Below are 144,179 nucleotides of genomic sequence, written 5' to 3'. Positions count from 1 at the left end.
ACGATTTTTTAACAGCAGTCTCTTAGATTTCTGAGCCTGCAGTCCAATATGAGCTCTCTTAGTGACTATAGTATTGTATGAATACTTTAAGTTCTTAATAGACTGGAGGCAGGTCTTGTCCTGAGAGTGACGAAAAAGGGATTCCTGACGTTTGATCTCATCTGCTAAGTCCGTGAGTTCCTTCTTAATGGCTGCATTCCTCCCTGACATACACTTAATGACCTGACCACGGAAAGTACACTTAAAAGAGTCCCAGAGAACAACAGGGGAACTGACTGACCCAACATTCTCAGTAAAAAAAGTCTCAATGTCATCGGAAAACTCTCGCACCAAGGACTCATCATGTAAAATTTCTGTGTTGAGTCTCCACGAACGAGCTCGTGCCCTAGGGACAAAGGACGTAAGAGTAAATGTCACTGCGGCGTGATCAGAAACTAAAATGGGGTGAATAAGCGGGGAGGAAGAAAATTGAACCAGAGAAGAGTGAACCAAAAGATAATCAATGCGTGAAAAGGACGAATGAGGGGAAGAAAAAAAAGGAAAAGTCACTACCAGTGGGATTATGAAGACGCCAAACATCCTGAAGATGGGTAAGAGAGCACATATTAGTCATTTGTTTGTGGGCTTTAGGGGGACGAAAGTTAAAGGCAGAATTCCTATCCAGGATGAGGTCCTTTGGCAAGTTAAAATCACCACCTACAATAAGATTGCCAGAGTGAGGGGTATCTTCGAGCTTTTTGGCGATCGCAATCCAAAAGGATGGGTCATCCTTGTTGGGGGCATAAATATTCATGACAAATAAGTCAGTATTACCATTGGACACCTTAGATAGTAACCAACGTCCCTCTGTATCCTGTTCAGAGGAAACGATAGATAACCCAGAGTGTTTAGAAACTAAGGTAATTACCCCATTCCTTTTACCACAAGCATCCGAACAAGCAACATCAAAGACCCACTCTTTCTTCAAGAACAACGCCTCCTTGGCAGAGAGCTTTGTCTCCTGAAAAAGGACGAGATCCGAAGAAAGAGATTTACAGTAGTCCAAAATCTTTGACCTTTTGACTGGATGATTTAACCCTTTAACATTAAGGGAGAGTATATTTAGTCCAGACATAGAACCATTATCAGGAAAAAAAGATATTCCCTATGTGACAAATGGAGCGCAACAACCAGGAGAGCTAAGCAGCAGACATCAACAGCCAACACAAAACAGGGTGAGACCAAAGAGGAAATCCGAAAAGAAAAAAGGAAAGAGGAGGAAAAAGAAAGCAAAAGAAAACCGAAAAAGAGAGAGAGAAGGGCCAATCCGGCAGGTCTGAAAAAGACCAAATTCATACAAGGGGGGACATGGGAACAAGAGCGAGGGGCCAACAGGAGAAATAACAACAACAGCATAAAAAGCCCCAGAACAGTGCATAGTTGATTATACATTTTAAAAGAAAAGCTATCTAAAAACTAAGAGCTGGAATCAATTATAACTTAGAAAATAAGCGAAATGAGAGACTATAAAGGCAACATGTTTGACCAAATTAATATATATATAACAATTAAAATGAATCATAGAGAGCGGTAAGAGCAGGAGAGAGAGAAAAAGGAAGCACGTTCAGGCAATAAGAGCTGATGGAAAGTGAACTAAAAGATAACATTACTATTAGGTAGAACCAGCCCAAAACGGACTCCATCAAGAAAAAGTGGACCATAATGCAGAGAAAAGAAGAAATACAATCTAAAGCATACTATATGATACAATATGAAACAATAGGTGAAACATACTAAAAAACGGTATATAACATCCTATCAATATAGCAGTCCGTGAATCCCTATGGCAGCTAAATAAGAGAACTAATACTACATATAAATATGTAAAATCTATATACAAATTTATAGACAACTGGCCATGAGTAAATAAAGCCACATACACCCAAACTGGCAAAATAAGTATACTTGCCTAAGTAGGTGGGCATGTAGGTAAGAGAGGCATAGATCTATCAATTACAAAGCATCTATAAAAAACTAGCCTACTCGAAAAAGACAATTAATAACACAATGTACTAAAATCACTCAATGAAAAAATCAATAAAGAAGGTATAACTAACAACTATATGAATGACCCATATTAACTCTAAATATAGTCATAAATAAATACCTAGTAAACAGATATAATTAAAACACCTAGACAAACCATACAGCAACACGATGATAACGCAAATAAAAAGACAATAACCAACTCCATAAAATACGAGATAACAAAAAACAACCATGAAGCAAAAAGACCGACCACAAAAGGATAGGATAACCAAATTTCACCGCAAAAGTCGACGCACATACCAAAGACAAACAACGGGAAAGGAAAAGGACCATGACCTAATACGTCGAGAAACAAACTGGGGAGGCAAGGATTAACAGGACGACACGCGATCAGGAGTGAAGGCAAGCCAACATGAGATGCTACGACAAAAAATTAAGGGGTTTATACAATAAAACTAACAACACTAAAGACCAAAACACCATAACGATAATAGGGGAGCACCAAGAGACGACAGAAATACGTCAAAACCAATGGACAAAAAGACCACCGCGCAGATCTAAAAGCAGCTAGACTAATAGATCTGACAAAGACAAAAAACAATGGATTATGTATAGCCGCATCAGGTGCCAGAAGAACCAGGAACATGTGAAGCCCCCGTTTGAAGATCCATCTGCAACTCCATTTGATTATCCAAAAACGAGGCCAAATCCGCAGGTTCGTCGAAAATTCTGACACGACCTTTGAAAGTAATGCGGAATTTTGAGGGACCAGCAAAGGAGAAGGGGATATTCATCTCAGACAAACGCTTCCGAAGATTAAGGAAGCCCTTTCTCCTTATCACCGTGTCCCTGGCAAAGTCTTGAGAAATTGAGATACGATGACCATTCCAAGAGACAGCTCTAACCTTCCGCATATGAGCCAAGATCTGCTCTGTATGTTGATGACGCAGCGGTTTAAAAATTATCGCTCTTGGTTGCGTAGCAGACTTGGGGCGAAAGGAGGGGACACGGTGTGCCCGTTCCAGTTCAAAATCTTTATGAAAAGAAATTTGTAGTGTAGATGGAATCCATTGATAAAGAAACTCAATCATGGAAGATGCCTCTTTCTCAACATCCTCTGGAAGACCAAAAATTCGCAGATTAGATCTACGATTACGATCCTCTTGTTCAGTGAGGTCTTTCCTCAATGCTGCCATGGAACGCTCTATCTGCGTGAGAGATCTAGAGTGCTTTTGCATGGTATCCTCTGCCCCACTAATCCGTGCTTCTGTACCTGAAACACGAAGGGAAAGGGCCTTGAAATCATTCCTGATGGCTAACACCTCCACCTGCAATAAATCTGTATTAGTCTTAGTAGACTGCGCAATTTCATAGACCTCATTAAGGCGCGTCAGGATGGACTCAAGAGTCGAATTAGTGTCTTTAGAAGCAGGCTCAGGTGTTGGGGAAACCTGTTTGGACCTCTTAAGAGATGCTTTAGATTCCTTAACGTCCTTAGCATTCGGTGAAGGGGCCATATTCTCAGCCATAGGGCAAACCACCTCAATAGGAACAAAATACACCTCCTCAGATATAGTGATAGCAAGAAATGCCAGGGGCTTTAAAACACTCAATGTGCAAGATGAAAAATGGACAGGAAGAAATAATGTACTTGCATCAAAAAACGCCGAACAGAGAATATGGCAGGCGATCCCAGTCAGAAAAACCACCTCACAAAAAATATCATGTGCTGCAGGCGAAAGTAGGCCCTCACCGACTACGAAAATAGCCAAAATCAAGCCCAGAGCAAAGAAGCCTCACATAAGGAAGTGGCAGTGCGTCTGACGAATAATATGGTAGCAAAAAACCTCAACAAGTTCACACAAGGGGCAGCACTGCAATAGGCGGCAGGAAAAAACAAAATAAACTCAAGAAAGGTGAAAAAAACGTCATCAGCTCCTGTATGCCTCCACTCCTGACAGGATAATCCAGTAGCGTCGTCGTGTAGAAGCGCGAGTAGAACTCCCTCACAGAAGAAACAAAATGGTGGCCGCTCGTGAAAACATGAAGCGCCACCTTAGAATGCCAATAAGTGAACTCTGGCCACTTTCCACCTCTAGAAAACTTCCTCGTAGCATACACGGCAGTTTCCCATGCAATATTCCATCTTCGGCGCTGAGCGGGGCATTCCTCAGCGTCGGCAATGTCTCCGTCAGCCCTCGCTCTTCACGGAGCTCAAGCGCGAACCGCCATCTCGCCGCGGCGCGCAAGCCACGCCCCCTGTCATTAATAGTTTCTTGATAAAACAATAGGCAATGGTCAGAGCGGTGGATTTGTATGAATCTGCTGCTGCATAGTTTATAGCATAATTACTTATTTACTGAATTTGCCACATAATTTACAAAATATACAGATTTCACCAAAATTGATTCTAGCTCAAACAGATGAAAATAATACCAGCAGACAACGTGCCACATAATTTCCCTTTTTTGCCACATAATTTAGATAACTTGGGTTGTCCAAGCTGCATATTTTAACTAGCCTGGAGAATATGAAACCTCTGCACAGTGGCTTGGGGACTACCATTATGACGACAATATTTCACACCTAATGGTGAAATATTTTACATATTTTATGGTTCCTTGTACTACATGGGTTTTATATCACTGCTTTTCGTGAAATACAAGCCACAAAACATGAAATACATGGTTTTTTAATCGAAGATGGAATGACTTCGGAATAAAATTGAAGGGGCTATGCACTACTGTGACAGGAGTGAGGCAATATTGCAAAATACACTTGAACAGCCAGTTCCCATTTTGTTATCTGTAGGTTAATTTTCTTATTAAAAAAAACTACACAATTACGCCCAAGTCAAACTTGTTTTTGTCTCTCCAAATGAAAGAAGGTCGGACACAGATGCACGCTGCAACAGAAATTCATCATGAGAATTAGTGTTGGCAGCCACAGTAGTAAAGGATCAGAATCCATGTCACAAAAAAAAAATGCCAAGTCGAAGTGGCAATAAACTGCACACACAGGCCCTGCAATGGCAGGTCTGTGACAAGTTTGAAAGGCTACTTGTGTGGGTGTCACAGTCAGTGCTGCCGGCCCACTAGTAGCATTTAGGTTACAGGTCCCGGGTATATGGTATACCACGTTACAAGGGACTTTTAAGTAAACTGAATGTACCAATTGTGTATACACCATATTTCCATGTTTTGGGGAGAAGCTCATGCACTTTAGCGCTGGTCAGCAGTGGTAAAGTGCTCAGAGTTCTAAGGCCAACAAAAAGAATCAGCAAAAACAGAAGGTAAGCGGGCAAAAAGTGTGGGAGAAGACCACCCTAAGTATGACAGGTCTAACATCAATGCAAAGGCTTGCCCAGGTATATACATTCCAGCGCAAAAAATATTTTGTGCTAGAAAGGTGCCCTTCTCTCAGCACACATTGTGTTTTTGCGACTATGCATCAAAGAGGCTTTATTTGCCCTCTTGAGTTTGGCGGCCAGATAGTCCAGTTTTCCTGTGTGTAGGGCTTTGTGCGTGAGGCAAGCCGTTCTGAAGTATGCCCGCTGATCAACTGGGAGACATTTTAGTTCTCTTAGTGCAGGAGAAATGTGGTCGTATTTACTGATTCCGGTGACCATTCAGGCTGCTGCGTTGAGGGTTGTTTTGAGGGGAGCTAGGTGGGTTTTTGCGGTGCCGGTTAAAGTTGCGTTACCATCGTCGAGTCTGGATAGCATCTGTGCTTGGGTGGCTTGTTTGAGGTCTTTGGTAGGGATGAATGGTTTAATTTTGTAGAGAAGCTTCCGGTTGAAGAATGCAGTCTTTACAGAGTTTGTGATGTGTTTGGTCATGTCCAGTTTAGGGTCCAGGGTGATTCCTAGTGATTTTACAGAGTTAGCCAGGGTGAAATTGCCGTTTAGAGCAGCCAAAGCTTTAAGCCATTCTGCAATTTGTGGGTTCTCTTCTTTGTTGGAGATGAGGAGGATCTCCGTTTTGTCCTGGTTAAGTTTAAGGGTATTTTGGGACACCCAGTGTTGAATTTCTTTTAGGGTTTTGTGGATAGTTTGAGGATGTCGTCTGGGGAGGAGGTTTCCAGATAGGTCTGGGTGTCATCGGCATACAGGTGGAAGGGGATATTAGCATTTTTAAGTATGGTGGTAAGGGGTTCCATGTATATGTTGATCAGTTGTGGTGAGAGCACTTAACCTTGGGGCACACCCCTGCTGACGGGGTGAAGTTCGGAGGTAAAGTTTTTGATTTTTATCCTTTGCGACCTGTTGTGGAGAAAGGAGGTGAACCAGCGGAGGACCATCTCTTTGGCACATACCCTTTCTTGTACGGCCTTGATGAGAAGATGGTGATCTAAGGCTGCTGATAGGTCGAGGAGAATGAGTAGGCAGCAGTGATGGTTATCGAGTGACTTATGAATAACATCTGTGATGTTGAGGATCGCCGTCTAGGTGCTGTAGCCTTTTCTGAAACCCGATTGGTGGGGATCAAGAAGGTTGATGTTGTCCATGTGCTGAGTCAATTGTGAGATGACGCATTTTTTGAGGATTTTGGATAGGAGGGGGAAATTGGAGACGGGTCTGAAGTTATTCAGATCCGTGCAGTCAAGGCCTGTTTTTCTTAGTAGTGGCATTATTTGGCCGACTTTAAGGCATTCCGGTATGATGCTGGTTCTCAGGGAGCTGTTGATAATTCTGCACCAGAACAGGGCTATGGAGAGCTTGAGTTTTTTGGTCAGTTGGGAGGGTATGGGGTCAAGGACGTAAGAAGCGTGTTTGGAGGTGGAGATTAGCTTGATAATCTCAGCTTCTGTGATAGGATTGAAGGACGTCCATGTATTTGTGTGGTGTAGGCATGTGCTTTCAGTTGGGACTGGGGGCGGGCTTTCATAGGCAGGGTTGGTGGTGATGTCAAGTGAGAGCTCAATCTTGGAGATTTTTTCTTCGAAGAAGATGGCAATGTTTTTGCACAGTTCCTTGGAGGTCTGGGTAGAGGGTACGGGGGGCTTGGGGGTTTGTTGCTTGATGATCTTGAACAGTTCATTGGGACTGTTTTTTGCATTGTCCAGGGCGGAGCAGAAAAGATAGATTTTTCAGTACAGATGCGTTTTTTGTAATTTCTTCAAGCTGCTTTGAGTTGTTCGAGTAGGCTTGTGGAGGGGTTGTTTCTCCAAAGTCTTTCTGTGGCTCTGAGTTGTCTCCTTTCGTTGTTGATGTCCGTATTAAACCAGGATCTGGATGGGATGTTCCTGGCTTTCTTTAGTTTCAGAGGAGCTATCTGGTCTAGAATGGATGTGGGGGTCGTCTCTGATTTGGGTTTCTTCGTTAGGGGGGCTATGGGGATGCTAGTGTGGGTGGTCGGCAGTCTGGGTGAGTTTGGAGGGGCTTGGACTCTTCCTAGTCACCTGGATTTTGGATTGGAGGGTGACAGCTAGAAGATTGTCATAAGAGGAGGCAAGGTCCACCGCATCACTCTCAGACATAGCGTCTCTAGTTCTTTTGGGTCTCTGTGCCAGATGGGGGATGGGGTCAGCTACCCATCTCTGCGGGGGGACTATGGACAGTCTTTGTTGTGTATGGGTGGTGGAGGAGTGGGTGCGCTGAGGCTGCTGGGGCGCCGCGAGGTTGGCTAGACTAGCACTAAAGACACGGATTATAGTCGCTATCTGGGTTTCCAGCCTGGAGAGTCTCTGCTCAGTCTTTAAATCATTGAGGTATCGGGGCTGGTCCTGTGCGGGAGTTTTGGGCCTAGAGGGGGAGAGTCATAGGGTGTTGGGTAGCTTAGTGGTGGCTGTGTTGTCCGTGTCGGGTCTGGGGGGAGAGAATCTCAGGGAATTGGCCGGCCTTGTTTTGGGTGTGTTGTCCGTGTGGGGTCTGGGCGGGGCCGTGAGTGCAGGTTGGCGGGGGTCTTGTTGGGGCGTTGGTGCTATGTTGCATGTGGGTTTTGGGAGGTGGGTGTTCAGGTAGTTCAGAGTGGGTTGGGGTGAGTGGAGGGCAGGTGGCTGGTGGGGGTGCGAGCCGGCATGTGGAGGATGGGGATGAAAGCCATAGGTAGGGAGTGGCGGGGTACTGTTCTCTATGGGGGTGAGAGGGGTGTTGTGTGGCGAGGGGTCTTGCTGGGGTGTTGGTGCTTTATTGCCTGTGGGTTTGGGGAGGTTGGTGTTCAGGTTGTCCGTAGTGGTACACCTGTAATGAGGACTTGATGTCGACCACACAATTCTAATATTGAGACTATCTGATCAAATATTTTTATCATCATTACATTAAATTCAGGGCCAGGTGGAATGTAGATATTAAAGAGAAATAAAGAATCAGCATCTTGAGAATTTTTGTTGCCAGTATTTATTCTTATACATTGGACATTGTTACTCCCCAGATCAATCTTTTGAAGTTCCACTTTATATCCTCCTTCAGTAAGATCATCAGACCTTCCTTTTGCATGGCCTCGTTTTGCTCTAATTGCTGGAATTTCAAATGAGAAGTAATTCTGTCGACTAACATGGCTGAGAGACCAAGTTTCCTTGAGGCAAACTATTGCAGACAAACTTTTAAGGAGACAGTGTAATGTTTGTGATTCCAGGCCTGCAATATTCCATGATAGAAAATTTATGGTTTTAGTCATTCACCTTTTCCTTCCACACATTTCAGCATGCATCGAGGAGCAATGTGTCAGCCCACTTTATCCATTGGCTTACTTCACTATCAGATATGGCTAGCTTTTCACTGCTTTTTACAAAGAGCAAATCAACACATAAAGCAGTTCTCTTCAGTGCCAGGGAGTATAATGGAAATGTGATATTTCAAGACCTAAAGATCATTTTTGTCTTTTGCTAATGTTTTTGTTTAGATGGATAAGTAGACCTTCCCGAACAATAAAGTTTTTCAAAAACCATGACAAACAATCAGGAATTGCCAACAGGCTAGTGGCCAATGCCAGACCTATTGGCTTTGTCAATGCTTGCATCAACTGGTAGCGCTCATACTTCTCTTAATCCCCACACCATATTTTTTTAATATGAATAGATGTTTTGCCTGATTACACTGTAATGGAAACCTCTTGGAGTGAAGGCTTAGAAAGAATCCCCGCATTTGATAATATACAAGGTGAGCCACTTGCAACTGCGTTATAGTAGTTGAAGTCACCTTTATAATTTTCCATTGTTAAAATGCCAGTGCATTTTTCAATATTTTGTACACAATGATGAGCCAACAAGTGCTCAATTTCTTCAAGGCCTCATACCAAAGATAGCATTTGTCTTCACATTAAGAGCTGTAGGAATTCTATTGTTTCTACGTGGTCACCCCATATGTTTTGCCTTTTGCTGGCCCATATATTTTTCCTGTTTTTACTGGTTTTAGAACTCTGGGCACTTCACCCTTGCTAGCCAGCAGTAAAGTGCCTGTGAGACGGTTAAATTGGCCGACTGAATGTCCTAAAAGAATAAAAATGTGCACTCATGAAATTCAGCGAACTGGAACAAACAGAATGTACAACCAAAGGTGGAATCAAGTGCTCACCAATAACATTAAAAGGAAGCACGCACAACAAAGTGCTGCGGAAACAGTCGAGTAGATGTGGAAAATGCCCATATTTTCCCCCTCTTTGGGAATCTTCATTTGAGCTTTTTTCACTTTCTCAGAAACTGCTGACGATTTTTCACATCTACTAGACTGTTTCCGCAGCACTTTGTTGTGCGTGCTTCCTTTTAATGTTATTGGTAAGCACTTGATTCCACCTTTGGTTGTACATTCTGTTTGTTCCAGTTCGCTGAATTTCATGAGTGCACATTTTTATTCTTTTAGGACATTCAGTCGGCTCGAGGTTGCTTTCATTTTTCGATTAGAGCTTTCGTACTCTAAAGGTTAGAGGTACGATACGAATTGGGGTTGCTTTGGCTTGCTTGGGACTGTTGGGAAGGTGTCACGGTGTTATTTTTCTGTTCTTTTTTTCGTCACCAATCAGTGTTTGGGGCTTGGTTTAGACCTTTTTATCACCTCACTGTTTATTCACTTTTAATTTATTTATTTTTCACTTTCAATGGACGAGACTGCAAGTTAACAGCTTTTCCTTCCCTCCTATGATCCATATTGTCTTACAACTTCATGTCATGATATTGCATGTGTGTAAATCAGGTCATTGTCATTTTTACAGATTCCCCTGACGAAGGGCTAATGTGGAAAGCCCGAAATGTATTGGGACACTTGAAATTTTTATGTTTTTGCTGATTATAAGCTGTATGATTTGTTATTTTTCAACAACATCTACATCTGCATTCTTCAGAAATAAAGAAGATCAACTTTATGATCGGATTGCCAGAACATTTGGACTCTTTGTTTTTGATTAATTGAATATCAATTGGATTATTTTTGTTCATGCGATGAGTAATTGTTCATGATCATTGTAGGTTTTTTGATGATGTTATGTACACTGGATAGTGTACTGATCGTAGTGCACTGGGTATTCCCAGATACACTTCTGGGTATTTGTTTTTCAGTTTTTGAACAAGGTGGCCTGCAGAGCCCCTCATCTGGTGCACACGGATGTGTTAAGGTTTGGTGATAGTTTGGACTAATACACATATTGTTTAAATTAGATTATTTGAGTGCATCGCAGCTACGCTTCCTTCATTGTCTTTTAGAAAGTTGACATTTTCTTGCCTTAGCCATTTGGTGCCTGCAGCCTGTCTCTGGTCACATGACTGGGTATCGTTGGCGGTGTGGAACATACAACTTAGTTGGCTCTTTGGTACTCCCTCCCATCTCAGAGTTTTAGTGCAAGGTTGCAGAAAGAGAATGGGAAAAAGATTATGGAAAACACAAAAAAATGAAGTTTCGGGAGACTGTTAGGATCTATCACTTCAAAATTAGATCTGCTCAAGCCGCTTACTATGAAGCTAGAATTCAAGAACCTGCTAACTCACCTAGGGAGATGTTTAAAATCACTAAAACACTTCTGGACGCAAACCCAATTGGGCTCAGTCTAGTGCTTAATTTGTAAAATATTAAGTGCCAGGGCTCTGACCAGGAGGCCACTGCAGATTGCACCACCTATCGCCCTGTTCATCGCTGCCAAAACAACTACTAACCATCTCTCTCACATGTAAATGCGCCAGTTCAGATTAGTCCAGGTCCCCAAAGATAAAGGAATGGCTAGGGAGTTAGGTATTAGCAATTTTAACGCATATTTTGTATTCTTAAACAGCCCTTGTTCTGCTCATCTCTAAATAAGATGAGCAGCGCCACCATGTGGTAGGCTGTTACAAGTATGGTGTTGACAATTTGGCGCCGATGCCGAGCACCGGAAACCAATTAAGTGCGGTGCTGAGCACCGGAGAGCGCCGGCTCAAATTAAGCACTGCCTCCGTCCAAACCCTCCAATGATAAATATAATGCCCTTGCCACCTATTTTATTACTAAAATATTTACTTCTCCTTTTAAAGGGTTGGAGGGATGCTCTAAGTCCCTGTGCCCAAGTCTCAACAAGGAATCCAACCCATTTAACTGGTTGGAATTCCCTCCTCTCCCCAAGGACGCTTTTGCTGAACGGTTTAGCAAAATTAAATCTGGATCCCCTCTCAATCCCGCACTTCTGAGGATTCCTGCTCTTGGGGCCAAGACTACTTTCCCCACCTTGCTAGAAATGGTCAACCTCTTCCTGGAGAAGGGTCTGGTGCCCCAATCATGGAAACATGCCGTGGTTAACGCATTTGAAAAAAGCCCAACCTTGACCCTACATGTCCAGAGAATTTTCCGCCTATCTTCTTGCTTCCAGGCATAAGTAAGGTAGTGGATATAATATGTTAACAGGTATCTCTCTGAATTCCTTGAGGTCAATTCATTCCTACACCACACTAAAATTGGTTTTCAGCCTAAGCACAGCACCAAAACCACTTTATCAGCAGTGGTGGAGGGTGCAACAAAGAGACTTGATCAAGGGGCTTCAGCAGCGATTATTCTTTTGGACCTCAGTGTAGACTTTGACAATGTGCGCCATTCTACAGTACTAGAATGGCCAATGTCAAAGGGAAAGCTCTGGATTGGAATGGCTCCTTCCTGAAGTATTGACCCTTCCCAGTTTTCTGTAAGACTTGTTCCTCTGCAAGTCTACCAGTTACCTGTGGAGTACCGCAAGGGTTCTCTCTCAGTCCTTCATTGTTCAACCTGTACTTGAAACCAATGGCGGATATCATAACTTTCTTTGGGATTTCCATTGTCTTCCATGCAGATGATACCCAGGTGGTTTTTCTCTCTTGCCCGCAATGTGGACCATTCAGTGACCACTTTGTGACCATGTCTGAAACAGGTGGCCAACTGGATGAACAAGACTAGCCTTAAGTTGTATGGAGCCAAGAAAGTGCTTATGATTCTCTGTAGTAATTCCCATCCTAAAATAGCCCATGACTGGCCGGTCTGCCTTGGTCCCCTTCCTTCCCCTAAACCAGCTAAAAGAAATCTTGGGGGGGAGGGGATGGTTGGAAAAACCATGGAAAGTCAGGCTACCAAATTGTCAGCCTCATTTTTGGGAATTCTGCGCATATTGCACAAGATTCTGCCTCTTCGCCCTAATCTCTCGAGGAGATTGGTAGTCCAGGCTCTGATTCTTTCTTGCCTGATTTACAGTTATTCATAAACTCCAAGTCGTACAAAATACAGCCACATGACTGCTCTTGGGTATTCATAGGTATCAATAAACCAGACAGGGTCCGATTGATCTCCACTGGCTGCCCATTGCCCAAAGGATTGAATTTAAATCCTTGTGCACAATACACAGAGCCTTTCATGGGAGTGACCCTCCCATCTCTCACCAACTGGTCACCCCTTACTACCTGAAAAGGCTTCTTAGATCCACCAACTCATTTTTACTTACCCTACGGTAAGGAAGGCTGGAAATAGAAGACAGCCTTTTGACTTTAATGCACCAAGTTGTGGAATGCTTTCCCTCTAGGTATTAGATACATGAATAATGAGTTGAGCTTCCCAAAATCCCTAAAGACCTGGCTCTTTAGGACTTGATTCTCCGGTAAAGTTTCTGTTCTTGGTGCAGTGGTTCTCTGTGTCCGCCAGCGCTAGGATACCTTTGGGTCGCCATGCACTTTATAAATCCCTTAGCATAGCATAGGCTGTGTCCTGTCTCTACACAAAGGACCTAACAGCCCTGGTGTCTGGAGCCTGGAAAAATGGCCCAGACAGCTGCCAAGAAGGAGATGGGCAAGTGGTATGAGAAACAAGCCCCAGATGTTCCCACGGTTGAGGTTGCTGGTTAGGAAATTGATGGTGGGCCCACCAAGGGGGAATTCTGCAGAAAGAGTACCCAACTCTAGAGGGCTTGAGCCAGCAAGCTGAAGCCCAGGCAGTAGGTGACACCCGATCTACTTGGAATGAAAGCAGCCTCAGGTGCCTTCTGTAGGTCCTGTCCAACCTTCCAGGCAAGTGGGAAGTCAGGGAAAAAGTTAAAGACTACCCTGACCTCCCTTACCTTTCAATGGCACTGCCTTTTAGAGGGTAGCCATCAACGTTATTGGACCCATAAACTCCAAGACAGCTTTAGTGAAAAGATTCATAATTGGTCTTGGTGAACCACGCCAATCACTACCCAGAGGCCATCCATCTGAGGTCAGAGACTGCACCCGTGGTGACAAGGGCACTGATGGGTATTTTTACCCATGTGGGGTTCCTGAGGTTCCGTGTAAGACGGGACGGCACTTTTTGAGTGGTGACGAATATGGACGAGTTTGGTATCTATGAACCGCAAATGACGAGTATAGTGGGTGTACGAAGTTTCGCAACACAGCCACGTATGGTTCGCCTCATTTTTGGGTTCGTTCATCCGAACCCTCGGGTTCCATTTTAGATACAGCGTCCATTTTGTTTCTTGCCCTCAGGTAGCCAGCGAACGGGCTTTTTGTCCGCTTCGTGACCCTGGGACTCTCAAGCTTGCACGAAGGACACGTGTTTCTTTGAGGTGACTTTTACGATGAGGGGAATGACACGAGTGAGGCAGATGGCCCCGCTCAAGGCCCATCTTGCCGCTCCGGTCTATTGTTACAGTCACGCATACATTAGACACGAGGTCTTTGATCCCTCTATCGAGTTTCCTTTATTGCCCCTAACACTCTTTTCTAACCTGTTGTGCATCCTCGTTCTTTCCCTGCATTCTGTTTTTCGTCCTTCCTTAATGCGTTTATGGTTGGGAGGAAATGTGTTTATTGCGGAGGGAATATGTTTTTACCGTTGGGAACCGGCAGGACTGTTGTAATTATGTTCCGGCCTCCTGAAACATGAATGCGACCCTTTTGAAGTTTATTGTGGGAACTGAGTTGTAACCTTTGTTCGCCATACTGTGCTATGGCAAAAACGTGTATAAAAGGAGCGACCCACTTCTACGAATTTGAAGCAGTCTCCGAGAACCTACACGTTGTGTACTTCTTGTGACTTCTGTATCCCTGCAGTAATAAACGCTGATCTCTGACGTCGCTGGAAGTGTCCCGTGTCTCTGTGTTTGGTACGCCAGAACAGGTAACCCACGAAGGTTTCAGGTGTTGTTCCCTGGCACCGCTGGGTCTTAAGAATAACCCAGTCCTTCAGTTGGCGCCCAACGTGGGGCGACATCAACGGTACCGGTCCAAGCCCGACGATCGTGAGGAACTTCGTGTGAAATCTCCGAGGGAAGGTGCACCCCGCTTCATCGATCCAGTTGTCGAAATAAGTGGCCCGACGTCTTTTCCCGCGAAGATCCCCGCCTCCTGACGGCTGCGACGGACCGATGCCCTGACTGTCGACCTGTTTTGGCGCCTGGCGTAGTCCTTTGTACAGCGAGACGATCAACGGGCCTTCCTGGTGACGCCATTGCTCTCTCAGTTAAGTATTTGTGGGTCGCTCCCAGTATTGCTTTGTTGTTTGCATGGTTCCATAGCATTCGTGGTTCTTAGTTGTTGGGTTTTATTTGACGATTGCAATTGCCAAAAACCGAGGGTCTTGCATTTTTGCGAGGACATCGTAATTCGATAGCCCTTGAAGTTTGTATACTTGGCTAGTGTGCACGATGCCTGGCCGTAGTACTTTGTTTGGGTTTCTTAAATGTTGTAGCATGGATTCCCGGCTGGAGGATTCATGTCCGATACCTCCGGCTGGAACTCCGCTTTACGAGCTCTATAGTCGCCATGGCGTGGGTCCTATCGTATATAATGAATATTGGGTTCGTTATACTAAAAAGGATGGCGTCCTTAGTTGGCCACCTCATGGTAGTTTCGAGACTGCCATTTTAGATAACTTGGAAGCTAAATTATTTAAAAAGAAAGCTAGGCCGGCCATGTTTGATTCCTTCCGGTTATGGCGGAAAGAGGCCAAGCAGAAAGAAATCAAACAGAATAAGAAAAATAAACGAGAAGGTGTCATTGCGGTGATGCGCAATGCGGAACAATATCAGTTAGACAAAGATGAGAAAGAGCAGGAAGTTAGTGCTCGGCTTCACCATATGGCAGTGGACAAATGTTATCCGGCGCTACCTTCTACGATCGATAAGACAGGAGAAGAATCGGTGGAAGATTCGCTTTTGTCTTATCTGATGAAATCGCCACCTCCCTATGCTCCCGATGTTATGGGTCCCGTTCATCCACCTCTTCCTCAACCCGCTGTTTTGGCGGCTGCTGGTCAGCCTGCCGTTCCTCCCGTACTCCCGAATCCCCTTGGGCCACAGATCGTACATCCTATTGTTCCGGCTTCTCTCCCTATTGCGCCTCTCCAAGTCCCTCCTCAGCCTGTTGTTCCCGCTACTCCTGCTGCTGCGTCTACTTCTACTGTTTCCACCCCTATGGCGGCTACGCCTGCATCTTCGTCCTCTTCTCCTTCTGTTCGTAGTCGTCTCTTGACTGCTGTTGCTTCTCTTTATTCTCCGCTCTTTGGGCCGATACTTGGCTCGACTCTTTCAGATGTTGCTCAAAGACGCAGCCAGCTTCCTGATGATAGGGAACGTGAATCGTTGGTGAAAACGGCACGTAGATGGATTCGTAACCCTGTTAAATACACCCCACGTGTAGTGTTCGAAACGTTTTCTCAGTTTAATGTGCCCACGCAGCGATTCGTGTTCGAAGAATTGTGTAAGTCATTGAAAGAGGAGTGGGACGATGATGTAGCTGATGATATACCACCTGAGGTTTCCGAGCTACAGCTTCGGTTTGCCACGGGTGTCATTGTAGGTGATAAGGTCCGAGAAGCTTTAGAGCGTTTGTTATCCTTTCGATGTACAGTGCAACCACGTGCACTATTTAAGGACGCGACCGCGGAATGGATGGCACAACCTGGTCAATATCCTATGCGGGAAGTTCCCCCGGTATGGATGCCAGGTGATGCTGCCGCTAATCCTCCTGTCCCAGCCCACTTCCAGAGAGTGTGGATACATCTCCCTTGGAAGCGATCGGAAGTGTTGCAAGTAAAGCAATCCTTACCTGACCCCCGTAAGAATCCTGCGGGTTACTATAAGGAGTTGTCCCAATTGGTGGATGCTACTGTTATGAACCTAGCCGATATTCATATGTTGTTCGGCAATGTGGTGCCTCAGCCGATTTGGGCGAAAATTCGTCACGAGAATCACGTAGCCGAGTTAGGTGGTGACTGGGCTGCCCTTACAGTGGCAGATGCCCGGCAGGTTGGTGGGGCTAAACCTGAACAGGTTATTGTGGCCTTGCCCCAGAGGATAATTACCCTCATGAAGACGCTTATGCCAGCGATGCGCGTCAATTGGGACAAATTATCAGCGTGCAGGCAAAAGAGGGATGAAAGTGTTTCTGATTTCTTTACGAGATTTGAGGAAGCGTTCATTGATCATAGTGGTCAGGACATGGGTTCCGAGGGTGGTCAGCGGCTGTTCGTTGATAAGTTTGTATCAAATTTGTCGCCCGACCTTGGCAACAAGTTGAAGAATTCAGAGAGTGCGTGGGCTGTTTCTACCACTGCCCAAATATTGGCTACGGCCCAATATTACGAGAATAGAGAAAAAGAGGAAAATGAGCGTGCAGAAAAGAAAACTAAGGATCTCAAAACTAAGGTCTTGTTGCAGCAAGCCTATCCACCGCGTTCGAATTTCAGTGATACACAGCAGCCAAACAGATCGCAATCACAGTTCTCTAAATCACAGTCGCGCAATGCTTCGCCTGCGCCTCGTTTTGTGCTGGGATATAATCAGTGCGCGTATTGTCGTGGGGAAGGCCATCTGAAGTTCGACTGTCCGGTTCTTCGTGATAGGACTAATGGCGTGTCGGCTCGAGGAGGACGTAGTGGTCCTCAACAGGTTTCTCGTGGTAGAGGTCGCGGAGTTACCCAGAATCAGGCCGAACGTTTTGCGATGTCGTCGGATTCACAAAATTGTTTCGATCGGCGCGAACCGTCGTCCGGCCGGTCTACACAGTATCATGTGGATGATTGTTATGTTGAATGTGATGGTGATGCGGATGGTATCTACTAGGACAGCCATAGACAAAGGAAGGGAGAAGTATCAGTTCCGGTTGATCAGAGAGGGCCTTATGTTGCAGTAGCCACTTTGGGCGTTGTTGAGCCTTTTCTGTTGGACACTGGTGCAGCAAAAAGTTCCATCATGCATTCCAAACTCCCTGGCGCGCCTTTGTCTGGCTTAACGAATGTTTCCGTTGGATTTTCTGGCGCCCCCGTTAGCAATCCGGTCTCTAGCCCTTTGCCCCTTACAATTGGGACTCATGAGCTGGAAGCTCCTTTGATTTTGACTACTGGTTGTGGTGAGAATCTTTTGGGTTTAGATTTGTTGAAAAGGTTACATGCGACTTTGTACTGTTCTCCTACGGGTGTGGAGCTTACGTTAGGTAAGAGCGTGATTTCCCCTATGTATTTATCGATCGATAAGTTCCCATCGGAATTGAGATCTCTCCCAGACTCCTTGTGGGCGACAGGTCCCAATGATGTGGGCCTGTTGGATATACCACCTTATGTTGTCCAACTAAAAGTTGGTGCGCGTTTGCCACGTATACCTCAGTATCGTATTTGCCTTGATGGTGAAAGGGCACTGTTAGCGATCATTTACGATCTGATCGGCAAAGATGTTATTGAGGAGACACGAGGTAATGTGTGCAATAGTCCCGTGTTGCCTATTCTGAAACGAACGGATCCCTCCAAGCCTCCCGTGTATCGTCTAGTTATCGACTTACGGGAGGTAAATAAAGTCGTTGTCCTGCAGTTTCCTGTGGTGCCAGACATTACAGCTTTACTGACTCTGATTCCAGCCACTGCATCATGGTTCTCGGTGATCGATCTGAAGAATGCGTTCTTTAGCATTCCGATTGCTGAGGGAAGCAGAGACTTGTTTGGTTTCTCATTAGGTGGTCGCAGCTTCAGATTCAAACGCGCTCCACAGGGCTACTGTGAGAGTCCATCAATCTACAGCCAAGCTCTTAAGAGTCAGCTTGATGCATTTGTGTTACCGGCTGGTGCAGCCTTGATTCAGTACGTTGATGATCTGTTAATTGCTGCTGACACTGAACAGCTCTGTAAAGCTGCTACAGTGTCTTTGTTACAGCATCTTTGCGACTTGCATCATAAAGTGTCACCTTCTAAACTACAATATTGTTGTCAAGAAGTTACCTACCTCGGTCACTTATTGTCAAAGGCGGGAAGAAGGTTGACCCCTGAAAGAATTGCAACAATTGCTCGAATGACTGTGCCAGCAACTCAGAGAGATGTGCGTGCCTTTTTAGGTATCACATCATACTGCAGACAGTGGATCCCGAACTTTTCACTGTTAGCGAAGCCATTGGTAGCCCTCACGTGCAAGGACGTTTCAACTCCTTTGCCTTGGACGGAGGAATGTCAGAAAAGTTTTTCTGAACTGCGTGATGCGCTGTGTTCGGCTCCTGTGTTAGGTACTCCTGATTACAGTAAGCCTTTCACATTATACGTCCATGAGAGGGACGGTTGTGCGTTGAGTGTTCTAACGCAACAATTTGGTGATAAGCAGCGTCCGTGTGCCTATTTTTCCTCGACCTTAGACCCGGTAGCTAGAGCGTTGCCAAGTTGCTTGAGGGCGACAGCGGCAGCTGCGGCGTCTATTCGGCAGTCCGCAGGTTTGGTCATGGACAATATGCTCATAGTAATGGTTCCACATGCGGTTGATACGCTTTTGAATAGGACAAAGACTCAACATCTGACGAGTGCAAGGTTGTCTGGGTACGAGCTGACCCTTTTGGCAAGTCATATACAGATTAAGCGTTGTAATGTACTGAATCCGGCGACATTGTTGCCGATTAATATGGAATCAGATGATGTGCTGCCTCATGATTGTTATTTACGGACTGAGGAAGAAACAAAAGGTCGTGTGGACCTGAAAAACACTCCCTTGTCAGATCCCGATGGTACTTTGTATGTGGATGGCTCTTGCTTCAAATTGCCGAATGGCGATGTGACGACTGCGTATGCTGTGGTGACGTTGAGCACGATTGTGGAAACTGCGAGATTGAACCAGAATTCCGCGCAAGCGGCAGAATTAGTTGCATTGACAAGAGCGTGTGTTCTGTCGAAAGGGAAGCGTGTGAATGTGTTTACCGATAGTCAGTATGCATTTGGTGTTGCGCACAATTTTGGAAGATTGTGGAGAGAAAGAGGATTTATGACATCGCATGGTACGAAGATCCAACACGGGCATCTCGTGAATGATCTTTTGGATGCACTTACGTTGCCTAAACAAGTGGCGATCGTCAAATGTAGTGCACATCGGAAAGTGACGGATGATGTTGGTCGTGGTAATGCATTTGCGGATGAGATTGCTAAGGAAACGGCTAAGAATCTTGCGACTCGAATGTATGTTACGAGTTCAGTAAGGTGGCCGACGGAGACTGGTATGTGTGAAAATACTGTTGAAAGTGTGAAAGAAATTCAGAACGAAGCTACTGAAGCTGAAAAGACCAAGTGGAAAGAAAGTACAGGGAAATTGGATATGCATGGATGTTGGGTTGACCTGACGGAATGTCAGAGGTGGATGTTACCAGACGCGTATGTACTTGCTGTTGTGACGATGGCCCATGGGTTGTCACATATTAGTGCGAAAGGAATATGTAGGTTCTTGTCTCCTGTATGGAGGAATGACAGGTAACCCACGAAGGTTTCAGGTGTTGTTCCCTGGCACCGCTGGGTCTTAAGAATAACCCAGTCCTTCATTCCCCAAAGTGATATTGTCTGACAGAGACATTAACTTCATGTCAGCTTACATGAAGTCCATGTGGGATGAGTATGGGGGTAACTTATTAGTTCTCCATACCCTACCACCCCCAAACCAATGGTCTTGTGAGGTGATTCAACAAGACCCTGAAGGGCATGATAATGGGCCCACCTTAGCCCATGAGGCAGTAGTGGGAAATCCTTCTTTCATGCCTTCTCTTTGCCTACAGGGAGGTGCCACAGAAGGGAGTGGGGTTTAGTCCCTTGTAACTCATCTATGGCCACGCTGTTAGGAGTCCTCTTAGCATTGTGTAAGAGGTTTGGGAACAAACTCCAGTAGACAGCTACATAGATCGCTTGTGCAAAAAGTCGAAAGCAATCTTGATGCCTGTCAGGAGGTTATGAAGCTCAGGTATGACCAGAAGGCCACTTTGGTAGAGTTTCAACCTAGCCAGAAGGTGTGGGTTATGAAGCCTGTGGAACCCAAAGCTCTTCAGATCCCTGTGCAGGCCCATATTAGGTGAAGGAGTGGGAGGGGAAGTAGGAGGAGGAGTCACCTACTTGGCAGACCTCAATACCCATAGAAAACCCATAAGGGTGCTCCACGTAAACACCCTCAAACCACACATTGAGAGGTCCAAAATGAGCATGCTCCTGGTGACAGATGCGGGAATGGAAGAGGAGAGGGAGCCTCTCCCTGATCTCCTCTCTGCCCAGAAACACGATGGGTCAGTAGAGGATGTCAAACCCTACCATATTCTAACTCCAGAACAGCAGAGTGATTGTGGCCAGCTACTGAGGCAGTTTGCCCCTCTGCTCTCCCTAACCCCTGGACTCATACACCTGTGTGTCCATTATATAAATACTGGAGACAGTCCATCTGCTAAAAATATAATTTGCATGTTGTCAGACAAGGAGAGGGCCAGTATCAAGGAGGAGGGTTCCAAGATGCTGGTGTTAGGGTTAATTGAGCCCTGCAGCAGTCCCTGGTCTAGGCCCATGGTGTTGGTACCCAAGACTGGTCCACCGGGCACCACTATAGAACTTAGAATCTGAGTGGACTACTGCTGTCTCAATTACTTCACAAAGGCTGATGCACACCCCATTGCCCGAGTTGATGAGCTCATAAACTGGCCGTGTGCTGCCAAATTTCTCAGTACTTTAGATTTGACATCAGGGTACTGGCATATCGCTCTCACTAAGGGGTTAAAAGAGAGGTTTGCATTCTCAACCAAAGAGGGCCACTTTCAGTTTCAGGTGATGCCTTTGGTTTGAAGAATGCCCCTGCCACTATTCAGACGTTGGTTAACAGGGTCCTGCCTGTGGAAGGAGGCATTCTGTGCCCCCTACCTGGAGGACATAGCTGTCTACAGCTCTAGCTGGGAAAACACCTGTACCACCTCCATGATATGCAGGTGGGCCTGACTATCAAGGCCAGTATGTTTTAGAAAGAGCAGGTCTCTGTAGTGTAAATGAGCCACATGGTGGGCCGGGCAAGGTGCAGCCCCTCCAGACCAAGTTTGAGACAACCCATCACAAACAATTGGGGACCTAGAGCACCTAAAGTTCAACATACATGCTCCACTGTTAATTCACAAAAGAAAAAGGTATGCTATTCCTCAAGGGGACGAAGAACAAAGGGGATTAGGTCAGAGAAAAAGAGCCCCTACAAGGGGAGTAGTTCCTTTTTGGAAATGGGGACCTCGCACACCCTTGCTGGTGTCATGCTTCATCATCGGCTTGCTCCTCGTTGTGCTGGCACTGCAATGCCTGACAGGCACCCTCAAAGGGGCTCTTTATCAGAGATCTTTTTCCAAAGCTGTAATGTGAAGTGCAAGTTAGGGGCCCTTTGTGTAGATTGAGGAAACGTAGGTATCGATGTCGTGATTAGTGATTTAAAAAGGGCTAGGCATGTCTCAAATCAAATTTTAATCCATGCGTATTCCAGACCTATTTAAAACGTGATGTCACCAGTGGGGACAATGATCCCTGGTGACTTATAAGGTCAACATGTTTCATGCCATCTTTCATTCTTCAAGACCATGACATTTATAACTAAACTACACAGGGTCTGGGACCAATGATGCAACAAGTACTGTCCAAATACGAAGTACCCTATCAGTGTACCTGCAGAATGTAAAATCACTGACCTGGGGGCAGAAGATATGAAAAGAAATCATAAAATAGCACCATACTGAGCAGTCTTGTATAGTACTTGTAGAGGCATGCAATACTAGCACGTGTGAATTTGTGAATTGCAACAAGTAGTGATAGGAACCAAGTTAGACAAACATGTGACACATACATAAAAGCTTATAGGTGGAACTGGATGGGCAAGATGGCGTCCGCAGGCTCGGACGTGTGAGCTGGCGCTCCGGGGCCCCCCACCCACGTAGAGTTTCAAATTGAAGCAGCGAAAAAGGACCCATTAAAATATGCGGTGGTAAAGTAAACTTACCAAATATCTCAAATCGGCCCGGCATGGTTGGAATCGCGACTGCAGTGGTTTCAAGCAGGTTGTGGCATCACTGCGGGCTGCGTTGGAGAGCACCGTGGAGTCAGCGCTGGTGGTGTGCCGCAGCTGCAACGTCTGACGGAAGCTGGAGAGGGAAGGGCGGTGTCTCGCTCATGATGCCTCCCAAAGCTGGGAGAGGGAGGTCTCGCCCCCTGGTTTACTCTGCGGGGGCTAGAGCCGGAGCTGGAGCTGCCAAGAGCTCTGCTAATACACATACTCTGAGCAAAATCAGTAAGAATGACACTGCTACTGATGCGATAGGAGAAACACGTTACTGTCCATCAAAGGAAAACACTGGTAAGTGCACCATCCCTTTCTTGTTTTTTGTAGGAAAGGAAAAAAAGAAAACATTATATTCCCCTCAGACTGAAGCGGCTCAGCATCTATCAGAGGGAAGTAGGATATCTGACCCAGCGGTAGAGCATGGTCCTGGGGAGCGAGATTCCGCTGCTGGTCAATTGAATATGTCTAACACTGCCTCTGGACTACAAGGTATAGAAGTCGCAACCCCAATGATGGAAGAGGCAGCAGGGGGGAGAACTTAAGACTGCACTATATTAGGTGTACCTAGCCCCGAAAGAGCTAAAACCAATACTGGCCTAGAGATAGTGGCTGCTTCAAGGACAGAATTATCAGGCACTAGGAGGAAGGGATATTCCCAGAGCACAACAAAGTTTCTAACGAAAGAAATAGACACTGGTGATTACTTCTACTCCCTGTCGGATCACTTGAATTCCTCTGGCGATGATTTGGAGACAATTCTGAAGGTTCAGGCTAAGGGTGGATTGCATGGCAGCGGTGACAGTGACCTCAGTAGTACGCACCCTGACTACACAGGAGGAGATACACCTGATGCCAGTCCCCGGAGGGTATGTAAGAATCTGGATGCAAGAGAAGGGGCAACGCAGGTGGATGGTAGCAATGTCTTGCAATAGGACTATTCCTTCTCCGGAGAGATTGGCACCGGCATCGGGCGTATCTCAGAGATCACTAAAGAAAATGCAGTAGATAGATCTGAAGAGATCTCATTAGCCCTGATCTATTAAACCATTATGACTTATAGGGAAGAAAAATGCATAGAGAGTCAGCGGGCGCAAAGTTCATGTTATAATCTGCAGAATTCAGTCCGACGCAATGCGGTACGGGGAGGGTGTTTTGGGGTAAAATATGAAAAACAATCCACAGCATGGTAAAGATCACGAAGACGAAAGATTTGATACAACATTACAGAAGCATTGATCAAGGGAAGGCACCCATACTCAATTGGGAGATAAGATGGCTAAACTAGGGTTACGTATTTGCTCCTTGAATGTCTGTGGGCTAAACAATCATGATAAAAGACAAAGAGTTGCTGCAGAGCTGCGGGTGATTCAGCCGGACCTAGTGCATTTACAGGAAATGCACATACCCTGGGGGAAGCGGAAAACTTTAACAGAATAAGGTTATGTGGTTTTGGCTGCCTAACAGCAATCGACGATGATTCGGGGGTTGCAGTGTTAGCCAAACAAGTAATTCAGCCATCAGGACGAGTATTAGTTGACAAACAAGGTCGCTGGGCCATTTTGGAATGTATAGTGGGGTGGGCTCATCCGCATAGCAAGCTAGTGCGACTCAACTTTTTTTCGTATCCCCTGTATTACTTTCAGAAGCTAAGATACAAGCTTTCCATAGGATAACTTTTGACCATGCGCCAGTAGTGTTGGACATTCGTGAGCTAGGTACCTATATAGTCCCAAGGGTTTTTACATTTGATAGGAAGCTCTTGTTGGACAATATCTTTGTTGACCACATGAAAGTCTGGATTAATGACGTTTTCCTAAACAACCAGCACTCCACCTCATGCTGGGTCGTTTGGGATCCCCTCAAAGCTGGTTTTAGAGGGGAGCTTTGAGTTATGGATTGCATAAACAAAGGCAAGCTAAGTTAGCTGTCCAGGAACTATATGGTAATCTCAAAACAGCTGAAGAACATCTAGCACGGGGGATACTGGTAGACAAAGATATTAGGGATTTACAAACCAATGTTGCTAGATGTAAGGCTAATATTAATCTGCTGTAGAGGAAGGAGAATGCAATACAACACCAGCTATATAAGAAGGATTGTTATGAGTATGGTGAAGCGACTGGGCGCTGTTTAGCACAAAAACTCCACTCAAAAGAGGCTGCGCAAAGAATAGACGGCATGAATAATGCTCTAGGTAATGTTGTACATGATCCCCTTGAGATCTTAAAAATGTTCCACAATTTTTATAAAGAGTTATATATAGTGTGCCATTTTAGATATAGATGTCATTACGATCTTCGTTGATGGATACCAATGTATGCTTCACCGCTATATTATTTGATTATCTTTGTATAACTTAAATGCCAATAAAACTTTCAAAAAAAAGAGGGAGGTAAGTTTCATGCGCATAAGTCGCTTTTTGGACCTTATAAGTGTTTAGCCATGCAACAGTTAATGTTGTTGCACCAAGGATATTGTGCTGCATAACTAAATACTTATAAGGTCCCAAAAGCGAGACCTACTGGCTATGCCAATGCTTGTTATATATGCTGGAGAGAAGTCCCGGACTTAAACCTGTTATTATAGGGCAGGATCGCTTCTGTGTCCTCGCATATGCTGATAAAATAGCGATTGTAATACCTGATCCTGTCGCAGCTATACCAGAAATTGAACATTTGGCACATAGTTTGGCTCTGTATCAGGTTATAAGTTGAATAGTTAAAGAGGTCACATACTTGGGTATCAAGATAAGAGTGTGTTTAAAGGAGCTGGTCGAGGCTAACTGGGGGGCTATTATGGCCAATTGGCAGATAGGTACCAGTTGCCTAAATATCAATTGTTTAAGTTTCTACAAATACGTGATTGTTTGGCCAAACAGCAGATTATGATGAAACCGCATAAATTGGTGGATGCTATTAGACATCAGGATAAAATAGGGGTACTATATAAAGTGCTGTTAGCTTCTAGGATGGACGATCTCAATAAGCAAAATCTTAAATGGGAAAATCATCTGGGAGAACAGGCTGTGTCAATGGAGCAATTTATTGACATAGCAGGAAAAATTCTACTCTCAGCGAATTTAAAAGCTCAGCATTTTAAAACAATGTTCAATCTGCACCACACTCCTGCAAAGATGTTGATAGTGGGGTAGAGTCAACGATGGGAGATGTTTCCGGTGTGGTGCAGATACTGCAGATAGTGTGCATATTTTCTATTCATGTGAAAAATTGATAATTGTTTTTAACAAATTGAAAGGTTTCTGTCAGAAGTAACAGGGGTTTGCATAAAGATTAAGGGTGGGCGTAGTGGGCGTAGTGGGGCTACGTGAAGCAGCACGTAGTGTGCCCAAATCTACGCACACTACGCGCTTCGCGTAGCCCCACCACGTGCCACCCACCTCCCGCCCGCCCTCCTTTTAAATAATATCAGCAATGTAAAATAAATTAAAGTAAAGAGACTTACCTTAAGCGCGGCGTCTCCGGGGCTCCCTCTTCTTCGTTTCTAATTTCTTCTGACAAATGCGCATGCGCAGACGCCCGCGCATGCGCATTTCTCGCAAGAAATGCGCATGCGCGGGTGTCCGCGCATGCGCATTTGCCAGAAGAAATTAGAAACAGAAAGAGGGAGCCCCGGAAACGCCGCGCTTAAGTTAAGTCGCTTTACTTTAATTTATTTTTCATTGCTGATATTATTTAAAAGGAGGGCAGGCGGGAGGTGGGTAGCGGGTGGCAGGCAGCTACGCTTCGCCCTCGGCGTGTGCGTAGCGCTGCCCTGCTTCGCCTACTTCGGAAAGTGCGAAGCAGGCAGCGCTACGTACACTACGTGGGCGAAGCGTAGTGCTACGCCCGGGGTTAATAAAGATATCAACTTCTGTGATGCTCTTAGAGGTCGGGGAAGATCTACAGCAAGGGTTGCCGGTGCATACATTTTGTTACTTAATTTTCATAGCCATGGCAGTTGCACGGTTGTGTCCATCGTCTACATGGTTGCAGCCTGATGTACCATCTTTTGAAATGTGGCGTGCTAGGTTCTATAGTTTCTTTGATATGGAGTTCAGCCTCTATTCAGTTAAGGGGCTAAGAAGATGTAAACTTGGCATGTATATATGGGGGTCTATGAGGGACTATATGACTGACAAAAATTCATTGATGTCAAGGGTAACATGCATTGTCCTTTGTCTTTCCATTCTCTTTTGCTATTTTCTTTTTTCACACTGTGTTGTGATTCAAGATATGTATGTATTTATTTACTTATGAGGCTGTGGAACTAAAATAATTTTAAAAAAAACATATAGATGGTGGTTTCATACACTGTAGTCAAAAGGGTGAAAACAGTCATCCAATGAGAATGATGTCATCACCTCCTCGAGAGAAACACTGAGATAAACACTAAAGTTTTAGATCAGATTTTGTTGGGAAGTAAAATTTCAATTGAAATTTTGTAAGTGAGCCCTGGGTGAGGAATAATACCCTCCGTTCACATGATGGAAAGCCAAAGATCCAGTACTCACGTCATCCATTGGAGAACTTCACCAATGACCAACCCCTTCTCATGTGCTTCGGAAGTGAGGCTTGGAGGTGGTTGTTCGGTTTATAAACCCTCCATCCGGCCCTAATTGGTGACAGGTGGTCCGTATGAAGTGGTTAATTGCTGATCAAATGTCAGCAGTGATGGCCTGGGGATCGTGAGCGCCATCTTGAAGTGGATTATGAGCCCATGTATCACATGGATTGTTGCTAGCAATGAATGTGACAGGGTTGAAAATCATTGGAGTGTTCCCATTGAATGTGGGCATGGATGCGCCTATGTGGGAATCTCATTGTGAAAAGGCAGGCAGCGCGGTGTGGTTAATTGCTAATCAAAGGTTGAATTAAAAGAGGGCCTCTACATCAAGAGTTATCAGTAAATCAATTGTCTTGATTGATTTACTAGTAATTCTTTATGTAGAGGCCCTCTATACTAACATTCCTCAAACAGACACACTCCCCTTGGGTGAGATAGCACTACTTTTTGCTGACTGGACTGCCGCTACGCCAGTCAGTTTAATTATGGATGGCACCACCATTGCCCTGACCAAAAACATTTTTCAATTTGGTGAACAACTATACGACTAGACTCAGGGAAACTCGATGGGAAGCACCTTCGACCCTAGTCTGACCTGCCTCCCTTATAAGGTACCATTCTCCACCTCCTTTCTTGCCTCCGACATTGCAGTTTGAGGTCTTTAAGTCCCTCTGAGAACCACCGGGCTGAGGTTTTCCTCCTGTTATTGGTTATGATTTTAATGGCAGCTAACCTATCAATAGCTGACAACACCCATTTATTCGAATCCTCTCCTGTCTGTCCCTGACAGCTTGAGCATATTTCCTGGGACTTGCATGGGAAGAGATACCTGGTTCATGTTTGGCAACTCTGGAATCCTAACATGGTGAAGTCAGATTTTAAATTACAATTTCTAAAATGCCTCATTTAGAAAGTTGACATCCTTTTGCCTTAGCTTTTTGGTGGCTTCAGCCTGTCTCTGGTCACATGACTGGGTGCAGTTGGCAGTTGCACTTTGTGTATTTCTCCTAGACAGTTACTCACAATAGGAGCTTAGGTGTGACTGGATGGGCTATCACTTGCAGGATGGGAGGGAGGACCTGGGCTCAGCCTCACCTACAATAAATAGGCTGTGTCCACACATAGGGTCTAACAATTCTGCATTTTCACTTCAGCCAGCTTAGAGCCAGGGTATGGGAGGTAGGGAATTCCATGCACTTCAGATACTGTTTAGAAGCTTCTCCCACCTTCCAGAACCAGGACACCAGTGTATGAATGAAGGACCTCAGAGTGACACCACCACTTCAGTGCACTTCTTGACCTGTGGATACACTGCCAGGAAGATGGACTACTGTGCTGATGAAGGACTGTCACTCTGCTGGAATGCTACTCTAAAGGAGCTGTTGCCTTGCTGTACTGACCTGCTACCCTCTTGCTTCGGGAAGCAGAACTGGACCTACAGCTCCATCTTGAGCCAACGAGCCCAGAGTGACTCAGAGGGCTAGTCTGCTGGCCTCCTGATCTGAGCCGTAGGGACATAACAAGCTCCCCACAGCTCCTGGACCCGTCTCGAGTGAGTTACTAACCTGCAAGTGGCGCCTCCTGGGTCCTGGGCCCTTGGCATGGCTCTCAAGTTCTTATATTCAAGCCTTTTGGCTCTGTGCAACCAAGAACCGGCCCGTAAGCACTGGAACCGCGCAACTCGCATATAAAATATGCGCGAGACCCTGCAAGTTTTTCTCTTCACACAGGAAGCATCGATAGCCCGCGTCGACCGCGAACACCAACCACCAGCCCGCCTTTTTGCGATGCCTGGCCTTGTCTTCATGTCAACCACCGCCAACGACACACCTGTGACTCCCGACAATCTTCTTACAAGTGAACTGGACTCTTGGTACAAAACCTGATGTAATTCTTCAGCAGGAATAGTCTGGGACTATATCTAACCCAGGCAGCCTGAACAATTGAATTTGACCCAGACCAGTACGACCAATAGACAGGGTTGGTGCTTTATGCTTTTAGGTGCTATATTGCAGTTTAATCTTTAAACATTCATAACTCTGGTTCTACTGATTTGGTTTTTGCCATTTTGTTTTATTAATTTATTACATTTTACTGTTTTATGTAACCTAGTGTGAGATCGTTTTGAGTGGTGTGTTCACTGTTTTACTGGTTGAAGTCTTGCACAAATGCTTTACACTTGCCTCTAAGTTAAGCCTGACTGCTAAGCTACCAGGGGGTGAGCAGAGGTTAATTTTGGGTTTTAATGTGCTTTACCCTGACTAAGATTGAGATTGATGCTTGAGCAAGGCTCAAACCCCAGTCAACCATAACACAATTTCTAACATCCCTAGCATACGGTACAAAACGTACCTAGGGCCTGGAAATGAAATGCCACGAGTTCACTGCATCACTTATTGTGCTATTCACTATAGTGGAATTGCAAACATGGTTTCAGACTAACCATGTAGCCCGACTGTAATTGCGCAAATACACTGTGACCAGTCAAAGTGCCTCTTTTGACAGGTAAAACCCTTCCTTTTAAATATTAGTAAGTCAACCCGATGTTAGCCTTGTATGCCCAAAGACAGAGTCTATGGTATTTAAAAGTAGGACACGTCAAAATTTCAAATTAGCATATCTTACAGTGACTAGGCCCCCAAAAGCTATTTTTACTGTAGGAAGGCTGGCTGGCCGATAGAGTCAATATTAAAAACAAATGCTGTGTCTTGTGAAAGGGTCTAGCTAGAAAAAAAAATAAACAACTATTTTTAATAGTTGTTTACAATCTTATTCAATGGAGAATTGGGATTGTTAATCAATATTAAAAGAAAGTAACTTTAAAGGAAATTACCCTTTGCCTGTCTGAATAGTCAGAAGGCTAGTTAACATACGCCTCCACCATCTCCCAGCCATTAAGTTACCTCATATGGATGTGAATATGCGTGAAATGCCTCTCAGGAGTAAACAATAGGCTGACCTGAATGAGCAAAGATGAACTCCACAGAATATGCAGGGTGAGGGTTGTGGGTATCCTTTTTGATACTGTGTCAAATCCTGCTTGAGTGTCAAATCTTGCTTGACAGGTTTGCTGGGTGTAGGAAATTGGGCTTCTGGTTCAAGGTGGTGAACCACTAGTGAAGCAGCAATCACAATGTTTATCAGGGTGAAACACAAGCAAACTCCAAACTAACTTCAGCTTAACCCTCTGGTCTCTTGGCACAAAAGGAGACAGGCTTAATTTATAGGCAATGTGTGGAGTATGTATGCAGCACTTCAAACAGTAATAAAGTGAAAACACAACACCACACACTGTGTTAGAAAAATAGAGTGAAATTAAATAAATTATGTCTGACCAAAACAACAAAAATCTAATTACTGGAATTCAAGTTATGCAATTTCAAAGTTTTAAGTGAAAATAGTGCATAGAATCACAAAGTGTCAACTGTGAATATGTGGTCTCGCAGATACAAGTACCAAGGTAGGCCTGCTGAACAAAGTATCCTAAATCCTGGATTGTGGGGCATGGAGAGATCCCAAGTCGAGGATGCGTCATGCAGCAAGAGTTCAGAAGAAGCTGCAGTATTACGATGCGGAGCCCTGCGTCATCGTTGAGGATGCTGTCGACGAGACGCTTGCAATGCTAAGGCCTATGTTGAGGGTGCATTTTGCTGTGGCGATTTCAAGAAAGCTAAGCCTGTGATGCGACGTCCTGGTTCAGGGATGCGTCACGTAGTGGTGGTTCAAACATGGCTGCAAAGAGATGCGTTGTGCTGCACCAGTTCTCCCCACAGGGCCACAGCTCGGCTGGCAGAACAGCTTCACACCCACTTCCAAGAGTCCAGGACTAGGGTGTCACCACTTCGGAGGCTGGCTAACAGACAATAGAGTTCAGGGGCTGAGTTCAAGGTGGTTGGAGCCTTTCCTGTCCCTGACGCTCTGATCAGGAGACCAGCCACCTACTTCTTGGAGTCACTTTAGTCGTCCTGGGTTCAAGGTGCAGGTCAAGTCCTTCTCACTAAGGCAGCAATTTGGCAGAGCAGCACAGCAGTCCTTCTGATTCTTCCACAGATCCAGACGTGTACCGAAAAGTTGGGTCTGAGGGGCAATTATTTATACCAGGTACCCACTATGAATTAGAAGTTTCTAGAGGTGTCCAACCCCCTCAGAGGTGCTTGGAGCATCCTGCCTCCCTGTATTGGCCCCAGTTTGGCTGGGGTCACAAAAGACTAGTGTCAAATCCTTTGTTAGTGTGCTCAGGCAGAGTCTTTGTGATGTGTAAGTGTTGTAGGAGACAGATCCTTCCCCTTCACTAAGTCAAAGATGGCCCATCCTGCTAACACCTTTTGCCCCTTTGTCTCACTGTCTGGGAGCAGTACACAGAGGCCAACTGCCAGCTACATCTAGTCATGTGACTGATGGAGTAGAGTACAGAAGATTTTGTGTGTACCTCGTTCAGACCAATCACCCCCATAACAAAGTAATATATTAATTTTGTTTGCTGTGTATTAACCAAACACACACATTACATGTGGGAAATGCTCTGCATTAACAGGTATGATTAACATATTAATTAATGGTGTAAAACACAGGTTTAATCTATTTTGCGCATTTAAATAGTGTAATAGTGCATGTCTATGTTGTAGTGTACATTGTGCATTGCATGCTGCTTTTGCTTCATTTTAATGGCTTGCAGTGTGATGCTTTTCCGCTAGGTAACAGTTTTTAGGGTATAACACTTATTTTCTGTGTATTCACATTTTGTTTGTGTGTGTTTATCGTAGTTTGGCTGGTGGCCAGTTTCAAGATGGCTTCGTTTTTCCCGGTTCTGCGCAGGAGAGAATGCTTGCATCATCTGGCTGGAGGAACCTCGTGCATGCACTGTGTTCCAGTGAACTTTGCAACTCCAGCTGACTATGTTCGAGGCCATGCTGAGAGCCAGAATGATAGCACGAGAACAGCTGACTGCCTGCCAAGGAAGAACAGTCGAATGCCTGCCAAAGAATGACCACGTAGAAACAGCTGAATCCCTGACACTGAACAGTTGAATCCCTGCCAATGAACCTTTGAATGCCTGCCAATGAACCTTTGAATGCCTGCTAATGAACTGTAGGACAGTCGAATTTGTATCTATCAGCTTGTCAAACATAAAGTTATTCACGGACATCCTGGGAGCTGAGAACCACATTGTTATTCCTGGACATCCTGGAAGCTGAGAATTACATTGTTATGAACGGACATCCTGAGAGCCGAGAACTGCATTGTCATGACCAATCAGAGCAAGGGAAACGACACGAGTTGAAACATTTGAGGGTAGAGAGACAGAAAATACAGTATAAATAGCAGACCAAAATTGGGGTTTGTTGTTAGAGAAGGCGGAGGAGAAAGCTGCTTTGGAGAGATGCTGGGAGCTTGGAATTATGCCAGACTGTGCACTGATGACCCCTGTAGGTTCAAGATCATTGCGGGACAATAGCCTGGGTGAGAGAAGTCGTCGAGGAGGTCATGGGTTATTTAAGTAAGTTGGGGTTTTAGTGCTGGGTAGGAAGGTTTTAGTGTAGGAAATCTTTAGAATTAAATGCATGTTTTTAACTATGGTTCACTGATCCTTCATTTTGGAACCCTCTGTCAGTTACATGACCAAGGATAGATTTTTAACCATTTTGAGAATAATTAACTGAATGCAAAGCTATATTTTCTCTTCATGACTTTTATTAAACAGTTTCTTGATTTATGTCCTGAATAAATGGCAATGCTCAAGTGAAAATGAATAGTGAGAGAATAAATGATAATTTCCTTTATGCAAATTAATTACATAAAATCTTTTAAATGATTTCAGGTGTTCATGATTCTTTTTAAAGATGGAATTGTTGTTGCCCTGTAGGTACACGGGGAAAAACGTGTAACGATTGGAGTTGCACAACGCGTTGTCTGGGTTCGATTTGGTAACATCATCGTGTGTTACTGCTAGGGACATTTTCTGCATGAGAGAAGTGTATGGTAGCGAAGGTCACCTATGAAATTTTGGTCTTAGGTACCAGGAGTCCAACAGGAGCTCTGATAACGCGCTTATCACTGGAAAGGTAATAGGTGTTCCCTAAGCTTGCTAGAAGGATAAAGTAGAGGGAATTGCTACTTTATTAAAGTGTTGTTGTGAAGATTGCTATCTATATACATACAATGCTAAGTTAGCACAACCGCGTTAGATGTTAGAAAGCCATCTTGCCGCTTTTGCTGCTTTTGCACACAACACTGTAGTCACATGTTATTAATTGAGAAATGCTTGCTCGACTTTGCTTCACATGAGAACTGTCTGTTGTTCACATCCCGAACAGTGAGCAGCGACCTTGGTCTGAACATCGTATAAAGAAACAGTCTGGGTCGCCAGGCGGTGCATGTTTTTGGGTTCAGGTTGATCGGCCCACTATTTAGCCATAACACGCACGCAGCTGCAAATACCTGAAAGTCTGGTGCTTTTAATATTGCAGTGTTGCATGTTTTTCATTACATTCGGAAGAAGAGCTTTCCCAGGAGCAGAGTCTAGCTGATCCTGTGATGTGATCCCACTAAGCTGATCTTTACGGTATGGGGTTCCCCATTCAAGCCTAGAGACCTTTTATTAGTCTAATAACAATAATATTAGTTTATTAGCGACTGGAAGTTGCTGATATCCACTATCATTTTAGTATGATTACTCCTTTCATTTTCTATGGTATTGTAACTCTGCTGATGGTTTTGATCTTAATCATTTGTCTGCTTATGTTAGCCAAAGTACTGCATCTTAGGACACGAGGTTTATAAAATAAACTCTTTAAACTTTACCGTGTCTCTGTTTATTCTGTTGTGGACTGATATGAGAATAATTACGAACAGGTATTTCTGATTCCCACCATTCCTGAGAATAGCCTAAGTCGCTTGTTCTGGGTTGTCTATACATTGGGACCGCCGAGCTAAAACTCGGATAACGAATGGGACACTGATGCTGGTCGGATAAGGGGTTCTGGGTTCTGAGGTGAGTTTTTGGTACACCACAATTCACTGAGGTCCTGGTTTCCTGTGCATAGTTCTCTGCAAAAGCAGAATCCCTGCAACATGGCGCACCTAACGTTTGGTCTATTGATTTGAAACACCTTAGAAGTGCTTATATTAGTCCACAACACCCTCACTCTGGTTTCCGGTTAACGGGAGTGACGGTTTAACCCACCTGTGTTTCGACTAACAGGTTCATTCAAGCTTGCTCATTAAAAAGGTTATTTTTACTGAACCCCAGTGCTACTGTTGATATCGTTGATACTTTAGTGTGTCCTAATGGCGGTCGAGATAGCCGCGCATAGTCATACACCTCTATGCCGTCATTTGACGACGTATGGGGTGCCAGATGATGGGATGGCTGTTATTTTTGTGGTGAGCGCTGATGCGTCTTACCCATATGAGTTGTTTTACTGTCGGGTAACTTTTCCGGCGGTGGATGACGATGATACATTTCATTCCTTTACTCCCACGCAGCTGCCTGCGGTCTATACCCCGTATAGGACACAAGAAATCCCTATCTCTGCCTGGCAGCATACCATTTGGTTTAATGGCACCCTTCCCCATGCGGTTGCACCGGCGAGAATGGGCCCGCTGTCTATTGCAGGGGCCACATGGCCGGTGCTGGCCGGTTTTACGCCTCATCCCCGCTATCTCACTGAGTTGCGGGTACTACACAAAGCCCTGATTACTGTTCATAGGGCTTTAGTGCAGTACGTGTCACGCAACGTACAGGTGGGGGCACCTGCAGTTGCGGGACAACCAACGGACCACCACACGGTGTTTATTAGTCCTGTTATGGTTAATTCGGTAATGGGCAAGCGCCCCCAAAGTAAGGATGATTTTCCTTATTGGCTTGCTGAGAAATTTGACCAACTGGAGGCAGTTTTTCCGCATTCCACTCCTGTGGAGAAACACAGGATACTCACCATTAGTTTGCCGAAAGACTTAGTCCCAGATATGGCTGATTGCACCAACTGGGGCAAGGTCTTTGCCGCGACCTACTCGAAGTGCTTCGGCACTCCGTCTATGTCTGTACTACCCTCCGTCATCAAACGTGTTCAAGAGAATCACGGTGCGGAGGCTGCTGTTGAATTAGGAATGAGGTTTGTCGGAGTGTTCGATGTGGTGGCTTCCATGGTAATGGGCAACCTCAAAGGCGATGCCATGCAGTTCCAAGTAGCTAATAAGCTGGACAGCGTGAATGAACTCGACAGGCCCAAGGAGTTCGCTAAAATAATTGCTCAAGCCTATAGGCAGGTGGGCCGTAGTGTGTTGGGTGTTGAACCAGCCGTAGTAATTCCTGATATAGTACAGCAAACTAAGGTGAGCTCGTCAACTAAAGACGAACGCCCAATTTTTCCTAAACAAAGTTGGCGAGCAAAGAAACAGGGGAAACAACAACAGAAACAGGGGTCTCGTCCTGCCTCGCCCGTGCAGTCGTCCAGCGAACGCACATATGATCTGCGCGATCGATCTCGTATTAAGTCACCTGATAGATTTCAGGTTTCTGAACAACGCTCTCCTCGTTCTTCACAGGAAACATCGGCTTCACAATCCGGTGGCGGAGACCGTGGAAAAGGAAGGGGTGCCCAAAGTCGTGAGCAACCCCGCCAGACTGACGGCAAAGGCAAGCAGGACGAGTCTGCACGTCAATGACCCCCGTTTCAGAAGAAGAAAGTTGCTGCGCTAACAGTGAGGTATGCCACAGATGGTGCGGACGCAGCTTCAGACCCTGACATGGGCACTAACACTGCTCGACAGCGCGGCGGAAGTTACAGTAGTGCGACAAGCACTGCGTCCATATCTGGTGGCGACAGCAACTGATACATTCATAACTGTAGAAACTGCTGACACTAGAGTGGCTCCCCCTGACAGACTATATAATATAGTCCTTTTAATTGAAGGTGACATACAACGCACGATTAAAGGGATTTTTTGGGATCATCTGACCACTTCATATGATATTCTATTGGCAGAGGCAGATTGGCCCCCGGCTTTCGTTTTAGATGCTCATAGGGGGGAGGAGGTAATCCTCCCGTCCTTCGCGCACACAGTGCCAAAGGACCAAGCTAAAAAGTTCACCGAGGAGTGGGCTCTGGTGCTTGCACCTGTGCTGTATCGTAATCAGGTAGGCTGGGATAAATTGTCCCCCAGCCATGAAATTCTGTTGCGGTCCACGTCCCCAGCCACAACCCCAATATCCCTTGCGTCGTGATGCAAGACCTCACGTCGCGCCTCTCCTTGAACAATTGGAATATCAAGGTGTAATTGAAACATGTGTGTCACCGATGAATAATCCTTTATTCACTGTGACGAAGCCTGGATTACCGGCATTTAAACTCTCATTGCCGGACATGCGCAGTACAGAATACCCACAGTTTAGCTCTTGTTGATAGTCTCGTGAGAAAACGGTTTAAAACCACACTTGACATTTCCAATGGCTTCTATAGCCATAACCTGTCCTCTCTTAGTAGTGAGTGGACGGCATTTACCTCGGGTGGCAAACAGAAACATTTCAGAGGATTGCCGATGGGCTATAAAAACAGCACTGGTGTCTTTGCCGCTCGCGTGGTCACTCTGTGAGAGAGCATAGACCCTTATGCGTACTCGTATGTGGATGATATTTATCTCACAGGTGACGAGTTGGGACCGCATCTCCGTCGCGTTGATCGCATTATTGTTTTGTTTGCTGACTTCGGGTACAAATTCAACTTTGTGAAGTCCCACATTGCGGAATAAACAGTGTTGTTCTTGGGATACGAACTCAACAATGAAGGTCGAGGATTGGCTCTGCACTTCCTAGAGAAATGCGCATGCCTACGTGCCCCTACGACACTGAAGAAATTACAATCTCTGCTGGGCTTTCTGAGTTTCGGTCGAACGTACATTCCTGATTATGCCCAGCGTATCAAGCCGCTTTATGCCTTGGTACAACCTACTTTTTCCAAATCCTGTTGGCTGTCAGAGCATTCAGCTATATTGCAATCATTGCAAGCTGATCTTCTTGCTTCAAGATACTTACTGACGTGTGATAACCACACTAACCTGGTGATAAGAATTGTACCAGGCGCAGTGGGTTTCACATACTTAACGTTCAATGAGGGCGACACCGTCCCCATTGCCTACAAATCACACTTGTACACTTCGGCTGAACTGCGATTTTCCGCTGTCGAGAAAGTTCTGACGGCAGTACAGACGGCGATTCTGAAAGAGCGAGCGCTATCGCACGGTAAACGCATGTTGGTGGTAACACCATATCCTGCCCTTGAGGCGGTGACGAAAGCAAGTGTACCTAATTCTAAGGCTTTGCATCCAAGGTGGATACAATGGGCCACTTCCTTGACATCGCCTGACGTCACATATATCTTTGAAGCGGCTCTTCAGACTCTTGTGGTCGGTACTTTCATGAATGGTAAATTCCAATCCGATGTCGTGCATACGCAGTCATTGGGTGATTGTACCGCACAGTTGGCGGAGCTTCGTGCTCTGGTGCTTGCACTAGAGTTTGCTGATCCCCGAGTCACTACTCTTATAGTGAGTGACTGATTTTATTTTGTCCAATCTTACAACGACAATCTACATTTTTGGTCTCGGAATGACTACCATGATTCCAAAGGTAGCACGATTAAGCATAAAACGCTTTGGGTTCGAGTGGCAGAACTTGAAGAACATCTGCCTCTCGTGAATGTAATTCACACTCTTGGTCACCAACGGGTTGGTGTCCATGCTGTCGGCAACAGCCTAGCTGACGAGGCAGCAAAAACAGCAGTGGCGACATACTTAGTAGCAGCAGTTACAAGATCACAAAGTAAGATCGATGATGACATCTTGGCAGCTATTGCTGCTACAGAGAAGGGAACAAAATATCCAAGAGGTTTCCCTTCTCGTTACCATTATCGCTTAAGTCCTGATAACGTCCCATTAGTGAGGATTAATGACGTTGGTGACAGATTGATTCCCAACGCGGACTGCAGACCATCTTTGATATTAGCAGCTCACGAGGGCATGGCGTCCGCGCATGCCGGCGTAGCAGCTACTGTATATCTGTTACAACAACGTTACTGGTGGTGTGGTTTATATAAACAAGCCTGTGCTTATGTCCTTAATTGTGACATTTGCCAGCAGATAAAACCTTCAACTGCGGCGCGCCCACCACAAACTCAGTTGTACATATCTAATAAACCACTGGGTTGTGTTTATTTAGATCATTGCGGTCCATTTACCTCTGATACTGCGTATAAATACATCTTGGTTGCAGTGGATTCGTGCACACGTTTTCTGTGGGTGTGGCCACAAAGGAGTGCTGATGCCCGTACTGTCATCAAGGATTTGCGTGTCTTTGTTGGAAGTTTTGCATGTGGTACCTTTCATTCTGATCAGGGCCCTGCGTTCGCCTCTAAGGCGTACAAAGAAGCCATGAGAAATTTGGGGGTCCAAGTCAAATTTTTGTCTCCATACCGACCTGAGGGTAATAGTGTAGTGGAGCGAATGAACCGTGACTTAAAGCAATCTTTGACAGCCAGGGTTTTAGGTACTGGCCGGAACTGGCTAGCCCACTTGTATGATGTGCAACGTGCACTTAATAATCTCCCTAGAAGGTCTCTGGGTGGGCGGACCACATACATGATGCTCTTTGGCATACGAATGTTTGTCCCGGACCTTGATGGTCTAGACATGGTGGCGTCGGCCGCACCCTTTGACGTAGATGATCACTGTGCTGTATTGCAGAATCTTCAAGAAGCCAGAGACAGTATAGCGAAGGAACACATACCCTCCACATCTGATGCTGCGCTTCAGTTTCCAGTAGTCAGCTGGCTACCTCGAGTTGGTGATCTGGTCCGTGACTAGGTGGAGAACAAGAAGGAGTTTGGCCCCTCTTATCGTGCACCAGTTCCGGTGATTGGAGTTCAGGGTACACGTACAGTCATTTTACCTCCACTTCCTGGTCGTAAGGATAACAGGTACATCACAATTGACAATGTCAAGCTACAACGAGTGGCCCTTCGATGCTGAGAAATTCGGTTGTGGCCCCAGCTTCTAACACCTTGCCTGATGTTGCCGTCGAGATGCATACAGTTACTGGTCCTTTATTGCCACCGACACCTGGTGGTCTACCTGAAGATATTGAGTATGCTTATCCTGCGGAGGTTCCATTGCCTGTTTTACAGTCCACCACAGTTACCCAGTCATGATACTCTTTTGGCTCTAATTCAATTACTTCCATTGCCCCGTCCAAAGTTTCAATTTTTGTGGCCTGGTTCAAAAGACATTTTTTCATTCCCCCTTGGACTTACATTTGGCTGGTGCTCATATGTATTTTTTTGTTTATGTCCATTGGCTTTGTGGTAGTGTTTTTTAGACTTATCAATGGACACTACCTGAAAGAAAGATCTACTATTCGATTAATTGATGGAACTTTGGCCCCCCACTCCTCATCACATATCATGAAAAGGGACCAGACTTTTGTGAACATTACTGCCTGGCCTGTACGTGATGGGATCACTTGGGATGCTGTAAAATTTCAAATTTATGGCCCCACTGAAGTAATCAATGTGCCAAATGTATTTCGTTTTTCTATGGGTGATGTAGTCAAACAGAACATCCACTCAGATGATTGGGATGTGCAAGCAATTGAAGCACTGTTTTCTGATTTGAAATATTATGCTGCATTTGATGCTGAAGATTTGTATTTAGATACTGCTAATTATGATGAGCAATTCTGCTATCAACATTATGGCACGCATTTCCTACACAAAGCAAATACGTTTAGAAATTTTGTAAATTATACACAATGGGGACACTGTCCAGCCCCTAGGCTGGGCAGCTCCACCACGTTAGGGGACAAATTCACATATTTTTCTGATTTCAGTGTGTCGAATCCTGCCTCCTTTTATTTTAAGGTTGCGGCTGAGTCTGCTTCTAAGGTTAGACTGACACACACCAAATTGTTGTATTCCAAGTCCTTTATGGACAAGTTCGCAATTGGAGAATATGATCTGTGGAAAGCTACTATCGATCTTAAGTCGGTTTGGGGTTCTAAACCGTGGCAGGTACAGGGAACAGAAGCTTTGCATCGTGCTTGCCTCATCCCGAACCACATGTTATTTTTAAATTCGTCAATTTTTCAGACCACCTGTTTTGGATTGGCTACTTCTAAAAAATTAAATTCTCCCTCCATTCCGGGTCTGGGTGCTTATCCTAATTGGGGTAATCATACGGATCTGTCCCTTACTACGTTGCAGTCATACATTTCCAACACATCCTTCAATATTTCTGAATTGAATCTGGAAGGTTGGTTGGTGTGGCAAACGAGCTCAGATTCATGTCAACATTGGTTTCTGGATTTAGCACCGGGGTATACACAAGTTCGTTTTGAGTCTTCTCACACTGTAACTACCTACTCAGTAGGGAAGTTATGCCAATCTTGGTTGCAACATTCCACCTTAGCATCTGTTAAACTTCATTTATCACAATTAAACGACAAAATAGATTTGAATGATTTTGTTAAGGGTCCTGCGGTTGGCAGGTCCAAAACATGGGTATATGCTATATACAACGAAGTTTGGAAGCTATCACAGATTGAGGCTGCATCCAGATTACGAGCTATTGATCAAGCCAATATGGAAAAGGTATTGGCTGTAATAGATAATAGCATTAACACCCTGTCTTCCAGAATTTATACCTTAGATACTATTGTTTCATCTGTGGTAGACATTGTGCAGGATGATTTGTCTGTTTTGTATCATGATCAGAATCAATTGCGTTCCATTATGCAGTTTGCATGGACATTGAAAACGTTAAAGACTGGGAAAGTCCCTTAGGATTACATGAATACTTCGTGGCAGATTAATGTTAGACTTGAGCCACTTTTACGCCGCCGTTGCATCACTTTTGTGATGCAGAGGCGGCGTAAACCCTGCGCCACGTTGCGCCCTATTTACATCATGACGCATCTATGGAGATGCGTCACGGTGTAAAGCCCTGCGCCACATTAAACCTGCGTCAGGTTTAATGTATGCAGGGTGGGCCTTCCATCGGAAAGAAGCTCTGAAAAGTGACGCAATGAAATCTACAAGATTTCACTGAGTCACTTTTCCAACGCTGCTGAGTCAAAACCCTGCGCCTGCTTGAAGCAGGCGTAAGGCATGACGCAGCATGTTAGGAATGGGCAGCCCCTAAACATTGCTGGAGTTACGTCGTGCTTGCGACACGACTCCAGCAATGCGCCGCCCTTACGCCATCAGATGCGTTACGCATCTGTTTATCCTTGCACCACGATGCGCTGCATTGTAAATGCGGCGCATCTGTGGTGTCGCAAGGGTAAACTTGCGTGACGCATCTTTCCTGTCGCATCCCTGCTGATTTGCAGGGATGCGCCAGGAAACATAAATCTGCCCCTTCATCTTTGTTCCTCCCTTTTAATTTAACTGTGAAACAACAATTTATGTCCTTGAAAGATGCGACATATTCATTGCTGCACATTGAAAAGTTGGAACCTTTACCTTTCGCAGTTGCCGAATTAAACTCCGCTGTGTGGCTTATTCACGGGTTGATAACGTTACCATTCCCCCTGTTTAAATTCAGTTCGTGCATGAAACATTATGCCCTAGGCAGATATGAAAAACTTGGTACTGCCTTCCTGCACGAAGTTTGGTCACTCCCATTCACGTATAGATGTGTGAGGGATGGAAAAGAGGTATACTTAAAAGGTGAAGAGTGCACTTCCACTCCAGATCACTCTGTAGTGCGTAGGCACATTCAATTGCATGGTGCATGTAATGTGCACGCTCCTAATTTAGCTTGCGTCCTGAAAGGGATCCCTGTGCCATTTATAACACCGTCTTTTACGCTGCTTGCTAACGGTAGTTATTTGCTGTTAAATAATGAAGCTTGCTGTGGGATGTTAGTGAGAATTCCGTACATAGTGACTGTATCACAGAGGGTAGTTTGCTGTAATAACATCCTTTTCCCACCCCCGCATGGACGGCTCGATGTATCCATCTGGCCTTCCATTCCAATCTTGAAAGCAGAGTTCAATAAGATGAGCAGAATAAGGGCTCTATTGTCTCAAAAAGAAGTTGCGTTGACTTCGTCCAGGGAAACATTTGTCCTTCACGTGGCAAATACGCGCACAGAGGTGCAAGCGCTTTTGAATACTGATCTCCCACTTCATTTTGGGGCCCTGATTCAGACTATCTTTAATGCCTTGTCAACAAGTGGCCTGGCTCATTTTTTTTAAATTGTGGGCTCCGGCCTCGTGACCTCCTTTCAAACTATTTTTGGTGTGATCCCGGCATTTTTTCATTCTATTTTTTCCAGCGTCTTCGGAGGTCTCCCTTTACTTCTCGCCCTCGTAGCTGGGGTGCTTTTGTTGATCTGCGTACTACGCTATGGATGCACAACTTGCGTCACACGACAGCAGGTCCCGGCTGCTCCATCTTCGTAACCGGATGCTTGAATACTATGGCACTTTACCACTGGTGACCTTAAGCATAGCCTATGGATTGTCCTTCCGGGTTCCCTACTTTACTTGTGTGCAGCCTGTCTTTCATTGCCTAGATTATCCATTCCAATGGGCTCTGGATTTGTGCCTGTCGAACTCGGTGTCTCCTGCCCCGGATTATGATCAGCTAATGAGCCCCTTAGTGGCTCATGAGTTGGACTGTTCTGGCGTCAGAATTATGGCCTGTGGAGCAGCACACGGAGTCCTTGGGAATTGGGACATCGGAACGGCTGCAGCTGAATTCTTAGCGAGAAGTTATCTTGAAGAACACACCAGTTGTCCTCGCATGGTGCTGGAGGCTCCGGTTGTCGAGGAACATGTGTGTTCCTTCCCCTTGCTGAACTGGATGGCAGATAATTTTGCAGAACGTTCCAATGATTTCCTCTTGGAAGCTGTTGCAACTTATTGTGCTTATACATTGATGGATTGACTTTTTTGCCCCTTCATTTCGTCATACGTCCTTCAATGATGTTTTTTTCCTTTAAATGGGTTTTTTCAATCCTTTTTTATTTTTCCTTTTTTTCTTCGAACGTTTTCACTTACCTTATATGGACTTACAATTTATGCCCTTGGTTCCGTTCTATTGAACTTGAACTCTGCGTTCTTGCAAGTGCGCCCGTACTGGTTAGTGGTCCGATCAAGGAGGGGTGTAGTGAAGATTGCTATCTATATACATACAATGCTAAGTTAGCACAACCGCGTTATATGTTAGAAAGCCATCTTGCCGCTTTTACTGCTTTTTCACACGACACTGTAGTCACATGTTATTAATTGAGAAATGCTTGCTCGACTTTGCTTCACATGAGAACTGTCTGTTGTTCACATCCCGAACAGTGAGCAGCGACCTTGGTCTGAACACCGTGTAAAGAAACAGTCTGGGTCGCTAGACGGTGCATGTTGTTGGGTTCAGGTTGATCGCCCACTATTTAACCATAACACGCACGCAGCTGCAAATACCTGAAAGTCGGGTGCTTTTAATATTGCAGTGTTGCATGTTTTTCATTACATTCGGAAGAAGAGCTTTCCCAGGAGCAGAGTCTAGCTGATCCTGTGATGTGATCCCACTAAGCTGATCTTTACGGTATGGGGTTCCCCATTCAAGCCTAGAGACCTTTTATTAGTCTAATAACAATAATATTAGTTTATTAGCGAAAAGAAGGTGGCTAATATCCACTGTCATTTTAGTAGGATTACGCCTTTCATTTTCTATGGTATCGTAACTATGCTGATGGTTTTGATCTTAATCATTTGTCTGCTTATGTTAGCCAAAGTATTGCATCTTAGGACACGAGGTTTATAAAATAAACTCTTTAAACTTTACCGTGTCTCTGTTTATTCTGTTGTGGACTGATATGAGAATAATTACGAACAGGTATTTCTGATTTCCACCATTCCTGAGAATACCCTAAGTCGCTTGTTCTGGGTTGTCTATACATTGGGACCGCCGAGCTAAAACTCGGATTACGAATGGGACACTGATGCTGGTCGGATAAGGGGTTCTGGGTTCTGAGGTGAGTTTTTGGTACACCACAATTCACTGAGATCCTGGTTTCCTGTGCATAGTTCTGTGCATAAGCAGAATCCCTGCAACAGTGTGTCATAATACTGTAGTAGGACAGACTGTTCACTGTTCTCGGGAAAGACAGAATTCTGTGTGAATGAACTACATTTTCCATATGAAAGTGCGTGAATGAAATAGCATTCAGGTTAACTGTGAAATTCTGGTTTTATTTCTCAGGAGCACTGCGTCTCCAATTAGGTGTCTTAATTCTGGAGAAACGGTTAGCTGATGCTTACTAGAAGGGTAAGGTAGAGGGATGTGCTACTTTATCAACGGAAGTAACGATTCCGTAGTAGGGCAGAGGTAAGCGCTGCTCTCGGGAAAGACGGAATTCTTGTGAGAAAGGTCATTAACTATTTGGTTAGAGAAGCAGACAATGGTGGCTTTTTATGTCGTTACTAACAGATTTTGAGTAAAAGAGAACGTAAGAAAAAGATTTCCGTAAGATTTTGTAAAGGGAGGGCTAGTAGCAGGAGGAAAACTGACGTCCCAAAGGGCCACGCTGGCACTGGATGAGACAGTGGGTGTGTAGTGAGCCCTGTTTGTAAAGAAGGGGTCAGTAGCAGGAGTTAAACAGACTGTAACTGTCAATTGTGGCAGGATTGGAGAAAATAAATTGCATTAAAGTATTGCAGAAATGGAATTGTTTAAAGGTTTAAAGAAGCTGTTTGGAGGTAAAGTGAAAAATGTGTTTTTTTTGGTGATGCTCCTGAAGGAACACCTGTGCATTTTATGTCTACCAATTTGGGACAAAATACATGTATGTGGGTTCACCAATGGTGCAGGATTACTGAAAAGGAGGGTCCTTTGAGGTTTCCAAAAGATGGTACTTTTGAATTGCAAGTTATTGACAAATTAAGGGAAGTGTTATGTGAAAGAAAGATACCATCTAGAGCTGCACAATGTGAGGCCTTAGGCATGTGGGAAAAAGCAGCAAGTGACAAAGCAAGTGAGGATAAAAAGGTAAAGCACCAGATGCAGGAGAAGGGAATTGATGATGATTAAAAGCTTCAAATAAATAATGATTCAGGGGATGACATAATGGATGCATTGTTAACTGAGTGTCTGCCACGTTATGTGGTTCCCATTAAAATTACTGAAAATAGTGTACCAGTAAGTACTACAGTGGCTTCTGCTTCTGTTGAACAGAGAGAAATACAGAATTAGAGAAATGTGCAGACATATCAAATTGACCCACTACCTGTTGATTCAGCACTGACAGTGATACCTCCAGGTGTTACTGCTTTAAATGTGACTGATTCAGTGCAAAAACTACAAGCTGCAGATGCACAGACAGTGCCTAGACAAATTATGACTGTCCCAATTAATATGGTCCCTACTCAAAAGATTCAAACAGCTGTAGAAGGAGTAAATATGTCAGGTTTTACTTTGGAATCTCAGAATTCACAGATTATTGATCAGAAACTACCCCAGACAGTCCAAGCATTAAAAGATGGGGGGGAAATGGGGTTTACAGCACTCACAGCCCAGGATAAAATAAATATACTTGGAGATGGGATTTTTCAAACATGGTTTGAGGAAGCAGCGGTAATTAAAAAGATAGAAAGCATGGGGGAACAAATGAACCCAGAGCCCGAAAAAGAGAAACAGCTCACTGGCACATGCATCAACAATGCCATTTGCGATTCCTTATTAGCGAAAAATAAGGATTCGCTAATAAGGAATAGCAAAAGGCTATGCATGTAGAAATCGCTTACAAAATAGCGATATCTAAACATTCCTTAATTGCAACTCGCAAATTGCGAGTCGCAATTAAGGAATACCTCCCCATTTATTCCTATGGGCCTAGAGGCCCATAGGAAGGAATGGGAAGACTTTCTCAATTTGCGATTCTCAATTAGAGAAACGCAAATTGCTCATGCAATTTCAAGGGTGCCAGGGTGTCAAAAGGACACCCTGTTGCACCCCTGAAATCTGCATATGAGTACATCTTTCACACACACATGCCCCAAGGGCATGTGTGTGTGTAAAATGGAACTTTGAAAAAGGCACTTTAGTGCATTTTTCAAAGTTTGAGCAAATTACCATGAAGTTCAACTTCATGGTAATTTGCTCCCCCTATTAGCGAAATCGCTAATATTTTTACTTTAATGCATTGCATTTAAGGAATCTCAATTTGAGATTCCTTAAATGCAATCACAATTTAAGTATTCGCAATTTAGAGATTACTTAAATTGCGATTTTTGCATTTGGGATGATGCATCCCAAATGCAAAAATACCGGTCGCAAAAGGGCAGATTCTGAGAATCTGCCCGTTTGCGACCGGTTTTTGCTTTGATGCATGTGGGCCTAAGTGTTTTAAATTCAACATTTGAGCATGAAGAAATTAACAGTCCTTGCAATTTACATCATGAACATGTGAACCAGTGTCAGGAAAAATTAATTTCCCTGAGTAAGGAAACAAATACATGTGCAGTAAATACACATGGTAGACTGACCGATTTGGCTCAAAAATATGAAATTTTCCATTTCAGAAAAGCTTCAGGGTACATATGAATGAAGAGGCAAATGAGACAATGTGTTCTTCAGGAATGCAATTGCACGTTGCAGAAACGAAACATATTTTTAAATGCAATGGGTTTGAGAAATTAGGAGACAAGTGCACAAGAAAACATGAGAAGAAAAAGAAACCACCAGACCTAGCTGAGAAACTGGATAAGAAAAATAAACCCCCAGATTTAGTTGAGGAAAATAATAAGCAGAATGAGGGAGAATCTTTTGCTTGCTAATTGAGAAAAAGGAGGGATGTTGAGAAATGGAGAATGAGAGAAGCATATGTACCAGATCAACAAGATAGGCCACTGAGAAATAGACTGGAGATTTCGGATACAAGTTCAGAATCAGGTGCTGAGCAATCAGAAGCTGTTAACAGAAGAGAAGAAGACTGTGAAACTGGTGATACTAGATCAACAAACTGTGCGAGTGTACAGCAAGGTGTAAGACTCAATGGTTTTTCACCTGACAACGATTTAGATGGTACTGCCGAACTAGGACAGAAACAAAGTCAAGAGCAGAGGCAAGTACATGAAAAAGAGAGAACAGAAGACTCAGAAATCATACAGTTCAAGATAGGGGGAAGTGAAATACAAGCAGACACATAGACTGAAAGCAAGGGAGAAGAAGGTTCAGAAATCCTGACAGTTATCTTGTCTGACATTAGAGAAGAAACGGATAATCAGGAAATTCTGAACAAAGACTATGAACCTATGGAGAAGGATGATTCACACATGTGGCCCAACGGAGTAAAGAGACTCAAGTATAAGATAATGAGAAAAGGAACAACAGCTCTTGAAGGTCAGATCTCTGAAATGACAAACAAGTTAGAACAGGAGAAATTGAACAGGCCACCTGAGTGGACTTACATAGTCTTACAAAAGTTAGAAGAAGTAGATTTAAGAAACGAAAGGGACAGTGACAACGACAGTGAGCAGGACAAAGAAAACGACTTGAGGCCACCCTAACAGTGTTGCAGAAAACACTTCTGGGTTTTAGCACACAAGAAAAAGACGATTTTTCATGAACCATTTCCAAGTGGTTAAAATAAAAGAAGGCGCAAAGGACAGAAAGTCATTCAAGTGTGAAAACACACTTTGTACATACGGTACATATTTAGTAGATTTCATTTATAGGTTAACTTAGATACTATAGCGGATATGGACAGTCCTAAAAACTAGATATAACATTTTTGCTTTGGGTGTAGGATGTGTTTATGTTGTGCCATTTTACTAATGGTGCTGTTAATAATGTACCAATAGCTGCACAAGTAGATAGAACTGCACTTCACAAGGATAAGTAAGTTTTAGATTTAGAACTAAAAATAACATTTTTGTTGAGAACAGGAGAAATGAGAAAGAAATATGCTGAACTAACAAAATTATTGAGAAGAAGTGTCTGATCGAATAAAATTTAGTGGGATGAATGGGTGGTTTGGGATTTGGTGATGATGAAATCATCAATGGGGGATTGATGGAGTAGAGTACAGAAGATTTTGTGTGTACCCCGTTCAGACCAATCACCCCCCCATTTCAAAGTAATATATTAATTTTGTTTACTGTGTATTAACCAAACACACACATTACATGTGGGAAATGCTCTGCATTAACAGGTTTGATTAACATATTAATTAATGGTGTAAAACGCACGTTTAATCTATTTTGTGCATTTAAATAGTGTAATAGTGCATGTCTATGTTGTAGTGTATATTGTGCATTGCATGCTGGTTTTGCTTCATTTTAATGGCAACAGTTTTTAGGGGATAAATATTAGCCCTGGTGGGTGGGGGGACAGAAAATACTTATTTTCTGTGTATTCACATTTTCTTTTTGTGTGTTTATCGTAGTTTGGCTGGTGGACAGTTTCAAGATGGCTTCTTTTTTCCCGGTTCTGCGCAGGAGAGAATGCTTGCATCATCTGGCTGGAGGAACCTCGTGCATGCACTGTGCTCCACTGAACTTTGCAACTCCAGCTGACTATGTTCGAGGCCATGCTGAGAGCCAGAATGATAGCACGAGAACAGCTGAATGCCTGCCAAGGAAGAACAGTTGAATGCCTGCCAAAGAATGACCACGTAGAAGCAGCTGAATCCCTGACACTGAACAGTTGAATCCCTGCCAATGAACCTTTGAATGCCTGCCAATGAACCTTTGAATGCCTGCCAATGAACCTTTGAATGCCTGCTAATGAATTGTAGGACAGTCGAATTTGTATCTATCAGCTTGTCAAACATAAAGTTATTCACGGACATCCTGGGAGCTGAGAACCACATTATTATTCCTGGACATCCTGGAAGCTGAGAATTACATTGTTATGAACGGACATCCTGAGAGCTGAGAACTGCATTGTCATGACCAATCAGAGCAAGGGAAATGACATGAGTTGAAACATTTGAGGGTAGAGAGCCAGCAAACACAGTATAAATATCAGACCAAAGTTGGGGTTTGTTGTTAGAGAAGGCGGAGGAGAAAGCTGCTTTGGAGAGATGCTGGGAGCTTGGAATTATGCCAGACTGTGCACTGATGACCCCTGTAGGTTCAAGATCGTTGCGGGACACTAGCCTGGGTGAGAGAAGTCGTCGAGGAGGTCAAGGGTTAATTAAGTAAGTTGGGGTTTTAGTGCTGGGTAGGAAGGTTTTAGTGTAGGAAATCTTTAGAATTAAATGCATGTTTTTAACTATGGTTCACTGATCCTTCATTTTGGAACCCTCTGTTACATGACCAAGGATTGACTTTTAACCATTTTGAGAATAATGAAATGAATGCAAACCTATATTTTATCTTCATGACTTTTATTAAACAGTTTCTTGATTTATGTCCTGAATAAATGGCAATGCTCAAGTGAAAATTAATAGTGAGAGAATAAATGATAATTTCCTTTATGCAAATCAATTGCATAAAATCTTTTAAATGATTTCAGGTGTTCGTGATTATTTTAGAGTCAATTAATTATACAATGCAATATATTGTTGTAGTGAGGTTAAGCTGGTCTTGACAATCACCATCAACCAATCCAACTAATTGGTCCGTCGACCAAGTGGGTGGAGTGCCTTGATGTTAAAGCTAGGATTCTAGAGATGCAGATGTACATAATGTATTGAATGTAAATATTTTCCTATAGGTAATAGGGTATTCCCCCACATGTCCAGCGCTTGAATTACTCATCCCTCCTGTGTGTGCAGACTCAGTGAGAGAGACGTGTGAGTGTTCGTGTTATGGGCCCCACCAATGACTGCGTGTGTGAATGAGCTAGTGTGACGTCGGGTCTGCGACGCAGGGAGGGTATTGGTACATGTTATTCCCCATTCTTTCCAGTCTCGCGCTGGATCATAACAAACCAATGTAAGAGTTTTTCACTACCCCGACATGTAGAAATGAAAAGTGCAAATCCCACTTATTAAATACACTGTACCCTGCCCAGGGCGCTATTTGGGGCATACCCTAGGGGTGACTTATATGTATTAAAAACGGAAGGTCTAGGCTTGGCAAAATAATTATTTTGGAGGGTTGAACTGATAGCTTATAACTTCACACAAGGGCCTGAGGCATGTTTAAAAAAGCCTACTCAAGTGGGTGGCACAATCAGTACTGCAGGCCTACTAGTGGCATTTGATTTACAGGGCCTGGAAACATGTAGTACCATTTTAAGAGGAACTTACAAATAAATTAAATGTGATAGTTGGGTTAAGCAAATTTTACTATGTTTAAAGGAGAGAGCGCAGACACTTTACCACTGGTTAGCAGTGATCAAGTGTACAGAGTCATAAAAGTCAACAAAATGGGTTCAGAAAGCTGGAGGGTGAAGACAAAAGGTTTGGGGATGACCCAAATCCAACACTAGGTTTACATGTACCTCTTTGGGCACACTTGAAAGGGAAGAGAACAGAATGCCAAGACAATTCCTATGGATCCACTGTCTGGTTGTTAACGTATTCTGCCGTTGTGTTATCAGAACTCTGTGCCTAGGTTTAATGTGGTTACAGAGGCTGCCATAAACTGAATTTTAATGTTAGATGTAGGAGGACACTAGCAGTGCCATGTCACATCCCCCACACACAATCACAGCCCTTAGAACCAACATTTAGTGAGGCTGAAGTCTTCTGCCATCTTGAAAATTCCCAAAGTGGGTAGTGTTGGCCCTGGGAACTTTTACCCCACTGGTTAGTGTGTACCCAGGATTCATTCCCACCCACTAGGTAGTGCCAGACATAAATGTGTACCCTCTAGGCATCCTCTTCAGAACACTTCCCGGCCCTAAAGGAACGGACCCGCTCTCTCTTTTTCCTAATAACAGTAAGTAGAATCCAAAAGTTATATGTCTGACCTCCTCCTAAAGTTACAGAGATATAACAAGCTACAAGAGGCCTTCTCCTAGAAGTACTCATCTGACCATTGGTAACTGGACGTAGAATGGATCCTGCCATTGGCCTCTGCCTGTTACCTTGCAAGTCTCTAAATGCCTCCTCTGAGGTCCCGTGGCTTTAGAAATGTACTGCTGTTGTGGATTGGGCCTTAAAGGACTTAGCTACAAGGTAAAATCTTTGACCAGGATGAACCCGGTTAGTGTATCTGAAATGCGCTCCATTACGGTCAGCCTCAAATTGCTCCTAAGTCCCAGTTCACTGCGACCACTTACTAACATTAACGCTTTGTGCTTTTTTCAGGTGCTATTCCTGCTTACATTTTTTTAATTCATATCACCAGTTCCCCTTATTGAATTTTGATAATTTTGTTGATTCATTTGTTTTAATTCAGCTTGCGATTTAGATTTTGTTAGCAATTTGACTTTATTATTGTTTTAGATCTACATAAATATTATGTACATTGCCTCAAATTAAGACTGTTTGCTCTACCCCATAGCTACCAGTGTGCTGAGCTCAGGTTACTTGATTGACTTTGAGGGTTCACCCTAACAAGAGTTGTGATTATTACTTGAGGTGGGCAGTCACCCACCCCAAACAATAATCCAATTTCTTACAAGGGCCAATTTGCTATCCTATTATGCAGTTGTAAAGTTCTCATTTTCAACATAAGAGAGTCTGGAACGGCAAAACAGGTTTTCCCTATGTAAAAATCCCACTTTAGAAGTCAGTAAACTTTTACAAACTCCTAAAATGACATAACAAATGGATTCCAATTTGCAATTTGGAAAGGTGTTGTTGTAGCTGCCCCTTCAAAATTGCAAATCAATATTATATCTAATTGGTTTGTGACCAGAATTCCAGTCATAAAACATTGGAAAATTGCAGACTCCGGAGTAGGGGTGGTATATTATTCTCAAAAGAGAACCTGTCATTATTTGGCATCTTCCTGCCTGTGAACTGTACGAAAGGTTTTCGGGGAAGTAGGTTGTGGTCCCAAAGACCACTGCCAAATTTCAAAGGATTTTTTTTAAAGAAAACTTGTTTTTTAAAGCAGCCCCTTTGCCTTTAAGGAAATTGGACTTGTTAAAAACAACACCAGGTTCTGGTGTGAAGGACATTAAACCTGGGCTTCTATTGGAATTCACAAGGGCATATTATCAAGCCCCTTATTGTCGCTTTAGCGGCAGTTTACTGCTGCTAATGTGGCGATAATGTTATCGTCATTCTTGATAATATGGCCCTTAATATGAGCATTTAAAAACAATCACTGAGATGTTGGTCTGCTGACTCTTACCTACCACCATCACTGGGGCATATCTACAACGCGGCGATATAAAATTATCGCCGCTTTTGCGGCCGTTTTCGGCCGAAAAGCGGCAATAATTTTATCGCTATATCAGCAAGGTCCCGCTATCGCGTGAAACCTTGCCTTAGCGCCTGAATTCCTAACACCCATCTTTGCATCTCTAATGAGATGCAAAGTGGGCGTTCCTCCCCAGGATAACGGGAGAAATGTCACTTAGCGACATTTCTCCTATTATCAAGCCTCACGCAAAGCAGCATAGCGACAAGAAAAGTAGCGATAACCTCTGTTATCGCTACTTTCACTACGCCTGCTTTGAAACTGACTTAGCCATGATATCCTATGGAAGGTGGATATCATGGCTAAGTATGTGAGGCCCTATCAGCAAGCTATCACCAAACTTTGTGGGATTATCGCTGGGATTCCAGCTATAATCTCACTTTTGGCAGTTAGCGCTAGGATTTTTATCGCTATTGAGATAAGCGTTGCTAATAGCACGCTATCTCAGCAATAAAAATCCACGCTAGCCGGCGATAATTATCCTAGCGCTAAGTGCGCTTAGTCATAATTATTGCCGGTTGTTGCTGAAATGCCCCACTGTTTTGTGTGACCAATCGGATGGAGTTGCATTTTGAGATCTACCTAATGAATATTCATTCGGTTGGTCGGATTGTGACTCAATCCAAAAGAAATTTTGCAAACTGCCTTAGTACATAGGTCACAAAATTCTGGACTGGTGGCAAAAGTATTGGCCGCAAATTATGACCAGATATGGCTCTAACTTCAGTTAGGTACTAATATTCATGCTAAACATTTTGCACGAATCCTCTGAAATGCACTTAAAACAAAATATAGTGAACATTTATAATAAAAAATTAAAATCAAAAACACAAAAATGCCCCAGTCACGGTTAACTCCGCACTCCATGGCTTAGTCTACGGCCAGTATCTTTGCAAGTATTTCAAAATAGAGCCCCTGATCTGCAGCACTGACTCCGACCACTGCTAGTCCACCCCCTCAAAAAGCTCATTGTAAATTGAATATCTGAACGCAAAATGTTCCCATTGCCTTTAAAAATCACCCATGCGCTTTACAAAGACAACACTATTCCTCGTCTTACTGAATGTTTTAATGATTTGTTCCGACTCAGGGATCTTCTGTCATTCATCAGGTCATTCGAAGTTTGTTCCACAAGAAATGTCGAAAACTATTTAAAAAAACAGAGCTTATAGATACTGGCCTGCGATAAAAACCCATTTCAAGTAAAACGGTGTTTAAATGAATAGTGCTTTGGAAAGAGAGACACAAACAAACAGCTTCTCAAAAAGACAGATGCGGACGTCTCCCAGCAGTGACGTCTAGCAGTAAAACCACACAACAGAACCCAGAGAAAATGAGAAAATGCAAATACCGCCAGATCTAAGATTCTGGGATTTAAATGGCAGCTGTGACAAACACCCAGCCCCTCCTTCATGCACAGCGAGAGGCGCCAGTTTAAGGACCCAATGGGAAATGCACGGAGAGGTATGTTTAGCCTGCTATTGCAAGCAGAGCCACTGGGTTGATTCTTAGTGGAAAATGATTTATGACAAAATTCCAGTGGCTGCACTTAATGTGCCATAAATCCACTTGCCAAGGCTCTCGCCGTATAATGAGTGAAAGCCACGCCAGCCACTGTCGCTGGGGGTCTTTCTATCCAACATCTTTCCATCCAGGAGCTGTCAACAGAAAAAAACACTGTAAAAAATGCCCCTCAGAATGCAACAGTCGTGGAGAAATTAATATAACAGTACCTGCTCTTATTGCATTTTCTTTTCGCATTAGGTCACTTAATATATGATTTAGAATATTGAAAAGTTGTATTTTTTAAAGTTTCAAATAAGCTGTTTATTGGCATGTTATGTCCAGTCCATGCTAACTATGTCAGGTGTAAGGTTGGGCTTGTCATGCATAGCTTGATAGCTCAAATAAATGTATGTGAGGAAAATATACCTAAATTAAGTGGAAATTATTTACATATTTGTTGGTAATTCTCATAGGCATAGGAAGTGTGAGGGAAGCAGTTATTTTGGACTAGACAGCACACAGGAGACAAGGATCAGGACACACAGGGACAAAATAATTTCCCCGCTCACCTCCACGGTTTTCCAGGTAATTAATGCAAAAGCATGTAGTGTCACGGTCTAGTTGACGCGCACTACGTCAGGGGGCAGGAACGCGCGTAGCGGCCAGATCGGACGCTACTGCGCATGCGCGTTAGTCGGCGCGAGAGCAGCGAACGGAGCGTGTAGCCCGGCGCTCTCTCGGTAAAGTGAATATATAGATGAATAAAGGTTTCCTCAACCTTACTACCAGTCTCCTGTGTGTCCTTGGGTAGCACCAGCCCCCCTACTGAGAGAGGTAACTTTACAGTGGCGACGAGGCTCGGACAGAGCGGACCCGGTGACCCTCAGTGAAGGAGGCGCCCCCAATCAGCACATAGAAGGTAGCCCTACGCAGGGGGACGACACAACGAGTGGAGAGCAGATCCAGGAGGTCGAGGACAGACCCCAACGCACCGAGAGAGCGCGGCAGCGGCGGACGGACGCCAGAGGAAGGCACGAGAACAGTGAGTGTGCCCTCCACGTGGTAGAAGACAGCCAGGGGCGGACGGGTGCGGAAGCAGAGACCCTAGTGGAATCGGGTGGAGACGGCGCAGGTAGCTCCAACGAGATCCCAGCGACCCGAAGAAGAGGGGAAAGGACAGAAGCGCCAGGTAGCCCGAGGAAACAAGCGGACGTCAAGATGAGTGCGCAGGCATCAGCTTTAACAACGCCGATTCCGTTCCTCCCAAGGCCAGGAGAACCCCAAATGAAATGGGAAGACTGGAGGGAGTACTTCAAGAATTACCTAGAAGCGCTGGAAGATGAGAACGAGGAGGCGTTCTCCAGCGCCAGAGGGAAGAGGATACTCTTGCACAACCTGGGACCAGAAGGCATACGGGTATTCCAAAACCTAACACCGGTCGCCAGGCCGGCAGCGGACACCGACGTGTTCAAACACGCCTTGGAAGATTTGGATAACCACTATCGTCCTGCAGTTTGTACCTCCATCGACCACTACAACTTCCAGCAGAGGAAGCAAGAAGCGGGAGAAACAATAGATGATTATGTGGCGGCACTGAGGAAACTTGCGATAACATGCAAATACGGAGTTCTCCAAGACGAATTCATCAAGGACCAAATCGTGATGCATACGACAAGCAAATCAGTGCAAGATAAATTGTGGGCGAGTGGTGACGCGACGCTGAAAGACGTGATCGCCGTAGTGAAGAGGGCAGAGCTGGCCAAGCGCTGCGCAGAAGCAGCAAAGAGAGATCAAGCCCCAAGACTCACGATAAACAAGGTAGACGACGCGGACCAGTATGGAAGAGGAAAACCGGCGCCTGGAGACTACAGGGGAGCATACAAGGCGAAAGGAAAACCGGGACAGCCGTGGAAACCAGACAAAGGAGAAATGGCGAGATGCTACAGATGCGGGAGCCCGAGCCACGCGGCACATGACAAACGGTGCCCTGCCTTCAGAGCCAAATGCGCATTTTGCGGCCTGGTCGGCCACTACGAGAAGGTGTGCAGAAGGAAAGAGAAACAACGCGCGGTGAAATTCGTGGCGCAGGACATAGGTGAAGAAGAAGACGGCCAGGAGGAAGACGATGAAGTCCTGTGCGTGGAAGACCAGGTACTGGGCATCGAGGGTAAAAGAGCGCGCAAGCCCCAGTGCGACATGCTCATCGGAGGGGTAGGAATCACCATAGTGGCGGATTCGGGGTCCCCTTACACGATTGTCCAAAGATCGGTATGGAACGAGAAGTTCGAACCCACACTGGGCCCACGCCTGGATCCACCCGACATACGACCAGTCACCTACACAGGGGAGCCCATCCCGATGGTGGGATTCAGGAGACTGCCATTCCAGTTCAAAGAACGCAGCGCCCACTGTAAACTATATGTCGCGGAGAAGGGACCATCAGTCCTCGGGTGGATGGACCAAGGAGAGTTGGGGATACAGCTGAACCCAGGAGGGGACATCCAAGTGCTGGTGACTTTGGAAGGTGAAGAGTTGACAGCAGCGAAATGGCAGAGCGGACACCCGAAAGTGTTCGGCGGCAAGATTGGTAAACTTGAGAAGTTTACCCACAAGATTGTCCTCAAGGAGAATGCCAGCCCGGTGGCGCATAGAGTAAGGAACATACCGATTGCAGTGAGAGAGGCGGTACGACAGGAACTACACTGACTGGAAGACGGGGGAATCATCGAACCGATCGACAGCGCGGAGTGGTTGGCGCCACTGGTGGTGGCCATGAAACCGTCAGGCAAGGTGCGCTTATGTGTGGACCTCCGTGAATTAAACAAATGCATCGTGGTAGAAAAATTCCCCTTGCCGCGCATAGAGGAAATGTTGGCCCGCACGAAAGGTGTGAAATGGTTCTCCACCATCGACCTGCAATCGGCATACCACCAGGTGGTGCTGCATCCCGCTAGCAAGAAACTGACGTCATTCATAATGCCGTTTGGATGCTATCAATTCTGTCGCATGCCCTTCGGACTAGCATCTGCAGCAGCAGTGTTCCAAAAGCTGATGGCCCGCCTATTCAAGGGTGTAGAGGGAGTACAATACTTCCAGGATGATATCCTAGTAATGGGGAAGGAGCTAGAAGACCACGACGAGAAGTTGGAAGTGGTGTTAAAGATCTTGGAGGAACACGGACTGACGGCGGAGTGGGCGAAGTGTCATTTCGGAATGACATCGGTCACATACCTGGGGCATGAGATAGGAGAACAGGGGATAACACCGAAAAAAGGGAACGTGAAGGCCATCTGTGACGTGCCCCCGCCCACGTCCAAGGAAGAAGTAAGATCCTTTCTGGGAATGGCGGAATACTACAGCAAGTTTGTCCACCATTTCGCCACGAAAACACACAATATGAGACAACTCACGAGGGACAAGACGGTGTTTGCATGGACAGAAGAGGAGCAAGAAGAATTTGACACAGTGAAACGCGAAATCAGCCAGGCGATCCCGCTGCACGGGTACGACCCCCGGGGAAGATCTATACTGATGACGGACGCAAGCGAAAAAGGGCTAGGAGCGGTACTCATGCAAGAAAGGCCTGAAGGTGGAACGGAGACGATCAGCTTCGCATCCAGAACTTTGACGTCTTCCGAACAAAAGTTCAGCGTAATCGAAAAAGAGATGCTAGCTGTGGTCTGGGCCATGGGAAAGTACCGCCAGTTCCTGTGGGGCACACGTTTTCAAGTGAAGACAGACCACAAACCCCTAGTGAAGGTCTTGACGTCCTGCGGCCATGCTAGCGCCACACCCCGGATTGCAAAAATGACGCTGAAACTCCTGGAGTACAGGTACGACGTGGAGTACATCCCGGGCTCGAGGAACAAGATAGCGGATTACCTCAGCAGGGCGTCAGCAATGGAAAGGGCCACCAGTGGCACGGAGGAAGAAGACGAGATGGTAGCCCTGATGGACGACCCGGAAAAGACCATCAGTAAACAGGAGTGGACAGATGCGTATGCAGCAGACGGTGATCTGGGCGACATCAAGGAGTACATTATACAAGGGTGGCCGGAGAGAAGACGACAGAAGCCCAAGGTCCGGCAGTTCTATGAGGTTCGAGAGGAACTGTCGGTGGGGAACGACGGAGTGTTCGTGTACAGAGGGAACAGAGTGGTACTACCGGAGAATATAATACCGGACCTGCTATCCATATTACACAAAGGACACCTGGGAATTATGAAGTCGAAGGCCAGGACCAAACAAACGTATTGGTGGCCGGGGATGGACATGCAAATAGAAAGGCACGTGAGAGACTGCGCGCAGTGCCAAGGAGCGGACAAAATACTAAAGCCAATGAGGCCGGCACTAGGGAAATTCGCGATTCCCAGCAACCCATGGGAAGAGGTGGCAGTGGACATCTTAGGACCCATACTGGATGATCAGGGGATACCGAAATACCTATGCGTATTGGTGGACAAGTACTCGAAGTGGCCAGAGGTACACACCCAAGAGGTCATGGACACAGACACAATCTTGCGCTTCCTCAAGGAGGTGTTCCTCAGGGAAGGCATCCCCAGAACGATAATCAGTGACAATGGACCCCAATTCACCTCGGACAAATGGTCCAAATTTGCTGAAAGGAACGGCATAATACTCAGGCACACGTCGATTTATCATCCGGCCAGCAACGGACAAGTAGAGAGGTTCAATAGGGTACTCATGGGCTCTATACAGGCCGCCATCACGAGAGGCAAAGACTGGGAAAAGGAAGTACAAAGCACCATCTGGGCATACCGCATCACCCCCACTGGCACAGGGTACAGCCCCTTCCAAATCCTACGAGGAAGGCAACCAGTCACCAGAGACAATGTTGCTTGGCAAGAGAAGACAATCACCAGTAAGTGGTCTCCAGCGGTTGTACAACACAATCTGGAGCAGGCACAACGCATTTACATGGATCACTACAACCGCAACCGGAAGGTGAAGGAGGCAAAGTTGGAAAAAGGGGAGTGGGTCAGAGTGAAGCTGGCAACCCTAAAGCGAAAAGGAGAAAGCAAGTACTCCCCACCCCTAAGAGTGGAAGAAGTGTACGACCGAGCAGTGACGGAAACGTGTGGTCCCATGACCGCATGGCTAAGTGCAACAAAATCTTACAATGGCCCCGGGAGGACGCGGAAGGGGCGACACCATCAGAAGGCACGACAAGGGGAGCAGGAGCTCCTAAGGGAGAAGGTGGAGAGAACAGGAGAGAAGAACAAGACGGAGAGAGAGACATACAGGATGGATGGGCCCCAGAGGAAAGAGCCCGGGAAGACGAGGAGGAAGGAGAAAGAGAGGGCCAGGGCACTCCTGAAGGTAGAAGAGGGAGCCCGGTCGCAGAAGGAGGTCAAGAAGGACATACCACCCCGGTAAGACACACCCGGGTTGGGCGTGCTGTGGTGAGACCAGCCAAGTTCAGAGACTATGAAATGGACTGACCACCAGAGTAGGCTTAGAGTGTTGTGTGGTATAAAAGGGGGAGATATGTAGTGTCGCGGTCTAGTTGACGCGCACTACGTCAGGGGGCAGGAACGCGCGTAGCAGCCAGATCGGACGCTACTGCGCATGCACGTTAGTCAGCGCGGCGCGAGAGCAGCGAACGGAGTGTGTAGCCCGGCGCTCTCTCGGTAAAGTGAATATATAGATGAATAAAGGTTTCCTCAACCTTACTACCAGTCTCCTGTGTGTCCTTGGGTAGCACCAGCCCCCCTACTGAGAGAGGTAACTTTACAAAGCACTACCCATAATGGCCCTACTGTTGGCCTGCTGGCCTGCCTCCCATATGTGTGACTAATCTGATGGAATCAGAATGAAGCTGACATCACGGAAGCCATACTTAGGGGCAGATTTATCAATGAGTTGCGTCACCCTTGCGTCATGCAAGGGGGCGCATGGTCAATGCAACTACTAAGTTAGATTTATCAAGCCACTCAAAGCCACTTGGCATAGCTTGATAAATCTAGAGTAACGCAATGCAGCACAAATCTCTGCGTTGCATTACTTTGCCGCAGGGAGCATGCCATGGGTGGAACGTGGGTGTTCCCACACATACACCCAGGGATGTTGCCGCATTCCCAGATTTACCTTTACGGGTAGATCAGGGAATACATACAAATGCTACGCCTCCCCAGGTGAGGCTAAACAAGGGTAAATATATTTATTTCTCCTCGTTTTTAACTGTTTCCATGCCCTTTGCCTTTCACACAGCGCCACAAGGTGGCTTGCTGCGCTGCGTGAAATATTCATAAATCTGCCCCTTAATCTGTGCCTTCTGCTCTTTTATTTGGACTCCTTTATCCTTTTTAGACTTCTGCCCGCACCCCCTTGGACCTAGAATGATTGCTTAGTGCCGCCTAGCCTACCCCTGGTGCCAGTCACCTTCTTGTTGGCCTCGCTGCTTGTCTACCTGACCTGCATGGCTGCAGCCTGTTTGTACCCCTGCCCGCTGTCACACCCAGCACCAGCAAGGAGTCAGCTGCTTGGTACAGGCTGAGCCCTCATTCACTGTCATGTGATTTAGCCGCTATTTGCTCACATTTTAAGTTTCTGCAAAATCGTCTGTTTTCTTTTGTACCATCGCCTTCCTATCTTTATCTGCTTTAATTATCAGTCCTTTGTCGTTAAGACTGCTCCAGAACACATTTGAAAGTGCTTTCCTCTTATAAATATTAGTTTAAGTTTGCACTGATTAGGGGAAAATATACCAATTGTAGAAGATTTTCCAATTTGTTTTTTTAGGCAGGGACATTAAAATACTGGTCATATTGGTAAAAAACCGGCCAGGTGGCAACTCTATTTAGCAGTGTAAACAAATTATAAAACTAAAGGCCCAGCCCTTGGTCACACAGAAATTAGGGGCTTTAAAATGTGTGGCTGTCAATAATGTATGTAGGATAATATACACTTGTGCTATGGAGGCTTGTTTTCCAGGTGGCTGCAGTGGTTACTCATGCCATTTCCTCCTTCGTAAAGGCTGCACAGAAATGTAAGAATTTCAGCTCAAGAACAACTCCAGCAGTTCTAAGGCACTACATCTCCCACTGTTTGTACCATTCAAAAATAAAACCTTTGCTTGCTGTTGCAGTTATTTTGTTATCTACACATGTTAAAAATGTCCATTGTAAAATGTTTTGGAACTTCTTATTTTCAGGACACTAACACAAACCCGAAACCCCTACCTATTACATTATTTTCCTTTTTCTGTTTTGGGGTATAATCCCCAACCCCCTCTTTTTTAAACCATTTTACCCCCTTAACCTCTTCCCTCTCCTGAGCCCTGAAAATCCCTCATCTTCCTCTAGCTCTACCTGCCCTGAACCTTAAAAATCCTAGCCTCCCTTTACCCATACCTTCCAATGAACCCTAAAAAACCCTTAACTCCCTTTACCTTTATCCACCCCAAACCCTAAAACCCCTTTCCTCCCTATAGCTCTTCCTGCCCCTGAATCCTAAACACATCTATTCCAATGACTTTGCAGAACTTAAATAAGAATAAAGCATACTTGCAAACTGTGACTGTATACCTGCCTTTCTACTTCACCTCAAAACTATGTGATTGTATATGTCTATGGAAGTCTGGGCCTCACAAATCACATACAATTTGTATAGGGTCAATCAAAAGTCCCCAAGGCTGTCCCTGTCGCCCCAGACTATTTAGTGGGTTCAAGGACAGTTTGCAAACTAACAGTCCCAATATCTCTAAATTTGACCCATCAAAGCCTACTAACACATTGTGCAACACTTGTTCCCATACACCACTGGATGGATCTACACCAAAGCAACCTAGGACACACATGTTCTAGTTTCATGCCAGATTTGGTGATATTTGGTGCATAGAAACTTAAGCAAAAAAATGGTCTCCTTTCGGATATATCCAGGGAAAGGTCTGAACTTTGTATTTGGTCGCAGAGGGCCCCACAACTCACCTTCCATCTTTGAAACAAATGTACAGTGGCAGCTGTACAAAGGGAATTCTTCAATTCAGTAGAGACCCTTGCTTGTCTTGAGACCACTTCTTACATCAAGCCTCATATCGGTGTGTTTCTTTATAGTGTAAAGCAAGAGTAATGTGAGGACCTTGGCGCCATAATGTCCTGTGGGGGAACAGGACACAGCACCCACCCCTCCAGGAAAATGTTGGGAGCAGAATTTAAAACAGATCATTTGACAGCTCTCTCCCATGCCCCTTAGCAGGTAAGCTGGAATGTCACTGTTCAGAAGGCAGGGATGTCTTTTTTCACTTAAGAGTCAGACAGATTGTCTCCTCCGAGTGGGTGAAGCTGGAAACCAGTTAGCTATCATTTGTGGGACTCACAAGCTTCTAACCCCCAATTTTCCAGCACAGTCATGCACTGTCTATGATTGGTGCATGTTCAGTGGTATTCACCAGAAGCCGAAAATGGTGACTCCATGTCAGCGCCACCTCTGAACCTTGCAATCCAACCCTTGAGCCTCAAAAGAAATGCTGTTAGGTCAGCCAAATCCTGGACCAATCATGCAGGGCATGCCTCTTTCATCTCTTTGGATCCAAGAACGCACTAAAGATTTAAGTAATCAGAGCTTAAATGGATAGATAGTTATTGGGGGTTGTCCTAACTCTTTTACCCATAGAAAATATAATTATTTAAACCTGCTTTAAATTGCATCCAAATATATAAGAATCTGTTTTATCCTGCACACAAAAGCCTTACTCCCACAACCCCAGTAAGGGACATTAATATTAGCTGGTGAAACAGGTTGCTACTTTAGTACCGTTTCATTACTTTACTGTCATCCACTGCTTAAGTGGGCAGTTAACGTTCTACAAATTGTTTGTCACTGCATTGCACTCCATCTTGAAGTCAGTAACTTTTAATGTATTTAACCTACAAAACCATTTTTATTGGAATCTGACAATTATTCAGCAGATGATGTATTTACCTGCGACACATCCATCATTCTGCTGCAAATGCAGCAGCCGCAGAATCAGATAATCCCAGTGGGACTGTCCTGGGTCTTCCCATTTTGGCACTGGTAATGGAATCAAAGAATGAAAGATACTGCCCTTGCAAAACCAAGACCCAGGTTGGGCTTTCTTAGGTATTCCTTAACTTCGCTCCTAAAATATTTGTAAAATGACATCCTAGTAGTGTTGCACCCTCAACTCATCTATTGTCCAGGAGGCAAACAGATGTGATTAATTGAACTACCCATTGTTCAAAGGCCATTGACAATGCGAAGGAGACTTTGTATTCACCTCTGTGTTGAAAGGCTTTGTTGCAGCAAATATTTAGTTTTCCATGCAGATTTGCCTGACATGGCTCGGGATGGGTTTGCTCAATAAAATGATCAGATACATAACATAGGGCCAGATGTATGTAGCTCGCATTTTGCTGTTCCCTAATAGCGAATCACAAGGATTTGCAATTAAGAAATAGCAAAATGCCATGTATGAAGGTGTTTAGTACACCTTTTGCAATTCCTAAGGGGTCGCAAATGACCTACTTCTTGAATATTAATGAGGTAGGTCGCAATTTGCGACTCCCTAGGAATCGCAAAAATCACGGGGATTGTGGCCTACTGAGATCAGCAGACCACCATGTCCGTGATTGCTTTTCAATAAAGCAATATTTTTTTTGTAAAGCAGCCCGTTTTCCATAAAGGAAAATGAGATGCTTTACAAAACGAAAAATGAAAAGTTTTCTTTTCATTTTTTAAGAACAGGCAGTGGTCCGTGGGACCAGTACCTGCTCTTACAAATAGTTTTACAAACATTCACAAAGGGTGGGGACCCCTTCCCATTTGCGAATTGGTTACCACCTACTTTATGTCGGAGGTAAAATCCGAATGTTTTGCCACCGCAATTGCGGTCACAAAACATTCATACATACGATGCAATTCGGTATTAGGAAGGGACGCCCTAAACACGCCCCTTCCTAATACCGAATCGCAAACCCATTTTGCGCTTCGGTAACAGGTTACCAAATTGCAAAATTAGGTTTGCTGCATCGGGAAAACAATTTGCGAATCTGCCCTTTTGCGAACTCAAAAATGCTTGATACATTTGCCCCATAGTTCGGTAGAGCACTGTTGCTTCTGTGGCACACAATATTTGCTTCAACTGGTGGATGAAGCAACAATCACAACTGACCGCGGCACCTGCACTACAAGGAAAAAACAGGAAGGCAAGAGCAACTCACACAGTGCAGATTGGACCAGAGGTAGGCAGATCAGTGGTTATTAAGGGATGCAAAGTCCAACCACTCAGCTGCCCTAAAACAGTGTTCCTCTTTTTTCCTCTAGTTCTACAGCAATTACCAACAAGACTGAAAGTTCAACTCTCAGAATCTCCCAATCTCATGAGAGTGAACCTGCTATTCTTGGCAGGTGTCACCGCCTCAAGAAAACCCAACCACACCCGAAATGCCACTCTCCAAATTGTCTCCAGAGCAGAGCTGGTGTATTTTGTTCTGCTCATCCATCAAGCAGCATTGTGCTCCTAACTTTTTCACAGAGCATCCACCAGATTGCATGAACCAGAACCGCCTGAATTCTTCTGACAGTGAGCATTAGACATACCTGACACATAGCAAAGAGCAACACAATGTGCTAGTTTTGAGCAAGTCGCTTCTTCATTTGCTCCATGTGATGGCAATCTAGAGCCCTGTTTTTGTCTGTCTGAAGGGGTCTCACTGACATCAGCGACACCTCTTGGAGGTGCCATTAACATCAGCGACACCTCTTGAAGGTGTGGGACAGATTAGCTGAACGGAGAAGCTGGATCAGGAGACATGACAGCGTGGGTCTCCTCTTGTCAACATGTTTAAGTTCGAGATGATGGAAGCACCAGCGTAGAAATGAGGAATACAGAAGAATGTGACTGTGGATTAACCCTGGGCGAAAAACTCCGCCCTGCTGGCGGAGTTTGCGTTGTTTTGGCAACTCAGCGTTCCGCGTAGAATGCGGAGTTGCTGAAAAACTCAGCACTCCGCAACAGAGCAGAGTTTTTTCGTGTTTGTGTGCCTGAAATGAATTTTCGGTGCGCGGGACCGACTTACTAGGTGCCAACAAGATTTCCAAAGCCACAGATACAATACTTAAGACTCAAGAACCTCTTTTCTATTCATGTCTAGTTGTTATTGTTGCCTCTTTTCCTTTGATATTGACCATTGAGGTGGGCAACATTACTCTTTATTTATTTGCGTGACTAATTAGGTTGTGTGGCTTTAAATCCCTTGGCTGCTTGTTGTAATTGAAGTCTAGATTTCCTGAGCCGTTCGCCAGCGCAATGAGATTTGCTAGTTGGCCGCATAGTCCCGCAAAATTGGTTTTGTTTGATTTGGGCTATGCACCTACATTTATTTCTACTTTTCATTGTTTATAAAACATTTATTGTTGTGGGTGGCCTGTAGTTTCAGTAGGGGCCTAGTTGTTTCTTTGTAAGTAATTTTTCTTCTTTTATAAAGGAAACACGTTGCACAGTTCCTTACATTTTTCTCAATGTGTTGAAAACAATTTGCAATATTTATTATTTAATTCACTATGTAGCCCAGTAGTCTGCCAAAAATAGGTGTTTCTCAACCAGTAGGCCCAGAGCTACTCATGGGTGCATCAAACAACTGTTTCTGTGGTGTCTGTTGAATTTAAAGTTTACTAACAACATTTTGGCAATTAATGGCATTGGGTTACTAATAAAAAAATTGTTTTTTGTGGTATTTCACCTTTTTCTTCATGTGTGTTAAATTAAATGCCTTTGTTGTCTGTGTGTGGTTGTAACTTGCAAACCTTATTTTAGCCCTGCATATTTTCGTTTTTGGCATTGTTGCATTAAAGATGTGTTGTTTATCATGCTTCCTTTGTCTGGCCAGTGTGTGAGTGTGTTTGTAATCGTGGGCCATCATTTGCCTTGGCTGAGCCTCCCCATGTGGCCAGGGGCCATTTTATAAAGTCTGTGTCCATATAGGCCTGCTTGAGTTCATTGTTTTCCAGGCCTCCTGCTTGTTGTTATTGTGACCATGTGGCAGGCGGCCATTTTATGGAGGCAGTTAGTGTGCTTTTGTCATAGGCCTGCATGTCTGTCTTCCTTTTGTTCCCATTGGCTTATTGCTTCTATTGTCATTTGTCAGCTGCAGCTCCCTAAGTGCTGCATCCCACGTGAAGGACAATGCCATACCTTTACACTTGTATTTTTGCTCTTCTTCTTTCCTATCCTTCCTGAGCATACTGTAGTGTTCACAGTACATCATGAAAGCCCTTGCTGTTTTCAAAGTCTCACAAATGGTTACACTGTATTTTTAATTGTTTTAATAACTGAGGTAATAAGACTAACAAGTGTGACCACACACACTAAATTATATTGTATTTGTATGCACTAGTATTTGAACCACAACAATGCCATGTTTCACTGATGTTCTTCTTGCTTCTTTGCTTTTAGGTGCACAAAAGAGGAGGAGACAACATCACCCATTATACTGCCAGACAGAAAGCCTATGCCCTGTGCACAACGTCACGTGACGTGTGACCACAGACAGAAATCTCTTCAACTTGTGCCACTGCGTGCTAATCTTCAAGATGGCCCCAAAGAAAGGTATCAGGTCCAGTACTAAGAAAGTTGCCAGTGAGAAGAAGGCACTGCCACATACCACCACCATTATGTTGCCCAAGACCTTTTTAGGCAAACCAAAAATTGCACCTGCAGCAGCGGTGTCTGGCGAGCAAGCTGGGAGCAGCAGCCCTGCATCAGTGGATCCACACCAACAACCTAGGCCCAAGCCAATGTCTGTCTCCGACGCAGCCAGTCTAATTATGACAATGCCGACAAGCAGTGATGTTGAAATTGACTTATCGTTATCGCAAAGTAGTACCCAATCAATGTAGGTAACCCAGATAAGTGACAACAACAGCTGCAACCACCCCCAATAGCAGTTGTTCTTCCCGAAGTTGGGGCAGTGCAGGAGATCGAGCTTCCTGCTGAGGAAGAAGAAGAGCAAGCCGCTCTTTCAGAAGATCCATTGTCTTCCAGATCCCCAGCAAATAAAAGGAGGGTTAGTTCATCAACTTCTTCTGCAAGTCCCTCTTCTGATGATCTAGAAGCCACTTGGGTCCCACCTCAGTCTAAGAGTAAGACAAGCCACGAAACAAGACTTGGGAAAGGGAAGGTTCCGGAAAGCCTTAGAGTTATGGAGGTAGATGTAGAGGAGGTGGATGATGACGAGTCAGTCATCATGGACATTGGCTCCCCCCAGTGGAGACCAATATTACCATCCCAAATTGCTGTGAGGGATGTGGCACGGATACCACCAATACAGATACCACCAACACCACCTCCAACTGCCATATTTACAAAGTATAAACCAAAGGAAATGATGGACGGAGTGTTGAACATTGCAAGCACTCACCCCCAGTCAACTGATCTGGGTTTCATCCATCACCGTTCTTTAGCCCACTCTGCCACTCCAGTTCAGACATGGCCATATGCAAATCAGTCTGACCCTGTGCCTCATGGGAACAGTCCAACCCAAAATGCCAAGCCATGTCTTCCCTGGACCGGAAACAAGCTTCCTAGGACTGGTTTCTGGCATTTCAGCCGTCTTCAGCCAGTCTTGCTTGAATCCAGTGGCAAAGTGAGCAAGGGACTCACGTCTGAGCATACCCTGCCAACTTATGGCGAACAAAGCAAAAACCAAAGGAAATCATGGACGGAGTGTTGAACATTGCAAGCACTCAACCCCAGTCAACTGATCTGGGTTTAATCCATCACCGTTCTTTAGCCCACTCTGCCACCCCAGTTCAGACATGGCCATATGCAAATCAGTCTGACCCTCAGGCACAGGGTCAGACTGATTTGCATATGGACAGCAACTTACTGACCACCTGCAGAAGAATCTGCACACATTTCAGCCATTCTTTTAAAGTCCAAAAGTAGCTGAAGAACATTCAACGTGACAATAGAATGAAGTTAAAGCACCCATCTAGGAGGTGCCAACACATTGGAACTCAACGCATTACATGCTTGAACGTCTGTTTGAGTAGTACAGACCGATCAATGAATATGTCATTCAAAGAAGGAATCCTACTGTGAAACGCATGGTCATTGAGATGGACCAATGGGCCCTTGTTAAATGCCTGACAGAGATGCTGCTTCCTTTTGAGGTCGTCACACTTGAAGTCAGCAAGGAGGACTGTACCATGGGCCAAGCTATCCCATTGTTGCACATGCTACAGGAACAGCTAAAGGAGGTGTCTGCAATGTACGCAGGTGTGGAGAAAAAAAGAAGCATATGAGTTGGTGGAGAGCTTAACCCTTTGCTTATTTCAAAATACAAGTGTGCAAAGAGGCATTGTTTTATCCAACCATTACATTTGTGCCACAATTCATGATTCATGGTACAAACCATTAGTGCACACTTTCATTCTGTTTTCAAATGGGGATGTTGACAGCTACAAAACTTGGATAACTGTGCAAGCCAGTCAGCTAGAAAAAGAAGGGCCAGGAATTAGAGGCCCGCTCCTCCATGGCACAAAAATTACTGCAGGGCCACCTTCAAGTTCAACTTCAGAGCCTGAGGGCAATGCGGTTGGCTCACAGCAGCCAAAACCACCAACAATACCAAGAACAACATCAACAACAACAATAACAGGAACATCAGCCCCAAAATCGGCACAGGAATGGTTTCTACATGAAGCGCTTAAGTCCAGTGCTGAGAAAAAGGCAAAAGAGGCTAAGCAAAGCGAAGCACCCATGACCATTGAGTGGATGCTCCAGGCCTATCTGGATGACCCAACAGAGGTCTACTTTTATCAAAACCCATTGTTGTATTGGTATGGGAAAAGGTGCCAATGGCCAGTGCTCAGCAGGTTAGCGATAAAATATCTGGCTTGTCCCACAGCAAGTGTCCCTGCTGAGCGTGTTTTCAGTGCTGCTTGTGCCGTTCTGACAGTGAGAAGGACCAGTCTCTCACCCCAAAACGTAGAGAGTTAAGTATGATCAAAATGAATCAGCACTTTATACCACCGGATTACACCATACCTGAAGTACCACAGCAGGAAGATGATGCCGGCGACTCAGATCTTCGAAGTAGCGTGTTAGATTACCCACTTCTGGGTGAATCACTAGAGTTTGAGGATGAGCTCTGCTTCCCTGACAACTAGGCTTTCAAGTTACTTTCTTTCTTCCTTTGATGCCCCAAAAAAGCCCCCAAAAAGATATAGCTAAGGGACATTATTTACTTTATTATTTGTGTGTTACTGTCTTTCGGTTCACAACAAATCCATCGCCACATCGTACACTTTTATTGCCAGACTGGAGTTGCAACTGTGTGCAGTTAATGAAAAAGTAAGTCCACTCCTCCTGACTTGCACTAAAGCCATTTCTCTTTTGCCAGACATTGAATGGAGAATACAATAAATGTGAAATGTGTGCCTGCCTCCAAACCTGGGCCCTGACTATATATGTATCCTTTCCTAGCCTAGAGGGACTGCCCCAGAAGAACAGGTGAATGATTGCATGTATTGCACGCTGAGTGATTGTTGTTTGTTGTGAATGATGTATACTATTATTCTACACATAAAAGAGTGACGCAAGTCAATTTTTTTCTTGTTGTTGTTCAATAACACAATTGTACTACTGCAGGCCAATCCATTGCCTTTTCGAGTCGGGACAAGTCTGGGACTCACTCAGGAGTCGGGACACTGTTTGTACGGAGCTGGACACCATACCATACTCGCAGACAGACTCAGGAGGAGGAAGAGAGATGATTGATGGAATAATTGAGCATGAAGTGGCCTACAGGGAAACAACAACACCAGACCTACATGTCTGTGTAGTGGTGGTGGCAAGTGTGGTGTGACTGACAGCGAGGCATTGATTTTTACTTAATTTGGAAAATGCTATGTTGCTGTTTGTGTGTGCTCACTGTGCTGTCTGGCTGAAATTCAAAGCTTAGTGGAGGTTGGGTGGTGAGGCTTGTTTCTGTTGGAGGTAACTGCCGGTAACAGACATGATTTAGCTATGCCGCCTCCGAAAGTCTTCTTGTTACACTCCTCCTTAATTACGCAGTTTAACTTTTCTCCTTGATTTTTCAATATCCTTTTGGTTTCTCCATCTACAGGCCCTTTACCCTGCACCATACTGGAAAAACAACTCACACTTACCTTACCACACGGCATTCACCAGGCACCCAAGATTGAGGGACAGACAGTCCAAGGAAGGACCAAGAGGAATACAGAAATGCAACTCCCAATTTGGCTATATTACAGTATCATTTATTTTTTCTCTTCAATCATTATGATGACTGTGTGTGTTGTTTATGTTTGCTTATATTTGACTCAGATATTTTAATTTTATTTGCAATCTTTCAATGGAAGCCCGGTACAACAGAACATAATATATGTGACTTGGGTCTCTCCTGGGGCAGACAGACAATTGCATAATATATACTGCCCTGTACTAGTCTAATACTCATCATCATGCATCCATTCCCTTTTTCTCTGTTAACAGATTTATGATAGTCGGCTGCCAAGATGAATGTGTTGTCCAAGTGTAGTGTTTGTCTTTGTCAAACCTTTCCTTCAAATCCCCTTCCCAACCATTCATCAAACCTAGCCCTCTTGCACTGGGCTGAGTGATCTGATTTATTGAGGTGTGACTAAATTACATTTGCACCAATAATTGATCACACACTTGCTGGGGCGGATGTGGTGAAAGCAACACTAACTCAAGGCAGGGGGGAGGATCTTCTTCTGCTCTAAGCATATGTAGCCCACACTGAAAATATATAGATTAGATTGCCCCACCCATGCACAGTATTCAATATTAATTTTTTTCCAGAGGAACATAATCCAACATAATTAATTGCCAGCATCATCATACTTCCAGCACTAAAGGTTACGCTTGTCCACTTCATAGCTCGAGACGACTTCAGTTTGTAACTTGTATTAGGCTAGCCTACCATTCTGTTTTACTTTACTTTATCATTGCTTATCATCATGGTTTCTTGTTTGGCAGTCTTCTTGTGTACTGTTCTTAAACTAGTCATTCCCTAGTCTCCCTCAGGTGACTGTCTCATTTTCTTTTTTTGTAAATGCTACTGTCTACTACTACTACCACCACCATGGGAAACTAAACCATCACGATGCAGCCATCGCTTCGCCTAATCAATCACAGGTAAAAGAAGTAGTGTAGGGGATGCAATAATGTATATACTATGGAAATCAATAAATTCACACACCCACCCCCTTCTGAGTCCGTAGGGGTTTTAGTTACAGACTGCATGGACTAGGAGGAAAGACTGACAGTAGTAGGACAAGTGAGGGTACCCCATCTATCTGTTGGTGTGTTACACTATCAGCAGATTTCAAAAACTGGCTGCAACCCTGCAGCAAAGGAAATAAAACGAAGTAAAAGAGTACCCCCCAAAAAAGAGTTACATCATATGTAAATCTAGAATAATTTATTTTCCTAACAAATATAAATTAGAGGGAAGAAGACCAACAAAACCTGACCCACCCATTTCCCTAACCCCAACCAAATGTCCAGTAAAGCAAAGCAAGCCCCCCAAAAATGTCCATAATAGCAAATCTCCATAAACAAATAACACCCAAGTTTTCCCCAACTCCCACATTCCCACCCTCTCCCCAACATGTCCCACCCATCAAAAAAAAAGATTATTAAGGGGGCAAGAGTCAAGAGACTGAGGTCTAGCGGCAGGCCTGCCGGATCTTGTGCTCAAGAAGATGGAAGCGCTCCTCCATCCTGCCCTCTAGGTGTGCCATGCGGAGGAGCATGCAGCGCTGAATGTTTTTACAAGAACAACAGGGGTGGGCAGCAGTGGTTGATTTGTGGCGGGCGGCTGCCAGACCATGGTGCCATATCACCAGAGGCACTGGGGGGGCTTGGTTGGGACCCTGAGCATTGGAGGCTGCATTTGCTGCCTCCTCCTCCTTCTCCTCCTCTGCCAGAGTCACCGCTGATTTTCATCCCTGCTGGCCTCCAGCTTCCATTGCCGGGTCCTGGCTGCTAACTCCTGCGGTTGGGTTGGGAAGGAGTAGCTATATCAAGAACGAAAAAAAGACAATTGTAACCAATAGTATCAGCAAAACAGTAACACAAAATTATACACATAAAATAATAGGGTCACAGTAGCACTAGGAGTACATAACATTTGTGGTATCCTCACTTCCGTGGCCCCTAATATTTGGATGTGAATAGAGTTTCAGGTATTCGCCACTATGGAGTAGACAAGTATTCTTCTTCTCTCTCCTGTTTAGCTAAATTAATCTTGTAGGCACGCCAGCTCAGTCAGCTTGCACCCTAGACAGACATACTCGTGTCGCAGACTCGCGTTACATTACTTTGTCGGCAGGTGGGGCAGCTGTACTACACAATTATATATTATTATATTAGGTCCATGCTGTTGAATCAATGGCAAATGCTCAATTTCACTTTCACCTTGACTATTACAACAAGGCAGATGATACGATTACTAATTTGAATGATTGATGATATATGTAACAACGTCACATGACGTGAGGTACTACTATTGTTTGCTTGTAACCATGCAGCCGACAGCAAAAGGCCACCCATGGCTGATATGGTCAAAATGACATGGGTAGGGAGCGGGAGTGGGCCTAGAAGTCGGGGGGAGGCGATTGATGATGGGTGGGTATATATATGTTGTGCTTGCAAACTACTATGAGTCAAGGGAGTATTCTGAAATACAACCTCAAACCTTTGAATCAAAAACCTTGAAAAAATAAAACAGTCCTTGTTCTTCTTCTTCATTGGGATTTTTCCATTCATCATTGCATTGCTCTTCTAACATCATTTTTATTTCTCACCATTGGCTTTGCTACTCTGGCACAGTTTTATTTTCTTTTAGATTCTCTTCATCCAGTCTTCTCCTATGATACCATCCAGGCATCCATCCATCCAAACATGGCTATCATTTTCAACAAACCGCTTTCACCATCAACATACATTTACCATTTAATCACCCATGCGTCCTTGATGGCTTGCCTTTAAGTTTGACCCAGCAAACCCCCCTGGAGGACTCCCTTCACCCATACCGTTTCACTCACCCAGGCAGGCATCCTTTCTTTCACCTTTCACCCATCCTACAACCACCCATGCATCCTATCAGCCACATATAGGCATCTCAGGCCCCCTTCTTTCTCCCACGCATCCTTCTCTGCCAGTCATATATTACATGTCACTCATCCTTCCTCCTTCCATCCTTCTTTCCCTTTTCCATCAACCCATCAAAGTTGTTTGACTCTTAGTCTTCTTCATAAAACTTTCTCTACTGAGTTGAAGATCGAAGAGGCCATTAGTTACTCAACTCCCACTAATGCTAAGTGAAGGGTGTCTTCTTCAACTGTTTGCAACAACTTACCCTCAACAGTACTGTGTACACCCTTGCAGAGAGTGTATTGTCAATAAGTAAGGGATATGACATGCCACCGCCCACCACTGCTGTTGGCTCACCACCTGCAGCTGCCGCATCAGCTCCCTCCTGGTTGGCGTCACCTTTGGCGCTGGCCCTGAACTGGTGGTCAGTACGCCTAGAAAAAACATTTCACATTTTTTAGATGCCATATACGCCTCCCCTTATTATTTTTTTCACTAGCAAGATTTAAAATACAATACATATGCCACACACATCACTACAATTTGGGTACTAGAGTAGAGTAGACAGTATGTCCTATCAAAAATATTAAAATATACGGTTAGTCATTTTGTTGGTGGCAATTTTTGAAAAGCCTCTCAAGAAGAGGACAACCCAAAGGACTGGACTCAGTGGCTAGAGCTATTAGTGAATCTGAGTTTTTGAAAAGAAAGAGAGTGGCCAACTGGGCGGACAATTGGACATGAGTTCTCTTGGTTGGAAAATATAATGGTGCCGTCCTCTTCGTCTTCCTCATACTTCCATCCAACCATGGTGCACGGTACTCAATTGTTCACTGTCAACTGCTGCTAATAAAAATAGTACTAGGCCTAGACAAGAAAATGTAAAATACTCAACTTTGAGGTGTCCAGTGTGAGTGTGACCATCATTTACTGATTGAGCATGAGAAAGTAAAAGAAAAGAAAGCCAACTCATCTCAACAAACATGCGTAGAATACCTTACTCGGGCATGCAATCTGCACCGTAGAGTAGTGGTACTAGTAAGGACCAAAAGTCTTACAGTCCCTGGCAGTTTACAAAAAATACATAAGGGCAGAGGGAAAGCTGACTGAAAAAAACTGAAGAAAGCACGCTACAGACAGATTATAAGAGTTAGAGCAGTGGCAGTTTGATTTGATTGATCAGACACTAGAAATATATCAATAGCTAAGTTGGTAGGTAATACAGGGATAACAAGAATTTAGAAACAGATAGATCGAAGAGGATTTGGCAAAAAATAAAATAAGGAAATGAAAATACCAGTTAAAAAAATTAAGGAGCGGTAAAAGTTAGGGAAATATATATTATTATTAACAACAGGAGGACCTACTGGGGCCAGCAGAGCCATCTGATGAGGAGCCCTGTTCCTACTGGGAGGCACCAACACCACCCGCACCCGTCTTGGGAGACCCAGTCTTCTTCTTGCCTCTGGATGCTGATCATGTAAGACATAATTAAAGAGACAAAAAATGATTGGTGTTCAATAAATATTAAATAATCGCTCCAAAAAGATTTTTTGTCAGGAAAGGGCAATTGCAATAACATTGACCTTTCCTAAATCAGATCGACTAGTAGTTGACTAGTATTGGGGCTGCGGGCCGTCCTATCTTTATTATTCCACAGTTACATTCCGATTCCTGAATCCTAAACCTACCTAGCTCACCTATTCCAAAGACTTTGGAAGGATTTTGCAAAAAAAATTATATTTGCTCCCAAGTTCCGAATTCCAATCTCATTTGCAATCATCATTCTCAACCCCCTTTGATGGGCCAATTCACTAAGTCTACATTTGGTCTTCTTAAATTCATAGATGGACGCATACATAATAGCATACACCAAATTGGTTGATTGCTATTCATTTACTATACAAACTACAAAAGGTTCTACTAAAATGACTAAGTAGGAGTAAAGGGCTGAAGTCACATGAGAGGACGAGTCACGCGGGCCGCTAAATTACCAACTAATACTAAGTAACTAACTAAATAACTACCACTATCTTAGTGACAGGAAAAAGGAAAGGAGTCTCTCTAGTCTGCATTACCTAACTTAAGTTCTCTTACATTATCAGCCCAAGTGAGCGCAAAGTTGCAAACAAGTACAATTAGGTAGCGCCAATCAGCTGTCTAGAATAATGATCACATAATATAAGATTTTTAAATGTAACTTGCCTGCATGTGAGCAACAGCATTCTTGCAATTTAGAAAAAAAATATATTCACAATAACATAGAGCACACAATAATGATTATAATTAGCTAGTGCTCACCAAGCCCCGCGACCTCAACACCTAGCAGGTCCAGCAGGTCCTGCTCTCGGTCCAGGATGTCGGACCACTGGTGCGTCACTTGGTTATGGGTGCACCGGATCCCAGAGAAGCTATACATTGCCTGGTGCAGCCTCGCCCAATGCTGCTGATGCTCCCAGAGCCTGTACCCGGATCCAGGCCTGCCGCCTGCTGCTAGGGTGGAGGGGACGTGGCGCTGCACAAAAAACAGGTGCAGCTAACTCCACCTCCAAAAACAAGGCCCAGGATTGCACCCTTTCCAGGCAACACCTTCTTCAAGGAAGGCGTATCCTCTTACCCCAGGTCACACTCTGACTCTGAGTCTTAGCCATGATTCTGGGGAGGAGGGGGGCAGAAAAGAAAATGTAGAAAGTAAAAAATTAACTTTACCTTCTCACACATTTTTCCTTTACATTACAAGTCTGAAGGTAAGTAGAGACTGGGCACAATCCACTTTGTGTATCTGAACCATGCACCATTGTGGTCAGCCATAACCTTTGACTTTCCCCCGGTCTCACCCGGTCTCCCCCGGTCTCCCCCGGTCTCCCCCGGTCTCACAAGACTAGATGCCAGAGGTTGGCTCTTTGATCTTTTATGCACTATTTGTGCACTATTTTTCACTTTAAAATTAAAAAAAATCATAACTCCAGTTCTACTGATTGGATTTTTGCCAATATGGTGTCAAGAAAATATCAAAATGGACTCAATTGTTCTAAATTGGTGTGGGAATTTTCTTGTGTTGTATTTCCACTCTTTTACTGTGTAAGTGCTGCATACATATTTTACATATTGCCCTTAAGTTAAGCCTGACTGCTTTTGTGCAAAGCTACCAGAGGGTTGAGAACGATTAATTGAGTGAATTTTACGGTTCACCCTGAGAGGGATTGTGGCTGTTGCTTGAGAAGAGCACACACCCTTCTCAACCAACAACCCAATTTCTCACAGTAGGTTTTCTGCTTTTTGTGCTTGTGGAGCAGGCAAACCGATCACCCAGCTGACCATTGGAGAGCAGGCCCCTATATGGATGATACCCAAAGTCCTTGAATTTTCTTTCTGCCAGAAAAGACTTCTTTTTTAAGTTCAGTCCTCCCAGTTCCAGGAATATTCTAGGAGGAAGCGGTGAGGTGCCAGGTGTATTCTGTACTCTAGCTAGTGATTGGAGCATATCTCTACCCAATCCTGATAGCAAGGACGGCAGACTTTAGGTCACAGTATTGTACCAACAGGTGCTTCTCAGAGATGACACACATATCGGGTAGGAGAACCATGACATACAAAGGTAACACAGTTCAAAAACAAAAACAGAGCAATGCTTGGTGCTCGCTTTCATGGTGGACTTCCAGGATTTCATACACTTCAGATGGATGAAAGTGGTGTTGGACTGACCATCACGTAGTAAGGAAGACAAGGGTACCCCGATATGTGAACCTGGGGTAGTATAATCTTTAAAACAGTGGTTCTGTTGTGGCCCAGTGGTCCAAAGAAAACAGTAACCCCTCGCGGGGCACTGCGATAGAATTAGGGAAGGCAGTTAATGTTAATGGGAGCTGCAAGAAGTATACAAAAGGGACATATAGGTCGACTTAAGAGTGTAGTTTATTTATGAGGTCAATTAGTCGTAATAGTATTCAGGTGCTCACACAGGTAAGTGACAACAAGTGTGAGGTGAAGAAGTGAGGGTGACTTTAAAACATTGACAACAATACTGGAACTCCTCAAGAGTTTACAGAGTGTAAGGAGTTCCTGTTGTAGGGGGTTGAATCTGAATACTATTACGACTAATTGACTTCATAAATAAACTACAGTCTTAAGTCGACCTATATGTCCCTTTTGTATACTACTTGCCGCTCCATTAACATTAACTGCCTTCCCTAATTCTATCGCAGTGCCCCCGAGGGGGGTCACTATATTCTTTGGACTGACCACCACAGCACAAAGCACACCTAGTACTGACAGTTTCTGCCACCATTTTGTTTATTGACCAAACTCCAACATAAAGGTTTGATATAGGTTTGTCTTATCAGGGATGTCCAGCAGCATAAGAAGCATTTCCTAGTTACGCTACTGCCCAAGATATCTGGGTTTCTCACCTGTGAGAAAGTAAAATATTAGTTGGCATGGATGGCAGTCCACCATAAATAATGATGTCACCATTCTTGTTGGTTCTAGTAAAAGGTTCAGTGCAAAGCAGACAGGCTTAGCTTACAAAAAGTGTACAAAAACAGTTAAAAAGTAAAAAACACAACAGAATAAATAATCCACTCCAGTAAAAGAAAATTAGAATTATGTATTGCACAAAAATGACACAAATCCATTAAGGGGAACCAGATATATGAATTTTTAAAGTATGAAATAAAAATAGCACTAAAAGGTATCAAGCGCTAGCCACGGTCATCTGGTTGCGTTTGACTGACACCTCAGCGTGAAACCAAATTTGTCCTGGTTGAAAGTTTTTATCTCTAAAATGTAAAAATCCTCTGTGGGGCAAAGTAACAGAATTGGTCTAAGAAAGGCTCCATTAGACCTGATAGACGTTGGATGAGGTACTGCTAAAGTCATTGACTTTTGGTGGGAAAGCTCTGAGCAGGAGAAATTCAAAATTTGGCCCGAGGAAAGTCCCTCGCAGGCAGATACTTTTGGCACCTTCAACCACTGAAGATTTTTACATTCAGCCGTAATCACTTTTTGGAGCTTGGATTTCTCCTGTGGGACAAAGCTGCAAGCTGTAACCTAAGAGGGCTCCACGAGGTGGGATACCGTATCCAAGAAGTCTTGCTGAAGCAGATTTGCTGCTGCAGAGAACCTCTCTGCGGAAGCAACCTGAATTTGGCCCAGCAGCAACACACCCTCCTTGGATTGATTTAAAAGGTTAGTCCTAGTCCTTCAGAGTTCTTCAGAGCCAAAATGTTTTTAAGTCCCTGGTTTTTTCAGAATGTTAGGAGGATTAGACTTTGACACAGCCCCAGGTCCTCAGGAAGAGCACTTGGGGCACAAGGCTTAGTCCAGCAGCAGAATCCAAAAGTAGGGTTCCGGGCAGGTCTAGTTTGAAGTGGTCGAATGTGCACTCCAGCAGCTTGCGGTGTCTCTGTAGCTTTGCAAGAGGTCAGCCAACTGACTCTTGGAATCCACTTCTTTTCCCTGCGTGAAAGTGGGAGCAGATTCAGCCTTTCAGGTAGCTTTACAGATCTCAAAATTTCAACAGTAGGTGCCGTCCTACTTCTGTCTTCCACAGGTTTAGTAGTGTTAAGAAGGGGAAGCCCAAGGGTGTCACATTTATACCTAACACTAGCCTATGACTGGGGTTGAGTCCCAGCCCTTCCCTAACCAATAGGGAACACATTTCTAGGCTAACATTACCCACCCCTTTTGCATCAGTACATGTGTGCCCTCCAGCAAACAACTCCTCATTGTCTCTCTCTACTTAAATCCAACAAGGTACAACCTTTCTTTCCATGTACAGAGCTTCTGTGGCCACTCTACAGTTGTGGCAAGGGAAATGAGCAATCCATCTGCTGTGGCCAATCAAAATTGGTTTTGGGGGCAGCTCTTCACTCGCTGGGATCAGCACCTGGTCCAAGGTCAGGAGTTAGCTACATCTGCTTGTGACAGTGTAGGCCTCTTTGAATTTAATTAGGTTCCTAGGCCTAGCCTAGCTGGTCATCCTGCTGGAGGAACAGAACTCCCCCAACCCCAAAGGTCTTTGGCTCCACTCTGTGAGCAAGTTTTCACTTAACCAAGGTGCAATTTAGCTCCTGGGTGATAGTTGGAAGCGCATGCAAATAAGCTTTGAGAGGCTTTGGGCAGGTAAAAGGGGACTTTCTGAAAGTACCATGTGCAAAATATTTATTACAAATCAAACTTTACCAGAGAATTAGGATTGCAATAAATACGTTAAAAGTCCAAGAATTAACTTTATATGAGGCTTCTTGTGAGAGGTAACATTATTAGATGTAATATTGTATCCCAATACTTGCCCATGGAACAGTTGACGCTGCTAAAGTGAAAAAGCAATTGGGGCCTTGCCACTGTAAGGGCATGCTTAAGATTGAAGTTGTACTGTCCTACTTTTAAACACGCTGCAACCTACCATATGGGTAATAAGGCCTACTCAGTGGTGACATATTAATATTTGAAAGTAGAGTTTAGGCCCGTCAAAAGGGTCTATTTTGGAACGTCGGATTTGCAGTTTTAAAACTTCACAAACAGGCAACAGTGGTAGGCCTGTACTCATGTTTGCACTGTCACTGTAGTGGTTGGCACAATAAGTGCTGAAGTCCATCAGTAACATTTAGCTTACATGCCCTGGGTACACTTGTACCATATATTATGGACTTATAGGTACATATGACAACTATGCGTATAGGTCATGGTGACATTTTTTAATGGTCAGGACACATGCACTGAACACTGGACAGCAGTGTCTCTGTGTTCAGAGTCCAAAAAACAAGTAATGAAATCTATCAAAAAGTAGAGGTGACCTTACAAAAGGGGAATTTTCCTACACCACCTTTGGCTGATAGGTTTCAGTTAAAGCAACCAGGCTATGATTACACAGGTTTCAGCGCTTTTTCTGTTTACAGGTGGCAGGTCCTTGTGTGGGTTATCGTCAGACACACATGACTATAAATTGGTAGTGGAACTATTGTGAGAGAAAACAGTACACAATTCCTACACAACTAAAATTGCAGTTATAAAGAACATGCTGTCAAGAGAATGCAGGGCTGAACCAGAGTACATAGCAACAGACAATTAAAGTTTTTCAACACAACACTTAAGATTAGTTGGTGCAAAGAATATGAAACCCAGATTTTGTGGCCCCCACAATATGACTGGTATGATAGGGGTGACATCAGGTTCACTGGAGCTATCCTTCTCACTATTTGTTCACCCTTAACTTCATGCCTTGAGGCCATGCCCATTAGTTCAGCAACATTTGTGATGAATCCCAGCCACAGCATAAGTAGAGGCAGTCTTGAATATGAGGGTGTGAATGTGCTAGATTCTCAGGTACGTGTAACCTTGCAATACTTGGCAAGATGTAACGCGGCATGGCCCAAAACTATAACTTAGGAACTAGCCGGTCAGATCCATGCCATGCATTTCACACATCGGGACCAACAGTGATATGCAGCTAAACCAAGTCCTGAAACATGACTTCTGAGAGAGGGTACTGTCAGAGTCTGGCAGAGCTGAGGACATGTGATGGTGCCATACAATACTATGGTTTTGCCAAACAGTGTTTCCATAATTTAAAGGTGTAGCAACAACCATCATTTCTCACTACCAATTCGACCACATGAAGCCCACAAGTTGCTGCAGTAATTAACCAGTAGCAAACTGGATCATTGCATGTGAAATCAGTAATTTTCATGGCAATGCATGATCTGCTAATTCAGAGCAGATCATGATTACATAAGAATTCCAGTTCTTGTAGGATGTTAGGTGCCGTCTTGGTTGTGCTAATGCATAAAAACCATAATCTCACACGTTACACTAAGGGGAGTAGCTTCATGGGTGTTATTAGGGGTGTTACATCCCTCCAATAAATATATTTTCTGGTAAATCGTTGGGCATAAGTGCTTTCAGTCGGGTATGGCGAGGTGTATGTTGGATTTCACCAGGAATTTTTATACACACATGCACATGCACACACACACAGTTAAAAAAGCATACACACACTCTCTCTCTCTGTTTTGAAAGACTTCCAAACTGCTGGGTATTTTACAAAATATTATGTTTTCTCTCACTTAGTACCCCTATCAATTGGCATTCCTTTCCCTTTCCACTGCCCCTTAAGTCCCTCTCATGCGTCCTGACTTGTCCTGTAATGGATTTTAGCAGTGTATGCTAGTGTGATTGTTGGAAAATCTGAAGCTCACCTTCCCCACCCCCAATCTTATTGACCAAGCTAGGCCCCTGGTCGCACTGCTCTCCAAGTTGTCTTTGAGCAGAGAGAATTTAACTTGTCCTGCTCATCCCTCCAGCTGTGTCATTGCACCTAGAAACAATACACTGCATTAAGGGAGCACATGAATCCTAATTGGCCCTTAATAGACAAGCAGTAGATGGAGCTTTTTTACTGTATAAATAACAAAAACAAGTTATACAAGGAGGTAAGCAAATATTTTCAAAGCAAAATATACCTGACAATAAAATCAAATATAATTCAGAATATTTAACTTACCAAATTATTCCAGTGATGGGGATTCTCAGACTTCCAAAGGTAGGAAATTGTGTAAACTGAGTATATCCTTTGCCAAGAACTGAAAATTGTGAGTCCCCACCATGAGCTATATATTTTGAGCGAGGGAAGTATTGGTTGCAATTAGGGTAACTACACCTAGCTGAAAAAAACATTTATAGACGTGCCTACGTTTTCCTGCCTTTTAAGTAAGCCGTCGGTCTGAAGATACCTGACATTTGAAGGTTTAGTACCTTTGAGAAACAAAGAACGTCTGCTGTAATTTGTTCCCCATGGACCAGCTGACACCTCAGAAAACCTAGTATTCCAGGCTGTCAGAGTACAGGCCTTTGTATCGGCTGCTCTATATACAGTTTGTGTAAGCTGCCATATAGATTCATAGCTCCACAAATCTCAACCAGCCCCTTGCCCAATACGGCACAATGTGTGCAGTGGAAGAAAGCAATTTATGTAGGTTTGAAAAAGTAATAAAGTTCTGCAGATAGAAACATGACCAGCAGTGGCCCTTCTTTCATTAAGGCAGTATCTCTTTTTATAAATTTTTCTTTTATCATGGACATTCGGTGATGTGTTGTGCTCATGCTGTTATTGCTTTATTTATACTTGTCACTTACAGGAAGGCATGTGGCACTAACACTGCAGTTGTTTATCTGCATTAACTTTTTGAGTAAAAACAGCAAGTCGATTGCAGTCTTTGCATATCAAATTCGCTGATTTCATTTTCTCACAGAAAATAGAGTAAAGTTTGTGTACATTGGAAAAGAAGTTTTAAGTAGCTTCTTTAGAACTGTTTAGTTACACTTTAAATTCGAAAAATAAGTGATGTGGGGTAAATGTAGGGCCACTTTAAGAACACTTTTTAAACCCCTGCAAACTTCGCCCCCCCACCCCCCAGAGTTGCCGATAATGGGGATACTGCTAGTATTAATGAAGGAATAATAAGTAGGACCCTTAAGTTCCAATGAGAAGTTGGGAATACATATTTTGCCAGGCCTAAGCTTTCCTTTTTAATACTTATCAGTCACCCCTAAGGTAGGCCAAAAGGGCTCATAGAGCAGAGTGCATGGTATTTAAAAAGTAGGACATTTGTACTTATGTTTGATATGTCCTGACAGTGAAAGATTCCTAAAAACATTTTTCCCAGTTGTAAGGCTATCTCTCCCAGAGACTAACACAAGGTCCAAATTTGAGTTTGTTAACAGATAGAGAAATGCTCATTCTATTCATTTGAATTGTAATTTAAAATTATCTTTAATGATAAGGTCACATTTTAAGTTATTATTCTGAAAATGCCACTTTTAGAAAGTTGGTATTTTTCTGCCTAAACCAAATGTGCCTTTTCTGCCAGTGTCCTGGATCACATGACTATGGATGGCTCTCCTGTGGTGTTTTGTGTATTCCTTCATACACTGAAAAACAAGAGCCTTGTTTGTGGGATAGGGTGTTCCTCTCTGAAGCAGGATGTCCTGGGGAGTTTACTCAGCCTTTCTGAGCTTCAAAGGGTATCCTTTGTGATATGCCCATGCCCTAGCTGACTGTAAAGTGCTGTATGCCCAGCAATTGACAAATGCAGCTCACGGCTAGGACTTTCCTCCCTTTGTTACCCTAGACAGTTTGGTGTCAAACCTAGGAAAAGGGGAAGGTTAAAAAAAAGGAGGCATCCCATCCCACTGAATATAAGAAGTGTCCCACCAGAACTCATCATAATACTCCTAGACCTGTGATAGATTCAGTGGAAGGACTGTCCTGCTGTCTGAAGATGGAAGACTGGACCAGCCTGCCTTGATCCCAGAATCCCAGGATCCAAGAAATGAATCCCAGGGTCAGTTGCCTGCCCCTCTATTTGAACTACAGGGACACAACAAGCTTCCTGAGGCCTCTCCTGCAACTGACCAGATGAACAGCACCAACTGGACCTACTTGAACCCTGCTGCTGGCCCCTGCCTAAGTGAGAACCGATTCCCAAGAGGTGCCTCTTCATGTTCTGGACTCTTGATTGACCTCAGTGTACTTCTCCTGCCTCACAACCACAAATCTTCAGGACCTGGGAAGATCCAGATGTTTTAGAGCTATTCGCAGCTGCGTACTCCTCACGTTGGCCAATGACCATGTGCGATGTTTTTCACTGGCATGACAAGTAAAACCTAAATACACATGTAAACAATTGGGTATTGGTTGAGGGGGGTGGAAGCCTCACTGAGACAACAACCACAGCCCTTGTCGAGGTGAATCACAAATGCCACTGTTAGACCTGTCAGCCTTAGAGTAGTCGTCCCCCAGTCATTTTGCCTCCACCTTTTGCTGAATCTTTTTGTTGGCCTTAGGACTCTGACCACTGCTAATCAGTGCTAAAGTTCATGTGCTTCTTCCCTAAACATGTGTGTAATTAGTGTATACATGATTGGCATATTTAATTTACTTGTAAGTACCTTGTAAAGTAGTTTACCATGTGCCCAGGGCATGTAAACTAAATGCTACTAGTAGGCTACGGCAATGATTGGGCCACCCACAAAAGTAGCCTTTCATACCTGTCTCAGGCCTGCCACTGCAGTGCCTGTCTGAGCAGTTTACTGCCACTTCAACCTGGCATTTAAAACTACTTGCCAAGCCTCAAACTTTCTTTTTATTGCACATGTCACCCCTAAGGTAGGCCCTAGGGGGAGGGTGCTATGTAAGTAAAAGGTAGGACATGTACTTTTGTACTCTGCGTGTACTGGTAGTGACAAATAGCCTATTTCATTTTTCACTACTGTGAGGCCTAGTCCTCTCATAGGTTAGCATTAGGAATTCCTTAATACACTTTTAAACTGTAATTCCTGATCAGAGAGGTGTAGCTTTTTCATGTTTCATATGTTCGAAATGGTATTGATAATTCCTACTTACTGGTGAAGTTGGATGTAACATTACTATTTTAGAAATGCCACATTTAGAAAGTGGACATTTCTCTGCACTTTCAGCGCTGTGTGTCTGACATCCTGTCTCCAATATATGTCTGGGGTTGGTGACAGCCACACTTTGTGCATTTCCTCTAGACAGGCAAAATACAGGAAGGATAGGTGTGTCTTAAGTACTCATCTACATATACATGCATTCAGATGGCTGTGCTTGGGCAGGATTGAGGGAGTGGCTAACACTTCAATTGACTAGATAGTGTCCTGTCCTCACACAAAGGGCTGATTTACCCCCCACAGATAGCCTGACAGCCAAGACTTGGCTGAAATGGGATCTGTGCTCTTGAGAGAGCTGCTTTGAATTCACCCCCCACATCAAATGCACTTTTGGGTATAAATACTGGTTCTCTGGTCCCCTAAAACCATACTCTTCTGGAACTTGAACTGAACCTTTGTTAGAAGGACTGCTGTACTGCTTAAAGGACTCAACTGGACTGCTTTCTGGAAGGACTACTTTTATGCTTGTTGCCCTTTTGGTTGCTGCTCCCTGACTCTGCTGAAGGAGAGCATGACTCTTCCTTCACTCCAAGTGATCTCCAAGGGCTTTTTGGCTTGCATTCTGTGGTTTGTAACTCAGTGAAATCAAAGTCTCTAGCTGTGCTCCTGTGCCTGGCTCACTGTAAGTGGCCCAGATACTTGTAACAAGTATTTTGCCGCATCTCCTGTCTGTGTGTAACAGAACCAGTCCATTGACCTGGTTGCGGGAGTATAATCGGTGAATCGCATCGGAATCAGCGCTTTGCCTCCAGAGATCAAGGCATCGGACAGCGTATGAGCACCGCTGGTGAGATCAATGCATCCTCTCGACTTCGTGGCAGAATCCGCCGTATCGTTCGATGCCTCTCAACTCTCCCACCTGTCTTTGGAACTGACGCATTGGCTTCATTGAGTGGAGAAGATAGACACATCTCACTTTTTGCAACCAAGAAATGTACTTTGTTCACTGGGCCCTGCGTGGGTCCTGTAGCCTGTCTGCGCTTCCACGAGGTCGGCCCGAACTTTGACTTTGCCCTGGTCCAAGGTGACCTTAAGTAACCTTTTTAGTGCTACTTGCTCCCAAGCACTTTACTGCATTTATTCTTTTAAAATTCAATATTTGAACTTCAATACATTGTTTTTTTGTCCTTTTGGTCTTGTTTTGTTCAGGATATAATAACCTATTTTTCTAAATGTATGTAGAGTTTTTTGTGGTGTATTCATTGTGTTGCGGTGTGTGTGTTTTCAGTGATGGAACAAAGGCCACCGCAGCTCCATGGTGCAGGGGGCCCCAAGCTCCAGGGCTATTGCTCAGCACAGTGCCGTGGCGTGACAGCACCTGATTGAGTCCAGAGGGGGGGAGGGGACTCAATGTAGTTTGCACGAGGACCTCCTCAAGTTTCGTTACGCTAGTGTGTGTGTTTTACAAGTACTTTACACAATGCTTCTTTTGCCTGACTGCTCTATGCTAAGCTACCAGAGGCTGGGCACAGGTTATCTTGTAGTGTACATCTAGTTTGCCCTGACTGGGATTGTGGCTTCTGCTTGGAGAGGGTGCATACCTTTGCCAACCAGAAACCCAATTTCTAACAGTCACTATATTAGCATGTGCTTAACCCTATGGTAGCTTGGCACAATGTAGTTGGGATTACATCAGAGGCAATGTGTAAAGTATTTATATAGCAAACAAACAGTAATAAAGAGGAAACACAGCACAAGGAAAATCCCACACCAATTTAGAAACATAGAGTATTTTTTAATAAATGAACTGATACTAGAACTACAAAAATGCAATCAGTAGAACCAGAGATATCAAATTTTAAAGTGTTTAGTAAAAGTAGCACCAAAAGCACAAAGTCCTAATTGTGATTATAAGGTCATGCCGGACCGAAAAAGTCACAAGTTGAGGACGCCCACGATGGAGCACAGGCTGGGTAATGGGACTAGGTTAGTGCTGCTGAGAGTTGTGCTTTATGGCCTTGATACACAGTTTTGCAACACTGAGGGCCTGATTCTGATGCAGTTAGGAAAGCTTTCCTACCTAGGGCCCAATTACGATGCGGTTGGGAAGGCCTCCTAACGGCATTTGCTCCTTCCGAGTCAGATCGGGAACGTGTCTTCCCGACTGAGGGCCCAATTACATTGCGGTTATGAATATAGGCTCCGATTTGCTCGGGAAGCTTTCCAAACCGCATCAGAATCGGGCCCTCAGTGTCAGTTCTGATCAGGAGTAGCAATGCAAAATCCTCTGTCAAGTTGTGTCATGTTGCCTTGGTTATGATGAGTGCGACTGCTCCAATTTGAGGTCCTGTGTCAAGTTAGATCATGTGCTTCAGATTGGATGAGGAACTACGAGGGCTGTGATACCAGGGCCTGCGTCGAGCTACATTGTGCTATATCGGTTCTGATGAAGCCCACAGTTAGGCAGGGAGAAGTACACACTGATGCTTGCCAAAGGTACAGGACCTGGGGTGACAACTCCTGGAGATCATGGAGTCACTCCAGCATAGGTCAGCAGGAAGACTTAGGTGGGTCCAGTGGGAGGCCCAGGCAGGTCTAGTGCAGCAGGTCATGTTGGCAGTTGCATGGAGGCCTCTGAAGCTTGTTGTGTCCCAGTAGCTAACACAGGAGGTCAGCCAACTGACCCTTGGAGTCACTCTGGGTAGCCTGAGATGGAGGCAGGCAGGTCTAGTCTTGCTTATCGGACAGCAAGGCAGTCCTTCAAGCAGCAGGGCAGTCCTTCTTCTGTGATGTACACTGGTCCAGGAGTGTTCTGATGAGTGGCTCTGGAGGTCCAATATTTGAACCTGCTGTTATTCTTTGTGTGGGGGGATTCCCTGTTCTACCCCCACATCTGTTTCTGGAAAGTGCTTCCCTGTCAAGGCTTCAAACAGTCTGGGGTGACAAAAGACAGGGCAGGCCTGATCTCAGACTCATTTGAGTGTGCAGGAGGCAAAGCCCTTTGATATGTAGAGGGAGCTGGGTACAACCCCTTCCAGTCATCATGCCAGTATAGCCTATCCTGCCCACACCTAACCCCCCCTTTGTGTTACTGTTTGGAAACAATACACAAAACCCAATAGCAGAGTCATTAACAGTCATGTGTCGCAGAACACTGAGAGAAGGTACATATGATTAGGTCAAAAAAATGTGAACTTTCTAAAAGTGACATTTTCAGAATTGTGACTTAAAATCTGGTGTTATCATTAAAGACGATTTAAATTTCAATCCATTTGAGTGTAAACATAATTTCTCTATCTGCTCCCAATCCAATGGTATCATTTATTAAATGAAATAAGTTAACCCAGTGTTAGTCTATCGGAGAGATAGACTTTACAACTGCAAAACACAAATGTAGCGGTTTTTCACTGCCATGACATGTAAAACTTAAGTACACATGTCCTATCTTTTTTTAATACAAGGCACCCTGCCCGATGAGACTTTAGGGCCTACCTTAGGAGTGCCTTTTCCCGAAGTTTAAGGCCTCACCAAAGGTTCATTTTGCTAGGTTGAAGAAGCAGTTTACAACTGCACTCGAGGCTGCAGTGGCAGGCCTGAGACATGTTTTAAAAGGCTACTTTAGTAGGTGGCACAATGAGTGCTGCTGGTCCACTAGTCACATTTAATTTACAGGCCTTTGTTACAGGTAGTAGCATTGTATGTTAAATGTGGCAATTATGTGTAGGCCAATGTTACCATTTTAAAGGACAGAGCACCATCAGGGTAGTACTGGTTAAGTGCACAGAGTCCTACAGCCAACAAAAACAGGTTGAACAAAGGTAGGCAAACATATGTGGCAACCCTGTGATGAGGGCCAGATTCAGCAAAGGCCTATTTTATTTTTTCCCGCATGATCGTCATGCGATGAATGATGTGTACCTGAAGGCAACATGTATATAATGCCATTTGAAGGCCCTTTTTGTCAAACCAAAAGGAGAAGTGTGGCTCAATGATTAGAGCGGCAGACCCTGATGTAGAGGTCTAGCCCGGGACCAGGGTTCAATTCCCCGCCTCGGTGGGTCTTGGGCTCAAAAATTCCACGGACCTGATAATTCTCGCCTCGGTGCCATTCCAATCATGGAGTCCCACTCTGCAACTCTGGGCCATAGCTTGCTTAATCTCCACAACAGCCCCTACAGCGCTAAGGATGCCTGGCCTCCACCTTGGGGGTGCCCAGGAGTGGACGCCTCACAGGGAAAGCCAGGATGGGTTCCACAGCGGTATTCGTACAAGCGTCTTGATACCCTTGCGGGTGAGTAGTGCGCTATACAAGTATCAATTTACATTTAACCATGTACCTCTGCATATTCTAGCATAACTCTATTTGCTACTGAGGCTGAAGCACCAGTCTGACCCAGCCTGCTATATTATCAACATGGAAGCAAAGGACTTCTCCATGTGTTTCTGCTCCTTTTAAAGTGATAGCAGACTTAGAACATTAAAGCAGTTTCTCTCTATCGAAATGGGCAGCTAAGTCATTTACAAGGTTTGGACCTAGCACTGAAGCCATAACCCAAGTAGCTTACATGTGAAGTTAGATGCATTTCTCGCACAACTTTTTGATTTTGTTATAACACTAAAGGAGGGGGCGAGGCTGGAGTATCCAGTGAGATGGAGCACTTAGGTGTGGGACTCTAACCTTACTGCCTTTCAGAAACAAAAGATACACAAACATCAAAGAGGCAGAAATGCAAGTAGGTTTTTGACTGTTCTATGGTTGAGGAAGAGGACTGACCTGCACCTTTGGAGCATGGTTCAGTCTTAATTCCATTTGATTGTTTTTCTTCCATTGAAGCTCTGCAATATGCCCAGTACCTTACAATACATAGGTGTGCAACTTTTGGATTTTGTTTTATTGGCCATCCCTGGCATACATGACGGCAAGGCCCTCTGTTTTGAGGCTATGTTCACCGACACTGGATATTTATTGGTATGGCACAGGATTTAAATGAAGTTTGAGGTTTCCTGGCACAGGATTTATACAGACTATTTAAGTTCTGGCCACAATGCAACGGCTACTATTTCTGTTATGGCAAAAAAAGATTTCTCCCTGCAGCCAGTGCTGTGGGCAACACACTCATCTGTAGGCTTCAAAGCTCATCAGAACTGTTTCTAAATCCTAAAATATTAAAACAATATGTCTGGAAAGTGTATTTTAATTGGGAGCTGCACACATACCCTAAGGTTTCCCTAATATAACTTCGAAGTTATTTAATGGACTCCTCAAACTTTGGCACAAGCAGCTGTTATGCAGATTATCATTTGTAAAATGTGTTTTGACCGGTTGGACATGAAAAGTCTGAAAACAGCAAGACCACTTGAGGACCGAACATCTGGAGATATCTTGTATCTGACACCACAAGTCCAGTGCTTCTGTGCTGGTTGCTCCCTCTCCTAATACTAAATCTGAACCAGAACAAGGGGGGCAACGTGGATAGCATGGTAAAAAAAGGTCTTTCTGGAGGAAGTGCTTCTTCAAATGTTTCTGATGAAGATGATGCTGGGGGACTCTACCGACTGTGAGGCTGAATGTCTTAACACCTGACACTCATGCAGCCCTCATTCTACTGGAAAAATAAACAATCTTCTAATGTGAGTCTGCATTCAGCTAATTGATACATCACCAAGGGCCCGATTCACAGAATTAACTTAAGACAAAATCCTAAACTTACTACCATTTTGGTATTCACAGAAGGCACTTACTCATTTTGGTATTCACAGAAGACACTTACTCACTTCGGTATTCACAGAATCTCTTCTCCCTTCTTACAGGAAAATAGCAGCTGTGTCCTGTCGGCATAAGAGAGTACTTTTGCCCCAAAGGCTTCCGACAGCTGTGCTAGTGGCGTAAGATAAATGTTGAACAGCGTGAAGTTCAGGGCAGAGCTCTGAGGCACCCCCACTGTTAATTCCAGGGACTCTGGAGAAAAAGGAGGGACCCATATCTCCTCTCGTCTGCCCCTCAAAAAAATGCAAACAGATGCAAGCCAGTTCAAATCATGACCATTTCTTCCAATTGATTGGAGGTGCACCAGGAGCCTGGTATGGGGGACTGTGTCAAAGGCCACTGTCGGGTCTTACATTGAAGTTAGGGACTGTGTCAAAGGTCACTGTCGGGTCTTACATTGAAGTTAGTTTTGTTTTTTCTTATCAGAGTCTTTCACATTAAGCCTTTTAGAAAATAAAGAGATTTTCAAAATTGGGCGCACCAGTTTTCTCTGGGTCTTCAGTCCTGTCCCTACAGTCATCTGCTTATTTTCCTGCACGTAAGTACACAGTGGTTTGTGGGCTACAAAAGGCCTAACATGTATACTAACCAGATTGTGAGAAACAAGTTCAATTGATTTAACCAGTTTAAATTACTTCATCCATTAACTAATGCTAGAATTCTTTAAAAGCTGAAAAGAATTAGGGGTGGGCTTAACGCCAAACTCCAGAAGAGACTCCAGCGGATCCAGAACGCCTCAGCACGACTCATCCTGGACATCCCCCGTCGCAGCCACATCTCCAGACACCTGAGAGATCTGCACTAGCTCCCGGTCAACAAGAGAATCACCTTCCGCCTCCTCACCCACGCACACAAGGCCCTACACAACCAAGGCCCAGGATACCTCAACAGCCGCCTCAACTTCTACGCTCCCTCACGCCAACTTCGATCGACCGACCACGCCCTCGCCGCCGTCCCCCGGATCCGAAGAGCCACCACAGGAGGAAGGTCCTTCTCCTACCTGGCCGCCAAGACGTGGAACTCCCTCCCGACCCACCTCCGCCTGACCCAGGACCACCTCGCCTTCAGGAAGCAGCTCAAGACCTGGCTGTTCGAGCAGTAGCGGACCCCCCTCCCCCAGCGCCTTGAGACCCTCCGGGTGAGTAGTGCGCTATATAAATGCTGTGATTGATTGATTGATTGATTGATTGATTGATTGATTGATTGATTGATTGATTGATTGAACTGGCGTATTTCAGTATAGTTTAACCACACTGAATTGCCTAAGAATTCTGTCAGAACACACTTAATTGTGCGAAAAAGTAATTCTGTGTTTAGCACAATTTCTTAGCACAAAAATGCCCCCTCGCATCCAAAATGGGGGTGAGAATGCACTTTGCTTTAAGAAATAGAGTTAAATGCAACAGAATACAAATAGTGAGCTCACACTCACTGATTGTGCTATTGGGAAAGTTTGACAAATAAGGGGAAAGGGCTCTTATTGACCAGGTAGATTGGGCCTCTTTTAATAGTGCATGCAAGAAATAGATCTAGCTGTATTACTTAAAAAAAAAATACTATCAAACTAGGGTGCAGTAAATTAATTGGCTCGGCCCTTTTACAAAATTATTTTAGCATGTAGAACAACATACAACATGTCATGGAGGGGACACTTTATATTTTCTCTATATGCATGACCATATAACACACAACGTTGCTGAATCAATCAGTGCTTAAAATAAATGACATATAACATGATGAACTGTAACAAATTGTGGAAAGAAAATTATTGAGTCACAAATACAAACAAAATTGTCGAATTCATTCACATTAATGCACAAGGTCTGAGAAAGTACTCGTGCAACCTGTCACCTATTCATAACTAAAAACAGAGGTGACCAAGCACTACTATTCTAAGAGCTGTGAACCTCTTGTTTAATGGTGATTCTTGGGGGTTGAAAATTGATTTAGTTGGAGTGGGATGATCATTTTGTAGAAATGGCCACTGAAAATGGAATATTCATGCACGATGGTCTCCAAGACTTTTTTGCCGATGCGTTTCAAACCTCCTGTGATTAACAAGGTTCTCCTCAGGACTTTGAAATCTTAATACGTAGAATGTATAAAACTATGATGTATTGATATCTTCCTTACTTATGATCAAAACATTAAAGCTGTGGTGGTTTAAGTACCTTGTATGTCCTGTGACTTGATGCTCTTCTAAGTATTCCAATTAGCCTTTAGTTGAACTGCTCTTTGTTCTGATTTTGTTTCTGTAAAAAGAATTAATTAGCATGTAATGTATGCTTTTACTGAAGAATTTGTTGCGGAAAGCAGATGTGAGGCTTTTATTTATTTTAATTAAAATGGTAGCTACCATGTGGTCATTCCTCACTGCTTGAGCGAACATAACAATGGACATTGGAGGAAGAATTTTATAATGATGAGACTCCGCCTGTTTAGTCAAGTGCACTGTGGCCTGTCTTGCATTCATACTGGCAAATGAGCGCAGAGGCGGTGGCATATTTAAAATAAAGTCTTAGTTTGAAGTGTTACACTGTATCAAGTGGAGCAGGCTGCCGTGATTTTGACATCTAGTAAAAGGGGGGGGGGGGGGCGTAGTTGAAAAACTGGCTTCTAATCGTTGTCAGTTACGCATCTTGGGGCCTACTGGTTCGAAGAAACACCATAACTTATTTTAATTTTTTCCGTTTAGGAAGCCGTTGCTTCGCGATCTGGTCTCTCCTCAGGCGGGTAACCATTCTGAGCGTAGGTGCTTCTTGCACGGTCAGACATAATAAATGGAACGCCACTTGTATCCCAATTGCATGCTGGTATTTGCAGTATGTGTAGCCTTCCTTATAGGGATAACTAGGGTATCTATGGATAGTTTTTTGGGATAATTTTTCATGTTGCAGTCAGATGGCCTCAGGCAAATGTTTTTTTAATATTTCCATGACATGCTGCCAAAGTACCGCAGACCTTATTCTCCTCAATTAGAGATTTATTTTGAACGTTCCTATTGAAGCGAAATTCAGACCTAATCTGCAGAGCACCTCCTACCTCCAGTTGCAAACTGGTAGTTTTAGTGTATCCAGGTTATTCTTATAGTACCACCTTCAAGTGTAAATTGGATCTAGAAATTGTATTTAAAAATTGGTATAGCAAAGAGCGATGTACCAGTCATCTACATTTTATAATTTGTTGACCTCAGACATTTCATTAAGACCCCACATTGCGGTGCTACATTATAAAATCATCTAAGATTCTTGTTTCATGAGATTGACTTACAGGTTGCCTCCTCTTTGGTTTGACTTTATCACGCTGGGGACTGTCCACTTAATGTCTTTCTCTTTGTGCCCATTATTAATGAAGTGATTCACAAGCAGGGCTGACACAATCTTGGTTTTTATTCTGGACTTATGTTGAACAATTCTTTGCTTTATCTCTTAATTGGTTTTTCCGATGTAAACCTATACACAGGACAGGTGATGGCATATAAAACAATTTTTGTTCTGCAATTAGATAATTTGTTATGTGTTATGCTTCCATTGCACACTACCTTTTATGAAGGTGGGGCTTTCAATTGTTTGGCTGCACACTGTACACTTCCCACACTTGTGGTGGCTTACATCAGGTTTCAAATGCCATTGGCAATGAAGTTCTTCTTTCTTTTGTTTGTTGAGGATTGCTGGCTCTTACAATTTGTTGTCCAATACTTGTATTTTTCTACATAGAGAATAAGGGTAGCTTGAATCCACAATCAGAATTGTTCATGAGAATTTCATAATGAGAATTTAATTTTCAGCATACACTGAAGACATATAAATTAATGTTTTGCTTTTCTTAGAAGCCATTCTAGTACAGAATATTTGGAAAACAATGGTAGCAAGTATCACTCTTAAATGGCAGTAGAGAAAACACAGGACATATTTCACAAACTGCATTTTGTAGTATGTAAGGTACTGCATACTACAAGATGCAATTCACAATCCTACAGTCGAAGATCTCTGCTTCTCTTATCTTCAATCAATATCAGGGTGGAGGAGATCTACTTGCTTGTAGGTATACATATCAATAGTAAATGTGGGAAGGACAAGATGGACTTGCTAAAACAAAGCATAGATTAAACAAGGAGTAAGAGCATGAACATTTAGAAAATACAGTTCTCAAGTTACTACAACCCAAAACATTTAAAAACAGCATATAATGTACTTCAGCCCAGCCCTGAAGTACATCAAGCCCAAACATAACCAACCACTGGTACTGCAGCACATTGCCATAGGATAAAAATGGAAGACAGAAATTAATCAGGGAATTAAAATACCAACCCATAGTAAGTAAAGTTAAGTAAATTAAATTAATTCATTTTTTTTCATTTAAATCTTTATTTCGACGCATTTGCATCATAAAAGAACACAAAAAAACGTTTCTTACATTTTGACAATTGCCAGCTCAAGACAAAAAGGGGAAATGGGATACAGTAAACCAACCTATTCATAATATCCGTTGCTACCGAGTGTCAATTTCATAATTCCATAATACATTATCAATCACATTTCGCCTGGGTGGAAAATTTAAATGTTAAAAATACAATTAATAATAAATATAATTTTTTTTAAAAACTTCTAAAAAAGTATTAAATCACAAACCGCTAGTACATTTTTTTTTAGATTCATAAAAAAGCATCAACAACATCCTCCAGGTTGGGTAATAAAACAACAATTAATGCTCTAATACCATAAACTCATATTAGAACTTTCTAGTGGTATATTGTCTCATTTTTCCTCGCCCTTTTTTTTAATTCCCGGTTTTTTATATTTTTCTTTTTTTTTTTTTTTTTTTTTTTTTCCTCTTTTTTTTTCTCAAAAAAGTAGACCCAACTTTATTCTGATAAAATTAGCAGCGAGAAGAAATCTGCTAACTCCAAAGACTATCACCTGGCTAGTGTCGGTTTTTAAAATTCTACCAGCCTCCTTATAGGATCTAGAACCTATTCTATGGCAGAGTGGTACTATCCACTTTTTCCTTGGAATTGCATAGCTTGAGCAAAATAGAAGGATGTGTAGATCATCTTCCTTTACGCCATGAGTACAAGAAATACAAAGATCACTTCCTGTTTTCGCCCAGCTTTTTTCAAGGGCCTTCGTTCTAAGAATGCCATATCTAAATTTGAGATACAGAGTTTTTGATAAAGGTGGGTGGATCTCGTCTAGAAAGGGTTCAAAGGATGCTACATCCTTAAACAATAAAAAGCTTTCTGTTAGCGGTCCATGGGTTCTTGTGTATACTGACTCATGGCTCACATGTGACCAGTAAGATAGTTTAACAATTTTCTTAGAACACGGGTTCATAGCCTCAGGGTCATTCCAGAAATGGGCTAGTCCAATCATGCCTAACCATTTTTTTACATGCTTGAGCCAATAAACTTTGTTACAGCTGTCAAGATCCATTACTTCTTTCAAGCCTTCCTTGTAATTTACTAGTTCTGGGGTCGTCCACAGTCTAACCCACAGCAATAATGGTCTTATTATTGCATGTTGATCTGTTCGTTTCAGGTTTAAATCCAATAAAAGTGGTGTTAGTGGGGTATTTGAAGATATTTTTAACAACCCCCTAAGAAACTTATTCTCGAGGCATTCAAATGTATTTCTACATGCAGGACCCCACAATTCCGCCCCATATAGTACCGCTGATTGTACTTTATACCTAAATATCTCTAGGGCAGGGGTCACAGCCTTATTCGAGCATTCTTTGTGTCTTTTGAGAATTGGTAGACAGTTTTGTTTAAAAATAATCTTATTCTTCTCTAACTGCGGCCTCCATGCTAAAGACGAGTCAATAGAGACACCCAAATATATAAAATTCTGCACATAATCAAGCTTCTGTCCATTTAACATTAAATTTTTCTTAAAATTCCTATGAGGACTCAGTGCCATGTATTTCGTTTTTTTAGTATTAATTTCTAGGCCCTTCAAGGAACAATATGACTGAAATCTATTTAATAAATTTTGAAGGCCCCGTGGTGTTTGGGAAATAAGGATGGTGTCATCTGCAAACAGAAGTGAAGAAACCCGTTCGCCCCCTAATCTTGGTGCATCGTTTTCACTACACTCCATGTATGATGGTATGTCGTTCACAAACAGGGAGAATAGGGTTGGCGCCAGTACACACCCCTGGCGTACTCCTCTTTTTATAGGGATAGCTTTTGTAAGTTCCCCAGTAGGACCCCACCTGACCTTTGCATAGTTGTCCTTGTGTAATCCAATAACCAATTTTAGTAGGCCTAGCGGGAGCCCCTGAGATTTCAGTGATGCCCACAGAAGTTCTCTCGGTATAAGGTCAAATGCAGCCCCGTAAATCTACAAATGCCACATATAGATGGCCTTTACGAAGAGTAACATATTTCCAATACAAGCAACAGAGCCTTAGAACTTGGTCAGTGGTTCCCGTTTTTACTCTGAAACCTGCTTGATATTTTGTTAAAATTTGCTCTTCTTCCAACCAGGAGTTTATACGGTTTAAAATATGCCTAGCATAGATTTTTTGAGTAATATCTAAAAGACTTATGGGGCGATAGTTAGCAGGATTGCTTCTATCTCCCTTTTTAAAAATGGTAATAATTTCCGCCCCGTTCCATGTGTCCGGAATTGACTCCCCAGCAGCAACAGTATTGCACAAATGATTGAGATAAGGAACCCAGACGTCAAGTTCATGCTTGAACAAGTCACCTGGTACTTTGTCCAGCCCTGGGGCCTTCCCAGATTTGACAGAATTAATAGCCAATTCTGTTTCCTCTAGGTCAAAAACTATATGTAACAGTTCAGCCTCAGCAGATAACAGAGGATGATCTTCCTGTCCTGCACTAACATCCCCTTGGTCGGCGTACAGATTCGTAAAGTGGACTATCCAGGTTGCTTCATCAAGGAAAACCTCTCTTGAGCCCTTCTCCCTTTGATTACCCTTAGCCACTGTTTCCCAAAATAGCTTTTGGTCCTTCATTTTAGCTGCCATCAGCATACATGACCACAGTTCCTCGTCCCATGTACACTTTGCATTGGCCAGCACCTTATTATATAGTTTCCTATTTTCTTTAATTGCCAAGGAATTTTTAGTTTTTACCGACTCTATCAGGGCTGTTTTTGCTTTTCTGCATTCCTTATTAAACCAAGGTTTACCTATAGGCTGCAATTTTACAGCACCCGATCCTTTTTTTGGTCTTCTGGTCATAAATTCTAATAGTTCTTTAAAGAACTCCTTATGCAATTTAAGAAATTGTCCAGACTCACTATCAGAGGGATTGTAGGTATCGAATACTTTAGTGAAACAATTATAAATGTTTGCCACTAAGTCTTCTTGTCCCAAGATGTAAGCCCATTTAACTGACCTACGATTGTTACTTAATATAACGTTATCTGGGACAGGTTGATGTCCTACCTCTTCGGCTTCTGGTTCCATTATTAAGCTCTTTGTAAAACTAACTTCCAAGGAATGATGATCACTATCAAATCTATCTTTGACCATCAAATCTTTTATATGTGGCCATAAGTCCATGGAAACGATAACATAATCAATTATACTTTGGCAATGACGTCTCGTAAAAGTCGGTGCCTTGGGCCTGTCAGAGGGAAAACGCCCATTGCATGCCCTCAGTCCATAGCTTACCAGTACCCTTGTAATTTGGAAAGCTAGAGTGGTTCCTATAACGGACCCATTACTGGTTAAGGATGGTATACCATTAGCATTGTCTTCATCCTCATATAGATTGTTCATTCCAACAATGGGTTCAAAGTTACAGTTCATATCCCCGCATATAATCATGCTTGCTTCTGTGTCCAATGTATCCAGTACTGATTCTAATTTGCCGATACATGGTGACTCCTTATGTGATGGACATGGTCTATTATATACATTAAAGAGATATATCGTCCGGTTATCATTGGTAACCATTTTCAAACCAAGTATGTCTAGAGAATCAATTCTTAATTGCTGTATGGCTAGATTAATGGACACACTAACCCAAATTATTAGCCCTCCTGATGGACGGCCTCTTGCTGATGGGACTGCTTCCAGCTGGAAGGTTCTATATCCAACCCTGTACATGGATGTCGTAGCCCAAGTTTCTTGTAGGGCACAAATTTCAAAGGAGTTCATGTAAAGGTTCCACTCAGGGTCACTTGTTTTTGAACCCACTCCTGCAACATTCCATGACACAATCTTGGCCATAGAAGGACCTTGGTTTAAGCTACAATTAATACCCGATGAGGAATTACTTAGTGTCCTCGGTTTTCCTACGGTATTACTATTATAATCATTTGCCTCATGATGTTTTATTTGTTCCACTTTGGGTGTTGATTCTAGGATTACCATGAGTTTTTTTTTGGGTGTGGTATATCCCCCCTGTGTACCAGTTGATAATAATTGAGGTAAGCGATTTGGAGAATCAGATGTCCCAAGGGAGCTTGTTGGAGACACAGGTAATATAGCGGGAAGGACTAATTGACAGGGTTGAGATTTATATCCTTCCCCATGTACTGGGAGTCAATCAACAGTCTCTAATCCGCTAAACCTGTTGAAACAGGGGATTAAGGGTTGTGCGAACTGTGGACCCGTCCATTCTCCATAGTAATGAAAATTGACGTGTTGGGGCCTCCCGGCCCTTCGTTGAATTATGGTCCAACCATCCTCCCCCTCCCTTTCTCTCCCCTTGGGATTTAGATTTCCAAGTAACTCATACCCATTTTCACCTCTATTTTGTTTTGTATCCCTTAACCAACTCCATGCGTTATCTTCGTATTTCATTGGCGGATAAAAATAGGCCAGGGGTCTTGCTACAATCAATGAACCGTTATTTTTTGGGATTCCCAAGCAGATGTGTCCTACTGATCGAGGGTCTTCAAATGATACAATCACACAGTCCCCTTGTATTTTTTTCCTAATGTTTCCTACCCAAGGGACCCTTTCTACCATTAAAATATTGCTTCTTAATGTTGGTGGTAATGGATGATTAATGTTCAACCAATGTGTGACTTTGTTTTTAAGCGCCTCGTATGGTTCTAGGACTAACGGGTCTAGTTCCGGAACCCCAGTTAAAATGACTACATAATCGCATGCTTCAGGAGGTAGATTAACATTCCTGCGCTTTTCTATATGCGTGTTGTCATCAGTGTGTCTAGGCGTGCTGCAAGGAGCCGTTTTTCCAACTGTTGTTCCGCATGACATAATGGACTTCGTATTTTCTCCCCCCACATCAATAATGATAGGATTAATATTAGGGCCCTTGGGGACTGGATTCCTTTCTTTTACTACATCATTGACCAGTTTTTTTGATATCTGAACATTGCTAATAGGGGCTGGTATCTGAGTTATCTTGTTTTTCTTACTGGTATGGTCATCTTTTTCCTCTTTCCTCAGTTCAATGAGTTGTTTTTCTATCCCATCTAGTTTTTTTTCTATTGGAATAAGTAGTTCCTTAAATATTTTTGACAGGGTCAATATAAGGGAGTCTTCATTTCCTATATTTATGCCTGTACTATCAGCTGATAAATTGACAGAAAGAATATCAGCTAGGGATTTATCTAAAAAACTGTCGTCTACAATGTTCATAGGTAATGTCTTGGGGACAACCCCTCCTTTCCCTGTTTCTTGGCCCTGTTTTTCCCTTGTCGCGCTTACATTGGATCTATTATTTCTTTTGCTCTTTATAGCCTTGGTATTTAATTCAACTTAAATTTATATATTTGGTATGTGATTAAAAAAGTTGATATATTTCTTAATTACGTTTTGTAAAAAAAAATTTACTTACCCTTTAAAAAAAGAGTAAAATAAATAAGCACATAACATTTAATGGCGCTAGATTTTCAATAAAAATAAAAAAGTGAGTGTGAGTAATATTTTTCAAATTATTGTTTAAAAATAAAAAAATAAATACAGTTAAAATGTATGTATTTTAAATATCTTATTTAACACAGATATAATATGATGGGTTAATATTATTATTTTTAGGTTATCAATAAATATTTGAAATGTATTTTTATTTTTATTATACTTTGCAATATTTACAATTTTCTTTTTAAATGATAACATTTATTTAAGTTTCACATACTCTCTTCTAAGAAGATTTCCACCTTGGTGAAAAATTACTAGTAGTATATTCTGTTGTAGGAGGCTTTTCCCCCATCATATGAGGGGGTAAAGACAATTAACTCTACACCTCGGTGTAACTCTCCATCCCCACTCAGAAATGGAAAACAGCAAAAAAGTAGAGAGTTACACCTAGGTGTAGGAGTAAATATACGCATGAGTAAATACATATATACATATTTACCTTTGTAAATTGGGGCCATGGAAGTTAAATATTGTGAAGAAAGTTCAGAATATATATCCAAATTTCTTTTTCCTACAAAGTGTCCGCTACTAATCATGAGCAGCTGAAGACTGCCATTGTGAGCAATTCCATATATGCCAAACACCTGATGCCCCCGGCTAGCACAGTGCATTGTTTACAGCTGACCCTGTTAAGTTAGATATTTTCCATGGAGCAAAAGAATGCCATCTTGGTGTGATGATGTGCTCTTTGTAGCTCTTTTGCTTGAGAACAGTGAGAAGGTGTCATGCCAATGTATCCTGAAATGAATATCCAGGAAATGTGTACAGCCTTATACAACTGCCTACACAGAACACGGTATCACATAAATTATATGTATATATAAGTAATGCAGCAAAGAAAATAGGCACTTGGCGAATGGCCATAGGCCCTACATCACAGACCATAGCACACAGGTCACCTAATATTGTGTATAAATATGACACAGAGAGATAATGCTTCCCTAACACAGGAACAGCTGGTAAATAGTTTTCCATGTAAGAGAAGTTATAGCAGAGCAGTGGGTGCCTACTTTGAATTGGCTATTGCAGAGGTAAAGTAAAGCCCTTTACCACTGGCCCTCACTGCTTTCAGAGGGGTGAAAATCTTGTCATGCACAAAACGATTGAGTTTATAGGTTCGTCAAGGTGTGTGTATTTGTCAGGGACATCGACAATGGAGCATACAAGAAAATGTAAATGCGCTACAAATGGAGACTGGACACTCACCTTAAGGCCTACTGTTGTTTCACCCAGGTGGTCGTCTGCTCCTCTACACCCAACATAATTTCAAGCTAAGCTCAGCCTGGTTAGAACAGATTGTTGGAAGTTATACTAAAGATCACCAGAAGAATCCATGTCATCAAGGATAATATGCCCAGTCGAGATACACGCAAAAACAACAGTTGATGGACAGATTGCAGAACAATGTCATACATTCACCCCAGTACAGAGATCTGGGCCTAAATCCATCGTTTTTTTGCTCACCATGCCGTTCCAGTTTGAACCCAACCATATGCAAATCAGTCTTGACCCTGTGCCTCATAGGACCACCATTTTAAATGGTGGCCGGGAAAATAACTAGAACGCCTACCAATATGGTGTGTCTTAAATGGCCCACTAATGGCATCAAATCCCTACCACCTGAACAAAATATCAACCCTATGTATTCAGTTCATAAATTCAACCCAAGTAGCTTATTAAAGATTCAATGACCCCCAGTAAAAACAAGCCTAAAAAGATTAAAAAATGTAAGTGCAGTTTTTAAAGCTAAAATACAAAACGTGATGTCAAATTCATAAAAAATTTCAAGTAGACTTAAATTCCCTTGTTGCTCCTCAAAAACACATTCAACAGGAAAATGAAGAAAAATTTAGGAGATATGGAGGTTTAATGCAGTTTAACAGCAAAGTAGAGATCTAGCTAGTTGCGCGTACGCACCCGACGTTCATTTTACAGGGTAGCCCGAAAAACAACTGGAACACCTTCCAATGTAGCATATATAAAATGGTTCACCAATGGTGTTAAATTCTACCATGAACAAACTATCAACCCTATGTATTTAGTTCATAAATTCAACCCAAGTTGTTTATTGAAGATTCATTCACCCCAAGTAAAATAAGCATATAGATATTTAAAAAGTTCACTGTTTATTATTTTGTGCTGTACTCAGTCAATGCAAGTCATGTTTGTTTGAATGACGTTGTTCTTGCTGTTCTCGAAGAAAACTTTCTAACTTGGGCTAGTAATGTTTCAACTGCTCAGGGTCAATTCTGAAAGCTCACTGTACTGCATTGATTCACAATAGTTTACTGTTGTTTTATAACTAGTTTGTTCTGTCATTACAAGATGACATTATCACAGAGGAGCTTAATTAATATTCATGTATTGGGATAGTGTTTAGATTGTAAGGCAATATGATATTTAATAATTCTGTGCTCTGATTTGCGGAAATTATATTCTTTTGCTCACACCATGATGAATCTGCACTTTCAATATATTCCTATGAGAAGATTTACAATGTAACCCCTCAAATTTGGGTGTGTTGTAGTTGACTTTCTAACTCAACTGGGGAAGCTGTCCAATTTTTTTACAGATTTTACTGCCCATTGGGACTTGCAAAAACTCTTGATTTTGCTTATCATTCTGTATTGCCATATTACTGAGAACCTTCATGGCAATGAGCTTTTGCATCTGCACTTTAGGATTTTTGTATTGCACCTTTTGAATTTGGTAAAACATCTCTTTCAATTTTCACTCTGACCTAGAACTCAATTATTGAGTCTATCTTTCCTTAATTAATTATATTTTGATATGCTGATTGGTGCATTGTCTTGGGGCACATTGCCTCATGAAATCAGGTTTATCACTGTACATGATCTCATCCACCCGTGGGAGTGTTATTGAGGTAACTTTTGGGGTGTAAGAATTTAGAAGTTCCCCTCACCTACAAAATGTTGGTACCACAGGATGGTTGGGAGATAAAGGCATCTCCTATCTGCTTTAGAGATTGTCTTTTACCTAGTATGGCTTCTACTTTTGGGGGTATAACAATTTAGATGTTGCCCTTACCCACAAAATGTTGGTAGCCGAGCATGGTTGGGAGACAAAGGCATCTCCTATCTGCTTTTAGAGATTGCCATTTCCCTAGTCATATTTATTCCTTCATTCTCGAGCCCATTAAGGATTCTTTTTGTGGGTTAGAATTGTGAATTATTTGCTGCACCTAATGCAGTGGCACTGTTCCTGAGCGAAAACTATTGAGTATCAATAGGGCAGAGTAATTCTTTAGATTGAGAGTTCTCAGTGTGTGAGGGATGCATTCTGAGAGCATGTGATTTCTGTTGTATGATGGACTGTTATGATGCATGTGAGGTTTTTGGTAATGTGATGCTGATTGTTGGTTTAATTGGTGGTTTCACTACTGTGATTTTGATGTGTTTAATATATCTTTGATTTGTGTTGAAAAAGTGTTTGGTTTTGTTAATGACTGGTTAGGTAATCAAATTTGTCGCAACCTAAGATCTTGAGATATTGTTGTTTAACTAGTCTGCAAAAAGGTAGTGTGTGGTGCCGTATTCACACACATATGCATTTTTCTGAATTAACAATTTTCCTTTGTAGGGTTTTGCTTGTCTAATTTACGTTGCTGTTTTTTGTTCCTTAGTGCACAGGAGTGAATACACTAATCAGAGGTGAACTGCCTCTGGACAGGGGAGTGCTTTACTATGACTTATGTCTGACAGGTGCTGCAAAGGTACTTGTACTATTTCTATTAATTGTGAGATTCTCTTTGTCTAACCCGTTGTTTCTCTCCTGTTTATGTTGAGCAGACAATAATTGGTAAGAAATCAGCAAAGAGTCATGCTGTCATTGGATGGTTGCTGTCAGAGTCACACCATGATTGGTTGACCTTCGGCTTAGCTGTGCTGGAATAGGTTGTTGTTCATTTACTTGTATTGTAGGTAGGGTTTAGGAATATTTTGAGTTACAATAATGGGTGATGTGTTGAAAAAGCCTACAGTTCATAGCATACCTGCTATGGAGAGAGAAAAGATTCCTCCAGAGAACTCACCAGTGTATAAGAGGCTGATGGATGTTAGGCTTTATACGAGTGCCAAGATTTGAGATTGGTATGGCTATACCACTAGTGATAAGGACTTGTAGTTTCCTTCAGAACATAAGAAAGCTAGATTTCCTGAGACAGACAATGAATGAGAGTAAGCCTCTACCTGGACCTACAGTTTGTGGCATTTAATACATGGGATGGCTACAGAGAAAGACAGAAATAAAATGAAGAAACAGGATAAGGATTTACCAAAGTTTTGGGTAGAAATTAAGTGGGATAATCAGGAAATATTCTGGAGAGAGGACATGATAGAGGGGTGACAGTTTTCCCTGTGATAGCTAATTAAACAGAAGACAAAAAAAGCTGCTGAGAGATACACAGAGAAGGAAAACAAAGAGCAAGATTCATATGAGTAGGTTAACTTTTTTAATGATCTTTTGAATTCTAGACCTCCTCCGTACACACATGCTTTCTACCCTGGTATCTGACATGGGTGCATTGGGTGAACCGAGTATGAGTGCACAGTGATTGATGTCGCTTGTAGTGACAATGTAAAGTGTAATATTAAGTGCAAGTGCCCCAGCCCTAGAAATCTGTTGTTTCTGCTAAGGTTCCTACCACAGTGCCTATTATTGCTCCTGTATCCCCAGAAATAATTTTGCATCCTATACTTTTGTGGGGCATCCATGACACAAAATACTAGTAGATTTTTGCAAAGCCATGCAAGGGGAGATTTGCAACATCTTACGTGGCTTTGTACTAAAATGTAATCCAATGCAACGGCTTGCACTGCATTGTGTTACATTTTATTCTGAGAGGCATTTCATGGGTGGAACATGGGTGTTCCCATGCATCCACCAATGGATTTTACAGAATTCCAGATTTACAAAAGTTTGAAACCCTGGGATTGCATGAAATTACCATGCTTCTCAGAGGATGGAATAACACGGAGAAAAAACTTTTTTTCTCCTCATTATTTCCTCTTTCTTATGTGTGCGCAATCTGCAGCACACATAGAAAGAGGAAAATGCCAATTCTCCATGCAAATCAGGCACCCTTGCATCATGGTTCAAGGGTGTCTGCATTGGTGCTTGGCCGCCTTGAGTGCACCAGAGCAAATACAGCAGAAATGCTCCACATCTTTGTTAATATGGAGTATTTCTGCACTCTCCCTTTCACGTAACGCAGCACAACAACTTTGCTTGCTGCCATGCATTGTGTGAAAGTTTAGTAAATGTGCCTCTTTGAGTTCGAATTTGGAGATATTTTTCAGGGAACAATTTATTTAAATAGACTAATGGTGTTTGGACAAAATATCAACTTGCAGATATCAGGAGACAGAAATATCAGAAATAAAATATCGTGACAGACAAAGATCAAGATGGACAAATATCGTTGACAAGAATATTGTTTTTGAAGTAAGCTATATCATTTTAAATAAAATCTAGTTTTTAACCCTTGCCACGCGTGGCAAATTCTGCCGCGATGCGAGAGGGGGCGGGGTTGGGCGTGGCACTAAGGTACCCAGGACGGCTCCCGGCCGTCATTAATCACGGTGGGCGTGTGCTCATGATGGCCGCCGTCCGAACTCCGCCCACTAATTAATTTGCCCGCACAGGCAGGGAAATAGCCGCGCTTGGGCAGAGTAGCAACGGTCGGATGGCTCCTAGTCATCATGAGCACAAGACTACCGTCACTCATGACGGCCGGGAGCCGTTCTGAGCATCGATAAGTTTAATAATGTTTTCAAAATGAGAGTGGATAAAATAATCTTTTTACTCTTTTGAATGTGTTTCAGTTGATATAATAATTTGAGGTGTTACTATTGTTTATATAAATGTTATAAACATTTTTTAAAATAGAGTGCAATTTTAAGTGATTTAGAATTTTTTATTTCATTTTTAATTGTAATTTAGTGTGGTGTAGTGGGATGTTAGGGTTATAGAGCGATAGGGTGGGAATTGAGGGGCTCATTATGATGGGTGGCGGACATCAGTCCACCTGCCATCATAACTGGCTGCAGCACAGTCCGCAATTGTAAAAAGGCACGCACCGCATTTCCCTGCACCACGTGGCAGGCACGACATGGTGCCTGCCACTTGGTGCATTGAACTGCAGGGGGTACCATGGGTCCCCTCCAAGTGCACCCCCCCGGGGGCCCTCAAAGCCAATCCCCGCCAGCCTTTCCATGGAGGCATTGCGGCCATGGAAAGGCCTTTAACCAACCCACATCCTAATATGGCTGGCGGTGCCTGCTAGGCACCACCACCATATTAGTGGCCCAGCTCCACCCGGCCGGCAATCGTAATGATTGCCGACAGGCGTAAAAGCGGTGGATGGACTTTGTGTCTGCCGCGATACCCACCACAATCATAATATGGCGGGGGTATTTCACATCAGGATGATGTAATGATCGCTATCGCCGGGCGGGCAGTGACGATCGCCACGCCATCCTAATGAGCCCCGTAATTAAGTTACAGTTAATTATTAATTGTATTTAATGATGAGATTGATATTTATTGTGTAAATTAGGTAATACTGATTTATTTTCATTATACGTTATTTGCAGACTGTTGTTGGGGTATAAGATGGGAAGTTAAGTAATAATTAATTAACAATTAATTATTAATTGTTAATTAATTATTCAATTGAGTTTTCATTATGTAATACTGATTTAACTTCCTGTTATTTTAGTTACCGGATTCTACATTTGTATTGGTATAGGGTGGAAGTTATTTAAGTAATAATTATTTCAATCTTAATTACTGTTTGTAAAATAAAATGATAATTTACTTGAAATTTAAATATGTAAATTATGGTATATTTATTAATTTGATTCAGACTGAAATTCCCATCCCAGAATTGAGTAACAGTGAATGCACGGATGGTTCTGGATTAGCAGAGAATATTCTGTCTCTAACCACTGGCGATGATACTCGCCCTACTGACATTAGGAGGGTGGATAAGAGAGTTGAAGGTATCCGAGATCAGGGCCCCCTAAAAGAACAGGGGCTTGAGCAAGGCTCTAAAAAAGCGATGGAAGGGTGTATAAAGATTCTTTCATGGAATATAGCGGGACTAAAGAATAAATTACAAGTACCGGAGTGGTTAGCTTTTATGGCAAAGTATGATATTTGTATGATGCAAGAGACTTGGGCCCTGGAAGGGAGTGTATGTCTCGGTTTTGCGACCTTTGATACTCCCGCAGTTTTTAGGGGCAAGGGTCGCCCTTCGGGTGGGTTATCTATCTGGGTAGGAACATACTTAGGTATACGGGCTATTCAGCTCGAAACAGATTCCCCAGATATTCAATGTGTTATATTAACCTTACCTGATAAATCACGAGTGGCCATCATAAATATCTATTCTAGGCCTACTATGAATGGAAACGAATCAAGTACTATTATCGCACTTGACCTTTTCATTCAGTCACTTGATCCCTCAATACCGATAATTGTGGGTGGCGATTTTAACTGCCAGTTTGAACCTTTGAGCAATCCTGAGCAGGGCAATCAAGATGAAGTCGACTCACTTTGGTGCATTCCGGCCCCCTCGATTACCCCAGTAAGGGTTTGGACCAAGCTGGTATTGCAAATTAAATCCTTCACACTTGCAACGTCCTTATGGGCGTGCAATGGAAGGTTTGATAATGCTAACTCTGGTCTACCCACATTTAACAGGCTTAATATAACCTCCATTATAGACTATATTCTACTAGAAGCTAAACACTGGGATAAGCTCAAAGATTTTAGGGTGGTATTAAGACATGACAGTGACCATAATGCTTTGGTCCTGACGCTTAGGCCTGGTGCATTTGGTTTAACCAACCCAGAATCAAGCGCAAACTTGGCTGCACCACCTTTCATTATATCCAATAATTGGAGAAGGGTTAAATGGCCAACTTGTGTGGAATCACCAACTCGTCTTGCAGAAATTTATCAGATTGCTATTCCGCTTATAAGTGAAATGGGGGGTCCTATCTCCTTTGAGCAGGCTATAGAGATACACAGGAAGCTGACTACGAGCCTAGGGGAGATATTCTACCCAGTTACCGGGACTAGGCAGTCAAGGGCCAGAACACATCCCTAGTATGACCATGCTTGTAAAATTGCAAAGAGAGATTTGCTTGCAGCAATTACATTTAAAGACACTCTTAAAATCAGAGCATCTAGAATGCTGTACCAGAAGGAATTGACCAGGGCCAAGAGAGAGTGGGAGGAATCCAGATGGAATGATCTGAGACAAGCACTCCTCTCTAAGGACTCTAAGACCTTTTGGGCCATTGCCACCTCAACATTGAGTGGAGAGCGAGAGGAAGGGGTCTCAAATATTGCCCCCCTAGTGTGGGAGGCGCATTTTAAAGAACTTTATACAAGTCCTGAGTTGAGGGCTTTTGTGTGCCAGGAACAGGTGAACACACTATCTCATGGGACTTTTGTGTCCCGAGACTCCCCCCTCAAATATAGTCAGCCGGGACTTTTAGGGACTCGGATAGGGATAAGCTTACAGGACCCTCAGGACAGGTTCGAGGTTAATTACCCAGACCTAATTTCTTTTAAGGAAGTAGAATCTGTAATTGAGGGACTGCCCCTAAATAAAGCACCAGGACTTGATAAGCTCCCGGGGGACCTTTTCCGTTCTCAACCTAAAATTTGGGCTACGTACCTGGTTGTTCTGTTCAATGCGGTTCTGCAAGGCTCCGCATTGCCGGACACATGGCTTGGAGCCGAGATTGTACCGATCTTTAAGAAGGGCTGCCCATTAGCCCCATCCAATTATAGACCCATCAGTTTACTGGATACCACTCAAAAACTGTTGGGCCGAATTCTATTGAACAGATTGTTAGATTGGATGGAGGTGAACAAAATATTGACTCCCTTACAAGCCGGTTTTAGAACTGGTGTTTCTACCATGGACCAGATCTTTCGACTCCAGGTCCTGTACTGGAAAACTGCAAGAGTGGAGGGTGGCAGCCTCTACCTTGTTTTTGTGGACCTGCGGGCCGCATTTGATCTGGTTCCCAGGGAGAAACTATGGTGGTGTTGAAGGAACTTGGTCTCCCAACTTATTTACTTGATGTGTTGATTCGTCTTCATACAGGGAACTTTGCACAGGTGAGGTGTGGGAAGAATGGGGAACTATCAGCTCGCTTCCCTGTAACTAGGGGAATACGCCAGGGCTGTGTACTGGCCCCCACATTGTTCAGCCTATATGTCAATGGACTGATTGATGAATTAAATAGTCTCAGAGATAATGACGCCCCGCGATTGGCCTCTGGTCGGGTGCCCGCTCTGATGTTCGCGGACGACACACTGTTGTTGTCGCGGACATCATCGGGCATCCAGCGGGTCCTGGATGGGTTTATGATTTTTTGTGCCTCGCGGGGATTGGAGATCAACCTGGGGAAAACTAAGTTCATGATCTTCAATCCCCCGAGGCACACACGCCCGAATCCCGTACTGGGTGGTGTTCCCCTAGAACGAGTTAAGACCTTTATATATTTGGGGGTCACGCTGACTGAGCACTTTGTATGGGATGCTCAAGTAGCAAAGTCTTCCCTGAGGCTATCTCAGATAACGGGGGGTGTCGGTAGATTCCATAGAACCTCTACATTTAAACCTGTCACTCCTATATTAGAGATTTATAAAACACAGGTGAGGTCAGCAGCCTTGTATGCTGCGGAACTTTGGGGCCATACAAATACATCCAATCTACGGAAGGTAGAACAAGCCTTTATGCGTGGTCTGGTTGGCCTCCCCCAGAGCACACCTCTTATACCACTGTGGCTGGATATGGATTTGGAACCCGTGAATGAATTGGCAGCAGCACGACCATTACTTTATTGGAGAAGGCTTTGGTCTGTCCCTGAGCTTGCATCTTTTAGAGCAGAATTTATTGCAATCTGGGGGCAGTTAAAGCACAAGAGAATACCTTGGCTACTCCATTTAAAGACTTCTCTCTATCAAGTCGGTCTGCCCCAACTCTGGGATACTCCGGAAATTAGTTGTGTGAGGACCCAAAGGTCTGAGATATTGGCAGCTATTAGATCTTATAACTCTAAAATACTATGCTGTTCAACTTCCCTGGGCAGGCTGACTTCTGAGTTCTTAATGGTGAAAACTGAATCTAAGCTGGAGGTATTCTTGGACTTAGTACAGCCTCCACTGGCAAGAAAATTATATACTCAGCTGAGACATGGCTTTCTCCCAATTGGGGCGTTGACATCCAGATGGGAAAAATTGATGGAGGGTAATTGTCCAGCTTGAAAATTTGTAATGAAGATATTGTGCATATTTTGTTTTTTTGTCCAGCATATAGTGCCATTCGAAAATGTTGGCTTATTCCTTTGTGCAAAAATTTGGGCCTCAGACAATGTGCACAAGCCTGCAGAGTCCTAACCTATGACACTGATCCTCTTATTGTTTATGCAGTTTCTCGCTTTTTATATGGTATGTGGCGGAGAAGGATGAGTTTTATCAATTTATAGTAATGGCTTTTTGAGCTTTTATTTCTTTCCCTTACCAAATATTCATGATAACTCATTGTTTAATAATTCTTTAAAAAAAAAAAAAGAAAACTATCTTTGTATTTATGATCTTATTCTTGTACCTGTATATATTTTATTGTACTTTTATGGTCTTGTTACCGAAATAAAGTTATCAAACACAAACACTTAATTTAATTACATTTTGGTTTCCGGCTGCTAGGTTATAAGGATCTAGGCTGGGAAGTGAATTAAGTAATAATTAATTAACAATTCATTGTTAGAAAAATACTTAATTGATTTTAAATATATGAATTAGGTAACACATATTTTTCTAGTTGTATTTTAGGTGTGGGCTCCAAGGTTTGTAGGATTATAGGGTGGGAAGTTAATTAATTAATATTTGAATAACAATTATTTATTAATTGATAATTAATTATTTTGTCAAATAATAATCATGCACATCGATTAATTGGTTTTATTTTTTATTGCATATATATATATATATTTATTGCATATTCTATATAAATATATATATGTGTATATATATGCATATATATTTTGTGTTAATTGTTAATTTTTATATTAAGAGTTTGCTATTTTTTCAACATTCATGGTGCTACTTATATATGTCATGTGTTTGAAGTGATGTATTTTCCCTACTTTTATTTAGACTACAGTAGAAGTAGTAAAATTAACCTCTTTGCATTTCAACAATTTCCCTACTGTTGAGCTGTTTGGAGAGGTGAAAGTAAATTTCACTGTCCTGAAATCCAAAGGTTTCCCTATTGTTGGACAAATTTAAGTGGGAATAGTCCATTTTATCCCTCCAAAGTCCAACACTTTCACTACTGTTGAGCTGTTTGGTGTGGGAATAGTAAATATTACCCTCCAAAGTCTGAAAATGTTCCTACTTTTGTACATATTGTACATATTGGAGTGCGAATAGTAATTTTACCCCTCTGAAGCCTGACACTTTCCCTCCTGTTGCACAGATTGGAGTGGGAATAGTAAATGTTGCCCCTCCGAAGTCCAACACTTTCCCTACTGTTGTGTTATTTGGAGCGGGAATAGTAAATGTAACCCCTCCAAAGCCCAACACTTTCCCTACTGTTGCATAGAATGGAGTGGGAATAGCAAATTATTTCCCTCCGAACCCCAACACTCTCCCTACTGTGTGTTGTTTGGAATGGGAATAGTAAATTTAACCCCATCGAAATCCAGCACTTTTACAGCTGTTGCACAGCCTGGAGTGGTAATAGTAAATATAAAACCTACTGTTGTTTAGACTGGAGTGGGAATATTAAATTTCACCCCCCGGCTGTTTAACACTTTCTTTTCTGTTGCTTGGATTGGAGTAGGTATAGTAAATTTTACTCCCCCGAAGTCTAACCATTCCCTACTGTTGCACAGATTGGAGCGCGAATAGTCAATTTTGCCCCTCCGAACTCCAACACTTTCTCTACTGTTGTGTTGTGTGGAGGGAAAATAGTAAATGTAACCCCACCAAAATCCAGCACTTCCTAGCTGTTGCACAGACCGGAGTGGGAATGGTAAATTTGAAACCTCTGAGGTCCAACACTTTCCCTACTGTTATTTCGACTGGTGTGGGAATAATAAATTTAACCTCTCCAAAGTCCAACGCTTTCTCTACTGTTGCAGTTACTGGAGTAAGGATAGTAAATATAACCCCTTTCCTACTTTTCCCACTCTACTAAATTAGAGTGGGAATTGTATATTTAATATTCTTAGACTACAACAGTTTTCAATATATTGGTAAAATAGATCTTACAGAATTGTGTTTTTTCTACTTCATATTATTTGTATTTATTTTTGATTTTACTTTAATGTTTATATTATTTTTAGTAAATGTGTTTCTTACGGAGTCACAGCTCAAGGTAGCCACAGGTGCTGCAGGCATAAGCCCTTCAATGTCCGTTGATGCATGCCAATCCGCCAGTCACCCCACCCTTTGCCACTCGTCACAGAGTGGGGAAAGGGTGGGGTAAAATAGCAGCCACTGGAATTTCGAGTCTGCGGCTGCGCATGTTTGAAGTTTCAGTTTCACTATCGTCCCTGTGGGAGGGTTTGGAGCTGGCACCATGCAGATCTTCGTGAAGACCCTGGCAAGCTGAATTATCCCCCTAGAGTTGAGTGACGGGGTGTCACTGGTTAAAAGTGGTTATAAAAGCACCCTTTTGTCCAGGTGTGGCATATGACTGTAGACCTGCTGCTGAAGCTCGTGCGCGCTATACTCGCGCTTGCAGCCCTGCGCGCTTCTCAGCAAGATAATCCAACAGGGATAACTATTATTGGCTTATGCGGATTTATGAAAAGATGGATGTTCTTTGTTTGCCTTGTGTTTTTATCTCCTCTTCTGTTTTCTTTCCCCTTCCTTTGTTCTGTGCCTAGATATTGTGCAGTGTGCGATGTAATAAAAAAAATGCTGAAGTTCAGCTGTGCCTTTTTCTAAATTAATTTAATTAGATGTAAAACCACGATTTCTTTTCATAGGCTCAACAAAAAGACTTCACAAAGAATATTTGACAACAAAGCAGGAATTATTCGTTAAAGAACTTTACTAAGAAAAAGCAAAGTGACAACAATTGGCAAAGCAGTTTCCCAAATTGGCAGAAGACGAAGAAAGCCGGGAGGTAACTAAATGTGAATTAATGCATGATGTGTTTGCAAGAACACTAAGACAACTGTAAAATACGATCTGATCATGAACAGTAGAAAAAGGTTACAAAATATAGGTTTAATCTCTAAATTATCTACAAGGCCATACACTTCTGAGGACACTGTTGTATGTAGCCACAGAAACGTGTAATTCTGTGCTGTCTGTGAAATTGTACGTGCATACATACAATGTCAACTTTGGATGGTTTATTGTAAACGGTAAAATAATGCATAGCCTTAAAAAAGCGATAAATTAAATTACTATTTGCTATTAAATGATTCCAGTTAATCTTGATTAACTTGGAAAAACCATTTCAGTCCAGAATGTTCACTACTGAAGTAATCATTGGGTTACAGCCAACTTGGAGGTAATGTGCTTTCTGTTTTTATTAAACCTGCGCATCAGGAAAATGTTCTCCTAATCAAAAGCAAACCTTCCCCTCTAGTACCTTTGGGTTCAGTTCACCCTACATAAAAAAACTGCAAAGAAAATCCCTTTGCCCCAGGTATACACATAAAAGAGTGGCTCCTACAGGTTGTCTCCTATTGGCACTCACAGGTTGCTCACCCCTTCCCGACGGGCATCACTTAGGGCCAACACCAATGAATATTGATGAGATATGAAAGGCTGAGGGGCCCTCGTTACATTCCTCAACGGGCCCCTATATTTTGAGTTACATCAGTGTGGCACAGCCTACCCCTATGGTGGTCAGACAACCTATTCCTCCCCTCAAGTCTACCTCCTCAAAATCCTGTGGTTTGCCTTCTGCATTCACGCAGTCAGTGCTGTCACCTGTAGAAGCTTGCAGTGTGCCTCCGGATGCTGCACCTTCTGCAACCTGCCCACTCAGCATCGTCACTGGCCTCCTTCACCTCCCGACCCGAAGGGTGCCTCACCCACCTGCTAGGCCGCACCTCGCCTGTTTTCCTCCACAGTCTGCTTCTCTGTCTTTGTTTACCTGCCCAGTTTGTTTACCCCCTCCAGAGCTCCAATGAGGATTTCTAGGGGTCATGTATGAGCGAGCCAGGGGCTGCGGATCTGATAAACTCCACGCACGGGGGGCAGAGAGCGGGGATGAGAATGATCAGAGGCAGGCAGTGGTGTCATGGTCCAGGCGAGTCCGGTTGGGGTAGAGAACTTCCTCCGGGCTTCATGCAGCACACAAAGGGAGGAGTGTTTATTCCACTAGAAACTCATGAAATATATACAGTAACCTCTACTCTATGCAGACACCGAGACTTTTACCTTTCACGTTTTGTCTATAGTCCGCCATAGCATCAAGAGGACTTTTGATGGAGGAGAGCAGTAAGACTAGGAGACATGCTTCATAGGGTGTAATTAGGGCTCGTGACACGTTGCCTGTGACGAAAGTAGCACCTGGCTTGTTTTGGGTGTAATAGCAGTTTTTATATTATATATCTGGATGCAATATCAGAAAGAGGCAGCAAAATAGTAGACTGTCACACTATGCTAAGATCAGATTTTTAACTTAAATGTTTGAGCAACACCGTTAATTAATTGGGCCACAATTAAAGTAAATATGTGGTGTAAAAGCCACCATTTCAATCAATTTTTTTCAAAATGTTCTTGCAGGAGGAGACCCCCCCCCCCCCCCAACCCCCTCCCGCACCACGCTAATGCACTTCTAGCTCGCTCGCTTCACTCGCCTGCTCATTATACTGCCACTGCTATGTATGTATTCTATATACATATTAATATATACATCCTTACAATTTTACATGTATTACTATGATATCACACACATACTCCCACGTATATATTTTCATTGTTGTACATTGAAAATATTAAGAGACACAGCGCCATGCTTTCCTTTGAGAGAAGTGCATGTTTCCTGGACTTGGGGGTCTCTTTATACTTTTATGACCGATTTTCCAAAACTGATAGAGAAATCTGACAATTGCTATAAAAGTGCTTCACAGATTAATGAATATTTTGAAAATGCTTTGGATTAATTTGGCATTTAAATAGGTGATTTGAGATTGTGAGGCTGCTGTTGCTCTGCCAGTTGAGGAACCAGCCGGAGGTGCACCTAACAATGCTCCAGCTGAGAAGGTTGCTGACAAACAGAGAGCAGGGATAGAGCATTTGAAAAAGAAGGTGCCATAGAAAGAAGGGAGCTGGGTGAAAATCATGAGAGGTAAACAAGAGCCAATGGAGTCAGAATATGCTTATTAGAAGAGGCTTACGCAGATTTATGTCAAATAAAGTGGAGTTGACGATCCTGAGAAAGAAGGTGTTAAGAGATTTGTATCAGCCTTTGTCTTGCTTAGTTATGGTTTTAAGCACAGTGTGATGTGCTGGCAAACCAAGATGTTTTGTTGCAAATCAGAAAAAGATTTAAGAGAAGTAGACACATGGAAAACTGATGTGCATGCCTCCATACACCTCCAGATGGGGCTCTATCAATGCACTCTATCTAGGATTACCATCCCATTTGTTAAATCATTTGCAAATTGTACAGAATACAGCAGCCAGGCTTATATTGGGCCTACCTAAAACTCAACCGGCACATCCCCATATGAAAGAGATCCATTGGCGTCCTATCACAGAATGCACCACTTCCAAAGCTTTAGTCATTGTCTTTTAGTCTTTCCTTCAGATGGCTCCCAGATATATTTGCAACAGGCTCCGTCATTATTTGCCAGGGAGTGTCTTTAGATTGGAAAACACCCTATTTTCAAAACGCCCTTCAGTTTAACCTAAAGAGTAGAGGCAGCCGCTCTTTTACTGTCTTGGTGTCCAGAGCCTTACATTTTCACCATTGACTTTGCGGCTTCTTGAGAAGGAAAGCCTGCTCATGTCCCAGCTGAAAACTTGGCTCTTCGATATTCATAATTTGTTGGGTCCTGTCTTGTATCTAGCGCTGGCACACCTATTGGCAGCTGTGCACTTTATAAATTCTTTCATTGATTGATTGATTAAGGGAAGAGGTGTGGCGCCGCGGCCAGTGCATCTGACTCCAGAAACTGGGGATCATGGTTCGATCCCCGGTGCCGGCGGCAGATTAGCCCAGCACCATGTGACTCTGGGCAATAGCTTGCTTAACCCCTTCGCTGCGGCGGGAATTCCACCGCAGCGCTGGGGGGTCCGGGGGGGGGGCAGCGCGGTGGCGCTGTGCTCATGACGGAGCCACTCCGTCATGAGCCACGGTTGAGCTGTGCTCATGACGGAGCGGTTCCGTCATGACTCCACCCAGTTGCGTTGTCCCCCCGCACAGGCGGGGAAACAGCGCCGTGTGGGCGGAGCAGCCACCAACGGTCGTGGCATGACGGAACCGCTCCGTCATGAGCACACGGCAACCGTGGCTCATGACGGAGCGGTTCCGTCATGAGCGGGGAAGGGGTTAATCTTCCCGACGGCCCCAGCGCCTAGAGACCCTTACGGGTGAATGTTCGCGCTATACAAATGTGGATTATTATTATTTTGATTGCACAGATGAATCTGACTCAGAGACGCAACAGAAATCAAATGATGGGTTCTGATTCAGATTTTGTGCCCCGTACGAACTCTGAAATAAATGACATGCAAGGTATGCAAGGTGTTGTAATGAGGTATGAGATGGTGCAAGATGCAGGGTCGTGGTAGAGCGAATGTGTCTAATTCTGGAGTGAAAGCAAATAATAATTTGCTGAAGAAGAGCACTGCATGTCATTTCTGTGGCAACATTGGACAATGGTAGGACAAGTGTAGGCAAAATCCAGATGGGATCCAGAAGGATTTTGTTTCCCAGACACGGTGAAAAGCAAATCAGGTGCAGAAACAGTATTGTGCTCTAGCCCAACCAAATGTGCAAAATCAAAGGCAGTTCCATATGAATATGCATCAAACCATAAAAAACAAGATGCTCTACAATCCAGGCTATTAACAAAATCAATTGATTATGAGCAATGATTCTCCTCAATTTTCATAGGGAATTAATTCTATGGCTATCACTTTCTATCCTTTATTGCACAGCAGCCATTCTCAAAAAACTTAAACTTAGACCACATTTCCCAAAACACCCTTGGGAAATGGTCAAGAACAAAACAAAGAAGGGACCAACAGTCCATTATGGCCAATCACAGTCCAGGGACCCTCTCCTAGTCCGCTCTCACTGCCCTGCTCATCCTCTTTCTTTGCTGCTCAGCAGCCTGAGATGAGTGTTTCCTTTTTTCTCTTCATTGTTGACAGTTTTCTATTGCTAAGGCGGCTGCGGGACTGCTTTCCGCGTCCCGCGCCTGTCTCTTGTGTTTGCGCATTATTATTGATGTCTTTGCCATGTGTCACGATTGCTAGCGCAGACCTAGCGCGTTGCGGCAGCTCACCTCATGCTTGAAGCAATCGGCCTGGTCGATTGGCGCCTCAACGCGCTCCCGCTGTCCCCACTCAGCAGGACTGTTGGTGTGGCATATGTGGAGGTTGTTTGAGCTCCGGCTCATTGTGTCTTTTCCTCGCGGTCCCGGTGGTCTGGTTTCGCGCTTACGCAGCTCCACTGCTGATAGTGCACATATATAGAGGCACAGTGTCAAGACTGATTTGCATATGGCCAGGTCTAAACTGGGGTGGCATGGTGAGCAAAAGAATTATGGATTTAACCCAGACCTCTTGACTGGGGTGAATGTTTTGAGCTGTTCTGCATTCCATCCATCAATCGTGTGTCTTTTGCTTTCTCGTCCTAAGTGCACCAGGTATGCCCAGACGTGGGTCCTGGGCTCACTTAGCCACTGGAATCAAGCTATCCTGGCTGAACAGGGGTGAAACCCCGAAAGCGGTCCTAGGATGCTTGTTTCCGGTCCAGGGATGACCTGGCTTGGCAATTTCGGGCTGGACTGTTCCTATGAGGCACAGGGTCAAGACTGATTTGCATATGGACAGTTCTAAACTGGGTTGGCATGGTGAGCAAAAGAATGATGGATTTAACCCAGATCTCTTGACTGGGGGTGAATGTTTTGATTTGTTCTGCATTCCGTCCATCAATCGTGTGTCTTTTGCTTTCTCGCCGTAAGTGCGCCAGGTATGCCCAGACGTGGGTCCTGGGCTCACTGTGCCACTGGAATCAAGCTATCCTGGCTGAAGAGGGGTGAAACCCCGAAACCGGTCCTAGGATGCTTGTATGCGGTCCAAGGAGGACCTGGCTTGGCCGTTCGGGCTGGACTGTTCCCATGAGGCACAGGGTCAAGACTGATTTGCATATGGCCAGGTCTAAACTGGGGTGGCATGGTGAGCAAAATAATTATGGATTTAACCTAGATCTCTTGACTGGGGGTGAATGTTTTGATTTGTTCTGCATTCCATCCATCAATCGTGTGTCTTTTGCTTTCTCGTCCTAAGTACACCAGGTATGCCCAGACGTGGGTCCTGGGCTCACTGAGCCACTGGAATCAAGCTATCCTGGCTGAACAGGGGTGAAACCCCAAAACCGGTCCTAGGATGCTTGTTTCCGGTCCAGGGATGACCTGGCTTGGCAATTTCGAGCTGGACTGTTCCTATGAGGCACACGGTCAAGACTGATTTTCATATGGCCAGTTCTAAACTGGGGTGGCATGGTGAGCAAAAGAATGATGGATTTAACTCAGATCTCTTGACTGGGGGTGAATGTTTTGATTTGTTCTGCATTCCATCCATCAATCGTGTGTCTTTTGCTTTCTCGCCCTAAGTGCGCCAGGTATGCCCAGACGTGGGTCCTAGGCTCACTGTGCCACTGGAATCAAGCTATCCTGGCTGAAGAGGGGTAAAACCCCGAAACCGGATTTAGGATGCTTGTTTCCGGTCAAGGAAGGAACGGGCTTGGCAGTTTGGGCTGGACTGTTCCCATGAGGCACAGGGTCAAGACTGATTTGCATATGGCCAGGTCTAAACTGGGGTGGCATGGTGAGCAAAAAATGATTGATTCAACCCAGATCTTCTGACTGGGGGTGGATGTTTTGATTTTTTCTGCATTCCGTCCAACAATCGTGTGTCTGTTGCTTGCTCGCCCTAAGTGCACCAGGTATGCCCAGATGTGGATCCTGGGCTCACTGTGCCACTGGAATCAAGCTATCCTGGCTGAAGAGGGGTGAAACCCCGAAACCGGTCCTAGGATGTATGTTTCCGGTCCAGGAAGGACCTGGTTTGGCAGTTCGGGCTGGACTGTTGCCATGAGGCACAGGGTCAACACTGATTTGCATATGGCCATGTCTAAACTGGGTGGCATGGTGAGGAAAAGAATGATGGATTTAATCCAGATCTCTTGACTGGGGGTGAATGTTTTGGTTTGTTCTGCATTCCATCCATCAATCGTGTGTCTTTTGATAGTGCATGTAAGGTTTGCACCCCCGACTGCTAGGGGTGCTGTCGCGTGGTTTCAACGCCACAGCTCCTCTTGCTGGCAACGGTGCGGATTTCTAGCGACATTCCTTACATTCCGCCCGCCGTTGCCTGCCTGCCTTCACGTCCCCTGGAGACTGACGCCCTCTTTGAGGGTCTGTAGAGCTTGCTCGGGCCTCAGAACACTCGAATTTTCGACTCGGTGTGTGTGATTTGTCTTTGACGCCCGGTAGGTGTATCGTTTGCTTTGAGCAATTCAGGCACACGTTTTTCCAGGTTGAATTGGGGCATGGAAGGACACGTCCCAGGGCTGATTCTGTGTGTGTTCTCCCTGCACAAGTGTTGGTGTCCTCGATTCTCTTTTCCTCAATTAGGGTTCTACCCTGTAAATTGCGCTGGTCCCTATCTATAGTTTGTTCTATGGATGTCCCAAACCTGTCGCTCTAGGGCAGAGAAGTCAAAGTTGTAGGCATTAGCAATAAACAGAATGTTAGTCAAGTTACAGCAGATATTCCATTTAGAATAGGGTCCATGGAGAATAATCATCAGTTCAGATTGTGTGATTCAAGTCCTGCTAATTACCTTTTCAGGGCTTTGCTCTACAAGTGGAACTGTGTGATTTACTGTACATCAGATGGTGTTGCAACTGAAAACTAAGATGAAGATTGTGGGGCAGATTTATAGTAGTGTTGCATTGCCCTTGCATCACCTAAGGTAAGTCAAGGGCAAAGTGACACGAAAGTCAGATTTACTAAGCAACTAAAGGCCACCTTGAGCAGCCCTGTAGTGCTTGGTAAATCTGGAGTAACGCAAGGCAGCGCAAGTAGCTGCCTCTCATTACTCTGCCCTGGGAAAGTGTTCTATGTGTGGAGCTTGGGTGTTCCCACGTATCCACCCATGGAGTTTGGTGCATTTCCAGATTTATCATTAGAGGTAGACCTGGGAATGCATCGTAATACCACTTCTTCCCAGAGGAGTCACAACAAGTAGAAATATGTTTATTTATCCTCGGTTTTTCCTCTTTCTACATGTGCTGCATAAGAAAGAGAAAAACGCCTCAGAGGATTGTTTTTCTGCAGAAAGGGTGCCTGCATTGGCACAAGGCATCACATTGTGTGCCAGTGCAAGTAGAGGACAGGAATGCACCATATAATGTAAAATGGGGCATTCCTGACCTCTTCCTTTCAAAGCAGCGCAGCAAAGTGTCTTCCTGCATTGATGAAAGTTTGATAAATCTGAGCCTCATTGGTTAAAATGTAATCAAAATCCTCAAAATGTCAATTTCTTACAAATGATGACCACCCTCTCTAAGACATACTGAGAAAAGAAATGGTGTGGGATTTTACAGGTGAAGATTTAGGATTATGAAAAGTACGAAACCAGTCACAGTTCAGGTTCAAACCTAATGCTGTCTTTCCAGGAAATAGGCAATATAAACTTTCAAAAGAAGTGGAAGAAGGAAAGAAGCCTATCATAGAAAAAATAATAGAACACGGTATTCTACATGAGGTGTTTAGTAGTGTAGTCCTTGCAACTCTCATGTAATAAGCATTAAAAAACAAATGGAAAGTGGGAGATAGTCTAGGATAAATCAAACAGTGATTCCATGCTGTCCACTGGTACCAAATCTTTCCGTATTATTGTTTCAGATTGCTGCGGATGCACAACGGTATTCAGTCATTGACTTATGCCAATCTTTCTTCTCTATTACTCTGAATGATGATGGTCAATATCTTTTTGCATTACGGTTCAAAAATAAAGTCCTTGTTTGGTGTTGAATTACACAGGGGTATACTGAAAGTCCTGCAATTTTTTAGTCAGATCCTGAAGAAAGATTTGGAGGATTTGGTATTGCCCTGTAGCTCAGTCTTGGTCTAGTACAATGATTATCTGCTTATGGCATCAAGGAGAAAAGAAGATGGTAAACTAGACACAATTGCTCTTTTGAACCATCTTGCCGACAATGTTGACAAAGTCTCACCTGCAAATATCTAGTACTGTAAAAAATGTATAATTTATCTTAGAATCACATTGAAACAGGAGCACAGAAAGACTCAAAAGAACACATTCCTGTAATCCTGAAGATGAATCCTCCAGCTGCCCAGAGGAAGGTGAGGGTGTTCCTAGGAATAGTTGGCTACTGTCGTCAGTGAATTCTCAAACCTTTCCCTCATTGTGAAGCCTTTAATAAGGCTAATTCACAGCAATATCGAGGATCCGGTACCATTTGATACAAATGCATTCCGGTCTTCCAAAAATTAAGAGAGAAGAATTTGTGTGGAGCACCTTCTCTCGGAATGCCTGTTTATGATAAGGATTTATTCCTTTTCTACTATGACAAGAGAGGGTGCATGCTAACAAATCTGACCTAAAAATATGAAGGGTGATGAGGCCTTCACTGCTATGTTGGATCAAGCAGCTGTAGCTCCTCCTGGTTGTCTGAAGGCCCTGGGAGTTGTCTGCATTGTAGTTGAACAAAATGAAGGGATTGTGACTCAGCATAACCTCTTTGTGTTTGTTCATCATTCAGGTGAAGTTTTGTTGACCGATAACAGAAATTCACACATGCCAAACAGCCGCCTCACAAGGAATGAACACATCATATTGGTACCTGAAAACATCTTGATCCGGAGATGCAATTCTTTGAACCCTAAAATGCCGCAACCAGTTTCAGACAAGCAATGAAGACAATAATGATATGATAATGTCAATGTTACAGAATTGTGTACCAAACCAAGACCAAATATAAAGTAGGCTACACTTGAAATGGCTAATCTGACTTTGTTTGTAGAAGGTTCTTGTCTGACAGGCCATCTTGGATAAATAAAAGCTGCTTATGGAGTCTGTTTTGTTTCTGAAATCATTGAAGCATCATATTTGCCTAATGTAACTTCAGGACAAGTGGCAGACTTGATTGCTACCTTGCAAATGAATAGAATGTGACAATTTACTCAGACAGTAAGTATTGGTTTGAAGTGGTACATCATTTTAGGGAGTTGCTGTCGGAAAAGGTTTGTATAGCATCCTCTGGTGCTCATATCAGGAATGGTCCCTATATTCTAGATATTTTACAGCTGGCAACAGAAATTATGCCCATGAGGCTGGTGACTACATTGTCAAATTGGGAAACAAATATTCTGACTAAGTGACAAAGTATTGCACACTTGAAAATGTGAGATCAAATGAGCAAATTACAGTGCATGAATTAGAACAGGACAAATATAGTAAAGGTGTGTAAACATGCGGTCTCTAGTTGGCAGATGTTTGCACCCTGTCCAAGTAGGGACCATCACCCTAGTCAGGGTAAGTCAGATACACACCCTAAATTACCTGTGTTCACTGTCAGGTAGCTTAGGATAGAGCAGTAAGGCTTAACTTAGGAGGCAATGTGAAAATTATGTGTGCAACACAAAAAGACTCCACACAGCTTAAGAAAAATAGAGAATATTTACCTGAGTAATCCAAAACGACAATCAAGCAGCCTCTGCAATGGCGTGGAAGCGCAATGTGGCAGAATTGCTCACGAAGTCGAAGCAATGCTTGTTTTTTTTACAGAAATCAGCTGCAGAACCAACTTATGAGGCCCAGCATTGTAGTGGGTACCTCAGGTGCAGGTAGGACTCACAGATGGCAGAGTCCAGCAGCACCAGCAGGATTGCTGGAAGTCTTTTGTGTCCCTGAGATGTCAGAAAATAGGAGACAAGTCATCAAGCTCTTGGAGTCACTCTGGGTTCAAATGAGATAGATACAGTCCTTGTCCTCAGCAGGGCAGAGATCAGTAGGCAGCAGGGCAGAGATCAGTAGGCAGCAGGGCAGCTCAAAAAAGCAGAGAGACACTTCCTCAGAACAGTCAGTCACAGCAATGTGGCAATCCTTTCAGCACAGCAGTCTTTACTCCAGTAGAGTTCTTTTCAGGTCCATTAGTGTACTGATTTGCTAGGGTCAGAGCCCTGGTACTATACCCAAAAAAGTGCCTTTGATGTAGAGGGTGACTTCAAAGGAGCTCCTGAATTGCACAATTATCCCTTTCAACCCAGTCCTGTCTGCCAACCTATCTGTGGGGGGTAATTGGCTCTTTGTTTGAGGACAGGACACAGCCTATTCAGATGTAAGTGTGATTTATGTCTCCCCCTTCTGACCCAGGAAGGCTATAAGAATGCAAATTAATGAAGTTGATTCCTCTCTCACACCCAGTCCTTCCTGTGTTTGTGGCTGTCTAGAGGGAATGCACAACGTTTAGCTGTCACCCATCCCAGACATGTATTGGAGACAGGCTGCAGGCACCCAGAGCAAAGTTAAGAGCAGAGAAATGTCCACTTTCTAAAATGGTAATGTAAGATCCAACTTTACGGCTAAAAAGGATTTATCACCACCATTTCAAAGATATGAAACACTTCAAATGAGTTTCAAGGAATCTCCACAGCTAGCCTATGAAAGGATTAGGCTGCAAAGTAGTAAAAAAAACGAATGTAGGTGTTTGTCACTACCAGGACATCTAAAACTTAAAAATACATGTCCTACCTTTTAGTTATAGCCATAAGGCTACCTGGGACCTACCTTAGGGGTGACCTATGTTTAACAAAAGGGGAGTTTAAGGTTTGGCAAGTAGTTTCAAATGCCTAGTCGAAGTGACAGTAAACTGCAAACACAGGCCCTGCAATGGCAAGTCTCAGACAGGTTTGAAAGGTTACTTGTGTTGGTGAGTCAACCAATGCTGCAGGCCCACTCGTAGCATTTAGATTACAGGCCCTGGGTATATGGCATACCACTTTACAAGGGACTTACAAGTAAACTAAATATGCCAATCAGGTATACACCAATGTCAACATGCTTAGGGGAGAGGTACATGCACTTTAGCATTGGTCAGTAGACAAACAAAAAGATACAGCAAAAAGTGGAGGCAAGCAGGCATAACGTTGGGGGAAGACCATCCTAAGAATGACAGGTCTAACAAGTTGATTCTGAAAATATAAATTATGTAAATTGTTTTCTGTTAAACCCAACACAGACCACATTATGCAAGTTGAAGGGTCTCTGGAACGAGGTGCGCAAAGATGAAAAGTAGAAATGCGAGTTAGCTGGTTGCAAAAACACCTTTCAGGATATTTGAGTTACTCCTCTATATAAATATGTCCTTCCGGATTCCGTGCTACATTCCAAGGCCTGCTATTTACATGGTCAAGCACATGTAGGGAGGGACTGAATAACGGGACTTTTCGGATGTATTGCGGAAGATTTGTATCGGAGATGTGTCATTTGCCAGAGAAATAATCAGAGGAAGAAAAGCATTTTCATTATGAATCATATTGGCAAATCAGAGGGCCTATTTACTCGACTTCAAGTAGACTTCACTGAAATGCCTCTTTACAATAGGCTTAAATATTTTCGCATGATTGCCTGCTTTTTCCATAAATGGGTTGATGCCTATCCAACCTGGAGATGTGGCAGCATGGCAGGTCCCCAAATCTTATTCAGAGAATTAAATCCACATATTACCCTGCCAACTTCTATTGAGACAGATCATGGAACTAAGTTTAAAAATTAGATCCTTAAATTGATTTCTACAGCTCTCCAGATTGAACAAAAGTTATCGTCCTCAAACATCTGGTATTGTAAAGAAGATAAAAAACAAGCTGCTTAAAGTATGGGCTCCACTAACCTGAAATGGCCAGATGCTCGTTTTCTTGTTCTCATGTGCATTTGATTTACCACAGGCAAAAAAGCCTGCCACATGAAGTGCTAATGGGTAGTGCCATGCAGATCGACACATTCCTTCAGCAACCCTTGTGTCGATATCTGATGATATAATAGACTACTGCAAAGTCTAGCTGATGTGGTGAAATGTATCTCTCCTCAGGTTCTTTTGGTAACAGCACTGACAACTCAGTGCCACCCATTGCAACCAGTTGACTGGATCTTGATGAAGATGCATTGTCCGTGAAAACATTTTGAAGCCTCATTTGAAAATACAACATAAAGTTGTGCTTCTGACTAACATTGCTGCAAAGTATCCAGGAACCCTGCAGTGGATCCAGGCAACTCATACGAGAAGAGTTAAGAGGGAAGTTGAAAAGGTAGAGATAGCAACTACGTATTCACAGAGTCAGGCTCAAAAATACAGCATGGATCCAGAAGGAGAAACTTTGAATAAGAAGAATTTGGAGTGAATCTAGAAACTGGTCAAGTTGCTGGTGAAAGTGAAGGTGAAGGTACCAGTAGCCAGTTTTAATTTGAGAATCAGAGTGAGGAACTGTTGCACAGTGATCAGCAACAGCAGGAAGATATAGTCCCTGTTTCAGCTCATGAAAATCTCCAACTGAAAACTTGTGTCTCAAGAACTCGTAGAGGAAGAAATCAATTCACAGTGAATGGAGTTACTAACGCTGGTCAAAGCACAAGTTCTATGAAAAAGAAAAGGTATGCGGTTCCTCAGAAAAGAGAAGTAAAGAGAAAGGAAAGACCGTAAGAAAGAGGAATTCCTCTATTCGGAACTAGGGTCCTCACACACCCAGCAAGCTAGGTGTCATGCTTCATCATATGGACCTGCTCCTCGTCGGGCCGGCGCTGCAATGCCCGACGGGCACCCTAAAAAGGGGCTCTTTGGCGGAGATCTTCAGTTCCTGGCCGTATGATGCAGTGTGTGTGAGAGGGACCTAGCAGTGTAGATGTGAGTGCAGGGAAGTGAATTAAAACAAGTTAGAGGGTCCAAAAATAATTTTATTGGGAGTGGCTCTCTACCTGAATAAAAATGTGAAAACAGAATGGCAGCTAGCTGATGTTATGATTCAGCTTGGCTAGGCTCATCTGTGCTGGTCGACATGTTTCTTGCCCAATGGTCCTAGTGATCCGTGGCAATTCCTCAGGACCTAAACAAGCTGTCAAGAATCTACACAAGGCAGTAAGTGCAATAGTTACCTACTACCTGTTAAATGGGAACGGTCTCGCCATATGCCTAGGGAAACCTAAAAGGAAAGGAAACTGTAAGTCAGGTATCCCAAGAAAAGGCAATGAACGAAGTGAGTGAATACTGTACAGGTATACAACACAAAGTGGTGCTAAACCCCATAATGACTGGACAGTCCAATCTGAAGTCCTTATACACCATGTGTCAATGTTTCTATACAGTGAGTAGTGATGCTCCTACAACTAGTGATTTAAAATCAATTAAAAACAACTAAAACAGAAGGCTGGAAAGGTCATGGTATCCTAATGGAAACTTGGATAAAGTGACTATAGGTATTATAAAGTTGCACTAATGGGAAACTCACCCAAGATGGTATAGTACCATGCTCCTATCCGTGGCCGTGGCGCCACCTGGACACCAAGATTCTAGTGTTCTAGTAGGGAACAAGGTAATGAGGGATAACAACAGCACAACCGATAGTAAATGTCAGCAGAAATAAACTCAGAAGCCCACGTGTGTCCCTGTCACATGAGCTGCTGTGCCGTGATTCTCAGAGCACCGGAGGTAATCAGATGATCTAATAGCACCACAGAGCGAACTTCAAAAGAAAGAAGGAGATGCAGAAATTGCACATGCCAAGCCACTGAAGGTATCAGCCAACCGGAGCCGCGTGACCATGGACACCAGGTACACAATCACACACACTCGCTCGCCCCTAATGGTGAGATACCGGCAAGTACGAGGCTGCCGTGTATGGTAGATAGGATCCAAAGCCCCGCCTGCTCTCCCTGAGTGGCGAGCGAGATGCGCGATGCTGCATACAGTGAAAGACCCGAGTGGCTCACTAGTCAAAAAGCGGTAATATTTCCCAAATTAAGGCAAGCACTGGCAAAGTCGCGTCTACTTCAGATCTGTCAGTGCGACTGCGGGGATATGACCAGTGGCAGAAGTACCAACAGAAGTAGAGATCACAACGAAACAACTCACCTGATCAGTTGTTCACATACGGCCGCGCAGAAACGCTGCTATACTCACTCAGAGGTTGTTGCCACTCAGAGGGGTTTAGCACCACTTTGTGTTGTATACCTGTACAGTATTCACTCACTTCGTTCATTGCCTTTTCTTGGGATACCTGACTTACAGTTTCCTTTCCTTTTAGGTTTCCCTAGGCATATGGCGAGACCGTTCCCATTTAACAGGTAGTAGGTAACTATTGCACTTACTGCCTTGTGTAGATTCTTGACAGCTTGTTTAGGTCCTGAGGAATTGCCACGGATCACTAGGACCATTGGGCAAGAAACATGTCGACCAGCACAGATGAGCCTAGCCAAGCTGAATCATAACATCAGCTAGCTGCCATTCTGTTTTCACATTTTTATTCAGGTAGAGAGCCACTCCCAATAAAATTATTTTTGGACCCTCTAACTTGTTTTAATTCACTTCCCTGCACTCACATCTACACTGCTAGGTCCCTCTCACACACACTGCATCATACGGCCAGGAACTGAAGATCTCCGCCAAAGAGCCCCTTTTTAGGGTGCCCGTCGGGCATTGCAGCGCCGGCCCGACGAGGAGCAGGTCCATATGATGAAGCATGACACCTAGCTTGCTGGGTGTGTGAGGACCCTAGTTCCGAATAGAGGAATTCCTCTTTCTTACGGTCTTTCCTTTCTCTTTACTTCTCTTTTCTGAGGAACCGCATACCTTTTCTTTTTCATATGACTTACTGGGCATGTATGCTGGACCTCCTTGAATAAAAGCCCTCTTGTCCCCCTTTTGTCTACAAAGCACAAGTTCATCTTTGAGTGAAGAAAACTCAGCATTTGTCAGAAGTGAAGATACAAGAGTTGTATTTCCCAAGGCAATGAAATGAACTTGTAAGAAAAGACACTAAGAGAAAAAAGATTTGAATCAATCAGAATTTTAAAAAAAATGTAATTACGTTTTTTCATGCAAAATAAACATAAGACTCAGTTATAGCAAATTGACAATTGCAATAACAAGTAGCAATTAGAGATCATACGGCACAGTTCCAAAGAAGAAGCAGACATATTCTATCACATGACAGCTCGTTGGCTGTCCACACCACCCACCTCCCCCCATTGCCAACCCACCAGTTTTGGACCCATTCCCATTAATATCATTAGAATACACAGCAAGGGTACCCGCGCAGCTTATGACTACAACACCTATGTCCCTATACGAGTACTAGGCCTGGCCTAGAACAACTATGCATCCAATCCGGTTTCTCTTGATTCTTGTAGCACTACAACGGTATCGCCACCATCCTTAGTCACTCGATATGCGTTATACAATTCCCAGAAATTCTTAGGTCTACTACGCGGAGGCAGTAAGTCACTATAATTCTCAGTTTGGGTTTTGCAATACAGCATATCATTCACCCACTGAGCTATCGTAGGAGTCAGACCTCGCTACCAGCATATCGCCATCCTGCGTTTGGCCAGAAGCAGTCCCATGTCAATCAACCTGCGCACCCCTCTAGGCACTGGTTTGGAGTAGCCCAACAGAGCCAGCGCTGGCTCCGGTGTAAGTTCTACCTCAGTCATGTCACCCAACCCCTTAAAAACCAACTCCCAAAACTTGGATATCCACGGGCAAGTCCAGGCCAGGTGTAAGAAATTGGCTAGCTGTCCACCACATCTTTCACAGCCTGCCCAATCTCTAAGACCGTATCTGTGCAGTCTCTCTGGTGTATAGTAGACTCTGTTTAGATATTTAAAGTGTATCAGACGGTGTCTACCGTTTAGTGAGATGCGCTTCGTACTGGTGCAGCAGTACGTCCACATAGTGTCATCAATGTCTGTGTTTAAATCCCTCTGCCAAGCCAAACGCACTTTAGTGAAGTGATGTTCCCTATAGGATATGGACAATTTATATACTTTATATATTTTGGACACTATCCACGCCAGTGACTCCGTTTTTATGATGTAGGACAAGGCAGGGAGCTCCTAAGATATGCATTAACGCCTGTCTTGTTCTGTAGAATTGAAATCTAGTAAGAGGGGTGGCTGCAGCCTCCCCATCCCCCAAGTCCTCCCAGCGTCTCGACGTGCCCTCTTCAAACAAGTTCCCTATGATCCGTACCCCTATTGAGTTAAGTGCTCGTATACACGGAGGCAGCCAGTAACATCAGTTTAGTGGAGTAAGCGGTGAGTACAGGATAGCTCCCGCCTGTTGCTTTCATAGGTGGTGCCAAGCATGTGTTGTCACATTCACTAAATCTAATATCCCCGTCCTGCGATCCACAGGCATCAACATCAAAGTAGGTTATGGGATAGGCGCAGCCACAACCCACTCTATACGTAAGTGGAGGGTGTCCAGCACACCTTGCATCCAGTGGTAAGCATGCACACTTTGTGCTGCCCTGTAATATAATTCCAAATCAGACACACCCAGTCCCCCCATGTGGTACGGAAGTGTAAGTATTTGCCATCTGACCCTCGCCTGTTTGCCCGCCCAAGCCAGTTTAATCATCAATGCCGTGAGCACCCTAAACAAGCATTTGCAATGCAATAGGTCTCGCAGTTGTTAGAGTTTGAGCTATTGGCATTGTAAATGGCAATGCCTTTTATTTACGTGTTGGTTTTTAAAACATAAATAAAAGGCATTGCCATTTACAATGCCAATAGATTAAACTCTCGCAAATGCGAGACCTATTGCATTGCAAATGCTTTTTTTTTTAAGCAGAGGGGCAAGTTGCATGCTAAGTGCGGCCGTCCTGCCATTTCTTTTCTATTACTTTACTTTTGTTACAATCTAGGCACCCACGCGGGTGCCGTGATTTCAGCAAAAGTAAAGAAGTAGAAATAGAAAAACATGGTGCCGCGATTGCATCAAAAGTAAAGACATTTTCTATTTCTTTACATTGGATGCAGCAATAGGTCACGCATCTGCATTGTGACAGAACGGAATATTCTCTTCTCCTCTCTCTCTGTGTACACCCAGCCCTGCTGGCGGGAGCAGAGGTCACGGCGTTAGCCAGGCCGAGCTTATGACATATGACAATGGATCATTTAGTTAAACTCTCACCGCTGCTCTTGGCATTTATCCATATGTCACTAGCTAGAATCCCAGCAAGATCAACTCTGCCTCTAGTTGTTCGAAATGACAGAAACGGATACATTTAAATTGGTAAAATTGCCTCCTCATTTTTACAGGCCTTAAAAACGGCAGGCTCAGTATGAAGCGCTATTTAAAAAGCAAGCCGTTATTCCGAAGTTACGTTTCACTGGAATGTATTCAGTGTGGGCAATGCAGGACTACAAATTAAAGAAGCATTTGCAATGCAGTAAGGCTGGCATTATTGAAAGTTTGAGCTATTGACGTTGCAAATAATAATGCAGCGCCAATATCTCAAACTTTCAAGAATGCGAGACCGTTGCATTGTAAATGCTTGTTTTGAACAGATGTCTCTCAAGCGCAAGCTGCAAGGACTTCAGTCCTGCTTCTTGGCTGCCGGTGCTGATGCGTTTGAGACTCAGATGCACGCTTGTTCCGATACCCAACTCATTTGCCACCCAAACACTTTTACAGAATAGCTTTGTCCGGTGGTAGAAACTCTTCTTCTTTCCAAAGCGTTTTAGTGCATCAGAATTGTCTAGAGGAAGTGGCGCTGTAGAAATGCAACTGCAAAACAAAGGAGTAAACTGCCATTGTAGTCCCACTGCAATCAAGACCACACGAGCAATAACATAGCTACAGGCAGCACCAGACAACAGAGGCGCAACTAGAGCCAAATTTCGTGGGGGGCTAAGAAAAAATTTCGGGGGGGGCTGAATCTTTTAAGCCTTAGGCAGAGTGGAGCTGCAAGGGCTCTTAGAAGGGGTGAAACAGCAGCGAGGCCTCATTAACATGCAAATGGTCTTTTAAAGACCTGTGAAGTGCTTGGGTGCGGCTGGGTGTGTGCCGGGAAGCGGTCTCATCCTGGGCTGCCACACACGACGGGGGGGGGGGCTGAAGCCCTGTGAGTCCAATGGGTGTTGCGCACCTGCTAGAAAAGGCTGTATCACACCACAGAATGTGTCCCAAGATCAAAAGCTTAATTGTAACAGAGCCGAGCTCTGTTAATTCAGGAGCATGAACAGGGATTCGGGCAACCAGAGCTGTGACAGAGACCTTTCACTGCTGTGCTTCTCTGAGAGAATGAGACAGAGAGAAGGAGGGGGGCGGGGGGGCAACTGTCACAAGATGTGGGTCAGGGAGGAAGAAGGAACACCCACGGATGCGTTATATTCCCAAATGTTGTGTTGTTCTGGGGTTTGTGCAATTCCATGTCTCAGTCGGCATTCAATGTTTATGTGGCTTGATTCAAGAATATCAGGCTCTAGCGATTAAAAGCGGAGAGAGAAATGGAGCGTCACAGTAGACAGAGACGGAACGATCCATTAATAACTTGTTTATTAATGTTCAATAAATGATTTTGCACTTTTTTTCACTGCGTATTCCTTTCAACAGGATAACAACAGTGAGGTCCAGCACGCACCTAATTATTACCATGGGGTGCAGCACTTTGTTCAACTGACGCAGTGCCACTTACTTTCGCTTTTTCTCACATAGGTCCATGGGAGGCCTCATGAGCAGTAAGAGTGCGAGATAAAACAGTGCTCATGAAAAGTGCTTCTAAAGGAAAATAAACTAGGTGAGCCCCCTTAAGTAAGTGTCTGTTCTGTCGCGGATACAAGCGAGCCTCAGATTCTTGCTTAGTTACGCAGCAGGAGAGTTGAGGTCGCTTGGCACTATTGACATCACCCAGTGGGTCAAGGCACCCGTTGCTGTCGCGTTGAAGGGTATTTTGTTCGCTGACATGGAATCTGGCACAGAATGAAACCGAAAGCAGCATCCCGGAGGCAGGGGAGGTGATGGTGTAGGATCTTGCAGTGGCCGTTGTTGTCCAGTATTTTCATGCATGTGGTTAGGCGTTGTTTCGTTTGCAGGCTATAAGTGCTAAACAAGCATTTGCAAAGCCAATAAGTTTTATCTATGCGGGATCTATCGGCATTGCCGTTCTATAAGATGTTGCACTTGCACATCAGCGCGGGCCGTTGTACAGTATGGCTCAAAGTAATTAAAAACAAAGCGCCGCACCCGTGTCGTAGCACCTTTTTGTGTTTACTTTAAGTAGTGGTCGAAGTGCATTCAAAAAACGCATGGGAACTGTGATGCTGTGCGCAATGCGAGCGGGGTAAATGAGCATGGAACGATGTAAAAGGTGTGTTTAAATTCTAAAAAAAATTCTGTCTTTCACCTTCAGGTAACTACATATGAAATAAGGAACAGCTTAAATGAACAAGCGGCACTGAAAGCGACCGCTTTCGCAATCGCTATTGTAAACAAGCGTTCTACACGCTTATCAAAAAGATTTTTTTAAACTGTCGTAAAGTGACTGAAGCACTTCAAAGTATATCATAATGTCCATAAAAAGCTAGGAGTGTGTCACGGTGGGGATGGAGATAGCGATGTATAAAACAAACGAGAAGGGAGGGGGGAATGCCAGCAACAGAGGAGCCCGCGAAAGTGAAAGTGATCGTGATTACGATCGCTACGGAGTTAAGACACATGGCGCTGCGCGCGTGCACGTTCACGTGCACTGTAGCTTTAGGCCACGGCAGCACTTTGAAATGCCCAGATATAAAATGTCTCTTCGAGCCTTTGGCTCGCGAGACCTAAAAAGGAGCACGGAAGTACCAATGGACTGTTGGTGAAAAGGAACAAAAAACAGGGCAGTATCACCATTTTCATAATGGAAACTTTGCCCATCAGTGACAACGGTAGTCGGATCCAACCATCCACCTATCTTCTAACTTGCTAATAGCCACTCTGTAATTTTCCCTGAAAACTACCTAAGAGTCCGTGTGTACCGTGATCACTAGGTATCGCACCGCTTCAGTTGACCATTGCAACGGGTAGTCAGGTTCAAACGGGGTCATGGCTGGAGTAAAGGGAAATATAATACACTTTGTCCAGTTAACACGGAGTCCTGAAACCGCTCCAAAGCGCACCACTTCACACAATACTAAGGAGAGGTTATGCTGAGGATCTCGAATGTATAGGAGCATGTTGTCTGCGTAGGTGGAGACAATCAGGCTAACGGTTCAGCCACCAGCGCATACAAAATCAGAGACAGTGGACAGCCCTGCCGCATGCCTCTAGTAATATGTAGAGTATCTGTCACTAGATTACCAATTTTGATCCTGGCGGTGGGTGCATTGTAAAAAACTCCTATCAGCTGTAGGAAAATTTCCCCCAGACCCATCCTCATCCATACCTGTCGCATAAAGGGCCATTCGACAGAGTTGAAGGCTTTCTCCATGTCGAGAAATACAGCCACTGCTTGGATCTCTGGCCTAGTGTGCTTCACAGCAGCGAACACCGTATGCAAATTATAAGTTAGGTTACGGTCTGGAACGAATCCCGCCTGTTCCGGGGCAACCAGGAGCAGAATCAGTGGGGTCAACCTGTTTGCTAGGATCTTTGCGTACATTTTCATGTCTACATTAAGCAAGGAAAGCGGGCGATAGGATGCACACTCATCCGGAGGATTTCCTGGTTTCAAAATAGTGACAATAATCACCTCTCTCATCGAGGGCAATATAGTACCTGACACCCAAATCTCGTCGAATAGTGTGGCTAAGTGCGGCACCAGCAGGTCAATGAACGCCTAAAAGCTTACTGTTAGGCCATCCACTCCTGGCGCGCTACCCAATTTCCTGCCTGATAATGCCATAATTATTTCATCTTTCTCTAGGGGTCGCATGAGGAATTCGCGATGTGTGTTTGTTAGCCATGGGAGCTTTATATGGGTTAAGTAATCCAAGATTTCCGCCTCTGTGCCCTCGCTGCAAGCAGAGTAAAGATGCAAATAATATTGTCGAAATCAACTGCGATGGCAGTTTCTTCTGTGAGCACCTCCCCCTCACCTGTCCTGACCTCTGCAACTATTGTTTTTTCCCACCACTTCTTGAGAAGTTGGGCCAGTACCCCACCCGGCCAGTCGCCCTCTCCATAGGAGCGAGCTGTAGCGTGTTTACCAAGGTGTTTTATTTCAGCATCTGCAGTCTCATGATATTCTTCCAACTGTGTTTTGAATTCTTGTGCGACATCTTCATCAGCTCTGATCTGGAGGCGCTCCCCTAAACCGGCCAATGTTTTCTCCAAGTCCGCGAGCCGCCTCCGCAGCACCCTAAGAACTCCAGAGTGCTTAGTCATAGTTATACCTCGGATATACACTTTGAACACCTCCCAAACCACCTGAAAGCTGTCCACCGAACCCACGTACGTTGCAAAGAACATTTCAATCGCCTCTGCTAATTCTTCATTAAAAACCACTTCTAGCAGAGAGTAAGGTGGGAACCTCCACGTAAATGGGGGAATAGTCTTCTGAGGAGTGGCTAGCTCTATTAGTATCGAGGAATGGTCCAAGAGAGTGCGGAGAAGCACCTCGCATGCCCGGATTCTCTCATGTAACTGCTTGGCTACTAGCCAATAATCTATTCGGGTGTGCAAATCATGGTACGCTGAATAATGTGTCTAACCCCCTTTCTCCGGGTACCTCTGACGCCACACATCGCACAAGTCGGCGGCACCATTGCGTCCATCAACCGATCAGGCTGCAGCTGTGATGTTTCTCTCCACCCCCAGATCTATCCTTCTGTGGGTTCATAACCAAATTGAGGTCTCCACCCCAAAAGCTGTTGTCCCTCCCAACGTGTACAGATCTTTTCCGACAACGCAGTGTAAAAAGTGGGGTTATCAAAATTCGGGCAGTATATTAACTAAAAGTAGGTCCATCCCCATTCCCCTGCACCTGGAGATCACAAATCGTCTGTCTGTGTCTGTGTCCAATGGTTCGAGTTTGAGAGTGGCCCTAGGGTTCACCCAGGTAATCACCCCCCTCGCATGTGTGGTGAAACCAGCCGCATGTATGTTTCCTAGCAGTCCCCTACTGCGTAGCAGAGGGCTGTTAAGGGGGAGGTGTGTCTCTTGCAGTAGTGCAAGATCAATGTCATGTCTCGTCAAGTAGGTTAGAACTTTTCGCAGCTTCCTGTGGTCATTAAGGGCTCTCACGTTCCAAGTGAGTGCTTGAAGCCTACAAGTGGTTGTCACGCTTGTGGGTCTACAAAGGAATGCCATGGGAGTATGTATCGTCTGCCGCGCCATGCCCATCACTCAAGCACATACATTGCACTTAAATACACTGAACTGGAAAATTGTCATGCTACTAAATCTCCAACTACTCCCTCCCCCCACCCATGCCAGGCTTGCCCCAACTATGCCTGAGCGAAATACCCCCAAACATACCCCTTTTCCCCATCTGAAAAATCATCAATTCAAATCAGCATAACCTTTAACCAAGATGCTCCCCCACAGTGTACTTTCCCCGATGTGTGATTCACTCGTGGGCGGATGTTGCTCCTCTAGTAGGGTAGAGAGTCCGACTCTGACTAGAAGTCCACCTCACTCGCCATCCAACAAATGTCGTGCATCTGCAATAAAAAGAAAACATCCCCGTCCCCCATTTTCTCATAGTGGCTAATTCTGCACTCATCTTCCCAGAACTCTTGCTTAGAGCAGACCCCCCCCGAAGCGAACACCGTGAACCAATCAGTCTCGTAATGATCCCCAACTGCCCGCATCACATACAGTCAAACTCATTCCTCAAGACATCATGAACGCCCCCCCCATAAATGTCCTTCTTATCTGTGATTCATGTAGATCAGAGTTCAGTCCTGGTCGTCTAGCCGCCGCCTTCCGCTCCCACCATGGAACCTTTTTCCGGGCCGCTGCGCTGTTCTTTAGACCAGTCCTTCAGGGCTTTCTGCAGGGCTTTGGGATCAGTCTAGCCAGATACAGCATAGTGTAGTCAAACTGTCTGCGTGCTTCTCGAACAAGTATCGTTAAATCCGGGTATAGAGATATATTAGATCCCTCGTACTGCATTGATTGTTTCTCCCTGACTACTTTCAGCACTGAGTCTCTGTCTCGATAATTCAGCAACTTCGCAATTATTGGCCTTGGAGGAGCACCAGGGGAAGGGCGGGGGCCCAGGGAGCGGTGTGCTCTCTTTACCACGAATATGGGGGAGAACGTTTCACTTTCAAGTAATGTAATCAGTAGTTTTTCTACAAAATGTTCTATGTTACCAGTCTGGGTCGACTCTGGAAGGCCCGTAATACTTAAATTGTTGCGACGGGATTGCGCTTCGAGATCTTTGGTCTTATCCTGTAGTACCTGCAGCACCCTGCCCATTTGCTTGTGTTCAGTGTCCATCGTCGTCTGTGCCTCCTCTACCTCAGTGACCCATCGTTCCATCATATCCAACCCTTCTGCATGTTTGTCCACTCTCTCGGACATTCTGTCCATCCGATATGAGAGGGAGTCCATCTTAGTGACTACTTTGTAAACCTTTTTCCATGGCAGTCAGCAAAGTACGGATGCCGCCGTCTGTTTGCTCCTGGGGCTAATCCTTCGTGTTATCTCCGTCTTCTGCAGCATTGTCCCGCACCATGGCTTTTCTTTGGTCGAATGTTACTTTAGGTTGTGACTTGTCCACTTTTCCCATCGTGCCCATTCCGCAGCAGCCACCAAGCTCCATATACTCCGACCACCCAGGCAGGCATCTACTGTCACGCAAATGTATCCAAGGTATAGTCTGTGCTCCCACTCCTGGCCCCAATACTGTGCACTGACCAGGGCGAACAAATAGTGTAGGGAGTTCGCAGATGTGCCTCCTCTCCAAGTAGCTGTCACAATGCACCAAATCCAAAATGACAAACAAGCGTCTCGCTTTGTTCTGCCACTCAGGGAGCTAGACCAGCCTCGATATGTCAGGGGTTGAGGTTTTGACTAAGTAGGCACATTTAGCAAGCCCCCGCAGCCAGGTGCACCTCACTGCAGCTTAATCTAGGGACTTCGCTTCTTGGGTGGCACCCTGCACCGCAGCACGCAGCAGGGGTAGTCTTGCAGTGCTTACTGAGTGACCCTTCCAGCACCAGCAACGAGAGGCCGTCTGTTCCTCTGTGGCACCAGGCCCATTGACAGTCAGCTCTGGTTGCTGCGCTCAGCAAAAAATAGGCGTCATTACCTTTTGGGCTTCCCCTCAGGATCTATTCAAGCAGCACTCTCCACAACCTGCCTCTGATGATTGCAGGAACTGGGGACCCATGGTGCGACGCAGTCCTCCTTGGTTAACACTGCTCACAGCCAGTTTTCATCCCCCCAGGGCGCTGCAGAGGCTGTGATGCGTAGGAGACTCTCTTGTGTCTCCAAGCCCCAAAATGGCCGGTCTCGCCAGCCGCACCCTCTCCGTGGATAGAGGCTCATCGTGGTTCTCGTGGCCCTCAGGGAACTCCAGCCACCCTCACCTCTCTGTCGAGCACCTCTGGGCAACACAGGAACAAGACGGGTAACCGCTGCGTCATGCCGCGAGAGAGCCGCCGTCAACACCAGCTCCCAACAGCAGGATCGCGTCAGCGCTGCCACGACGAACACCAGAGCTGTTCTCGCTTTCCCGGTTCCGAGAGCCCCAGGGTCCCCAAGGCGCTCAGCGCTCCGAAGTGCAGGACACGTCGCAGCCTCCATCCGCGCCAGATAAGCGCACTACCTCTGCTGCATGTCCGGGACCATTAGCAACAGAGCAGCCGCCGGGCGTCGGGTCGCTCCTCCTCCTTCACGCTATCCCGGGGATCCCGGCCCTGTGCAGGGTCGCCACCAGCAGAGTCCGCCCGCTTGCTTGTCTTGGGGGAGTAAAGGGACCGGTGTCGGCTCCCATCACTCCCAAGCTCTTCCGGAACGAAGATCGGCCCAAGTCGTGTCGTATTTAGCACTCGGATGCCGGATACTTTAAGTATTGTGTGATGGCGACGCAGAGCTTTCTGCTCAAGCGGCCATCATCATTGCGAGCAAGCTTCACCCCCGAATCAATCAGAATTGCTGCAAGTAAGTCAGAAATCAGTCATGTTAAATCGGCCTAATGCCAAACGACCAACAATAGAGAGAATCCCAAACCGAAAATACGGTTCACCTCAATGGGCGAATCTTTCTTCTGTATCTGAAGAAGAAGAGTCAGATGTGAGACTGCAATTTAATAAACTGTTGCCGATTCCATTTTGAAGAAGAACCACCTTGAATTTTTGCAAATCCTGATGATTTTTAGGTCTCGCCTGAGACAGCGCTTTAGCGCTGCTCTGGCGAGACTTATAGTAAGCACTTTTGGAAGTGCAAACGAGTGCTTTCAGGCCGCCAACTACAGTGCATGTGCTCCGGGCACGCGCACCATTTGGCAGCCTGAAAGCGCTCGTTGTCTTTCACTTTCGCGGCCGCTCGGCCGCTTTGATGTTTGATCACTTTCACTTTCGCGGCCGCACTTTAACAAGCTCCCGTTATGCAATTTGGCAAGATTCTGTGCTGGTTTTTCTTTGATTTGCACAATGGCAACTTGAGGGAGCACAGCATGCCGAGCAGTAGCTTTGCATATGGCGGGCTGCGCCTTTCATTTTGTTCTGCACGGTTTGTGTGCGAGTGTGCCCCGAACCATTTGTGCCCTGAGGCTGCTTTGGAGAGCCCAGTGCGCCCGCCGGCAGTGAGTGCTGCCTGCCTGGTCTCTACTCTGCTGGGGGAGGGGGAAGTGCGTGATGTACCTCTGTGCACTGCTGGGGTGTGAGCCTGCATGCATGCCTTGTCGCCGCTCTGCTGGGGGGGCAGTGTGCACTTCTGGGGGTGTGTGGAGCCTGCATGCATGCCTCTGCTCTGCTGGGGCCTGCATGCATGCCTCCGCTCTGCTGGGGGGTGCCGGTGTGCACTCCTGGGGGTGTGACAAATGTATTGAGTTGTTTGCAGCTCAGTCGGTTGCGCTCCGGTTATAGTGGTGTGTGTGTGTATGCGTTTGTCCGTCCCCATAAGTTTAAACGTTTAATCCAGCTGACCCAGCCTTTTGTTCCTTACAGGGGCATGTAACTAGACACTTACTCTCCCACAGTGTTGTACGTGTCCTTCGGGGACACCATTTTGTTTAAGTATCATTGTGTGGCGCTGTGAGTAAAAACTGTTAAATATGTGCCCTTCCGTGGTGCCAGTTACAGTTGCCCCAGGAGACTAAAACTCTAAGTTGGCTTTGCCAGAATTGAAACCTGCGACACCCCCATTCTCTAGCATGAATAAACACGTCCCCGAGTTTTAGCACTCGCTAGCCCGCCTTTACTTTTGTTCTGCACGTTTTGTGTGCGAGTATGCCCCGAACCATTCGTGCCCCGAGGCTGCTCCGGAGAGCCTAGTGCGCCCGCCAGCGGTAAGTGCTGCCTGCCTGCCTGCCTGCATGCCTCATCTCCACTGTGCTGTGTCGACCTTCCGACTCTTGGAGTTTGAAAATTCTGTTTCATTTTTCAAGTATTGGAGTACCATTATGTTTTTAATAAGCAACGCGGCACATACACCATGCTGCGCTGCTTACTAAAATCATAAACTATTGAAAAAATAAAATTTAACAAACCGCGCCTTTCTTTTACACAGCGCTGCTCACCAAACTCATTTTGGGCTCTCTGCAAACCCCGCCTCACCCCACTCCAAACAAAGGCGCGGCTCGACCAAACTCTACTTTTTCAATATTTTATTATTTTAATAAGCAGTGCGGCACAGGCAACATGCTACCAGCTTACTAAAAGTATAAAATATTGAAAAAAAGAGTTTGGTGAGCCGCGCCTTTATTTTATTTCTTTAGCAGGCGATCGGGACGGGACAGCAGAGGAGCGTGGGCAGGTCGGGGATGGAGGGGGCTCGGAATGGGAGGGAAGGGCTGGGTCGGGTCGGAGCAGAAGACATGAGTAGTTGCATGATGCTGGGTGGGGGAGGGGCAACAACACTTGGGGAATGCTCAGATTACGGGTATTGGTACACATTTTGTTTACACTTTTGGTCCCCCCTCCCGCCCCCAAACAGGGCTTTGCATTTCCAATGAGGCCTTTGCTGTTACTGTGCTGTAATAGATCCTTGCGAGTTAACTACAATGACTGACCGGGCACATAACAACACACCCAGCCAGGCACATAACACCGGGCCTGCCAGCAGCGCCAGCAAGAACACTCCCTTGGAGAAGAATACCTTTTTAACTCCTTTCATTGATAATGTCTTGCAAGAGTGATGCCACATAATTTTCTCTGTTTTGCCATGTTTGATATGGATGCCATTTGTTTTAATGTTATACTTACCGAACTAATACAATGCCAATAGGTCTAACAAGAGTTTAAGCTATTGGCATTGTAAATGACAATGCCTTTTATTTATTTTAAAAAAAAATTGGCATTTACAATGTCAATAGCTCAAAATAATGTAAATGCGAGACCTATTGCATTGCAAATGCTTGTTTTAATCTAGGTTTTTAACTTGCAAGAAAGAATCTAGATTGAAGAAATCAGAATTTTGAGTTTATGAACTGAGCAAACGAGCTGATAAAAAGAGAAAAAAAATGATCTTTGATTATTGTTTTTTTTAAGGAAAAGAATACAAGCTGTATTATTGCTTTAATTTATTTTCCCTAAGACTGCTTTTTTGAGTTCTGATTTTTTTAATGATTAATTTTTCTCTCAGTATAAATGGTTGTTCTACCACTGTTGGCATAATTTCATTAATAGTGATACTAGTACTCTTAATTGGCTTGACTCCCCAAGGGCATTCAAGTTCAGAGTTTTCCTTTGGTGGAGGTTTGCAGAAAATATATCTACGCCTCCCTCATATGTTTGCCCAGCACTATGGACTCAAGGGAATTGTCCTGATACTTAGCTGTAATCTTCATTACACTTAGTCCTACTTATCCTTTTCCTATTCATTATCACTTTCCTGCCCTCCTTAGACTGTACCGGCCTTCGACATGGACTAGTGTTACCAGGAGAATAATGGGAATCCCAGCCTCATTATGGTGTCCAGCTATGGATGGGTGGATCTTGCACCTTCATTTTTATGTTTTAAAATGGAATTCACCTTTAGAGTAATGACTGGGAAGATGATGAGCATGACTAAGGGTAAAGCAGCTTACTGAGCGTGATAATCAATCCATTATACTTTCTGCATTGGATAGTCCAAAACATTTTCATAAATATCTCTTAAACCTACTGTTAGACCTGGCACCCTGGCGTGAGTTTCCCTACCACGTTTTGCTGATGTGCCTCATGTGTTTTGTTGGTGTTGGCTGCTCAGAGCACTGTGCCGCTGCCAATCAGTGCCACAGTGCAAGTGCTCCCTTATGAAAAATGTATACATTGATTGGTGTCCATGTTTGGCTTATTTGGTTTACTATCAGCCCCTAGTAAAGTGCACCAGGAGTGCCAGGGCTTGTAAATACAAATGCTGCTGGAGGTCATGCAGCACTGGTTGTGCCACCCACAGAAGCGGCCTAGCAAAATATGTCTAAGGTCTGCCACTGCAGAACCTGCGTGCAGTCTGGTACTGTCGCGCTGACTGCGCAAGTGCACCCACTTGCCAGTCCCTAAACCTTCCCTTAACTACATATTAGTCACGCCTCTGGTAGGCCCAAGGGCAGGGTGCATTGTAGGCATAAGGTAGGACATGCCCTGATGTGTGTGGCATGTCTTAATAGTGAATTACAGCCATTTTCGTTTTTCAGTATTGAAGGCTACCTGCTCTCCATAGGCCAGAATGGGCTGCTGGAATTACTACACGCTGTAATCCTAGTGGACTCATAGAGCATGGTAGAAAGTCAAGTTTAGAATGCCTGAACTCAGAATAATAAAATACTTCTTTTAGTAAAGTTTATTTTAATATCCTGTGTTTGTAAATACTACTTTTAGAAAGTTAGTATTTACTGACCTGGCCATTTCAGTCCGCCTCTGCTGTGTGTGTGTGTGCTGCCTAGTTTCAGTGGGGAGCAGGGCTGGGGAATTCCAAGAGACAGGCTGGCTGCCAGGTGGTGGGTAGAGAGATTACACCAGGATGGGTGGGAGGAGTACACCTAGACTCTGAATAGACCTGTGCTCTGCCACCACAATGCCGGCTCCGCCCCCTGTGGAGCGGCTGATGTCTCTGCCCTGCTGCTGAAAGGAAAGAGTCACCACAACAAAGTGCTCCAAAACCAGACTGAGCGAGGCCTAGGCCCCCTGGCGACAAAGAACAAAAGAATTGCTGTATAAAAGAAGGAGCCCTGCTCCTAAAAAATCAGATCCTGTTTGCGCCAAGAAGAAACTCTGCCTGAAGAAAAGGACCTGGAAAAGCTGCATGGAGGAGTACTGTCTCTAAGCCTGAGAGACTGGCCTGTGGTGGGTGCCTTGCTGCTGGAAGGAGAGGAAAAGACTGTAGAAAAGACTTTTATTCAACTTGTGATTTACAAACAATCTCCAAGGGCTTGCTTGTGAACTTGCCCCCTGAACTGCGCCCCAGGAACAGTGGGCGCTAACTTTCCCCTGGAAGAAGAGGAAGCTGCTGTGGGTGACCCTGCAACGCTGACCCCAGAGAACCTGTGTGCCCCCCTCTCACTGAGCACCGCGACTTCTGGCTGCCCGGGCTGCTGTGAGCACCGTGAAAACCAGCCCGCCTGGTCTGACCAAAGCAAGCAACTGCCCCCTCGAGCCGTAGCTCGCAACGTGAGGAGAGACGACCGGTGTCCAAGCGCCGAGCCTCTGCGACCCTGCGGCGCCGAGACCACTGTAAGGACCCAAAGGCACCCTGTTCGCCGTCTGGCCGAAGCCGACAGCGCTGCGCCGCTGAGGATTACCCCCGAGCTGCCCCTCCTGCTTCTGACCCCTTCGTTGTGTGCTGAGACGTCCCCGAGCGCCCCACGAAGCATCGCCGTCCGCTGAAGAGCCGGACTGCAACACGACGTGAGACGCCCTTTACGGGACTGCTGAGGCCGCCACGAACATTGCCCCCAAAGAACCAGGTACTGTGTGCTGAAGCGCCCCTGTACGAAGCTTCCTTCGATTTGTACGTGCTTTGTATGGTGCCAGCGTCGCGCTACGTTACTCACGCGTGAAGCGTGAGCTTTGGTACGGTTCGTACCAGCTGTGCGAAGCGTCCCCATGAAGGTACGGTCCGTACCGGTGAAAATATATAGGTGTTGCTCACGCGGGAAGCGTGAGGTTCGGCAAGAGGCGTACCGGACTTGTACGACGCGTACCTACGAGGGTACGGTCCGTACGGCTTCAGTCCAGCGTACGCGTGCTCTCGCGAGAAGCGTGAGAAACGGCACGACACGCCTAAAACCCCGTACGAAGCGTACCGAAGGCGCTACGAAGCGCACAGACCCCAAAAGAAGCATATTTTAACCTGAAAAGTGCCCTTTTAAAGAACTGTGGGCTGTTTGAAAAGTATTGCAAGTACCTGGAACCCCATTTGGAGTAAAGAACTGTATTTTTGAAAGCCTGCTTAAAGAAACCTTTTATATAAAGAGTATATTTTTACAAAAATACAGCCTTGTGTCTCTGTGTGGTGGGTTGGTGGTTATTGTGTGGGACATCTTGAATGCTTAA

This window comes from Triturus cristatus, chromosome 2_1, assembly GCF_964204655.1.
Source record: "Triturus cristatus chromosome 2_1, aTriCri1.1, whole genome shotgun sequence".
Classification (NCBI taxonomy): domain Eukaryota; kingdom Metazoa; phylum Chordata; class Amphibia; order Caudata; family Salamandridae; genus Triturus; species Triturus cristatus.
This window is presented reverse-complemented; position numbering follows the sequence as displayed.